At 34.6% G+C, this 112,830-nt stretch overlaps 1 protein-coding gene across 1 annotated transcript; it reads right to left on the bottom strand.

The window, feature by feature from the left end:
* Positions 1-10,690: 10,690 nt before the first annotated feature.
* Positions 10,691-70,738, bottom strand: Ccdc39 (coiled-coil domain 39 molecular ruler complex subunit). Its single transcript, XM_027942224.2, has 21 exons — positions 70,649-70,738; positions 51,760-51,879; positions 49,769-49,915; positions 47,091-47,249; positions 46,180-46,272; positions 45,950-46,078; positions 42,294-42,485; positions 36,244-36,347; positions 35,804-35,936; positions 33,703-33,897; positions 32,630-32,794; positions 30,989-31,126; positions 28,958-29,166; positions 22,865-22,988; positions 15,374-15,533; positions 14,288-14,394; positions 13,128-13,268; positions 12,813-12,992; positions 12,523-12,603; positions 11,391-11,394; positions 10,691-10,833 (listed from the first exon to the last, which is right to left on the bottom strand). The coding sequence occupies exons 1-21, from the start codon at positions 70,736-70,738 to the stop codon at positions 10,691-10,693; spliced, it is 2,814 nt and encodes a 937-aa protein (XP_027798025.1).
* Positions 70,739-112,830: the final 42,092 nt, after the last annotated feature.

Here is a 112,830-nt window from a genome sequence, read left to right as displayed (position 1 = left end):
TGCTGGGCTTCTGATATATTTAGAAAAATTAGGACTCTATAAGCTGTGAACAGCATTGGGCTTTTAATCCTGCTGCTGAAGATGGTACAGGATGAGTATAGATGGGTATCTCCTGCAAAGGCTTGAGTGAAAAAATGATCAAAGAAGTGACTCATTTCTTATTCTGTGTTGCAGTGCTTGCCACAAAATTATAAAGTTTTAATATTGGTGTATACTATTTGTGTCCTTCAAATCCTAGTGATAAAAATCTAACAAATTCATTTTGTAGTGGAACAGGAATAAGAAACTGGTTAAAAGAGGTAGTTAACGGCATTAGAAATAGGCTAGACAGAGAATAAGATAGGAGACCAGAGGAAAACAGCATTTTTCATAGCTTGGCAACCTGGTAGTCAAGCAGCAGGAATACTGCTTTTCTGTGAGATGTGTGAAACAGATTTTATTAAAACTCAATACTAGATAGCCAAAATACCTTAGAGACTTAGAAATTAGGTATATTAAGTAAGGAAAATGAACAAAAATAAGAGCTGGGCTGCTGATGGAAGCAGTGGAACTAGCACACAAGGACAAAAAGTCAAGAAATGCAGTGGACACTTCTAGCATGGAAAATCCTGAGATCTGAGGGGCAGCCTGCCCTGGGTCAATCAGGAAGCTATTGGGCACAGTTAATTGGTACACAAATGATGCTCTGTTTATCAGTTGTCCACAGAGAACCAGGGTAGAAGCCTTCTTGAGCCTACCAACTACACTGTTGGCCAGCATTGGATCCAGGAAAACTGGGCTGGCTCCCATACACAGTCAAGGGGGACACGAGCTACATAACCTAGATTAAGCCTACCAAAATCTGGAGAAAATTAGGCACAGAGAGTATTTAGCTCCCAGGAATACAAATTGGGAAGAATCCAGTTCCCTCCCCACTTCAGTCCTGTGGCTTGCAGGACCAGCTACCGTGGGTCAGGAATCTGAATAGGCAAGGGTGTGGGCACTCGAGACCAACCCCAGGAGGCTAGTAAGGACGCAGGACTAGCTGCAGTGGGTCAAGAATAGAAACAAGAATAGAAAAGAAACCAATACAAAATGATGGCATGTGTGGGAGGCCATGAAGGACAGTAGCTGTGAGCAACAGAAGTGACAAGGACTGGCTCCCTGTCTTATGAGTGGATGCCTGGGTAGACTCCTGGAGTACAGTCTCCCAGTACAGTTTGATAGCTGATGCACTCTAAAAGTGCATTGATTTAATACCTTCATGACAACTATCCATGTAATATAGCACCTGGGGTCTCACCAGACCTAAGCCATGTTCCTGAGAGCTCCATCTACAGGTCCTCATCTCAAGAAATCTCCCAGTGACTTCACTCTGGAGCAAGCTGACAGTATTTTCCATCCCAAACTTCATCTTAACACCCAGAAGGGAAGCAGAAATTTTATATCTTGGTGAGCAACACAATAAAAAGAAAGGAGATGACAAACTGCAGCCCTTACTCTTGCACCTGGTACATACCTCAAGAAGAAATGGAAAAAAGACAGTTGGGCACAGACAGCAAACATTCCCACTGATATTTGGTCAACAGCAATGGAAAGAACCTTTTTTATTTTTCATCAAGATTCTATTCTTTTTTTCTTGTGTGCTGAATGATTCATGGATATACACATTTGTATCTGTTTTTCTCATTTCTAGCATTTTTTGAAGGCTTACTCTGTCTTAAGGATTACGTTTTTTATTATTATAGTTTGATTTTGTATTGGTTTCTTTTCTATTCTTGTTTCTTTTTCTTTTATCTTGCTAAAAGCCTAATTCCATTTTTCTCTTCTTCACTCTTAATTTTTTATTCTTTTTTTTAAAATCTGCCCTCATAATTATCACACCCTATGTTGCTTTCAAGCATTTCCACATTCACCTGAAGAATCAGAAATTGTAGACCCTTTTCTATCCACCTGTCTCTTCATTTTTCCTCTTAATTCTAAATATCTCGTAGCACTAGTTGGTTTACATAACACCAGACCCTATCACTAATGCTGTAGTAGTAATACTATGGAAGTCAAATATCTACTTTGGATTTTACATCAAACATAATAACATGATCACTTACTGTTCCTACTGATGGAAATTGCTGATCCTAGCCATTCTGTTTATTGTGCCAATTAACATTGTTGATATGATAGAAACCAGGTACTTTATTGCCATATATTGTTTACATAGGTGGTTGCTGCTATTTGGCTTCCCCTAATCTGTGAGGTACTAGAAACCAACAGGTATACTATAAGTTCATAGGGTAGAAACTCTGCTGCTTCAAATCCATTCATATAGATGGGTAGACATGCAAACAATGGGAAAAAGTAAGGGAACAAATCATCCCAAATAACCCAGAATGCCTTAACAGACTCCATTGATCCCACAGTGGATGAAAAACTAACAATTTTAAAGCTAAAAAATATTAAAGTAGACTATTAACGGAATTATACCAAATATTTCATCCATCAATAACTGAACACACTTTTTTCTCAGCACATGGAACAAAATAGACCACAGTTTAGGCTACAAAGCAATTCAGCAAATACAAAAAAAATAGAGATAATACCCTTCATTTTAACAGATCATAATGGAATGAAATTTAAAAACATAAGATAAAAACAGAAACTAATACCTGAAGACTAAAAAACTCACTATTGAATGACGAATGGAGAGCAGAAGAAATCAGGGATGGAAGAAAAATACTTAGAAGAAAATGAAAATAGAGATACAACATATCAAAATCTCTGGGACACTATGAAGGTGGTTCTAAAGAAAGCTCAGCAATGAGCTCAAACATTAAAAGAATAGAAATATACCAAAAAGATACCTAACACTACATGTCAAGGCCTTAGGAAAAGAACAAACCAAAACCCAAATCAACAGAAGACAGGAAATCCTTAAAATCAGAATTGAAATAAAATTTAATTGTGATTTAAAAGACAGTTCAACAAGACAGGGATGCCCTCTATCACCACTTCTATTCAATATAGTTCTCGAAACACTGGCCAGAGCAATTAGACAGATGAAAGAAATTAAAGGCATAAAAATAGGAAAAGAAGAACTTAAATTATCACTATTTGCAGATGACATGATTCTATACCTAGAAGACCCAAAAGGGTCTACAAAAAAACTACTAGAAGTAATAAATGAATTCAGCAAAGTGGCAGGATATAAAATCAACACGCATAAATCAAAGGAATTTCTGTATATCAGCAACAAAACTTCTGAAACGGAAATGAGGACAACCACCCCATTCACAATATCCTCAAAAAAAATAAAATACTTGGGAATCAACCTAACAAAAGAGGTGAAAGATTTATACAATGAAAACTACAGAACCCTAAAAAGAGAAGTAGAAGAAGATCTTAGAAGATGGAAAAATATACCCTGTTCATGGATAGGCAGAACTAACATCATCAAAATGGCGATATTACCAAAAGTTCTTTATAGGGTTAATGCAATGCCAGTCAAAATCCCAACGGCATTTCTTGTAGAAATAGATAAAGCAATCATGAAATTCATATGGAAAAATAAAAGACCCAGAATAGCAAAAGCAATTCTAAGCAGGAAGTGTGAATCAGGCGGTATAGCGATACCAGATTTCAAACTATATTACAGAGCAATAGTAACAAAAACAACATGGTACTGGTACCAAAACAGGCGGGTGGACCAATGGTACAGAATAGAGGACACAGAGACTAATCCACAAAGCTACAACTACCTTATATTTGATAAAGGAGCTAAAAGCATGCAATGGAGGAAGGATAGCATCTTCAACAAATGGTGTTGGGAAAACTGGAAATTCATATGCAACAAAATGAAACTGAATCCCCTCTTCTCGCCATGCACAAAAGTTAACTCAAAGTGGATCAAGGAGCTAGATATCAAATCAGAGACTCTGCGTCTGATAGAAGAAAAAGTTGGTTCCGATCTACATATTGTGGGGTCGGGCTCCAAATTCATTAACAGGACACCCATAGCACAAGAGTTAATAACAAGAATCAACAAACGGGACTTACTTAAACTGAAAAGTTTTTTTCTCAGCAAGAGAAACAATAAGAGAGGTAAATAGGGAGCCTACATCATGGGAACAAATTTTTACTCCTCACACTTCAGATAGAGCCCTAATATCCAGAGTATACAAAGAACTCAAAAAATTAGACAATAAGATAACAAATAACCCAGTCAACAAATGGGCCAAGGACCTGAACAGACACTTCTCAGAGGAGGACATACAATCAATCAACAAGTACATGAAAAAATGCTCACCATCTCTAGCAGTCAGAGAAATGCAAATCAAAACCACCCTAAGATACCATCTCACTCCAGTAAGATTGGCAGCCATTCTGAAGTCAAACAACAACAAGTGCTGGCGAAGATGTGGGGAAAAGGGTACTCTTGTACATTGCTGGTGGGACTGCAAACTGGTGCGGCCAATTTGGAAAGCAGTATGGAGATTCCTGGGAAAGCTGGGAATGGAAACACCATTTGACCCAGCTATTGCCCTTCTCGTACTATTCCCTGAAGACCTTAAAAGAGCGTACTACAGGGACACTGCCACATCGATGTTCATAGCAGCACAATTCACAATTGCTAGACTGTGGAACCAACCCAGATGCCCTTCAATAGATGAATGGATAAAAAAAAAAAAAATGTGGCATTTGTACACCATGGAGTATTACGCAGCACTAAAAAATGACAAAATCATGGAATTTTCAGGGAAATGGATGGCACTAGAGCAGATTATGCTTAGTGAAGCTAGTCAATCCCTAAAAAACAAATGCCAAATGTCTTCGTTGATATAATGAGAGCAACTAAGAACAGAGCAGGGAGGAAGAGCAGGAAGAAAAGATTAACATTAAACAGAGTCATGAGGTGGGAGGGAAAGGGAGAGAAAAGGGAAATTGCATGGTAATGGAGGGAGACCCTCATTGTTATACAAAATTACATATAAGAGGTTGTGAGGGGAATGGGAAAATAAACAAGGAGAGAAATGAATTACAGTAGATGGGGTAGAGAGAGAAGATGGGAGGGGAGGGGAGGGGGGATAGTAGAGGATAGGAAAGGTAGCAGAATACAACAGTTACTAATAGGGCATTATGTAAAAATGTGGATGTGTAACCGATGTGATTCTGCAATCTGTATTTGGGGTAAAATTGGGAGTTCATAACCAACTTGAATCTAATGTATGAAATATGATATGTCAAGAGCTTTGTAATGTTTTGTACAACCAATAAAAAAAAATAAAAAGACAGTTCAAAAGAATCAACAAAACAAAAAGATGTTTGAAAGAATTAACAAAGTTGATAAACACTTAGCCAAGTTAACCAAAAGAAAGGAAAAAAAAAACTCCAAAAGTTAAAATCTGTGAATAAGGAAATATTACCATAGACACTATTGAAATAAAGGATAATCAGAAACTATTTTGAAAATTTGTACTCTGATAAAATAGAAAATCTTGAAGAGATTGACAAATTTCTAGAGACAAATGACCTACACAAATTGAACCAGGAGGATATAGAAAATTTAAACAGGCTGATTTCAAGTAAGGAAATTTAAGCAGCCATTAAAAGCTTACCAACAAAGAACAGCCCAGGGCTGGATGGATTCTCATCAGTTCTACCATGCCTTTAAAGAACTAAAATCAATCTTCCTCAAATTATTCAAAAAAATAGAAAGGAGGGAACTCTTCTCAACACATTTTATGAAGCTACTATTACTGTGATACCATAACCAGACAAAGATTCATCACAGAAAGAAAACTTCATACCAATATCCTTGATGAATATAGACGCAAAATTCTTAATATTGGCAAGTCACATACAAAAACATATTAAAAAGATAGTATACCCATGGATCAAGTAGGTTTGATCCCAGGAATGCAAGGTTAGCTCAAAATACAGAAATCAATAAATGTAATTCATCAAATAATTGGACTTAAAGACAAGAATCACATGATTATCTCAACAGATGCAGAAAACGCATTTGACAAAATACAGCATCCATTCATGTTTAAAATATTTTAAAAAATGAAAACATTGTCAAGGCTATATATGAAAAACCTGAGGTCAAGATCATTCTAAACAGAATAACTGAAAGCCTTCTCTCAATAAACAGGAACAAGACAGAGATTCCCACTTTCACCATTTCTTTTCAACATAGTCCTTGAAACTCTAGCCAGAGATGTTAGGCAAAACATAGAAATTAAAGAGGAAAGAGAGTTCAAACTACTTTATACCTATTTGCAGATTACCTGAATTTATATTTAGAAGACTCAAAAAACTCCCCCAGAAAACTTCTTTGAAATCATAAATGAATTCAGCAAAATAGCAAGATACAAAATTTAACACCCAGAAATCAACTGCATTCCTATACTCCAATGACAGAGCAGCTGAAAGAGAATTTAGGAAAACCATCCCATTCACAATCACCTCAAAAAAAAAAAAAAAAAAAACCTTGGCAATCTAACAAAAAAAGATGAACGACCTCTACAATGAAAACTATAGAACATAAAAGAAAGAAATTGAAGAAGACCTTAGAAGATGGAAAGATCTCCCATGTTCTTGGATAGACAGAATTAATATTGTCAAAATGGCCATACTATCAAAAGTACTATACAGATTCAATGCAATTCCAATTAAAATCCCAACAACAGTCTTCATAGAAATAGGAAAAGTAATCATGAAATTCATCTGGAAAAATAAAAGACCCAGAACAGCCAAAGTAATCCTTAGCTAGAAAAGCAAAGGAGGAGGCACCACAATCTCAGATCTTAACCATTACAGAGCTATACTAACAAAAACAGCATAGTATTGGTACCAAAACAGACATGAAGACCAATGAGATGGAATAGAAGACAAAGAAAAACTCACATAAATACCATTATCTCATACTAGACAAAGGTGCCACGAGCATACATTGGAGAAAAGATAGCCTCTTTACCAAATGGTGCTGAGAAAATGGAAAATCCACAGGTAGTAGAATGAAATTTAACCCTATCTCTCACCTGCACCAAACTCAACTCAAAGTGGATCAAGGACCTAGACATTAGACCAGAAACCCTGAGTCTACTTGAAGAAAATATAGGCCCTACACTCCAAAATTTCAGCTCAAGAACTGCCTTCCTTAACAAAACTCCTAAAGTGCAAGAAGTAATATCAATAATCAATAAATGGGATGGTATCAAACCAAAATCTTCTTCACAACATAGGAAATAATCAAGAGCACAAAGAGGGAGCCCATAGAACAGGAGAAAATCTTTGATACCTGCACCTCAGTGCCAATTTCCAGGATATATAAAGAACTCGAAAAACTTAGAACTAAAGAAAAACAACCCAGTCATGAAAAGGACAAAGGAACTGAATAGACACTTCTCAAAAAAAAAGAAATATGAATGATCAAAAAATATATAAAAAAATGTTCAAAATCTCTAGCAATTAGAGAAATGCAAATTAAAACTACACTGAAATTTCATCTCACTCCAGTCAGAATGGCAATTATCAAGAATACAAGTAACAATAAATGTTGGCTAGGATGTAGGGGAAAAGGTTCACTCATACATTGCTGGTGGGACTGCAAATTGGTGCAACCAGTATGTAAAGCAGTCTGGAGATTCCTCATAAAACATGGAATAGAACCATCATTTGACCGAGCTATCCCACTCCTCGTATAAATCCTCAACATCCTATAATTACTCAGCCACATCAATGTTTATAAGCAACACAATTCACAATAGCTAAGCTATGGAGCAAACCTAGGTGCCCTTCAACAGATGAATGAATAAAGAAAACGTGGTATGTATACACAATGGTATATTACTCAGCCATTAAGAAAAAAGACTTTATGATATTTTCCAGTAAATGGATGGATCTAGAGACTATCATTAAAGTGAAATAAGTTGATCTCAAAAAGCCAAAGATCAAATGTTTTTGCTGATATGGAAGATAATCCACAATAGGATGGAGAAGAATAGAAATTCAGTGGATTAGACAGGGAAATGAAGGGAAGTGAGGGGGTGAGAGGAAAAGACATAGAGGAAAGACAGGGGAATGAATCTGAAATAATTTTCCTATGCACATATTATATATATACATACATCATACTGAATTCCACCATTGTACAAACACAAAAATGGGATCCTAATTAGAATAAGATATATCCCATGTTTGTACAATCATATTAAAATGAATTCTATTGTCACATATAACTAAAAATAACCAAAAAGAAAAGAAATAGGCTACTCAAGCATTAGTCTGCAACAATAAACTCCAGTTATTTCTATGTATTCATAGCTCTAATATCAACATTTTACAGTCCTACATAATGGGATTCTTAGAAGAGTAAAAACTACCTTTTGGCATAGCCCTTGAGCCTTGGGAATCCCAAATACACCTTAAAATTTTACACATACCATTTTATGTAAGAATTAGGATAATGCCTTCTCTTGCTGTCTGCCTGAATTTAGAAATTACAGCTTTCCTCAGACATACTAAATTGAAAGAACACACAAACCAGTTTCTAAGGATATATTTAGGAAGTCCTTCACAACAATTTTCTATATTTATCGTGTGTGTGTGTGTGTCTGTGTGTGTGTGTATTTAAATTGAGGATTTAAATTATGAAGATTCCCTAGTGAAATCTTCACCATTTTTCTTTGCATCAATATGTCTTACTGTACATACCCAGGCTGACTCACTGTGTTGATTTCCATAAGTAGAAAAGCTTGACTTATGGAGGTAAAGAAAACTCCAGATTTGAAAAGGAGGTAATCTTGCCTCACCATTTTTAGCATTATTACACTCAAGTTGGAACTATTATTGAAAGGTTCAATGTAAACTTGTATGCTGGCCTAAGAACCTAACCATTCCACAAATTCTGTGCTAGGCTCTAGTTAGTGACTCAAATAGGTAGAAGTTGCTAGTTATAGTGTAATTACTATGTTAAGCCCTGTGCATTTTGTTTATATTATACAACCTTTTCAATAAATTGTGAAGTACATAACTATCTGTATTACAAATAAAGTGCAAAAGCATAGAGAAGTAACTGTCCAAAATCAGAGTTAGTTAGATGACAATCTGCCTTTATAGAACACAGTATTTAATATTTCAAGTTCCACTGGATTGGGCAAAGGATGGGAGGGGAGGGGGCATGGGGCAGGAAAGATGGTGAAATGAGATGGACATCATTACCCTAGGTATAGACATGATTGCACAAATGGTGTGACTTTACATAGTGTACAACCAGAGAATTGAAATGTTGTGCTTTATTTGTGTACAATGAATTTAAATGCATTCTGCTGTCATGTATAACTAAGTAGAACAAATTTTTAAAAATGGAAAAAAAGAAAAAGTAAATAATTAAAAATATTTCCAAATTCCAAATAATTTACAAAGTAATATATGATTGAGAATTAAGAACTTTGGTGAATAAAGCGACTATATTTAATCAGTTTTTAGAGCTTACAAATATAACTCATGCATTGGAGCAATGTTCTAACCAAAAATTGCCTAGTATTTTTACCTATATTAATCATTGGACTCTACTATTATGACTTTTCCTGGTTACTTCCAAACAAGATCATTTTTCCAAATAATAATCAGGAGAAATAGATTTACTTTACCACCACTACTGCTTTTCAGAAGGAACTGCATGGCAGTTCCAGACAGCTGCAATGAATATTTTTTCCCAAGGTTTTTAGGAGACATTTGTTTCCATACACAAATTATGATACCTTTATTTGAAATCCAGTTTTATGATATTCCACTCTATTCCAAGAATTCAGAATTCTGGATACAAAGTATTAACTAAAAAAAAAAAAACTAATTCTAAATCTAGTGATTCCAATTCTAAATATAGTAGTTTACCTCCAATTTAAATTTATAGAATTCTAAGAGCAAATCATATCACATCAACCTTTCTCCAAATTGTTAATTATTTCAAGAAATTTTAAAAATATATTCTTATTCTTTATGCTGGGTTGGCTGTATCTTGAGAGCAAAATCTTTGATGTGTTGTATTTCTTTCAAGGTCAAAGTGAAGTAATTCTTAGGAATTTAAGATACATTTTTTACTGATAAACTGAATTTCTCTTACTAGCTGTTTTCTTTGGGGTAGAGGAGTTACGATGTTATCTTTTGGTAACAAATTATACCAAAGGAAGGAACAGCCTTTAACAGACTTATTTTCCCCTAAAAGTCTGGGAAATATGTCTCTTTGAATAAAGAAAACTTAATATTGAAGTCGTCTAAGGTAAATGAGAATTTTCTTATTATGATTGCACTGACTCTTTAGATGTTTATTCCTGAAAGATTCCGTTACATTAGAATGTGTGGTTCCATGAAACAATGAAGCAAACTATCTTTTAACACTACAGACATCAAAATTACAGTGAAAATTACAATCTTTTCTATGCTTAGACAACTTATCCTTAAGAATCTACTGTTATTATTTTCCTTCTCTAGGAATAAAATAATAGGAAAACTAAGAAAATTACCTTTTTTGTTTTACAAACTAACTATCAGTTTTTACATTTTCCACTAGATTAAAACTTTTGTCTGATCATTTTTTATTTCTAATACTATATCAGTAGTCCTGTTACATAACCAAAAAAATAGAATGGGATTTGCTATTATTATGAAACTTTAGTTTTTGTATTTAAAATACGTACAAAAGAGTAAAATTTTATTTGCTGCTCCTTTTGTTTTTACCATTACTAGAGCCACTAGATGAACTAGAAGTGCTGAATCCTGGTGCTGAGTCCGGGAAGTTGAGCGCTAATACTTTAATTGAAGTCTGAGAAGGAGAAATACTTGTGGAACTTGAAGCTGACCTAAAAAAAAAATTATAAATTTAATGTAAATTTCATAGCTGACCTGAAAAAAAATACTGTAAGTTTAGTCCAAAACACTGATAAATTTTTTAAAAGTATGACTATTAACAGATATCAAAAAACAATTTAGAAAATGATGAACATAAATTCAATTAATAGATAAATATGTTTCTATGTGAGAAAAATGTTTTCAACTTGCTATAATTTATATCCCCCAAAAGCTTATGTGTAAAGGCTTTGTGCCCGATGCAATGATTTTTGAGAGGTGAGGCTTTGGGGAAGTAATTGGATCATGAGGTTTCTGACCTCATCAGTGAATTAATCCATTGAAGGATTCATACCGAATGGACTACTGAGAGGTGACAGAAAGTATAGGAAGTAGAAACTAATTAATGAGATTGGGTTCTTAGTAGATATGTACCCTTGGATAATATATCTAGTCCCCAGCCCCTTGTTTTCTCTGCTTCCTAGCCTTTGTGAGGTGAGCAGCTCTGTTCCACCACACCTTCATCACCATGATACTGTGCCTTGCCACAGCCAACTACCAACTACACCTCTGAAACCAGAAGCAAACATAAATCTTTCCTTCTTTAAGTTGTTTTACTTGGGTATTCTGTCACAGCAATGAAAACCTGACTTAGCACACAAATATAATCAATTTCTTAGAGTTAGAAGTATTAAAGGCTTTCAAGATGGTAACAAAACAGGGGCAAGATTTTGCTTCTGAGAAAAGCAATCAAAATTATAGCTTACATAATAATTCAAGAGGAAAAGGAGAGGCATGTTGATAGAAAATTGGGATCATTTGAAAAATAGCTATGCAACTGAAATGATAGCTTTTTAAAATATATTTTATGAAAGTACAGGGAAACACAAGTAACTATTTAATATATTTATATAGAAGCCAATTTTTTAAATTTATTCTTTAGTTTTAGGTGGACACAATATCTTTATTTTATTTTTATGTGGTGTTGAGGATCGAACCCAGTGCCTCACACGTGCTAGGTGAGCGCTCTACCACTGAGCCACAACCCCAGCCCCTAGAAGCCAAGTTTTCATACTTAAAACATATTTTAGGAGCTCCCTTTTTCTTGAAATCTCTACATGGACAATAGAAAGTAATAAGTAGCTACTGACTATAGGAGATTGGAAATTCTAAAATGGGGATCAACAATAATTCTTTTTTTGCCAACAAAGCCCAAGAGAATTGATTAAGCATCCCCAGTGATAGAATTCTAAATAACAATAAATGGCAGAAGGGAAAAATAGTTTCCTTTTTATCAGAACAAAGTATCAAATAAATTCTAATTTGTACAATTTCACTAATGCAGTTTTATTCACAAATTTGATGTGTCCTTTTATGGCTTAAATATTTCCCCAACTTGGGGTCCATCCCAGTGCTAGCTGTAACTCCCAAATTTCATCCTACTAAAATAATTGTCAGTCACAGCCCATGTGTTGTAATAGGAATGGTGACAGTAGAAGTCAGAAGGGAATTCTTGCTTTACCGCCTTTTTCTACATGTAGCCTGTGTAATGTTGGCATAATGAGGTAGCTGAGGGTGAGGAGAGCATTGGAGTGCACTGGCTCATCCACCAGCTGTGGTGACATGGAAGGGGCTAGATGCACTCAGGGTAGCAGCTATGAGAGTTAGGATGTTTTATTAGCCTTTTACTTACCTTACTGACACCAGGGAAGTCTGTGAAGGAGATCTAGAACTCTGGCGACTGCTTTTTGGACCAGCTGTGGGTAGTTCTAACCCATTCTGGAAAAATATTTAACAGTAATCAATAGTCCTACTAATGATTATTTTAGAAAAAAAATATTCTAATTAGATTTTGCTGTATGATGGATATTAAAATTTTTTATTTTCATGGAGCATAGCATACTTAGCATGTTCAAAGAGGTTCAATACTTAGTACCACAGAAAGAACAAAGAAAAAAATTACTTATTAGAGAGTACTGTATTATTACCTGTTCAAAGTATTTTTTAAGAATAAGTTTGATCTCAGCATTTTCTTCTATGACATCAACTAACATTTCGTCAATGACCTTGTGAAACTCCCTCACTTCCCGAAGTTTAATGTCTTGTTCTTCTAAAGTTTCATCTTTTGTTTCTTTCAAAAGACGAATTTCTTTGGTGAGTTTTCCACACTGTTGGTAAATAATAATTAATTATTAGATAAACAGATTTTTACAACAAATTTTAAGGATAAAGTAGAATTGGGGCTTACCATTTAAGACTTAAAAAAAACTATTATAAGTAAATTTTGAAAAAAATATAAATACCTGTTTAGTTACTCTTTCAAATTTTGGCTTCTGATCCTCAATGTCTCTACGTAGTTGAAATGAATAAGCTTGCTTCTCTGATAATTTTTCCTGAACATTATTTGCTAAATGTTCTATAACTTCTAAAGTGTTTTTCATGCTCTGCAAAAATAAGTAACACACTTATTGGCTAGAACAAAAACTGACATTGCTTCTCATTTGTCAAGTATTAATTTTAATTCATTAATTTTTGTATATGATACATATCTAATCTATCGATGCCTAAGTATAATGGTCTTTTGGGTTAAATTTTCTACGTAATTCCACTGGAAAGTATTTTCATGGTACTTGGAAAAATCAATAATATAAATAACTATTGTAATCAGGCAATTTTAAAGGTTCACAATTTATATTATTTGTTCCAGCTTTCTTTCTTTTTTTTTCTGTATTTAGTTGAGTTTATTGGGATAAGTATGTGGATTAGTAAATTATCCAGAAGAACTAAAATGACATTTACATTCATTTTTTACCATATCAAATTTTTTTAGTTTTATTGATTCTATTTTTTAAATACATGACAGCAGAATGCATTACAGCTCTTATTACACATATAGAGTACAATTTTTCATATCTTTGTATATAGAATTTGTTCATGCCAATTCATGCCTTTATACATGTACTTTGTTTTTGTTTATTTTTTTGCATTACAATTCTTATTATACATATATACCACAATTTTTCATATCTCTGTTATATATAAAGTATGTTGACACCCAATTCGAGTCTTCATACATGTACTTATTTTTTGTTTCTTTTCACGTATTAAACCCAGGGCCTCATGAATGCTAGGCAAAGTGATTTACTTTAGTAACTACTTACTGCTATTTTATTTTTATCTTTTAAATGTCAAGGAGCAATCTTAATGTGAACACTAAGGAATTAGTCAGTGGATAGATCATAATTGGCTAGCTATGACCCATCAACAAATAACAAATGTCAATGCTTCACATTGGAATTTTAACTGATTTACTGAATATTTCACTTTTATATCTTACTGTCTACTTCCCTAAAGATGTACAAAAACTCTATTATTTGTGCAAGATCAAGAAAATAGAAGTAGTAATAATGATAGTTGACTTTTATTAAGATACTTCAGACACTAAAGGTACTATAGAATTTACCTGGATATCTTCTTGAAGTTCTCTTATTTGTCTTTGCTTATATCTGTATTTTTCATCAGCAGCTCTTTTCTGTTCTTCTAGTTGAATTTTTAGCTCATATTCATCACCTAAAATTTGGAAAATTTTTAGCTAAAATTTTCAACTTACTATGAGGAAGAAGTCTCAAAATATTACAGATAAGAAATTTCTAAGATGTCTTCTTATAAAAGGTTAAATTCCTTGTATCTACTTGAATAAAGACAATGTGAGCATGTAGTAGCCATTTCTTGTTTGGTCAACACACAGCAGCAATATACAATTTTTTCAGATTTGAGATTAATTCTCCATAGAAGTAACATGTCATATACCAACAGAACCAATAAAGAAAACAACATCTTAACAGACCAATTTCAAAAAAGGGGGGGGAGGGTGATTGATTTTTCCTACTTAATCAAACATAGTATATTTTTGTTCGCCATGTCTCATAACATTCTTCTGGTTAAAATAAAATAAATAACTTAAAAACAATATACTATAGAGACACAGCCACATCAATGTTTATTGTGGCACAATTCACAATAGCTAAACTGTAGAACCAACCTAGATGCCCTGCAGTAGATGAATGGGTAAAGAAAATGTCGTATATATACACAATGGAATATTACTTAGTGTTAAAAGAGAATAAAATCATGACATTTGCAGGTAAATGGATGGAGTTGAAGAATATAATGCTAAGTGAAGTTAGCCAATCCCAGAAAACCAAATGCAGAATATTTTCTCTAATATAAGGAGGCTGATTCATAGTGGGGTTGGGAGGGGGAGCATGAGAAGATTAGACAAACTGTAGATAGGGCAAAGAGGAGGGAAGGGAAGGGAGGGGGCATTGGGGTAGGAAAGATGGTCAATGAGATGGATATCATTACCCTATGCACATGTACAAAGACATAAATTGTGTGACTCTGCTTTGTATGCAACCAGAGATATGAAAAAAAATGTGCTCTATATGTGTAATATGAATTGTAATACATTCTGCTGTCATATATGACAAATTATAAATAAAATAATTATATATACTTAATTGTACATATTTTAATAACTCCTACATACTAGATGGCGTCACTTTTTTAAAAGATTGTTTGTAATTGTTATTGCAGCTCTTGAGTACTTGCAAGGTGTTTTCCAGAGCATAGATTTCTTTTTCAGCTTTATTGATCTTAGCATCCAAACTGTCACCTTCCCTTTGAAGTTCTTCTTTTTCTTGAGCAGCCTATAAAGTATAGAAGAGAACTAGTTAAGTAAAGGTATTTATCAGGGAGAAAAAGTCTTGTCTTTGCAGCAGAAAATAGTTAATGAACAACAACATAAGTTTACCTTAGTACCTACACATGGGACCAGGCATTTATTTATTGCACTTGATTTAGAGTAAAAGACCAAGTCCTCAGGCCTTAAAATATGGCATACAGGATACAAAACCATGATGGAAATATAATAATTAACCAAAGCTTACCTAAAACTGTCTGACAAAAAGTTAAGCATATGTAAATCCTACTGAAAACAGAAATAAGACTCACTAGAGAGAGAACAGAAACTCAGTATTCTTAATAAATAAATTCAGCAAAGTAGCAGGATATAAATTAATACCCATAAATCAAATGCATTTCTTTACCTCAGAGATGAACATTCAGAAAGAGAATTTAGGAAAACTACCCCATTCACAATAGTCTCCAAAAAAAAATTAAAAAAAAAAAATACTTGGGAATCAAAGAAAAGAGGTCAAAGACCTATCCAATGAAAACTACAGAACACCAAAGAAAGACATTAAAGACGACTCTAGAAGATGAAAAGACCCATGTTCTTGGATAGGAAGAATTAATATTGTCAAAATGGCCATATTACCAAAAGCTTTATACAGATTTAATGCAATTTCAATTAAAATCTCAACAACATTCCTCACAGAAATAGAAAAAGCAATCATAAAATTCATTTGGAAAAATAAGAGACCCAGAATAGCTAAAGTAATCCTTAGTAAGAATAGTGAAGCAGGAGGCATCACAATATCAGACCTTAAACTATACTATAGAGCTATAGTAACAAAAACAGCATGGTATTAGCACCAAAATAGTCACATAGACCAAAGGTAAAGAATAGAAGACACAGAGACAAACCAACATAAATACATTTATCTCATACTAGACAAAGGCGCCAAAAACATACATTGGTGAAAAGATAGCCTCTTCAACAAATGGTGCTGAGAAAACTGTAAATCCATATGCAGCAAAATGAAATTAAACCACTATCTCTCATCAAGCACAAAACTGAACTCAAAGTGGATCAAGGACCCAGGAATTAGACCAGAGTCCTTGCATTTAATAGAGGAATAGTAGGCCCAAATCTTCATCACATCAGATGAGGCCTGAACTTCCTTAACAAGACTCCTAAAGCTTAAGAAATAAAATCAATAAATTGGATGAATTCAAGCTAAAAATCTTCTTATCAGAAAAGGAAACAATCAATAATGTGAAGAGAGAGCCCACAGAGTAGGAAAACATCTTTACTACATGCACATCAGTTATAGCATTAATTTCCAGGATATATAAAGAACTCGAAATCAATAAACAGGCTGAGGAACTGAACAGACCCTTCTCAGAAGATATACAATCAATCAACAAATACATGAAAAAATATTCAACTTCTCTAGTAATTAGAGAAATGAAAATCAAAACTACTCGAAGACTTCATCTCACTCCATTCAGAATGGCAATTATCAAGAATAGAGGCAACAATAAGTGCTGGAGAGGAAGTAGGGAGGAAGGTACACTCAGATATTTCTAGCAGCACTGCACATGGGTGCAACCACTATGAAAAGCAGTATGGAGACACTTCAGAAAACTTGAAATGTAACCACTATTTGACCCAGCTATTCCACTCCTCGGTCTATAACCAAAGGACTTAAAATCAGTATACTATAGTGACGCAGCCATATCAATGTTCATAGCAGCTCAATTCACAATAGCTAAACTGTGGAACCAACCTAGATGCCCTTCAATAGATGAATGGATGAAAAAACTAAGATATATATACACAATGGAATATTACTCAGCATTAAAAGAGAATAAAATTATGGCATTTGTAGGTAAATGGATGGTATTGGAGGCATCATGCTAAGCAAAGTAAGACAATCCCAAAAAATCCAAAGGCCAATGTTCTCTGATAAGTGGATGCTGATCTATAATGGGGGAGTGGGGCATGAGAAGAATGGAGGAACTTTGATTGGGCAAAGGGGAGTGAGGGGAAGGGAGCGGAGGGGGCATGGGGGCAGGAAAGATGGTGGAAAGAGATGGACATCACTACCCTAGATACATGTATGACTGCACATGTTGGTGTGACTATATATACATCATGTACAACCAGAGAAATTAAAAGTTGTGCTGCAATTGTGTACAATGAATTGAAATGCATTCTGCTGTCATATATAACTAATTAGAACAAATTTTAAAAATAGAATCTCAGTATTAAATCAGAAGAATGTTTTTGGCCTCAAAGAGCTTCAGGAACAGTTTCTCATTTCAAATCTTTTGAAGGAATAAAAGATGAACCAGGTATATCCAGGGAAATAACCTCCTCTGTTTGTTTTGTCATAATTTTAAAATAACTATTTAAAAAATAGAGATTATTTTGATAAATACATAGAAAACATGAAGTTTATAACTTGCTAAAAACTAAAATTTCCTTTGAGTAGACATATTACAGTGTATTCCTATTAGGGTAACTATGCCACTGGGCTATACTCTGTACAGTTCAAAGAACGTCTCTGATTAAAGGGTCACAAAAACATATACACTGAAAATTCTACTTTTAGTCAAAATTAAAAATCAATATTTTAATTCAATCCCTAGATATATGTATTTAAACCAGATGTAGTCAATGAGAAAGAAAGTCTTATTAGTAATGCTTCAAGTCTTAACAGTTTCATTGGTATTTGTTGCATTATGCTTCAAAACATGAGTTACACATATTTTTGTAACAAATATTATAATTTTTAAAAGCCACAAATAAATGGTAAATGCTTGAGGAGACAGATACACTCACCCTGATTTGAACGTTATACAATGTACACATATATGGAAACATCACCCAAAAGCCCATAGGTATGTACAATTTTTACGTGTCAAAGCTCAGAAAAGAGAAAGATAAAAGTTGCTATATATGTTATATCTAATCCCTTTAAGTTGTGTCTAGAATTGACATCTATTTTAACTTGAAATATAAATAGTTTAGTGGAAGAGCTGGAATGATTCAAAACATGGATTTTAACTGTGGATTGACTACCAGTGAGTTCAGTGACATCAGTAATTCATATTTCTTCTTTGAGCTTGATTTCATTTTTCAAATGAAGGAGTTAAATTTGTTCATCCTATACAAATTCCTGCTCTAATTTCATGTATACCTTGAAATTCTAAAGTTTCTCCATCTGCTTCTAAATTGAAGATTATATAATGTTTATTTTTATTTGGGGTTAGAAAAGTTGGTATTTGGAATTTTTAATAGCTTTCTAACATTTCAAAGCATTTTCAAGTACCTTAGAGTTGGACAATTTCACTAGATTATGGTCATAACTACACTTATAAAGACTAAGAGAAACTTGTAGATAAGATTTTAAAGATACCAGTTCTTCACTGGTTATTGATTATATTTTTCAGTCTGGTTTTTAAAAGTCAGATACTGTGAGATGCTACCATTGATAAAAGAAAAACAAAACCATGTATGCTCCATAGACCAGAGGCTACTACTATAAGACCAAAAACAGGGACTCTGAGTTGAACTGTGTCTGGGAAAAAGACATGTGACCTTATTTGTAAACAGAGTCTTTGTAGATGTAGTCACAATGAGGTCATTAGGGTTGGTCTTAATCCAATATAACTGATATTCCTACAAAATGAGAAACTTGAACATATACCAACAGAGGGAAGACTGCATGGAGACATAGGAAGAACACCATGTGAAGATGAAGGTACACCTTCACAAGTGACTGTTTGTCTCCATTTTCATGCCATGGATAATTTTTCCTGATGAAAGGAACACCAAAGATTGCCAGTAAACCAGAAGAGGAGAGAGGCATAGAACAGATCCTCCCTCCTAGCCCTTAGAATGAACCAACCTTGATAACACCTTCCTCTTGGACTTCTAGACTCAGGAGTATGAAACAAATTATTGTTGTTCACAATATTTACTTTGTGGCCTTGTTATGGAAGCCCTAAGAAACTAACAAGAGGGTCAACAAAATTTTAAAGTAAAGGGCCAGATAGTAAATATTTTAATGTTTTGGGCCATTCCGCCTATGCTGAAACTACTTACCTGCCATTGTAGCAGGAGAGCAGCCATAGACAACACACAAATGAATAAGTGTATTATTGTGTCTCATAATACTAATTTACAAAACAGGCAGCAAGCAGCATTTAACTGGGGCCTGGTTTGCTGACCCCTGGCTTACAACACGCAGAAAACAGAACAGTTGCTAACACTGTAACCAAATTCCTCTTACCCAAATTTATAAACATACGAATATGCTCCACCAAGAAAGATCCTTTTGTGGAGAATTGTAAGGATAAGAAAAAGAGAAAGCTCTTGAATTGACTATATTTTAACCCTAAATCTATTAAAAAAAAAAAAAAAAACAGTGGCTCTGAAAAATGGAATCATTTTGAAAAATAAAAATTAAGTTCTAATTGGCAAATTTGTTTTTCCTAGTGAAACTGTTAAAACATTATTTTCCAAAGGTTAAAAGTTATTCTCATACAAATATAAAACAAAAAAGCACAGTTGTGTTTCCACTAGCCAAAATTCATTTACATTGTTAGCAAAAAGAATCATTTGTGTTACTCTCAGTTATCTACAAGTTCATATCTATACCCATGGAAGGATAGATAAAATAATTAGTCAACATGAAGTCAAAGGTATTCACTCCTTTTCAATCAGATAATCCCTGAAGGGCCTGCTAAGAAATGCCAAGTACTTGGTGTCACCATGTAATGGTGTCATGGCACCCAGTGACTGTTTGTCTCCATTTTCATGCCATGGATAATTTTTCCTGATAAAAGTTAGACTGAATTTAGTTATGAGGGAGATAGAAGGGCTTGACAGCCAGGGCAAGACCATGAGTAAGGAGGTTGGAGGCAAAGTCAGAACAAAGGAGCATGGAGTGGGTCTTCTAATGTGGTCAACTTCCTGGTTGATGAAAGTGCTTGTGGACAAAAGTGGAAGACCCAATCAGAGAGACACTTCCGTACTCATGCTCCTAAGTGGGATCCAAGAGTAAAACACATGGACAGAAGGGGCACCAACCAATAATAGTGTGAAGCACATGGACAGGGGAGGACATCAGAAAAGGAGGAAATTCCAGAGACCATAAAAAGAACAAGCCAAAACTCCCCCTGGATTCCTAGCTCTGGGGCCCCTTCTCTTCATAGAAATCTATCCCTATATCTCTTTAGTCTTTGCAAAAAATCTACTTCTTGCTTGCTCTCCCTGTGTCCTATTCTTCAAGTCTTTGCTGAATAGAGACAACAACCCAGCATCCCCAGACAGTAACAGTTCTAAAGAAATAAAGGCTCATTTTTTATATATGTGAGACATGTGAAGAATTGTTAGTAAAAATTTTAAACATATTATACAATTAAAAACAGAAATAACTATGTGACAAGCTATGGATCCCAGAGAAGATGGAAGGAAAAGAAGTATGGTATCAGTCAATTGAGGGTAACTGATAGCCTCAAATTACTTAACATGTTATATGATATTTGTCCATCACTGTCACTGTGAATAGAAGCAGAATTTTTCCCTCACTAAAAATATTTTGCCTGTTTTCCTGAGTAGATGAATCAGCATCATCACAGCAATAACAATAATAATAGCTAATATTTGAGTGCCATCTTGTGCCAAGCACTATCCTGAGAGCTTTGCATATATTTTCTCACATACTTTTTCCAACAAAAGTAACAATATTATCATCTTCATTTTGCAAGTGAGAAAACAGGCCTTAAAGGGTCATACAACTTATTCAAGATCACTTACTTAGAGACAAAAGCAGGATATGGACAGAGGCATTCTTAACACCAGTATATGTAAGTAACTCACCGCAGCCCTTGTTGTTAGAGAAGAATAACTGGAATTGCAACATTTACCTTCTACCCACAGTTAACTAATTAGAGATTACCCCTCACAATATGAGACCCTTTAAAATATGGGAGGAGGAGTATCTTGTTACTATTAGGCAGAAGTCTGATGTTATAACAAAGATTTGAGAATTAGCACTGATTTCCCATAGGTTAATTTCCAAAGGTTACAAGTTAGGCAAGCCACACTCAATGTATGTGTTAGGGGAAAACTTGAAGAAAGGTTATAGAAGAAAACTTGGTTGCTGAAGGAAATATGTAGAAGTTGAAGACAGCATCCACAGGACCATTCTCTGAAGGTGTGAATTGGGAGTACCTCTATCCATGAGTCAAAGTTACAATTTTAGTCCTTTCTTAAAGTGTATTGAGTAATTTCCCAAACCTTTTTATAAAGAAATTCACATCTATCCAGGGTATTTTCTACATGGAAAAGATGAATGTAGCGGTATACAGGAACAAAATTACATTCAATTCCTGATCAGTTCTGGAGTTCTCTCTTATGAGTTCTTAGGTTAAGATAACCAGACAACTCTCAAACATCACAAAAGAAAAAGCAGTTTCACTGGGTGCAGTGGTGCATGCCTGTAATCCCAGCAGCTTGAGAGGCTGAGGCAGGAGGATTGAAAGTTCAAAGCCAGCCTTAGCAAGGTCCTAAGCAACTTAGTGAGATTTTTATATATATATATATAAAACTGGATGGGGATGTGGCTCAGTGATTAAGCACCCTGGTTTAAAAACAAAAGAGAGAGAGAGAGAGAGAGAGAGAGAGAGATAAAAAACAGTTTTACCTGATCTGTCTGTATCCTGTACAGTAAGAGAGAAAGGGAGCAGCCCTCTTCCTCTCTGGACAACTGCTTACCAGGACTGCAAATGTAAACTGGAGTTTAAGATTCAGAGGTGGTATAGCTCCCACAAAATGCTAAGGTCCAGCGTATGGCATATAATAGGTGGCCATAGTGAAAGAAAGCCTTAAGGTATTGAACAGTTTGTCACATGCATGCTTAAGGCACCCAGAATGATGATATATGTCTTAGAGTAAAACAGATTATGAGTCTTGACTAGATGAGGGAAAATGACACAATAAAAATGACAGCAAAAATGATGGTTAAAGAATGGTCAACTTAGAATGACCTGAACTCAAAAGAGGAAGTTAGCAGTAGGCTTTGGGATCCAGAGGGCATGCTTGGATCTCAGGGATTGGTGATATATATAGAACTGATAATGCTTCATTATCTCCATCTAGCAACTAATGTTTTGGATGTTATTAATGCATTAGCTAATGACCCTAACTAAGTAAAATAGTTGCTATTGTTTCATGGAAAACATTTGCTCTTTTGGGTTCATTTAAATCCAGAAGATTACTGTGAGTGAGTTAACAAAGAAAGGATACTTCTTACTCTCACATCTGTAAATCAATTAAGATTACCTTAATTACATAATAGGTCTGTGTTTTCTCCTCTTCTCCCTCAGGAGGCATCATAACAACAGTAAGAATTTCATATCTATTCTTCAGCTTATTGATTTTACTTAGTCGCTCATGAAACTCAGCGCTAATATAAAGAGAAAAAAAAATAAAGGACAGTCATGAGTTCTTTCTGATGACATTTGGATTTATGTTATTATCGAACTCAAGCAGGTCAAATGTGTTTTCATTTTTTAATTTAATAATTCAAAGTTTATCTACTTGAAAGCTAACAAGTTAGCATGCCATGATTTCATGGATGCTGTCAGAAGACATGAGATTCCTATGGCATAAACAAAGGACTTATAAATTATTACTCATGGTACAGCAAGTAATATGTATGAGTTTCCTGTTTGCAATGGTTCCCCTTGCTTCTCCCCATTCCCCTGTCCCACAATGGGAAGGAGATGCTCAGGTGAAGGCTACCAAAACACAGTAGGTAGGTTTGTGTCATCGCTGAGGAAGTATAGGCAACCTAAATATCTTCTAACAGAAAATAAACAAGTATGCCTAACTGTTCCTCCATAGTGAAATACTACCTCTTCCTCTGAGGCTGTTTGCTATTCAAACATCTTTGAAAAGATAATCCAGAACAGGGCAGAAAATACCTCCCCTTGCAACGCATGCAGAAATATGAGAAGCTCACAGAGAATTGTCTCCTAACATTCAGATTCAAATTCTTAAATTGGTACTTTTTCCTTTTATTACAATAAATTTATATTTTATAAGCTATTTTTTAGAAGTTATTTTATAATAATACTAGTAGTGCTAATATACTCATGGCAATATGGAGGGTGAGTCATTTACCTGCAATCTCATGAAAGTTAAGACACAAAACCATGGTGAAAAAAAATCTTCAACCTACCAGTTTTCTGCCCCAAGAGAAATTACTGATGGAAAAATATATTTAGTTAAAGATTTTCTTATTTTTAATTGTCACTATTTTTTTATCAGAAAAAAATATTTGCCCATCCTTCAGGTGATCATAAACGGAAGCTAGCCTTCAAGCTTAAGATGGCAGACTGAGCAGAAGTTTGTCTGTTCTCTTTCCTGAGATGAAGAAGTTTTTTTAAGCCATAATATCTCTAGAAACAAGAAAGACACAAATATTTTCACAAATTCATAGGAAAATGGAAAACAGATATGATAAGAGTGATAGACAGATGCTCATGGAAGATTACTGAGGCAGCAAAAACTATTTTCTACCAAAGAAGTCTGAAGAAAACCCAAACTTAAGAATAATAAATCAAAAGAGCAAGATTGATTTGTGAGCTACCATCAATAGGTAGTTAATAAAAGGATCATTCATCGAACATCTGGGTCATTTCCCCCAATACCCTGGGTATACAGAGATGTTGACAGGGATGGTCTCTACTCTGATGATGACTGACAGATTGCCACAGTAGCATATATGTTGGTGCTAGAGAGAGAAGTAAAGAGAGAACATGAAGTAATTCTGAGTTTTACAACAGTGGAAGTAAATGAAAAAGAAAGGCAGTTCTGCTTAGCAATATAATGAAGTCTACTTCATTCAAAATAAATACATTCTAACTGTTGGTAACAATGGAAGTCCTGATTCTGCCTAGTAACAATTTGTGCTCCTTAGGGGACAAACTAGCTAAGAGCCTAAAACCAGGCTCCCATTTGGTGGACAGATCTGTTGAAGAAAGAGATCTACTTAGCTACAGATAAAACCCTTACCAACTACCTATCCCAATATCCACTAATTATTAATTAAGCATTTATTAGAAAATATTGATAGAAAACCAAGGATCATCAGACATTCATGAAATGCTAACAGCATGAATTAAATGAACAAAGAAAAACAAATCCTGGGAGACAGATAATACATAGAATATAACTCTCAAAGTATTCTAATTAGTATTCTCTAAAATATGAAAAAAATATTAGCTCCAAAAATATCTATAAAACAAAATGAACTCTTAGGAAAAGAAAGAATCAAAGAAAGAACAACAGTTCTTGAAAATGAGTTCTCCTGTTCAATAAATATCAGTGAAGAATAAAGATTCAGTTGTGAGTTGGAGAGATGGAGAAATGTGGAGGAAGCTAGCCAGAGAGAAAGGGAACTAGGGAGAGAGAAAATAAGAATATTTTTTAAAGTAAATAAAGTAGAAAATGAGAGAAAAGTTAAGAAACCTGGAGGACAGATCTAGAAGGTCAGCATCCACTAAGAATGAGCAAAAAAATTGGGGAAAACAGAGAAAGTGGTGATGAGAAAAAAAGTTGAAGTAATAGAGAAAAATATTCCCCTGAACCAAAGAAAGATGTGAATGAAATAATTAATTGAAAGAGTTCTCTAAAAGCCAAGCAAGAAAAATTTAAACACCCAGACATGAAAAGCAAGGATAAAGAGATTGTCCCAAAGCTTTTAAAGAAACCCAACAACAAAAATTAGGTTCCCTATGATGTAAATTGAATTACCCTAGAATCAGACCTCTCATAAAAACACTGTATTCTAAATTTAATCAGTGTTTTCAAGAATACATAAAAGAGGAGGGAGAAAAAAGTAGAAGTAAAAGGTGCTAAGTCTTTTCAAGAAGGGAAAGACAAACTCTCTTTTGAATTTAAAAATGACCAAAAAATAATTAGAATTTTTAATTTTCAATTAAAAGGAAGAAAAATAAAATTCATTAAATCAATAAAAGGAGAGAGAGAAAGACTGAATACATGGTAATTTCTTAATATTTCTTGAAAAGTCATATGGATATAGATACAAATAGATGAAGATATGAATATCATGTGAGCCAGTAATTCCTCTCCCAGGTATTTAGCCAGGAAAAAAAAGAAAGCACATGTCTATGCTAACAATACATATGTTCATAGCAGCTTTGTTTGTAACAGCTAAAAACTGGAAAGAACATGAACGTCCATTTTTCATCAGGTGTATATATAAACAAATTAGAGTATCATGAAACACTACTTTTGAGAAAATAAAAAGCCAGAGTTGGCAAACCATTCTGACTGCCACCCGTTTTGTACAGCCTACATGCAAAGAATGGCTTTTACATTTTTAAATAGTTGCAAAAAAACCAAAAGAACTTAATTTTATGAAAGATGAAAACAAAATTTCATTGTTCATAAAGTTTTTTGGAATATAGCTATGCTCATTTATTTACATATTTTCTGTGACTGCTTTCACTCCACAATGGTAGAGTTGAGTTATTGGAACAAAGATGATATGGTTTGCAAAGAACTGTAACATTTAATATCTAACCTTTGCAAAAGAGTGTGCCAATCTCTGATGAAAAGGAATGTTATTAGTGATTACACACAGTATGGACGGAGTCTCAAAATAATTATGTCAAATGACAAAAGGCAGAAAACGAGTATTTACTAATGGATTCCCTTCATATAAAACTCCTGATAACGCAATCTAAAATATGTATAAAAAGCAGCTATCTTGGAAAGGCACATTGGAAGGGACTGGCGGGAGGATTTATGATGGGGCACAAAGAAACTTGTGAGGGTCATGATGTGCGGTGATGTTTTCTCAGGTATATATTTATATTGTACAGTTTAAATATGAGCTATTTATTGTAGCTCAGTTATACCTTCACAAAGTTGTCTCTTTAAAATAAAACTTCAATTAAGACAATGAAAGGCAGGAAAGACAAAAAAAAAGAAAGAAAAGAAAAGAAAGAAACCCATGGCAGTATCAAATTTCATGGGATGCAGCTAAAATCATACTTAGAGGAAATTTAGCTTTAATATTGAAAAATAATGAACTACACATCTATTTAAAGAAGTTAGATAAGGAACATTTAAAACCTCACAAAAAATGAGAATAGTAAAGATGAGATCAGAAATTAATGAAGTAATGAACGCACAATAGAAAAGATCAGTAAGAACTGATTCTTTTCAAACACTGATAAAATTGATTAACTTTTTGTAAGACTTATCCCACCTAAAAATGACAAGGTACAAATAAACAATATCAAGAATATCTATACATGCTACAACTATTAAGTAATAAAATGATATTATGGACTACTGATGGCAATAATTGAAACTTTGGATGAAGTATAAAAAAATATTTCCCCAGGGAAAAACACAGTTTCCCAAACTAAATCAAAGAGAAATACAAAATCTGCATTATTCCATATGGCCAATAAATAAATTTAACAAAGGACCAAAAATCTTCCCCAACAGATAACGCCAGTGGTTTTACCAATGAGGTCTTTGAAAATTCAAAGAAGATGTAATTCTACTCTTTTACAAACTTATCCAGAATATAAATGAATAAGAAACACATAAGTCATTTTAAGAAGATAAACATAACCTTAACAACTTCGCATAATGAACCCAGCCTAATTCCATTTTAAGATTGGGAGCCATCTCGTCACAAAGTCATGAAAAGTTAATTTCTGTTTTACTATAAATTACTGTGATTTCTAAACTTGCTTGGAATGCCTAACAAAAGCAATAGAGCAAGGAGAATTGTGGGCCATCTGTATACATGAACATGGATGTAAAACTTGCATTAAAATATTATCAAACAAAATCTAGGTACATACAAAAGATAATATGTGGCAGACATACTGAGTTTATTCCAGGAATATAAGGATGATTTAACTTTGAAAAACTGATCAATATCAGTGAATACAGAAAAATTAATAACAAAAGACAAAGCCATTTCCAATGTTAAAAATTAAAACCTCTAAGCAAAGAATAAAAATAGATGGGAGCTACCTTAATTATGATAAAGGGTATCTCAAAACAAACAGCACTGGGAATATAGCTTACTGCCACAGCATTTCCCTACCATGCACAAGGCCCTGGGTTCAGTCTGTAGCAATAAATAAATAAATAACCTACAGTAAGCTTTATGCTTAAGGATAAAACAACAAAAACTTTCCCTTTGAGATCAGGAACAAGATTAAAGCATGTGTAATCACCATTATTCAGCATTGGACTGAAGGTCCTAGCAAGTATAGAAAAGAAACAAAACTTATAAAAATTAGAAAGAAACAAAACAATTATTATACAAAAATGATATGAATGAAATAGCTATAAGTATAGAATCTAAGGAAGAATTTTATAATTAACTCGAGTTTCAGGGAGCTTGTTGAATACTTAAGATACAGAAACTAACTGTAAAATATTGGTAAATATCAGCAACAAAAAAATTAATAAAATGCTATAAAAGAAGATAATGTTGACAGCAATGTAAAAAATAACATGTGGCCAGGAATAATTTTATAAAAGATCTGAAAAATTCCTGCAGGAAAATTGCTTCAATAAATGTAGCTGTATAGGGAAAAATTCATTATTGGATCCTTATCACAAGCCATACACAAAAATCAACCCCAAGTGGCTTAATGATCTTAATTTAAAAGCAAGAATCCAAAGAGTAAAGAACAAGCCAAAGGAAAGATAGGAAAGTACCTAGACTTAACGGCTATAACATACTCTATATCTTCTATTAAGGCCTTTTCAAGTGAATAAGAAAAAAGATGAATATCAGGGTCATGGAGGGAACAAGCATCACTTCACTTGATGAACCCAGCCTATTTCCATCTTAAGATTGGGAGCCATCTCAACACAAAGTCTTGAAAAGTTAATTTCTATTTTACTATAAATTACTGCAATTTCTAAACTTGCTTGGAATGCCTGCCCATGCCTTGAACTCACCCATTTCTGGCTTTCCCTGACCAGATAACAACGCTCTCTGAAACCCTAATGGTGCCTCATAAATTCTGATGTTGGGATCTAAATTTACTTCCAGGGTGCTGAACCATTTAGACCATTAACCTACTACCTGCCTTTCTATTATGCTTGTCAAAATCCTATTATCTGTAAGTTTTTAAGACACTCCCCTTTTTTTGCAACTTTTTGTGCTATAAAACTGCACTCCTAGATAGCTGGAGTACTGTTCTCTAATCCAAGGATTTCAGAAGAGACAGTCCCAGCTGGTAGGAATTACAAGCTTACTTTACTTTGATTTAAAATTGGAGTCGGTGGTCTTTTCTTTGCATCATGGTTTAACACACGTTTGTTTTCAAAATTCTATAGCAGTGTTTCAAAACTGATAATTACCTTATGCTTTGCCGTTCTTGATCAACGTATCTTATTTGTGAGGCAAGCATTGTTTTATGAACCTTAATTTCTTCAGTTCGCTCGTCCATAGCAGTACATAACTGCTGTTTCCTTTTTTCCAGGGAAAGAACTTCTTCTGCCTTACTGTGAAGCATTTCTCGAGTGCGTTTAACTTCAAGTTTTAGAAGATTGTCCTCTATCATCATATCCTATTAACAGCAAAATTTTCAAATATTGAAATAATTAATTTGTATATCAAAACCAAAATATCTTCCTTTTTATCGCTCTAAAAGTCAAACTTCAGAATATGCCATTTTCTAATTTGACCATTGACTAAAGACATTAACTAGGGTTAAATTTAAATTGCTCCATAGTCATGATTCTTTAATAAATAAATAAATACATAAATAATGCAGGAGGGGTGGGCATGGCTATTCCAAGTCATTATTTTAAAAAAAAATCATTCAATTTTAAATTCTGGCTTTACAGAAAAAAAAAGGAAGAAGTTATTCCCACAATTGAAATTTAAATGTCCAGAAAAAACATAAAATCCTATGGAAGAACATTTTTATACTCAACTAAATCTCACAATATAATATGAAAATACATTTCTATTTTAAAACAATTTAGTCATAAGTAGAGTCCTGACATAAGAGTGAATAAATTGATCAATCTCAAAAATAAAACATAGAAACAAAATATAAGATTTTTCTGTTTCATAAATGTAGCTTTACAGTTGGCTTTACAGTTGGAGGAGAGACCATATCCTTACTAGATCTCACATGTACAAAAATATATTCTAGATGAATGAAAAACTTAACATGAGAAATGAGATCAATGCAACTAGAAACAGCAAACATTTTTCTGATTTTTAGGGTGACAAAGAAGCTTCTAAACATAAAAATTATAAAGAGGAAAAAAATCCCACAGGTTTGATATTTAAAAAAGATTTCATGTCTGAATAAAAATTTAAAGGTAAGTAATGAAAATATAAACACAACAAAATAATATTTTCACATATAAGAATATTTCATTAAAAATTCAAATATATAAACCTCTGGTGGAAAAGTAGACAAAAAACATAAATTAGATATCCAAAAAGAAAAATACGGAACATAATGGAAAAATGTTGTAAACATTTTATTTAAACATAAATGTTTTACATTTTATCCTTAAACAAAATATTTTAAATGTCTCAAATTTAAACATGTAGAATAAAACAATGAGATACCATATTTGTCTATCAAATTGGCAATGGTTTTGTAACTTAGAATACCCAGCCTCAGTAGTGGTAAATGAAATAGAATGTTTACACACTGCTGTTGGGGAAATATTAGTTAAAGCCTCTAGAGGGCAATTTAGCTTAAAAAATAGTTTTAAGACACCAAAGATATTTCTCTTTCCTTCCTTCCTTTTCTCCCTCTCCCTCTCCTCTCCCTCTTCTCTCCCTCTCTCATAATTATACAGTTAGGGGCTGGGGTTGTGGCTCAGTGGTAGAGCACTTGCCTCGAATGCATGAGGCCCTGGGTTTCATCCTCAGCACCACATAAAAATACACAAACAAAAATAAATATATTGTGTCCATCTACAATTAAAATTTTTTGATAATAATAATTATATAGTTAAAAATTTATCCCAGGAAACTAACTGAAAAACTGTACAATGACATATGTGCATTTTCCATTATTGTATGATGCATAATAGCCAGACATTGGAAACAAATATATCCCCAAAGCAGAAGGTGCTTAAGTGAGTTATAGTAACTCATGCAATATATTTTCAGGAAGTCATCAAGAGTTGTTTCTTAAGGAGTAGTTAGTGTTTTAGGAAATTTGTATAATATATTAAAATTTATTAAATACAAAATAAAATAAAAAGCCAATTTTCTTTAAAAGACTGAAAGAAAAAAATATGACTTCAACACTTTTTTTAGGTACAGTGATCATACTTTTTTCTTCTTCACTATTTTCCATATTTTTAAAAATTTCTACATGGCTTTTAAAATGATATATGCACATAATTTTAGTGTACCTGTTTTAAAGTTTTGGTTTTAATAAGTTCTTTCTCTGATCTGTCAATAAAAATATTTAGTTCATCTATTTTAGTCATGAGGGACTGTTTTTCATCACAATTTTTACTGTTTGACTTCTTGATGAAGTAAAGATCATTCTGTAAAAAAAAGAAAAAGATATATGAAAGCATGTCTTCAAGAACTAAATTAAGGACATACTGTAATGAAAATATCTTAAATTATACACTCTCGAATATTTATAATCAGATATTTTACTCTCTCATCATGCTATGTATCTTACATAATATACACAGATAGTCACATAGAAACATTTTTATTTTCATCATCTATTGATATTTTGGGTTTAGGCTGAGTTCAATAATTATAGAATATATTATGCATTGTTCTAGCTCAACCAAATAATGAAGAGCTCACCATTTCTAAGGAGAGGGAATATACATTTTAATTCATTACAGGACTCACCCCTTCTATACTGGAATTGCTTGATCCTATCCACGTACCAAAGTAAAAACATTATGGGTCTGAGAAAACATAGGGGCTTAAGAATAAGCTCTAGAATCAGATGACCTCTATTACCTATTAGCCATCTGACCTTGGTGGATAACCTACTCTTCCTCAGTTCCTCACCTCTGAAATGGAAATGAGAACAACTCCTACTTCCCCAGGTTGTTGGGAAGATTAAAACAGTTACTGTCAAGAAGTATGTAGGACAGTGCCTGACACATGAGAAATCAGTGGTGGCTGTTATTATTATTACAAATATAATTACATATTGCTAGACAGAAAAGGAAACAATAATGTGAAGAGAGAGCCTACAGAATGGGAGAAAATCTTTACTACAGGCACCTCGGATAGAGCATTAATATCCAGGAGATAGATAGATAGATAGATAGATAGATAGATAGATAGATCGATCGATCTCAAAAAACTTAATACCAAAAAAACCCAAATAACCCAATAAATGGGCTAGGAACTGAACAGACACTTCACAGAAGAAGAAATACAATTGATCAACAAACATATGAAAAGTGTTCATCATCTGTAGGTTTTTATACTACCATAAACATAATAAAACTCCTAAAGATGAAGAACATTCTCACCTTACTAACTGAATGGAGTCAACTGAAATATTGTAATAAGTAATTAGTGGAATAACAACAATAGATGACTCAAAAAATAAGAGCTGCTTCTTTTAGAGAGCATTTCAGAGAAAACAGGAAATCAAGTTATTTAGTATGGAAAAAAAAATTGGAGTTTACCAATGTTCTAAAAAGTCTACTCAGAAAGTAATTCTAAGTCAAATAGACCAAGGATCAAATCCCAGTTCTCTAGGTACTAACTATGTAACCTTGGATAAGTCACATACTTTGTAAAATAGAAACAGTACCTTCCTCACAAGGCATAAGAACTAAGTGAAATAAAATATTAGAGAAATATAATACAATATTTACCATATAGTAAATGTTTAATGGGAACATTACATTCTAATACTGTCTCTCAAAATGTGAACCTTTGTTTATATATTTGGGTAATTTAGCAATCACCTTAACCAAAGTTGTCTTGGGAACCTATTGACTTAAAACTGAACAACTGTTAACTAGGATACCAGAAACATAACAAATTACATAAAGCTAAATTACATGAAGCTTCTTCATTTGTGTTTCCAAAACACCAAGGGTAGCCTTCTTCTGTTCCACGGATTTCCTAAGATCAATAATTTTTACTTCAAGGGCTTGTTTTTCTTCTGAATTAATCTCTCCCTTTAACCGTGACATTCTCCGTTCCACTTGTTGAATGTAAAAATCCTGTTATAGTTTTTAAAAAGAAGTTAATAAGGAGAAATAAATAATTTAAAGCTTCTCTGTAACATAAAAACACACTGAACACATTCTTATGCATTTGGCGTTGACATCATCACTTAGTAAAATCGCTCTAGTCCTTTAGCAATTCAGGATAGAATATTTCTTTAAAGGGAACAACAACAAACCATTTTCAACAGAGTGCATGAGTTACATGAAAGCAATCTAAAAATGTAACAAAGTCAGGGGTGTTTATCATACTGCCCTAAAAGCCTTAGTAAATTTACTGGACTTATATAGACATGGATCGTTGAGGGTACATTTTCTAGAGCATGCAAGAAAGATAGTCACAAATAACTAGGAAAGGTTCAAATATAATAAACTTCTCATTAATCATTTTAAAAATTATACTTAATTTTGAACCACCAAGAATATATTAGATGAGAAAATTAAGATGTAGAAAGAGAGGGTGTTAAGAAATTATCATGAAAATACGTAAGATGTGTGTGTCTTTAATAAATACAGAAAAAATGAAAAATACATTTACTCTATTGCCCTGGGGATAGGGATGAGGTGTTCATATTGGCACACATAAAAATCAACATAGTTTTTTCTCGTTTTCAGGTATCCCATGACTTGTTTTGTTCTGGGCTCAGCTGTCCCCGTTTCCTTTAAAACATGGGTCTCCCTCACTAGAATTGTCTCTCCTATTGCCTATTCATGTTAGAGAAAAAGAATAGCTTTTAGGGTTTCCCTATCCTACTGTGAACCTAACATAATATCCCACCATTAGCATCTGTCTGTCCTTCCAAAAGAGTGCTTAGAAACTGTTCTTCTCTTAGGATATTGAGGCATCTTGACCACCACAACTATAAAAAATCAATATGGAAGACAATCACAAGAGTAACATCTACCTGACAGTACATAATTTCTTGCTGCTTCAGAGTTTCAAAATCCAGTCTATATAATTGACGGTTGAGATGTTTCAGAGAGGAACGGGTTCCTTCAATTTCAGATATGACAGCTTTTTCTTTCATTGTCTCAGTCTGTAACTCCTGAACTTTCTTAAATAGCACATCTTTCACTATGTTCAATTGAACTTCTACTTCCTGATAATAAGAATTATAATGGTTAATGAAATCATAATATCTTAAAATGTTTTTTATATATGAACACTATAATTTAGGAGCTTATAAACAAACTTGAAATCTTGCCACCAATATTGAAGCCTTTGGGAATATAAAACCCCATGCATGATTTCAACAAATTCCCAACATTTCCTATCATCTACTCTAGTAGACTAAATTAGGAGTTTTCTATTCCTCTATCATGCACTTTGTCCTGTCATCTTAATTCCATATCACATGGCCCTAGTCTCAACACTAGGTCACTCCACTGGTTTTCTCAAAAAATAAAAACCACTGGAGAAAAATATATAAGTTCACTGAGTTCACTGCCATCTTGAGGGTGTGGGAGGGAAGAAACAGTGTCACCCAAACTCCATCTTCTTTTGATTATGTAATGAGCAGGTAAATGTCTAAATATCAGCTCTCCAATGGAGGTGGGATTCAGAAGAATATGACTTTCACGATATAAACATTTACTACAGCAACCAATTTCAAGCTACTAACATGAGTCCACTAAATGCAGAGTTGTGGAATGATACACAGAAGCAGACCATTATGCAGCATTTCCAACATACAGATAGGAGATGTAAGTAATTTTAACCTTAAGACATAGATTATAATAAAATAATTTGGAAGGGATAAATGCTGAATATTTATTACTTTTGCTTTTGTTTTGAATATAATTTATTCAATTATAAATAGAATTTGATTTTAACAGTAACTGTGTTTAGCAGCATAATATAAATTCCTGGAAATTAAAATACTGGCTTTATAGGCTAATAGAGGGCAGGCCCTGCACACTATTTGCACTATCTATCACTCATACATGTTGACCTTCCTGCCATGTGCTGCCCCCTGGGAAATACAAACAAGTCCCCCTTTTCATTTCTCCTCTTGGAAGCAAACTTGATCTTGACCTAGAAACTTATCACCAATGTATTCTAAGCTCTGGTTGATCTACCAAGCTAAGATCAACTGAAAGTCATCATTTTTAAATGTTGAAATAATTTCCTTCTGTGTTCTTATACTTTTTGTAACCAGTGAATCTCAATATGAAGTAAAAGAAATCTATGGTTGGCACATTTTAATCTTTATAAAGCAAGAAATACCTGATAATCAACACATCATTTTTCATAAAACAGACAGTTTTCATTGGGTTTAAGACCTTCTCAAAGATTACCTAGCAGAATTTTGAAGTCCGTGTTTTAGGGTAAATAATACAGTATATATTCAATAAAGATAGAGTTAGCCTTTTTTTCCAAACAAAAGACAACATCAAAAAAAAATTAAGATAATGAACAGTCCTGCTAGAATACGATCAGTACATCTGCTGCCAATATTTTTATTTTCTAATTTAATTAATTTCTCTAAAAATGATTTTTTTATTCTCTGTGATCAAAAGGTCTATTTCATATGAATTTTACAGTCTTTACAAGTTTGTAGTAAGTTCCAATACTGCCGTCTATCATGTGCCATAGAAAATCATGCCATTAGAGGACAAAAACAACTTAAAAAAATAATGTTGTATGATTTGGACTCAAACACCACTCAAGTCAAGATTGCTACTCAGAAATTTTTACATGACTACTGAGGAAGCTGTATTCCATCCAAATATAACTAGAGATATTTTATATATGCCTATAAAATGTCTAGGGAATTTGCCATCATCTTCAGCTATCCCTTCTTCCTCCCCTTTGGTCCCTGCAAAAAGGATAAAAGCAAGAAGTAGTGCCCACTGTAACCGAGCACCCTTACAGGTCCCTTTGAAAATTTCAATGAGGAAATGGTGACTAGCCTTTTCCAGTGCCTCAAAACAAATAGTCCTCTGACCCCAAGAGTCTAATGAATTCACTCTTGCTAATTTTAAAAAATTAAAAGTAAACTTTACCTTTACACTTTTTTCTTCTTCCTTTAACATATCCTCCAGATTGGTAGCTTTTTCTTCCACAGACATGGTTTTTTCAGTAATGTGACTTAATTTTTTTTTTACAATCTGATTATGATTTTTGATTCTTTGTAACCTAAATAGTGAGGAAAAAAATAGAAAACAAACTCCAAAAAAACTCCAAAAAAGTATTTAATGAAAACAAAGAATAATTTATCCTAAGACTTCTTTATATCTTATGAAAATTTACTATAAACCTTTTCACTATAAATTGTATATCTAATAAATATAAAAATACTGCTCTAGAGCCTTTGTGATGAAAGTCAGGTAAAACTGTCTTAAGCTCAGTAGAGTAGTAGCTATAATTTTGCAATTATTTTATAGAAAATAAATTTAAGTATCTAAAAAAACCATAAACATATTTAAATAGCTTTTTTTCTTACCTTTCTGTTTTTTCATGAATATCTTTCTTTATTTTGGAAATATTCTTCCTCAGAGCTTCTAAATCACTGGAAGTTCTATTCACAGTGGCTTTTAAAGAATCCAGCTATTCATTAGTTAAATGACAAAATTATTTATTTATTTTCTTATAAATTAACTTCATTTCTAAGAAGTTCAATTGTGCCCATTTTTAAGTTCTAACCTATACCACACCCACAAAACTTTTTTGTAATTAATATATATGTATTTTCTTACTTATTTTCATGTCAAATTTTAAATGGTCTGCTTTATAATACTATTAAATTATTTAAAAATTACATAAATGTGTTGAAATGCAGAAATGTCCAATATCACTAGACCTACTTAGGAAGACCATATCCCAGGATTCAAGATAAATTAATGTCTGTATATAAAGTGCTTGTGAAAATCATATGAGTACAGTTGGATCTGAAAAAAATCTCAAAGGTTCTAATACATCATCCTAAATACACAAATCCTCCTAATCACCTACATTTTACCATTAATCTAAATTGTTAAAACAGAAAGTCCAAGATACAAATTTTCTCCTTCACTAAATTTGCAAGATCCTAAGGACTCTACCAAAAAGTAAGTTCAAACTAATAAACAAATTCAGTAAAGGTATAAGATACAAAATCAACATATAAAAAACAGTTTATTTCTATACACTACCAAACTACTGAAAAAGAAAATTTTAAATAGCTCATTTACAAAAACCACTAAAAAGAATAAAATATTTAGGAATAAATTTAACCAAGGAGGTCAAAGATCTTATTGGAAAATATTGATAAAATAAATTATACAAGACACAAAGAAATAGAAACAGATATCCAGTATTCATGAGTTAGAAAAAGTAACATTGTCTGAATGTTTGTAATATTTGAAGCCAACTCAATAAAATTCCTATCAAAATTCCAACATCATTCTTCACAGAAGTAGAAAACAATCCTAAAATTTGTATTGAATCACAAAAAAACCCAAATGGCTAAAGCAGTCTTGAGCAAGAAAAGCAAAGCTGGGGGAATCACACTTCCTGAGGTCAAACTATATTATAAAGCTATCGTACAGCATAAGCAAATAAACATAATTCATCACATCAATAGACTTGAAGACAAGAATCATATTATCATTTCAGTAGATACAGAAAAAGCATTTGACAAAATACAGCACCTTTTCGTGTTAAAAACACTAGAAAAACTAGGGATAGTAGGATCATACCTCAACATTATAAAAGCTATATATGCTAAACCCAAGGCCAACATCATTCTAAATGGAGAAAAATTGAAAGCATTCCCTCTAAGAACTGGAACAAGATAAGGATGCCCTCTTTCACCACTGTCATTCCACATTGTCCTTGAAACTCTAACCACAGCAATTAGACAGACAAAAGAAATTAAAGGAATATGAACAGGAAAAGAAGAACTCACACTATCACTATTTGCCAATGACATGATTCTATATTGAGAAGATCCAAAAATTCCACCAAAAAAAAACTTCTAGAACTAATAAATGAATTCAGCAAAGTGGCAGGATATAAAATTAATACCCATAAATCAAACACCTTCTTATACATCAGTGATGAATCCACTGAAAGAGAAATTAGGAAAACTACCCCATTCACAATTCAAAAAACATAAAATATTTGGGAATCAATCTAACAAAAGAGGTGAAAGTCCTCTACAATGAAAACTACAGAACTCTAAAGAAAAAAATTAAAAAAGATCTTAGAAGATAAAAAGCTCCCTCATGCTCTTGGACAGGCAGAATTAATAATGTCAATATTATAAATGGCCATATTACCAAAAGTACTATACATATATAATGCAATTCCTCTTAAATTCCAATGACGTTCTTCATAGAAATAGAAAGAGCAGTCATGAAATTAATTTGGAAAAATAAGAGGCCCAGAATACCCAAAGCAATCCTTAGTGAGAAAAGAGACTTAGGAGACATCACAATATCAGACCTTAATATGTATTACAGAACTATAATAACAAAAAATGGCATGGTATTGGCACAAAAACAGACATGTAGACCAATGCAACAGAATAGAAGACACAGAGACAAACCCACATAAATGCAGTTATCTCATATTAAATAAAGGTGCCAAAAACATACTTTGGAGAAGAGCTAGCCTCTTCAACAAATTATGCTGCGAAAACTGGAAATCCATATGTACTAGAACGAAATCTCTCACCCTGTACAAAAATCAACTCAAAGTGGATCAAGAACCTAGGCATTAGACTAGAGACTATGCCTACTAGAAGAAAAAGTAGGCCTCAGCTCTCCACTATGTCATCCTAGGAACCACCTTCCTCAATAAGACTTCTAAAGCACAAGAAGTTAAAATCAAGAATCAACAAATTGGATGGAATCAAACTAAAAAGCTTCTTCACAGAAAAGGAAACAATCAAAAATATGAAGAGAGAGCCTACAGAATGGAGAAGAACTTTACCACATGCACTCAGATAGAGCATTTATCTACAGGATATACAAAAAAAATCAATAAACTTAACACCAAAACCCAAAATAAAATAAAATAACTCAATCAATATATGGGCTTAGAACTAAATAGACTCTTCACAGAAGAAGAAAAACAAGTGGTCAACAAATATATGAAAAAATGTTCAATGTCTCTAGCAATTAAGGAAATACAAATTAAAATTGCACTGAGATTCCATCTCGCCCCAGTCATAATGGCAATAGTCAAGAACACAAGTAATAATAAATGTTGGTGAGGATGTGGGGAAAATGTTTCGCTCATACATTGCTGGTAGGATTGTGAATTGTTGCAACCACTCTGGTAAGCAGTCTGTAGATTCCTCATAAAACTTGGAATAGAACCACCATTTGAGCCAGTTATCCAAAAGACTTTAAATCAGCATACTACAGTAATGCAGCCATTTTAATGTTTATAGCAGCTCAATTCACAATAGCTAAACTATGGAACCAAGCTGGGTGCCCTACAACAGATGAATGGATAAAGAAAATGTGGTACATATACACTATGGAATGTTACTCAGTCATAAAGAAGGATAAAATTATGGCATTGGCCAGTAAATGGATAGAACTGGGGGACTATCATGTTAAGTGAAATAAGCCAGTCCCCAAAAATCAAAGGTAGACTGTTCTCTCTGATGTGTGGATGCTAACTCACAACAAGGAAGGAGAATATTAGAAGTTCATTGGGCTAGACAAAGGGGAATGAAGGGAAGGGAGGGGGAATGGCAATAGAAAACATAGTAGAATGAATCGAACATATCTTCCCTATCCTTATGTAGGAATACATGATCAATGTAACTCCACATCATATACAACCACAATAATGGGATCCTAGTTGGAACAACTTATACTTATTCTACATATGTATAATATGTCAAAATACATTCTACTGTCATGTGTATCTAGAAATAGCAAGTTTTAAAAATGAATTAAAGATAGGAAAGATAGTGGAACAAAACAGATATTACTGCTTTATGTATATATGTGACTACATAACCAATGTGATTCTATAACATGTACACTCAGAAAAATGAGAAATTATATCCAATCTATGTATGATTCAAAGTGTATAAATGCATTCTACTATCATGTATAACTAATTAAAACAAATAAAAATTCTTAAAAAATAAATAAATAAATAAATAAAAATAACACTATAAAATTCTGAGAAGAATTCTAAGGAAAAAAACTAATTAATTTCCACAGTATTTTTTTTGGATTTAATATAAAAAGCACATGAAAAAAAGTTCCTTACACCCAAGATGACTTATCAAAAAATAAAAAGTGAAGAGGATGTGGAGGAAGGGAAATTTTCCTGGTGGGTAGGAATATAAATTTTTAAAGTCATTATGGAAAAAAAATATGGAGGTTCCTCAAAAAATTAAAAACAGAATTACCATATAATCCAGTAATCCTACTTCTGGACCAAGACCCCAAGGGAGAAAAATCATTATGCTAAAGACAGACTTAATCCCCCAAGTTCAATGTAGTCTTATTCACAATAGTCAACAGAGGGAAACTGCCTAAGTATCCATGAACAGATGAGTGTATAAAGAAACTATATTCCACATGATGGAATATAGTTCAGCCTTGAAAAAAGAAAAAATTCTGCTACTTCTAAAAATATGGATGAAATATGAGGGTGTTATGCTAAATTAATTATGCAAGAAACAGACAAATACTGCATGATCTCACCTATACGTGGAATCTAATAAAGTCAAACTTACATTAGCAGATAATAGAATTCTGGTTAGCAGGGGCTAGATATTAGTCAAAGGATATAACTATTCAGTTGTAAAGAAGTTATGGAAATCTAAAATATAGCATGGTTAACACTAGTTTATTATATATTTGAAATTTTCCAAGAGAATATTTCTTAAGTTTATCACCACACACACCCAAATAGTTATGTGAAGTGATATATGTATTAATTAGCATAATCAGGGTGATCATTTCACATTGTATATACCTATCAATATATCACATTTTATACCATAAATATACACAATTCCAATTGTCAATCATTTGTCAATAAAGCCCAGAAAAAAGATGCATATATTTTTAAAATAAAAGAAAATTTGCAATCTATTAAAGAGAATCAATAGTAACTATCTCAATGTAAGACAGAGGTTCTAACATCCTAGTGTATAAAATATTTTTTAAATAATTAATGAATTAAATAAATAGCATGAATGTTCTCAGTGACATTATTCAAAATAGCTTTAAAAAGTGGAAACAACCAAAATGTCCATCAGCTGATGAATGCCTAAATGATGGGGTATATCTATTCAATGGAATATTATTCTGCATCAGAAGAAATGAAGTACTTATGCATGCTATTATGTGGGTGAACCCTGAAAATATAGTAAGAAGCCAGACAAAAATCTACATGTTATATTTCTTTTACATGAAATGTACAGGATAGGAAAATCTCTAGAGAATGAAAGTAGATCAATAGCTGTCAGGGGTCAACAGAAGGGACAAGGATGACTACTATTGAAGATAGAGTTTCTTTTTGGGGTGACAAAAACATTCTAAAATTAGACAGTGGTGATAATTCCCCAACTTCATGAAAATACTAAGAACTTTTGAATGGCACACTTTAAAAGAATAAATTACTATATGGTAATTACATCTTGATAAATAAATTATGACTGAATAATAAAATAAGTGAATCAATCAATCCTTGTGTTCTTTTCTGAAACTGGCTTAAACCCTGAAAATTTTAAGAATGAGCTATCAGCAGTGACATCTAATTTAAGCAAGAAATTATTTATTTTTATGATCTGATTATTGTCTTTATACAGAAAAAAATCTTCTGCATCAGAGATAAAAATGATAATAGCTTGTAGAATAAAATGGTCTATAATATTTATAATATTCCAATTTTCTACTTCAAAACTGGTAATTTCAGATCATATTACCTCAATACAGAAATATTCTAAAGATCCTCTCTTGCTAACTAAAGGGCTGTTCTCTGCACAAAATAGTCTAGTTGACATGTATGCCTGAGAAGTTTTGTCCTCTAATTCTGTTTCAAGTTTTTTTATCCCCACATTAGCCTACTATTAGACCAAAATATCATTCTCCTTTAGCCTACCAGACCAAAATAATACTCAGTGAACTTAAGCAGGTATCTCCAGTGGAATTTTAGAGTTAAAATTACACATACACTTGTAGCAATGGAAAGACACTTCACATTATCACCCGTAATTGTGTGTTAATATTCATTTTCACATTTGCCTGTTACCTTGCCACTACAATTTCCATCTAGATCCTCAGAAACCATTTGTCTTCAGGTCCCTTACAGAATACCATATGTGGCGAGCAGATTGGGCACTGCACAACTCCATCAGGAGAGCCCTCCCAGGTACCTCAGCATTCTGGGGCTCAATGGGAGTGCCCTAGAAGTTTTATAAAAGAGATGTAGCAAGAAGAACTAGAAGATAGTTCCTTAAACCAAGGAAAAGCTTTATGCTATCTTATAGTACTGTTGTCATGAACACACAAAGCCATCTTGTAGTTGACATACCTCATCCTTCAGCTGACTTCTGCTAGTTTCATGGTGTTGATACTCCATTCTACATTTAAAAACTTTACGCTCAGCAGCAGAAATTCTTTTTTCATATTCTGCATTATTTCCAATCTCACTTTCCAAAAACTTAATCTTTTCTTTGACCAAATTTTCCTTTTCTCTTATTTCCTGCTTTACCTTCATTAATGCCTAGGATTGAAACAATGTGTTCATTTAAATATTTATTTAATATAACAAAACTAAAAGGAACTTCATTTTTATTTTTTCCATTATTATATTCAGCATTTATTTAACAAAAAACATTTTAAGAGATACTTTTATATGAATAAAAGAGTCTCTTATAAGAACAAAATACTAATATGTCATACATTAATATCTATAAACTCATATGGCTAAAGGTCTCTATTTTATCTTTTTGGAACTTTGTTAAAGAAAGAAAAACAATTGGGACTTTACATATGAAGGGTAGCACCTAAAAATATTATACTTTTAACTATTTTTCACATAGAAACTTGTATTTTAATAAATTTTTCCAAATATTTTACAGATCAGTATTTTTCATTTTTCAAAAATAACATTTTAATTATTTGTTTGTAAAGGAAGATCTCCACTCCATCTTTTGCTGATCTTAAATATACAATAATAAATGGAATACATAAAGTATAACTGAAATGTGGACAAAATAAGTATGAGAACAAGGAGATGATGGATTCTACCCCAGAGGAGTCAATAGAAGATATGACTCAAGAGGCATCATTTAAGTCAGGCCTGTGACAGTGCATGGAGATGCATAAATATCCTAAAGTGATTAGAGTGCAGGGTGGGAGGGCAGAAAAGAGAAGGGAATAGATTAAGAACAAGATATAGATGCAAGGAATGAGACTGGAAAGGTAGAACTTAGACCACAATTGTGTAAAATCAAATGCCATTTTAAAGAGGGTCAACTTTTTAAGCACTGTGGAACAAAGAATATTTTAAACCTGGGGAATAAAAAGATCAGATGAGCTTTTTACAAGTGACTCTGATGGCAATAGATTTGATGAATTAAAAGGAAAAATTACCCTAATGTATTTCTTTTATGTTTACCAAAGGGGAACCTACCAAATAACTAATCCTAGGAAACTGGGGGAGGATATATGTATTCTGAAATCAGTCAGTTTTTTAAATGTTACACATCATATTTGTACACACTTGCATATTAAATTGATGCATATCTGAGATTTAATGTACTTTTAATAAGATGTTTTAAATTTGTTTAATGTAGTATTCCTATATGTTCTCTATAACAAAAACATTCTATAACATTCTATATAATTATTGGACTCAAACAAAAGACATAGCAGAACTTCCTATGTTTAAACATTTCCAATGATCATTCTAAAGTTTTCTGCATTACATTAATTTTTCTAACACTTAGGCAAATGCTTTAGGCCAACTTCAACATTATATTTCTCAACAGTGCTATTTATGTTTTCATATGGGTGATGCTTATAAGTGAAAATATGTTGCTTATACCAACATTTCTACCTTAGAATAAAACCATAGTATAGAAATTTTTTTTCTTTTCTAAATACTGTTTCTCTTAAGAAGCCAATTTCAGAATTTTTTGGCCAGACTCCTGCTAAGGTGTCACTAAAATGACAAGTTTTGTTTGAAAAGAGACGAAAGAATACAATTTCAGTTGCAGAAGATCAAAATATGTCACCACCCCCAAACAATCCTACTTCAGCTTATTGACCATTTTGAGTTAAAGGCACTTGAAACACTGCAGATCCCAAGAAGGGTACTCTTCTTTTTCCCCTTGAAAGCAAAAGGCAAAACTCCTATATGAAAGGTGCCCATCTACTGCAGGAGAAAGACATTCACATCACCAGAGACAAGGAGTCAAGGCCAAGAGAAATCTAGATAAACAAATCTTGTCAAACTAATCCTTGCCATCTTACTTACTTTTCCAAAATTGCAATTCTTTGTTCAACTTAGTATAAAGGACTTAGGTCTTGCCACATCTTTTGAGTATTTTTCTTGTTTGGGCTTCCCTGTATTTGTAAATAAAATATGTATGCTTTTCTCCTGTTAATCTGTTTTTTGTCAATCCTAGATAAAAAGCCTAACAGGATAGACATAGAAAAACCTAACCTATCCAGTCTAAATGCTGCAGCAGTATGAAGCAGCTCTTGTTGACTCACAAAAATTGATTTTACACATCTCTACTCTACTCTGTATTCAGGAGACTCATGTTGGTAAGGAAGTAGTTATACCATAGAAATCAGAAATACTTAAACCAGGAGGTTTTGTGTTTATTTTATCTTGTTTTCTTCTCAGAGAACAGTTATAAAAAACATTTAGAAGTGTACCACTGCCTAAAGAAACCATTACTTGGCACCCTTCCTAATCTCTGACAACCCAATCAGAGATGTCAATGTGAAACTAAGAACCCACTTTTATTATGATCAGATAGCTACTACTGCCAAATCAATAGGCTGAGCAAATTTAGCCATGGAGTGGTATGAGAATGCTGATTGTGGACCTGTAATGTAAGGGGTGACAGACAGGACTTGATTTTGAAAGTAGAAAGAAGTTAAAAAATAGATAACAATATCTACACTAAAAATTAAGAGGACCTCTAGTATAATTGGTTCTCATGTGTTCCTCCTAGAAAGACATAGCCCATTAACCAATAAAACATTGGTCTCTTACAGAAATTTAAAATACAAAAATCACAAGTAATCAGAATTCTAAACTCCCAGTGGCCTTGGCTGCTGTCCTTTTTTTGGAATAGTTTTATAATGGAATTCTGAAACACATCTTCTCAACCTCCTTCTCTCCTCCTTGATTTCTTCTCCTTCCCAACTCCTCCTAATCCTCCCATTTTTACTTACCAATACTTCATTCCTTATTTCTTTCCCAATAGTGTTCTCCTAAATTACCTCTGAAAGTAACAAGTGATAATACTAGCTCTATATTACCATTGTGCCATCCTTCTCCCCTTCTACATCATTATTGGCACCCCAATTTAAAAAGTTAAACCTAGCCAGGCATGGTGGCACACACCTGTAATCCAATGTAATCCCAGAGGCTCAGGAGGCTGAGGCAGGAGGATCACAAGTTCAAAGCCAGCCTCAGCAAAAAGTGAGGTGCTAAGCAACTCAGTAAGACCCCGTCCCTAAATAAAATACAAAATAGGTCTAGGGATATCTCTCAGTGGTCGAGTGCCCCTGAGTTCAATCCCAGTACCAAAGTTAAACCTTATAACCATCTAAGTTTCTTGTCTGAATCTCCTTCATTTATATCTTGGTTATTTACCAAGGCTCATTTCCCTACACCTATAACTTACTGCCAAACCGCACATACGTTAAATCTAAGGTATCATGGACAACCATGTGTAAGTCAGGGCCTTGTTTTACTGCAGTAATATTTGTTACACAATTCTTAGATGGCAAGATTCAGCCTTCATGGATTATAATACTATAAGAAAATAATATTCATAAAATCACATTTCTAATTGGATAGATTCAGCTTTGAAGAACATCAAAATTATTGAATCCTGCTGCAAAAGTGACTTCCAAATAACACTGTGATTTACATTTAAAATAATGAGTTAAATACAAAAGAGACAAACACAGCTGAACATTACAAGAACTAAATTACTTTACCAAGGCACAGTCATCTATGTCTTGATCCCTTCTCTGCATCTGTTCTATTGTGTTCTCCCACTGTTGAATGAGTTCTTGTCTTTCATTGTGAATATTACGAAAATCTTGTGCTGCTTTATCCAATTCTAACTGTCAATTAGAAGAGCAAAGAACATTTATGTGAATTTAAGTGCTTCTGTAAATATCACCTTGAAAAAAAAAAAAGAAATAAAAACCTTTATTAAACCAACCTGTGCACTTAGAGTCTCCACCAGTTCATTGTCAAGAATCTTTCTTCTCTGATTAGATTCCAAAGTCAGTCTTTCTAATTGCAGAGTCAAGGCCTAAGATGTGGTTTCATGCAAAATATTCATTATTATCATTTTATTAATTTAAAAGCTATTAGATAATATACCCAACCATAACTATTTTACACAATATTATGCATTATTTGATATCTAAACCAACTATATATAGTATACATTTTCCTTATCTTTTAACCCCAAAGGGCTAAACTATTTGCCTATAGCTTCATGAATATTCAATAATTTCTAAAATGACTGTTAATACTTCTTAAATAGAAAAAAATATTAAATTATAATCAGACATTTGAAACTACTTAACATAATATATTTGATATTAAGCCTACTAGAAAATAGCATGTTTTATAATACTAACTTTGTTAATATCACCAGATATAAGTGGAATTTAAGTGATGGTTATGATAACAGATCAAACAATAGCACTATATTCTCAAATAGCAAAAAATATAATATTCAAACTATATTTTAAATACAATAGGTAAAATGTCAATAAAAAGTTCTAGTATAAGACTTTCTGTTCTGAAATGCTCTCAAGAATCCTTCTAAATCAAGATAGTCTTAACCTGACATCCATGGATCCCCAATTGATCAAAGAAGAATCCATAAAACTATCAAAGGATCTGTAAAATTGCCAGCAAAATTTTTGGTTATTTAAGTATAGTCGTTTTTTTTGGTATGGAGAGAATATTTGGCTTTACTAGATACAAAATGGAGTCTCTGGTCCTGCTTTAAAAATCAGTAAATACAATTGTAGGCAAGAAAGAGAGGAAGGAAGGAAGGAAGATTGACATACTACAGATTTAGAGACAAATTGACAATTACAATTTATAATTTCTTACCCTAATTTTATTATCATCTTGTTGTGCATATTTCTGAAGAGTGAGGGCATCACTATCTTTATGAGCTGATTCTTCTAACCAGGTCTCCAAGGCTTGCTGGTCCCAATTCATTTGACATTTCAAACCATCCAATTTTTGAGTAGCTTTAAATATGCCATTCTTATTTCCAAGGAATGTAAAAGGGAGATTATAAAACGTTATTCACTATACAAACCAAAATAAAACATAATATTGTATACAACAGAACATATTAAGTAGAAATTCTGCTCCCATCTTCCAGATATTCATAATGTCACATTTCACTACAAAACCATCATACTCATATTTAAATTTTTTAAGTCATAAAATGGAAAATTACACTAAGTCGAGAACAGTAGTTGAGCCAGAAGTCTCTTGAAAAAGTTTTTCAAACAGCATCTTATTGGCAAAAAAACAGACATGAAGACCAATAGAACAGAATAGAAGACACAGAGACAAATCCACATAAATACAGTTATCTCATACTAGACAAAGGCACCATAAACATTCATTAGAGAAAAGATGGCCTCTTCGACAAATGGTGCTGGGGAAACCAGAGATCCATATGTAGTAGAATGAAATTGAACCCCTAACTGTCAACCTGCACAAAACTCAACTCAGAGTGGATCAAGGACCTTGGTATTAGACCAGAAACCCTGCACCTAATAGAATAAAATGTAGGACCAACTCTCCATCATGTCAGCTTAGGAATTAACTTCTTCAACAAGATTCCTAAAGCATATGAAGTAAAATCAATAAATGGGATGGTATCAAACTAAAAGGCTTCTTCACAGCAAAGGAAACAATCAAGAATGTGAAGAGAGAGCCTACAGAATGGGAGAAAATCTTTATCATATGCACATTTGATAGAGCATTTATCTCCAGGATATACAAAGAATTCAAAAACCTTAATATAAAAAAACTCAATAAATGGGAAGAAAATGAACAGATATTTTACAGAAGAAAAAATATGAATGGTCAATCAATAGATGAAAAAATATTCAACATTTCTAGCAACTAGAGAAATGCAAATCAAAACTACACTGAGAGCCCGTCTCACTCCAGTCAGAATGGCAATGGTCAAGAATAAAAGTAACAATAAATGTTGGTGAGGATGTGGGGGAAATGGTTTACATTGCTGGTGGGACTACAAATTAGTACAACCATTATGGAAAGCAGTCTGGAGATTCCTCATAAAACTTGGAATGGAACCACCATTTAAACCAGTTATCCCACTCATTGGTATACAGCCAAAGGACTTAAAAATAAGCATACTACAGTGACTCAACCATATCAATATTTATAGCAGCTCAATTCACAATAGCAAAGCTATAGAGCATTTCAACAGATTCAACAGATGGATGGATAAAAAATGTGACACACACACACACACACACACACACACAATGGAATATTATTCAGCCATAAAGAAGAATGAGATTATGGCATTTTCTGGAAATGGATAAAACTGGAAACTATCATGTTAAGTGAAATAAGCCAGTTCCAAAAAAATCAAAGGCCAAATGTTCTCTCTGATAAGTGAATGCTAACACACAATAAGGGGAGGGGGAGGGAAGAACAGAAGTTCATTGGATTAGACAAAGAGGAATGAAGGGAAGACAGCAGGGATGGGAATAGGAATGACAGTGGAATGAATTGGACATAACTTTTCTATGTTCATATATGAATACATAACCAGTGAAACTCCACATGGTGTACAACCACAAGAATAGGATCCTAATTAGAATATGTTATACTCCATGTGTGTATAATACGTCAAAATACACTCGACTGTCATATATATCTAAAAAGAACAAATAAAAAAAATTGGGGGGGGGTAGCTTCCTGACAGCAATCTCCTCAGTCACTCCACCAAAGCCACCCCAAATATATACACAGTCTTAGGTAAAAATGTGTTTGATATGTTAACTAAAACCACAAGTTCCTGTCAGCCCCATTTCCAATCATATTTGGAAGTCTCTTATCTATATAAGATATAAATTTTTGAAGTACTCCTAACAGAAGCAAATATAGTAAAGGAGCTAAAAAATATTTAATATTTTAAATTTAGTCATAATCTATATTCATAAAACAGAATAATATAGAAATACAAATTGATATGAATGATATTACATATACAAATACATTATAAAATTATAACAAAATTTGTATGTGTATATTTCCATATGTACATGCATATATAAAGAAAAGATTCAAAATTTGGAAAGAGCTTCTAACTCAAGTAACTAGAAGCTAAAGAAAAGAGAAAGGTTAAAGTAGCTTAATATTAGAGTCACAAAGCTGACAAATTAATACAAAAGGTAAGAATTGTAAATGAAATTCAAACCTAGAGTGATACAGCTGTTAAAAATTTAGCACTTGCATATAAACCATGCCTATTATATTATAACAGGCAGCCAGTGTGATACTTTGCATAGACTCTCAATACATAGCTGGTGAATGAATAATGAGGGAAATGTAATAATGTAGCATTATTTTATTCAATCATATCTCCATGCCCTTTTGTTGTCCAAAAAACAATATAAGTAAATGCCAGGAAACTAATGAATGCCTTCTTTACACACAAACAAAAATCAAGGTTCCTTTGATGAGAAAAAGGTACAGTAGCACAAATTTTTAAGTAGCTCTTCAACACATACTTCCTTATCACTTTTTCTTTCCTGTATTGTAGCCATCTCATTTTCTAGTCGACGGATCTCTTCCTTCACTCGTCCCAGTTCTCTTTGGGCAATGGCCTTAAAATGCTCTTCGCTTTCAATCTCATGTTCCCTGGCTTTGTAAAGAGACTACAGAATGATACACAAAATAGAAATACTTTTAAATGTTAACAATTATGAAATGTTTATAATAATCCATTAGACAAAAAAAACAGTTCCCACAAAATGCTTAGATTGAGTATTATAAACTCTAGTTCTCTGAAACCTACACCACTTTATACTGTTATTATAATGTACTTTGGCAGCTCACTAGTTGTAAGAAAATTAGTCAATGAACTGGTGGGAGAAAATATTGTCAATAGTTTTCATATATTATGTTGATCTAGAAAAACTAAAGAAAACAAAACTTTATAAGGTGAGATTTAAAAACTACGACTTATTATTTATCTATCAGTAAGAAATACCAAGTTAATAATAATTGGGAAATGTAATGTTTATATTGAATTGATCACATATTCTAACAGAGATAATTTTAAAATAATTATTTAAACATTGAGCATTATTTCCCAGAATATATTAGTAAATAATCATGCCTTTGTATTATTTTATTTAAAGAATGAACATTTCTTAACCATTTATCTAGTAGTGCTTCAAAATTAATACTCAAAATTAATTATAATATTAAAGCTATATATTGTGTTATAGGAAAATTATCACATTTTGTTTCTATTTAGTTTGTCTATTTAGTCCAAGTTTAATGATTATTTTAAGATATACCTATGAAGAATCTCTGTCTTCCAAATCCCCAACTCATTAGTTAATTTCAAAGTTTATTGATTACTACGCAAGCATAACAGGATTCGAGAATCCTGACTATTGTTTTTAAAGGTAATATTCTAATGAAATTTGTAAACCAGGAAAAACTTATTTATATTGAATATAAATTGTTTTTAAAAACATGGTTTTGGCCAGGCAAGCCTGTAATCCCAGTGGCTTGGGAGGCTGAGGAGGAGGATCTAGAGTACAAAGCCAGCCTCAGCAACAGCAAGGCACTGAGCAACTAACTCAGTGAAACTCTGTCTCTAATTAAAATATAAAATAGGGCTGAGGATATGGCTCAGTGATTGAGTGCTTCTGAGTTCAATCCCCAGTATTCTGCCCCCCAGCACCCCCCCAAAAAAAGAAACACATGGCTTTGTTCACTTTTAAGAGTTTTATATTTTTTCTCAGAAAAATTATTATTAGATTTGGAAAAAAAAATAGTTTGGAAAAGAAGTTTGTAAACTCTCCAACACTGATATGCAGAGCTATCTGCTTTGCTGGATATCATCAGGAAATGTGTTTCTACAGTTAAATACATTGTTCATAAAGCAGAAGTCTAGTTAATTACTTCATGTTTTAATTTTATTTTATATTCTTCTAAAAATGAATTATGCCCTCCCCAGATAGCTTAGGTCTCCTAAATATAATTTAACTTCTGAATATCAATATTATTAAAATTTCAATTCTTGAACAATGAAATACCATGATACGGTAGCAACCACTAAAGTGTGGACTATTGGCCTCCATTCAAAATGATCCCAGTTGGCTATGCTGAAAAACTAAAAAAAAAAGAGACTGAAAATCTATTATGTATTATATTATCCCTATTTCTGCTTACAGCCTTAATTTCTCATTGTCATCATGGTATTCTTCTCATATTAATCTGCTACTTAATATTACATTCATTTATCTGAATGATGATTTCTCCTTTCTTATGAATCAACTTTTGTTTAAAACTGGTAGCAGAGTCAATTCCCCCAAAGCCTTTTTTTTTAATACACTTTCAGATTCAAGTTATTTTCCCAACATTTTAATTATTTTAAAGTTTCCTATATCAAATTCAAATAAAATCACAGACACAAATACACTGTGAAATATTTGTTCCATGACTATATATGACATAATCAACATAAATTTCAATATTACTATACCTGTATAAATGATAACTCTTGCTTAACATCTTTGAAGTGAGAAGTCATAGCATTAATTCGATCTTCATAGTCACGTAGCTGATCTTGCAACCTTGATCTTTCATTCTGCAGCTTTGATAACTGTAAATAACAAATGTCATGATTAACCAAAGTCTTATTAATCGGTAGTATAATTCAGTGAAGTGCACTTGCCTAGCAGGCATGAAACCATGGGTTTGAATCCTAGCACCTCCAAAAAATATATATAATTTACTTTAAAAGCCCTTCCTGATTCTTTGCAGCTGAAGACGTAGCTCAGGGATAGAATAATTGCCTAGCATGTACAAGACCCTGGGTAGGACCCCTAGCACTGCATACATACATACATACATACATACTTACTTACATAAAGTTTTATCACCTTTAAATCCCTAAAATCTAAAGAAAATTATATCTTCACTTACTTTGCATCTTAGTTTGGCTAATGATAACAAAAATACCATAGACTGGTTAATTTAGACAATAAAAATTTATTCCTCACAGTTGTAAAGAGTGGGAAGCTAAGATCAAGGTGCTGGCCAATTTGGTTCCTCATGAGGACCCTCTTCCTACTCTGCAGAGAGATGCCTTCTTGCTGTGTCCTCACACGGTAGAAAGATCATCTCTCTTTTTTCTCTTCTTACACAGGGTACTAATCTCAACAATGAAGGCTCCATTCCCATGATTTAATTATCTCCCAAAGGCTCTACCTTCAAACACCATCACACAGGGGGTTAAAACTTGACCATACAAATTTTGTACATTCAGTACATAACACTTTGCTTCTTTAAATTTTCTAAATGAACTGCTAAAATCTACTGACATTTTAAATATAAAGCAGAACATATTACATAGAACAGAATCTTTCTTAGACTTATGGCAGTAGCAGGATCCACTGTTAAAATGTATTTTTCATATAGCAGTAAGGCAAAAATGAGATTCTATTCCATAATTAAAACACAAGATGTCTTAAGTGAATAAGAGCATGCTAATAAGACAACAAAAACACAGAACAGAAAACATGAATTTGAATAGTGGCTATACACCACATAGGGCTGCTTCTCTCCGAACTCCTTTTCCAACCTCAAAGATAAACAGACTAGGTCTTGGCTGCTTAGAACCTTTTCTTAATATATTTTATTTGCCTTTCAATTAGAACCCCTAATAAAAAACAAAATGGTACAAATATTAAACAAACAAAATAAACCTTTGGGAGATTACAAGATAGATTCTCCAAACCATTAGAATATGTCACACCTCAAAGTGTATAAAGGTTAAACAAAGCACAAATACATTTCCTTATAGACTTGAGCTATAGTCCCCAAGGTATGTGGTACCTCACAGGGGCATACAACACAATCCACTGATAGGCAAAAGAAAATATTAGAATTTTTATCTAAGGAAGAAAAAATATTAATTTACTCATTTAAATCCTACATACTTAACTAAACTTACATATAAAAATTAGTTTTTAGTATTATTGTCACAATATTTTATTGATTTTATATGCATAGTATTTATATTAGTTGTTTCATTGATTTTGACTCTTTTGTTTACTTTGCTGTTCTTTGAATTTATTAAAATGAGTTTTTAGTTTTTTCTTGTCTTATTGACTTAATAATGAAGGCAGGTAAGGCTATACATTTTCTCTGAGTAAGATTTTTGCAGTTTCCCATCAATCTGGGTGTGACACAGTCTCCTTGTACTGTTTTCTAAAACAGGATTTTTCCTTTCAATTTCTCTTCCATATGTATTCCATCCAGGAATACATATGGCTTAAGAAGTTAAGATAGAGGATTATTTTTAATTTTTGATTCAAAAATCTAAAAATAATTTTTAAATATTTATTATAAATTCTATTGGCTTGCAGAGAATGTGAACTATGAAATTTCTATTTGTATAGCATTTTAGGAGATCGATCTATCTAGATAGATAGATAGATAGATAGATAGATAGATAGATAGATAAATGGTAGTAAAATATAAAACACAATAAATTGCCATCTTAACTATTTTTTAAGTGTATAGTTCTGTGGCATTAAAAACATTTGTACTGTTGTGCCACCCATTATAGTCATTATCTCCAGAAATTTTTCATCTACCTTAGTGAAAATCTGTACCCATTAAACAAACCCTTTCCCAACAAGATCCCAAATTTTACTATTTCTTTCTTAAATATAAAAGGATATATAAGGATTTTCAGATATTTGTTGAAAAGTTTACAACATGTGGGGGATGGAAACATAAACTGGATCCCAAAGTACACAAGATAAGAACTAAACCCACATACCTACACAAAGAGATATAAATGAACACAGAGAAACTGGAAATTATGTTGTACCCCTAAAACAAAACCATAGTGCTACAAAAAAAAGCAACAAAGAAACTTAAAATATAATTGATCAATATAGTTGCCAAAATAAGGCATGATGTGGAAAGATAAACTTTTAAACACTTTCAAAAAATCTTTTTAAAATAAACTACAAAGAAATGGACAGCTGAACAATAACTGATTTCACCAACAATACTACTAGAAGATAAAAGAGCAATTCATTCCAAATTCTAAGAAAAAATTTATTTCTGACCTAGAATCTTCTGCCCAGCAAAACTACCATCAAATGTGATGGCCAATAAAGATGTTTCCTGGAATTTCAAGACTCAGACTGTTTACCTCCCATAGACCCTTCTTTAGAGAACACAAGAAAGTATTCTATCAAATTAAGGAAATAATACAAAAAAGAAGGTATGTGACCTAGGAAATAGAGCTTCAGTCCAGTAGAGGAATTCCCAATTTAACAACTGGGAACTAAACGCACAGTACAACCATTTGAGGATAAGATGAATCAAAATGAAAGATTTAAGGGCTGAGGATGTGACTCAGTGACAGAACATGCGCTTGGCATGCACCAGGACCTGGGAGGGAGGAAGGGAAGGAAGGAAGGAAGGAAGGATTCAAGAAAAGATAAATGGTGTAAAAGTAGCTTCAGTGAGGATCAATAAGTTGATTTAAATATAAACTAAGACTAAAAACTTGTGATAATGGTATTGGATTGAATGCAAATAAAATAAACCTTGATGATATAAAAATAATAAAACTGGAATATAATGCTAAGTGAAGTTCGCCAACCACAAAAAAACAAATGCCAATGTTTTCTCTGATATACAAATGTTGATTCATAATGGAGTTGGTGGGGAGCATGGGAGGGTTAGACAAACTCCAGATAGAACAAAGGGAAGTAAGGGTTAGGAAGGGGTCTGGGGGTAGGAAAGACAGTGGAATGAGGTGGACATCATTACCTAAGTACATGTATGAAGACATGAACAGTGTGACTCTAATTTGTGCACAACCAGAGATATGAAAAATTGTGTTGTATATGTATAATATGAACTGTAATGCATTCTGCTGTCATGTATAACAAATTAGAATAATAGTAATAAAACTGTGATCTTTAATGCTCCAAGACAAAATGTAAAAAAAAAAAAAAAGTAAGAGTACTAATTTCTTTACCTTAAAAAGCAGGAAGTTAGAGAGGATCCAATCCAAGATGGTAGGCCAGAGGGAGGCAGCATTCTGTGTTGCTCCATGACCCAGGTCTCAACTAGTAGGAATACTGCTTCTCTGAGAGTGATAAAGGACCCCTATACAGCTGCTCACTTGCAGAAATCATCAGCACCATGTCCCTGCAGAGCTCCGGGCCTCAGCATTAGAGCAGGACTCCAGGTTCCCGACACCCAAATCCCTACTAGCCCACACAGGGCTTCCCTAGTGCCTTAGTGGGATCACCGAATCAACACTGATGCAGAACTCCCAGAAGCCACTCCACTCCCACACAGGACACTGAGCTGCTACCCACCCAAAGGAACTCCTGCTGCCATTTCCCTGTGGACCTTCATCTACCAACATGGGGCTCCCCCTTCACCTCCATCTTGCAACTCAGAAGCTATTGCCATAGTCCCCTACACGCAGTAGTCTGCCTGCACCTGGGAACATCCTACAGGCTCTGAAGACAGAGAAAAGCCGCAACTCTGCACATCACAGAGCTCATCACTGAACACATCACACAACACCACTGCCCAGCTACCCCCAGCCATACTGGACACCCTGGCGCTGGAAGTGGCCCGCCTCCATCTTGGGTCACCTTCCTGGCCATTTTTGGTGGGGTCAGCTCCCAGATTGGAATTCCTGCTGGCCAGGTACCTGATTTTCAAACCCACTCCCCCACAGCGGCCCATAACCCAGCACAGTAACTGCCAACACAAAACAGCTCTCAGTGAAACAGTGTGACCAGGGCACCGCCCATGGGAACCCCAGTGAGAGAGGTCCCTTAATTGAGAACTACTAAGGGAGAGGGAGAGGGTGCAACAGTTTGGAGACTAACAGAGACACCAGGAACTGGGAAATCTTCAGGCAAGATAAGGAGATAGAACCAGGGGCTCAAGTCATAAGAGTGGACCCAAAATACACCCTTGAGGTGCAGTCTCCCTCCAGGACTGGCAGGTGTCACACCTCACTTTCAGGTACCCTACACCAGGACCAATCTTCCCATCCTGGTTACCTTCACCATCATGAGGGCGGAAATACCAGCTAACAACAGACATCCCCACCTTATCAGATGAGAAGGGAAGCAGGAAAGATACTGATCTCCAACCAAAACAATTAATAATCCAGGTTTCTTTCTTCAAGACTTTTTTTTTCTCCTTTTCTTCTCCCCCTCTATTCTCCCACCCTCACATCCCCAACATATTTGAAACCAAGTACTTTGCATGAATTAGGGTTTTGAGACTGGGATATCTGAATAGTATATTTTACCTGTGTAGTATATGCCTTTTTTTTCTTTTTTCCTCCAATTTTTACTATCTTAACATCCTTTATTTTTCTTAATACATATGTGTATTTGTTTTATGTACTCCACTGTCTTTCCACGTATTTGTCTACCCCAAATTACTTCCTGTCTATTCTCCTGCTACTAACTCTCTTCATGAGATTTCTTTGACACTCCCTAAGAAATACTAACTCTATATCCGCACATCCTGCCTCCTCAGCATATCATCCTACACCTCCCCCCCCCCCAGTTCATTGTCAAACGTCAGAAACTGTAAACCCTTTTACAAACCTACTGATTATATTACAGATAATAATCAAATTCAACATTTCTGCACATTGTAACGAAATTGTAAAATCTTAATAGCAATGAATTGTTTATAGGTGGTACATTGTTTATATTGGGATATGTTAACATTGTTCATATTGAGGTCTGTTAACATTGTTCTTTCCCACAAAATGAGAGGTATTAGAACCCTAAAGGAGCACTATAAACCTATAGGTTAAAAGCAATAATGCCTAGGACCACAGCACTAGAAGGGAACACACACAAGAAACATGAAAAGACAAGGGAAGAAAGTGCCCCAAACAAATCCATGGCTAGCACAGCAGAAGAAATTACAGAGAAGGAGTTCAGGATGTACATGATTAAATAGTCTGTGAATTAAAGGATGATATAAGAGAGCAAATACAGGCATCATTTTGACAAAGAGTTACATAAACAAATACAAGAAGCAAAAGATTATTTCAATAGGGAGATAGAGGTTCTTAAAAAAAACAGAAATCCTTGAAATGAAAGAAACAATAAACCAAATTAAAAGTCAAACTGAAAGCATCACCAACAGAGTAGACCACTTGGAAGACAGGACCTCAGACAATGAAGACAAAATATATAATCTTGAAAAGAATGCAGACTACACAGTGAAAATGGTAAGAAACCATGAGCAGAACATTCTAGAAATATGAGATAGCATAAAAAGACCAAATTTAAGAGTTATTGGGATAGAGGAAGGCATAGACTTCCAAACCAAAGGAATGAACAATCTTTTCAATGAAATAATATCAGAAAACTTTCCAAACATGAAGAATAATTTGGAAAAACAAATTCAAGAAGCTTACAGGATGCCAAATGTATAAAATAACAGCAGATACACACCAAGGCACATTGTAATGAAAGTGCCCAACACAGAGAATAAGGAAAGAATATTAAAAGCCATGATAGAAAGGAATCAGATTACATATGGGGGAAAACAATTAGGATAACTGCAGGTTTTTCAAACCTGACCCTGAAAACTAGAAGATCCTAGAACAACATATATCAAGCTCTGAAAGAAAATGGATGCCAACAAATAATCTTGTATCCAGCAAAATTATGCTTTAGATTTGATGATAAAATAAAAACCTTCCATGATAAACAAAAGTTAAAAGAATTTACAGCTGTAAAACTGGGACTAAAAAACATCCTTGGCAAAATATTCCATGAAGAAGAAATAAAAAACAATAATGAAAAGCAGTAGAGGGAGGTGTTACACTAAAGGAAAAACTAATAAAAGGAGAAAACAAGTCAAGTTAAATGACAAAAATAAACAAAAATGGCTGGAAATACAAATCATGTCTCAATAGTAACACTGATGTTAATGGCTTAAACACAACAATCAAAAGACATAGACTAGCATAATGGATTTTTTTTAAAAAAAGATCCAACAATATGCTGCCTCCAAGAGACTCATAGATAAAGAAATCCACATAGTGAAGGTGAAGGGTTGGGAAAATCATACCACTCACGTGGACTGTGGAAGCAAGCAGGGGTTTCCATCCTCATATCAAATAAAGTAGACTTCAAGCTAAAGTTAATCAAAGGGAATAAAGAAGGACATTTCACACTACTCAAGGGAACCATACACCAATAAGACATAACAATTATAAATATATATGCCCCCAACAATGGAGCATCTATGTTCATCAAACAAATTCTTCTCAAGTTCAACAGTCAGATTGACCACAACACAATAATCTTGGGTAATCTTAACACATCTCTCTCTCCACTGGATAGATCTTCCAACAAAAGCTGAACAAAAAAAAACTACAGAACTCAATAATACAATCAATAACTTAGACTTAACTGACATATATAGAATATTTCACCCTTCAATAAGTGGATACAGTTTCTTCTCAGCAGCACATGGATCCTTCTCTAAAATAGACTATATAATATGCCACAAAGAAACTCTTAGCAAATACAAAAATGTAGAGATACTACCCTGTGTTTTATCAGATCATAATGGAATGAAATTAGATATCAATGACAAGATAAAAAATAAAAATTAGTCTAACACCTGGAAACTAAATAATATGCTACTGAAAGAACAATGGGTTGCAAAAGACATCAAGGAGGAGTTTAAAAAAATTTAGAGGTAAATGAGAACACTGACATAACATATCAACATCTTTGGGACACTATGAAGGTAGTACTAAGAGAAAAGTTCATTGCATGAAGAAATGAAGATGAAAAAGAAGAAAAAGTCAACAAATAAATAACCTAACATTACATCTCAAAGCCCTAGAAAAAGAAGAACAAAACAACACCAAAAACAGTAGAAGACAGAAAATAATTAAAATAAAGCTGAGATCAATAAAATTGAAACAAAAGAAACAATTGACTGTGTATGGGGTGAAGGTGGGAGTTCATAACCCACTTGAATCAAAGTGAGGAATATGATATGTCAAGAAATTTGTAATGTTTTGAACAATCAACAATAAAAAAATTTTAAAAAAAAGAAACAATTGAAAATTTGACAAAACAAAAATTTAGTTCCTTGAAAAAAAAAAATAAAATTGACAGACCATTAGCTACACTAATGAAGAGAAGGAGAGCGAAAACTCGAATTACTTACATACGTGATGAAAAAGGTAACATCACAACAGACACTATAGAAATTCAGAATATACTTAGAAATCATTTGAAAACTTGTACTCCAAAAAATAGAATGGGGCTGGGGATGTGGCTCAAGTGGTAGCGCACTCGCCTGGCATGCGTGGGGCCCAGGTTCGATCCTCAGCACCACATACAAACAAAGATGTTGTGTCTGCCAAATGCTAAAAAATAAATATTATTTAAAAAAAAAAAAAGAGGCCCCCTCCCCCTGCGCCGGCATAGTAGAGGGAACTGGGACCAAACACAGAGCAGGCCCAGCGGCCTGCTGAGGGGCAGAGCCGCCCCCCACCCCCCTCACCTGCCAGGTAGGGGAAGGGTGACCACCGACAGAAAAGGCCCAGTGGCCCAGGGCGGGACAGAGCTTCCAATCACTCCTGCAAGGTAGGCGGGCCTGCGACCCACCGGCAGAAGAGGAGCAGCCGCCTGCTGAGAGGCTGAGCCGCCCCCTCCCCCTGCGCCGGCATAGTAGAGGGAACTGGGACCAAACACAGAGCAGGCCCAGCGGCCTGCTGAGGGGCAGAGCCGCCCCCCATCCCCCTCGCCTGCCAGGTAGGGGAAGGGTGACCACCGACAGAAAAGGCCCAGTGGCCCGCGGCGGGACAGAGCTTCCAATCACTCCTGCAAGGTAGGCGGGCCTGCGACCCACCGGCAGAAGAGGAGCAGCGGCCTGCTGAGAGGCAGAGCCGCCCCCTCCCCCCCGCGCCTGCAAGGTAGTCGGAACTGAGACCACCATCAGAACAGGTCAGACCTGCAACCGAGAGACAGAACAGGCCCAGTGGCCTGAGGAAGGGTAGAGCCGCCCCCCCCCCACGCCTGCAAAGTAGGCGGACCTGCGACCCACTGGCAGTACAGCCCCAGAGGCCTGCAGAGGGGCAGTGCCGCTGCCTGCGCCTGCAAAGTAGGCAGAACTGCGACCACCGACAGAACAAGCCTAGCGGCCCGCAGAGGGACAGAGCCGCCGCCCGCGCCTGCAAGGACGGCGGACCTGCTACCGACTGGCAGAGCAGGCCCAGCGGCCTGCCGGCGTGGTAGGCACATTGCCCCAATTGGCGGAGGGGCAGAGCCGCCGCCCGCGCCTGCGAGGGAGACTTTGCAACTATACAAGACCAATATAAATATATAGGGGGAAAATTCAATAGCACAACAGTTTCACCAAGAAGAAAGGAACGCAAACAGTATGAAGAGACAAGGAAAGAAAGGACCACAAGCATTGCAGGTCAACTCAACTTTAGAAGAGGTAATAGCTGCAGCTGATGGAATGTCAGATAAAGAATTCAGGATATACATGCTTCAGATGATCTGGAGTCTCAAGGAAGACATCAGACAGCAAAATCAGACAATGAAAGATCACTTCAACAATGAATTACATAAACAAATCCAAGAAGCAAAAGATCAACTATACAGGGAAATAGAGGTTATAAAAAACAAACAAACAGAAATCCTAGAAATGCAGGAAGCAATAAGCCAACTTAAAAACTCAATTGAGAATACTACCAGCAGAGTAGAACACTTAGAAGACAGAACATCAGACAATGAAGATAAAGTATTTCAACTTGAAAAGAACATAGACAGCTCAGCAAGACTGTTAAGAAACCATGAGCAGAACATCCAAGAAATATGGGATAACATCAAGAGACCAAATTTAAGAGTCATTGGGATACAGGAAGGAACAGAGTTTCAAACCAAAGGAATGAGCAATCTATTCAATGAAATAATTCGAGAAAACTTCCCAGACTTGAAGAATGAGACAGAACCCCAAATCCTAGAAGCCTACAGGACGCCGAATGTGCAAAATCATAAGAGACCCACACCTAGACACATTATAATGAAGATGCCCAACATACAGAATAAGGAGAGAATTTTAAAAGCTACAAGAGAAAGGAAGCAGATCACATTTAGGGGTAAGCCAATCAGGATAACAGCTGATCTTTCAACACAGACTCTGAAAGCTAGAAGATCCTGGAATAACATATTTCAAACACTGAAAGAAAATGGGTTCCAACCAAGAATTGTGTTTCCAGCGAAATTAAGCTTCAGGATGGAAGATGAAATTAAAACCTTCCACGATAAACAAAAGTTAAAAGAATTTGCAGCTAGAAAACCATCTCTTCAAAACATCCTTGGCAAAACATTACAGGAAGAGGAAATGGAAAATAACAATGAAAACCAACAGTGGGAGGTAGGACACTAAAGGGGGGAAAATAATCAAAGTGGAAAACAAACCATGTTTAGTAACATAAATAAACAAATATGGCTGGAAGAACAACCCATATCTCAATAATAACCCTAAATGTCAATGGCTTAAACTCACCAATCAAGAGACACAGGCTAGTAGAATGGATCACAAAACAAGACCCAACAATATGCTGCCTACAGGAGACGCATTTGATAGGTAAAGACATACATAGGCTGAAGGTGAAAGGTTGGGAAAAATCATATCACTCATATGGACTTCGGAAACAAGCAGGAGTATCCATACTCATATCAAATAAAATAGATTTTAAGCCAAAGTTAATCAAAAGGGATAAAGAGGGACACTACATACTGCTCAAGGGAACCATACACCAACAAGACATAACAATCATAAATATATATGCCCCAAACAATGGTGCAGCTATGTTCATCAAACAAACTCTTCTCAAGTTCAAGAGTCTAATAGACCACCATACAATAATCATGGGAGACTTCAACACACCTCTATCACCACTGGACAGATCTTCCAAACAAAAGTTGAATAAGGAAACTATAGAACTCAATAACACAATTAATAACCTAGACTTAATTGACATATATAGAATATACCACCCAACATCAAGCAGTTACACTTTTTTCTCAGCAGCACATGGATCCTTCTCAAAAATAGATCATATATTATGTCACAGGGAAACTCTTAGACAATACAAAGGAGTAGAGATAATACCATGCATCCTATCTGATCATAATGGAATGGAACTGAAAATCAACGATAAAAGAAGGAAGGAAAAAGAATACATCACTTGGAGAATGAACAATAGGTTACTGAATGATCAATGGGTTATAGAAGACATCAAGGAGGAAATTAAAAAATTCTTAGAGATTAATGAAAACACAGACACAACATATCGGAATCTATGGGACACACTGAAAGCAGTTCTAAGAGGAAAATTCATTGCTTGGAGTTCATTCCTTAAAAAAAGAAAAAACGAACAAATAAATGATCTCATACTTCATCTCAAAATCCTAGAAAAAGAAGAGCAAAACAACAGCAAAAGAAGTAGAAGGCAAGAAATAATTAAAATCAGAGCTGAAATTAATGAAATCGAAACAAAAGAAACAATTGAAAAAATTGACAAAACTAAAAGTTGGTTCTTTGAAAAAATAAACAAAATCGACAGACCCTTAGCCATGCTAGCGAAGAGAAGAAGAGAGAGAACTCAAATCACTAACATACGGGATGAAAGAGGCAATATCACAACAGACACTTCAGAAATACAGAAGATAATCAAAAATTATTTTGAATCCTTATACTCCAATAAATTAGAAGATAGTGAAGGCATAGATAAATTTCTTAAGTCATATGATCTGCCCAGATTGAGTCAGGAGGATATAGAAAACCTAAACAGACCAATATCAATTGAGGAAATAGAAGAAACCATAAAAAGACTACCAACTAAGAAAAGCCCAGGTCCAGATGGGTATACAGCAGAATTTTACAAAACCTTTAAAGAAGAACTAATACCAATACTTTTCAAGCTACTTCAGGAAATAGAAAAGGAGGGAGAACTTCCAAATTCATTCTATGAGGCCAACATCACCCTGATACCTAAACCAGACAAAGACACTTCAAAGAAAGAAAACTACAGACCAATATCTCTAATGAACCTAGATGCAAAAATCCTCAATAAAATTCTGGTGAATCGGATACAAAAACAAATCAAAAAAATTGTGCACCATGATCAAGTAGGATTCATCCCTGGGATGCAAGGCTGGTTCAATATACGGAAATCAATAAATGTTATTCACCACATCAATAGACTTAAAAATAAGAACCATATGATCATCTCGATAGATGCGGAAAAAGCATTCGACAAAGTACAGCATCCCTTTATGTTCAAAACTCTAGAAAAACTAGGGATAACAGGAACATACCTCAATATTGTAAAAGCAATCTATGCTAAGCCTCAGGCTAGCATCATTCTGAATGGAGAAAAATCGAAGGCATTCCCTCTAAAATCTGGAACAAGACAGGGATGCCCTCTCTCACCACTTCTGTTCAACATAGTTCTCGAAACACTGGCCAGAGCAATTAGACAGATGAAAGAAATTAAAGGCATCAAAATAGGAAAAGAAGAACTTAAATTATCACTATTTGCAGATGATATGATTCTATACCTAGCAGACCCAAAAGGCTCTACAAAGAAACTATTAGAGCTAATAAATGAATTCAGCAAAGTGGCAGGATATAAAATCAACACGCATAAATCAAAGGCATTCCTGTATATCAGCGACAAATCCTCTGAAATGGAAATGAGGACAACCACTCCATTCACAATATCTTCAAAAAAAATAAAATACTTGGGAATCAACCTAACAAAAGAGGTGAAAGACTTATACAATGAAAACTACAGAACCCTAAAGAGAGAAATAGAAGAAGATCTTAGAAGATGGAAAAATATACCCTGTTCATGGATAGGCAGAACTAACATCATCAAAATGGCGATATTACCAAAAGTTCTCTATAGGTTTAATGCAATGCCAATCAAAATCCCAACGGCATTTCTTGTAGAAATAGAGAAAGCAATCATGAAATTCATATGGAAAAATAAAAGACCCAGAATAGCAAAAACAATGCTAAGCAGGAAATGTGAATCAGGCGGTATAGCGATACCAGACTTCAAACTATATTACAGAGCAATAGTAACAAAAACAGCATGGTACTGGTACCAAAACAGGCGGGTGGACCAATGGTACAGAATAGAGGACACAGAAACCAATCCACAAAACTACAACTATCTTATATTTGATAAAGGGGCTAAAAGCATGCAATGGAGGAAGGATAGCATCTTCAACAAATGGTGCTGGGAAAACTGGAAATCCATATGCAACAAAATGAAACTGAATCCCTTTCTCTCGCCATGCACAAAAGTTAATTCAAAATGGATCAAGGAGCTTGATATCAAATCAGAGACACGCCGTCTGATAGAAGAAAAAGTTGGCTACGATCTACATACGGTGGGGTCGGGCTCCAAATTCCTCAATAGGACACCCATAGCACAAAAGTTAATAACTAGAATCAACAAATGGGACTTACTCAAACTAAAAAGTTTTTTCTCAGCAAAAGATACAATAAGAGAGGTAAATAGAGAGCCTACATCCTGGGAACAAATCTTTACTCCTCACACTTCAGATAGAGCCCTAATATCCAGAGTATACAAAGAACTCCAAAAATTAGACAATAAGAGAACAAACAACCCAATCAACAAATGGGCCAAGGACCTGAACAGACACTTCTCAGAGGAGGACATACAATCAATCAACAAGTACATGAAAAAATGCTCACCATCTCTAGCAGTCAGAGAAATGCAAATCAAAACCACCCTAAGATACCATCTCACTCCAGTAAGATTGGCAGCCATTATGAAGTCAAACAACAACAAGTGCTGGCGAGGATGTGGGGAAAAGGGTACACTTGTACATTGCTGGTGGGACTGCAAATTGGTGCAGCCAATTTGGAAAGCAGTATGGAGATTTCTTGGAAAGCTGGGAATGGAGCCACCATTTGACCCAGCTATTCCCCTTCTCGGTCTATTCCCTAAAGACCTAAAAAGAGCATGCTACAGGGACACTGCTACATCGATGTTCATAGCAGCACAATTCACAATAGCTAGACTGTGGAACCAACCTAGATGCCCTTCAATGGATGAATGGATAAAAAAAATGTGGCATTTATACACAATGGAGTATTACTCTGCATTAAAAAATGACAAAATCATAGAATTTACAGGGAAATGGATGGCATTAGAGCAGATTATGCTAAGTGAAGCTAGCCAATCCCTAAAAAACAAATGTCAAATGTCTTCTTTGATATAAGGAGAGTAACTAAGAACAGAGTAGGGTCGAAGAGCATGAGAAGAAGATTAACATTAAACAGGGATGAGAGGTGGGAGGGAAAGGGAGAGAGAAGGGAAAATGCATGGAAATGGAAGGAGACCCTCAGAGTTATACAAAAGTACATACAAGAGGAAGTGAGGGGAAGGGGAAAAATAATACAAGGGGGACAAACGAATGTCAGTAAAGGGGGCAGAGAGAGAAGAGGGGAGGGGAGGGGAGGGGAGGGGAGGGGGGATAGTAGAGGATAGGAAAGACAGCAGAATACAACAGACACTAGTATGGCAATATGTAAATCAATGGATGTGTAACTGATGTGATTCTGCAATCTGTATATGGGGTAAAAATGGGAGCTCATAACCCACTTGAATCAAATTGTGAAATATGATATATCAAGAACTATGTAATGTTTTGAACAGCCAACAATAAAAAAATAAAAAATAAAAAATAAAAAGAAAGAAAATATCAAAGGCATTGACAAATTTCTTAAGTCAGGTGATTTTCCCAAATTGAATCAGGATGATATACACAATTTAAACAGACCAATATCAAGTGATGAAATAGAAGACACCATCAGAAGCCTACCAACCAAGAAAAGCCCAGAACCAGATGGATACACAGCCAAGTTCTATAAGACCTTTAAGGAAGAACTAATACCAATACTCTTCAATTTATTTCAGGAAATAGAAAAAGAGGCAGCCCTTCCAAACTCATACTATTAGGCCAATATCACCCTGATTCCAAAATCAGGCAAAGATACATCAAAGAAAGAAAACTTCAGGCCAATATCTCTAATGAACATACATGCAAAAATTCTCAATAAAATTCTGGCAAATCACATACAAAAACATATCAGAAAGATCATGCACCGCCATCAAGTGGGATCCATCTCAGGGATGCAAAGTTGGTTCAACATTCGGAAATCAACAAATGTAATGCATCACATCAATAGACTTAAAAATAAGAATCATATGATCATCTCAATAGATACAGAAAAAGCATTGACAAAATATAGCACACCTTTATGTTCAAAACACTAGAAAAATTAGGGAGAACAGGAATATATCTCAACATCATAAAGGCTATCTATGCTAACCCCCAGTCCAACATCTTATTAAAAGGAGAAAAATTTAGGGCATTCCCTCTAAAAACTGGAACAAGACAGAGATGCCTTCTTTCACCAATTCTATTTAACAGAGTTCTAGAAATACTGGCCAGAGCAATTAGACAGATGAAAGAAATTAAAGGAATACAGATACGAAAAGAAGAAGTTAAATTAGTACTATTTGCTGACAATATGATTCTATACCTAGAAGATCCAAAAAATTCCACCAGAAAACTGCTAGAACTAATAAATGAATTCAGCATAGTAATGGGATATAAAATCAACACCCATAAATCAAAGGCATTTCTGTATATCAGTGACAAATCCTCTGAAAGGAAAACTACCCCATTTACAATAAACTCAAAAAAAATAAAATACTTGGGAATCAACTTAACAAAAGAGGTGAAAGACCTGTACAATAAAACTATAGAACCCTAAAGAAAAAAAAGAACCATTGAAGATAGAAAGATCTACCTTGCTCTTGGATGGGCAGAATTAATATTATCAAAATGACCATGCTACCAAAAGCATTATAATATTTAATGCAATTCCAATCAAAATTCCAATGGCATTCCTCATAGAAATAAAACAAACAGTCATGAAATTCATCTGGAAAAATAAGAGATCCAGTATAGCTAAAGCAATCCTTAGCAGGAAGAGTGAAGTAGATGGCATCACTATAACAGACCTTAAACTATACTACAGAGCAATAGTAACAAAAAGAGCATGATATTGGTACCAAAATAGACTGGTAGAGCAATGGTACAGAATAGAAGGCACAAAGACTAACCCACAAAATTACAATTATTTTATATTAGACAAAGGTGCCAAAAACATACATTGGAGAAAATATAGCCTCTTCAACAAATGGTACTGAGAAAACTGGAAATCCATATGCAATAAAATGAAATTAAACCCCTATCTCTCACCATGCACAAAACTCAACTCAAAGTTGATCAAGGATCTAGGAATTAAACCAGAAATCCTACATCTAATAGAAGAAAAAGTAGTCCCTAATCTCCATCATGTCAGATTAGGCCCCAATTCCTTAATAAGAGTCTTATAGCACAAGAATTAAAATCAAGAATCAATAAATAAGATAGATTCAACTAAAAAGTTTCTTCTCAGCAAAAGAAACAATCTGTGAAGTGAATAAAGAATCTACAGCTTGGGAGAAAATTTTTACCCCTTACACATCAGATAGAGCACTCATCTCTAGCGTATATAAAGAACTCAAATAGCTAAGCACTGAAAAAAAAAAAAAAACCAAATAACCCAATCAACAAATGGGCCAAGGACATGAACAGACACTTCTCAGAGGATGATAAACAATCAATCAACAAATATATGAAAAAATGCTCATCATCTTTAGCAATTAGAGAAATGAAAATCAAAACTGCTCTAAAATTTCATCTCACTCCAGTCAGAATTGCAGCTATTAAGAATACAAACAACAGTAAGTGTTGGTGAGGACAGGGGGGAAAGGCACACTCATACATTGCTAGTGGGACTGCAAATTGGTGCAGCCAATATGGAAAGCAGTATGGAGATTCCTTGGAAAACTGGGTATGGAACCACCATTTGACTCTGCTATCCCTCTCCTCGGTCTACACCCAAAGGACTTAAAAACAGCATACTACAGGGATACAGCCACATCAATGTTTATAGCAGCACAATTCATAATAGCTAAACTGTGGAACCAACCTAGATGTCCTTCAGTAGATGAATGGATTAAAATAATGGTATATATACACAATGGAATATTACTCAGCAATAAAAGAGAATAGAATTATGGTACTTGCAGGTAAATGGATGGAGTTGGAGAAGATAATGCTAAGTGAAGTTATCCAATCACCAAAAATCAAATGCCAAATGTTTTCTCTGATAAAAGGAGGCTGATTCATAGTTGGGTAGGGAGGGGGAGAATGGGAGGAATAGACTGAACTCTCTAGATAGGGTAAAGGGGTGGGAGGGGATGGGAAGCGGCATGGTGTTAGAAATGATGGTGGAATGAGATGGACATCATTACCAAACTACATGTATGAAGACACAAATGGTGTGAATATACTTTGCATACAATCAGAGATATGAAAATTGTACTCTATATGTGTAATATGAATTGTAATGCATTCCACTGTCATATAACAAATGAGAATTTAAAAAAAAAATAAAGAAGGAAGTTAATCAGTACTGTCTATAATTAAAACAGTTTTTGAAAAAACAGTAATTAAGCTGTTTAATTTTAAGTAGTTTTTCTTAGAGGAATTTTTAGCAATCAGTACCTCTTGCAATCAAGCAATACCTAAATTCAAAAATTCTTCTTTTTCTTCTCTCAATGCTAAAATTAATATTTTGTGTTAAAAAGTCACATGTAATAGGATTTCATTTTTCTTCTTTCTGTAGAGTTGTGTAGCAAATGTCTGAAATGTTTATTTAATGTTATGATAGTCACTTCTTCAATCACCAGTAGGTGCTTTGGGGAAGTGATATCTTATATTTTATGCCTGTACATTTATATTTGAATATCTTAAAGAATTGCTTTATTGATGTCAGAGTTTATTCAGGTGAAACAATCATGAACCTCATTTTTCTTTTTTCCTGCTCTATAATTTTTAAGCAGCTAATAAAAGTCTATGTTGGGCTGGGGATGTGGCTGAAGCGGTAGCGCGCTCGCCTGGCATGCGCAGGGGCGCTGGGTTCAATCCTCAGCACCATATAAAGTTAAAAAAAAAGATGTTGTGTCCACCGAAAACTAAAAAATAAATATTAAAAAATTCTCTCTCTCTCTCAAAAAAGTCTATGTACATGCAATCTTGTGATACAGATATAACAATAACACTAAAAACTTACATTTAACCTACATTATGAGCCTTATAACAATAGCATGAGGTAGTTATTTTTATTTACCTCTATTTTAGAGAAGATGAAACAGGCTCAGGGTGAGTAATAGGACCTGAACCCGGGACTGGATACTTCTTATTTCTCAAAATTCAGTGCTAGATCTCTTACATTTCCTAATGTTGTCTTTCTTAGATAAAGAAAAAAAAAAATGAAGCAGACTTCTAAATTGGGTAAATAGGACAGAATATTCTGAAAAGTGTTTTCCACTCTTTTCAAAGGATAGCTTTAGGGATTTTTATTTTCATTTGTCAAAGGAGAGAAAATTTTCTATCTTGTAAAGTTGCATAAGCATCATGTGTATTTCTTGGATTCTCTTCTACACAAAACATCACCATACCCAGGAACTTAAGACTGACTGCTAAATGTTTTTAAAAGTTTGCTGAGACAGCTGCAATTCTTTAAAAACGAGTGCTAAGAACTGGAGTTGGTCTAAGTTCGTCCTTACAACGTAAAATATTTTGTCATACTGTGACAACTTGATCCCCACTTGAAATTTCTGCACTTCATATTTTTACATTCTTATTGAACTATCCCTCTTGAAAACATCTTGAGTCACTGTCAGTCACTTTAAACATCATAAGCAGAAGCTCATAAAGAGATGTCAACCAAACGTGTTTTGTTTATAAACATGCTCAAATAACTGTTGCTGGGCAAACCTCAGGAATCCCTCTCTAAGTAGCGCTTAATTTCAAAGAAGGAAAAAGCGGGCATGGGAACCAGTCTTTCCTTTCTTGCCCAGGAGGCTTGCAATGAATACGTGGAGCAGGAGGGAGGAAATAGTCACTCGAGTTTTATAACCCCGAGATGTCAATTACTGTTTCAATTTAAAAAAAAAATTGAATGCTTAACAATAACCGAAAAGGACAGGCTGGGTGAGGGAGGAAGAAGATGGCACGCGCGAGCGTTAGACAGAACCGGTTAGATGAGGAGAGAAATAAAACGGCCACGGTAGCGCTGCCCACCAGAGGACCCGCCAACAGACCCTCCCTTCTTCCTGCGGGTCGCCTTCACCTGGTCCTCACCTGATCCTCCAGGACCTTGTTCTCTTCGTTCGCCACTGGGATGGCAAACCCATCCTCCCAATGCAGCTCCTCCAGGAACTCGCTGCTCATGGCAAACGGACAGAGAACCCCCCCATACACAGCCAAACAAAAACCTGCGCTCGGGTACAGCGAGTGAGCAGTGCCCGCGCTGCGCTGAAGCACAGGCAAAGTTGCCACCCGAGCCCTAGCAACGGTACGGCGCCCTTAGTTACCAAACCGGAAGCGCCCAAACCCGGGGGTGGGACTTCCTGCCCTTGATTTCCCTACTAACACCTTGAGGAACGTTTTTTTCCTCAAACGCAGAGGGAAGCTAAACTCCCTTGCGAGGTTTTTAGGGACTTGATGGCGGCACGACTTTCCATCTAAAAAACGGCCCTCGGAGGGTGTGAAATCTATGGCTCCAATAGCCGGTCAGAGGACCACAGGGTACCTGGGGGGTGGCTGCGCTGCACCGTGGCCTGGCAGAGAGGAGAGCCTACAAGGAAATAAACACGGTTTTGTTGTTGTTGTCTATAAGTGGCATTTGCTGATTTGTGTAGATTTTTAGTACTATTATAGATGAAAATAGGCCGAGGTGGACTGGCATTTTGAAACAGAATTCACTCTCTACAATTATTCTGGATGTTCTGATCTTCATATCTTAATCTCCTGAACTTCCCCATCAATGCTCATCTTCCTAACTGACCGCAAACTTTTGCAAATTTCCTAACTGACCGCAGAGCAGAGGGTGGACCGCACAGAGACCGCCAACTCGCAGTGCAGAGTTTGGTGGTTCCTCCAGGGCCGCTTCTACACTCTTAATTTTTTTGCATTTTCATTTACTAACATTTAAAAATACGGAATTTCGTATAAAAATCTGTATGTCCTTCTCTGGGCTAAGTGTAGATGGCAGAGCCCGTGTCATCAACAGGCAATATTCCCCTGGAAAACGCCCCCTTGAGACCAGCAAACATTTCACCAGATCACTAATTTGAATTACCTGTTTGGCATCCATTGGCATTTGCATTATGGTCTTTGTTTAGAATCTCAGGACTAGAGGGACAAAACAATCAGCTAATCTATTCCTTTCGTTTACTAAATAAATGAACTGAGGCTACAGCGAAATAATTAAAGTATGCATTACGAGCATGAATTAATTTTGCACATCCAATAAGCAACTATTTATAAATTTTTCCCCCTAAAATTTAAATGCACATTAGAATAGAAAGTATAAAGAACAGCTATATATGCATCACCTTAACATCCCTATTTTCCATACATATTAGCTTTATCTGTATCATTTGCTGTGGTACTTCAAATTATAGACATGTTCTTTAATATCATTATCACATCTAATAAAACTAATAATCCTTCAGTATTACCTAACAACCATTTCAGGACCTGGACCTGGGATGTTGCTTACAGGTCGATTACCTGCTCAATATATGCAAGACCCTGGGTTCAATCCCCAGTACAGGAAAAAAAAAGTAATCCCCATAGTCATTTTATATTTATATTTTCTCAATTGTCCTGAAATACATATTTACTTGTGACTATAGGTTTGTTTTTTGTTGTTCTTTCATGCAGTACTGAGGATTGAACCCAGTGCTCTACCACTGAGCCACATCTTTAGCCTTTTTTATTTTGAGACAGGGTCTCTCTAAATTGTCCAGCCTAGCCTCCAGCTTACAATCCTTCTGCTCATTCTCCCACACTGCTGGTATTATAGACATGGGGTACCATTCTCCTTTAGTAGCTTTGTCTCTTTGAACCTACAGTGTTTTCCACAAATTTAATCTTGTGGATTTAGAAATGGTGTTCTGTACAAGAAACATGGCACCTACTCATTTCAGCTCAGGAACTGACTTCCTTAAAGAGACTCCTAAAGTGCAAGAAGTAAAAAATCTTCTTCGCAGCAAAGGAAACAATCAAGAGCATGAAGAGATAGCCTACAGAATGGGAGAAAATCTTTGCCACATGCACCTCAGGGCATTAATTTCCAGAATATAAAAAGAACTCAAGAAATTTAACACCAAAAAAAATAATAAACCAATCAATAAATGGACAAAGGAACTAAATAGATACTTTCCAAATGAAGAAATATGGTCAACAAATATATGAAAAAAATAAAGGTTCAACATCTCCAGCAATTAGAGAAATGCAAATTAAAAATACACTGAGATTCCATCTGACTACAGTCAGAACGGCAATTATCAAGAATATGAGTAACAATAAATGTTGGTGAAGATGTGGGGAAAAAGGTACACTCATACTTGTTGGTAGGGCCGCAAACTGGTGCAACCACTCCAGTAAACAGTATAGAGAGTTCTCAAAAAAACTAGGAATGGGCTACCATTTGACCCAGTAATGCCGCTTGTTGATATGTATCCAAAGGATTTAAAATCAGCATACTATAGTGATACATCCACATTAATGTTTATAGCAGCATAATTCAAAATAGCTAAGCTATGGAGCCAACCTTAGTGCCTTTCAATAAGTGAATGTGGTATATATACACAATAGATATACTTAGCCATATAGAAGATGACTTTATGACATTTGCTGGTAAACAGATGGATCTAGAGACAATCATTCTAAGTGAAATAAGCCAATCCCCCAAAACCAAAGGTTGAATATTCTCTCTCATATATGAAAGCTACCCAAAGTGGGGTGGGAGGAGGATAGCCGTTCAGTGGATTAGACAAGGAGGAATGAAGGGAAGAGAAGGGGGCGTAGGAAAAGGAAAGACAGTGGAACGAACTGATACAACTTTTCTGTGTACATATATGAATACAACATATTGAATCTCACCATCATGTACATCCACAAGAAATTAATTTTAAAAATAATAATGGGCAAATGGCAGAAAGATCAATAAAGGGAATGGCTCAGGGAGAGAGGAAAGTGAGAAGGAAGGAAAGGTACTGGGGTCTGAATTAGAATAATACTCCATGCTTGTATAATTATGTCAAAGTGGGTTCTATTGTTATACACATAACTTTTTTAAAAAAACAATGTCATTAAAGACCACAATTAGCAAGGCATTTTCCTTCTGACTTCTACCATGTTTAAATCCTTATGTTAGCTTGGGAGGAAGACTCAGCTTGCAAAGGCAATTTTGACCTGCATAGAATAATGGAATTTTAGAACTCAAATATCTTTTAGAAGATCATAATTTATAATAGTTTAGTCATCCTACTAATGAAGACGTTAGTTTCTAGCTTATGTTCAGATGTCAAGTGGTTATCTATGTTGGAGCCTTGTTTGTTGCAATGCTGCTTTTTAAAATTATGAGTTATTACTTCCCAAATATCATACACATTACTAATCTCCCATCCCAGTTACTAATTTGAATATTGAGAAATACTCCTTTGGCCAATGCCAATTGATTGATTTATCCCTCTGAGTTCCAGCAGGAGCTGCTAAATACATGACTACTGCAATCTTTGATGGGCACTCTACTATACTCCATGGCAAAGAAGTCTAGCAGCTGAAGCCTTGTAAAGAATCTCATGAAACCCATCTCAACGATTCTATTTTCTGAATTTAAGGATGATAATTATATGACATAATTTTAGATGAAATTTCCATGTAGTCTTCAAATTCTACAATTCTGCCTTAAAATTATATTTCTGCAGCTTCAGTTCATCACCTCCACATCTTGTGTCACCTAGTTCTCACTCACAAGTGAGAACTCACAAGTTCTGGATCATAACCCTACTTGAATTCATTCAGATCCAGGTGTGGAAACAAAACCCACAGTTTTTAAAGTCTTGTTGAGTTGAACATAAAATGAAATTACCTCCTGTGCTAGTAAATGGATGGAACTGGAGAACATCATGCTAAGTGAAATAAACAAGACTCAAAAAGTCAGGAGTTGAATATTTTCTCTCGTATGTGGAAGCTAGAGAGGAAAAAGGAATTCAAATAAGAGGATCTCATGAAAATAGAAGGGAAAACAGTGGAGTAGAAGAAGGGGATTGAGGGAGAGCAGGAGGAATGAGAAAGGGAAAGAACTGCTGGGAAAGGGGAAACTGCAAGATGAAATTGACAAGTTTTGCCATATGCATGTATGAATATATCACAATGAATTTCACTTTTATGTATAACTATAATGCACCAATTTTTAAAAAATCAATAAATAAATGGAAGGAAGTCCAGTAGAGTGGAAGAGTCAGGGGGAAGGAAGAGGAGAGAGAAAGAGGAAGGACTGGGGTTAAAATGTAGTCATGATGTTATATGCATCTGTGAATATATCAAAATGAGCCTATTATGTATGACTTATAATACACTAATAAAAACATGGAAAAGGAGGGCTGGGGATATAGCTCAGTTGGTAGAATCCTTGTCTTGCATGCACTAAGGCCCTGGGTTCAATTCCCAGCACCACAACAAATATATGTATATAGGAAAAAAATACTTAATACCAATAATACAAAGATGGCACCCTTCCATTATCTTATTTCCATGTAGCTAACTTCACTCAAATCAGGTTAAGGACAAAATATAAAGAAAAATTTTTTTTGCAAAAATAAGGTTATCCTTTTTAAAAAATACATATATGTATAAAGTAAAAGGAAGGATCTTTTTACTTCCATGCCAAACCTATCTCTAGAAGATTACCACTGTTATTTACCCTAGTACATGTTTTTAATGAAGCTATAAATGCTTACATATATAAATTTTTGTCCTACAGAAATAGAATCATATTCTGCAAATCCATTTTTCACTTAAGAGTGGTGGCCATGTTTCCATGACAGTACATTTAGATATTCCTTAGTATTTTAATGAAAGCTTAAAATTCAATATTACCAATTCTACAGCAAACATCTTTATAATACCATACTTCACAAATTCTAGAATGTGCTTATTTTCACATTTTAATATCTCTGAAGTTGAGCTGCATCTTTTAATCAATAGTGTCTTAGATTCAGTGAAATTAGATGTAATTTTGCATGCCTATGTGTTTTGGTAAAACATACTCTTAGGAGTAAAATGAATGGAAAACCGGTATAAGCTATTTTATTTTGAAAGATACCACTAAGTTATGCTCAAAAAGCCTTTAAAAGTTGAGTGCAGTGGTGCACGCCTGTAATCGGAGGGGCTCAGGAGTCTCAGGAGAACTGCGAGTTCCAAGCCAGCCTCAGCGATAGCGAGGCTCTAAGCAAACTCAGCGAGACAACTGTCTCTAAATAAAATACAAAATACGGCTGGGGATGTGGCTCAATGATCATGCCCCTAAGTTCAATTCCCAGTACCGAAAAAAGAAAAAGAAAAAGCCTTTAAATACTCATGAACAATAGAAGAATATTCTCCACAAACTCTGGATGCTATTTTCATGAAGTTACTTATGAAGTAAGATGTTAAATATTTCACAAAAGGCAAAATACAATATATTATTGTTAATTGACATTTCACTGTCCGGAGCTGCCACATAGGAGCTGAGCGCCCCCTAGCTTTGAGTGATGGAAATATAGAGACTGGCTTCTCTGACAGGGAAGCAGGTGGATCCCCATCTCCACTCAGCAGAGGAGCACAGCTTTGGGAGTGGGCGTTACCAATGGGAGTGGGCTGCCCCTTGTAACATTACCCCTCTGCCTTAAATGGTTAGAATGTTCTTTCAAACAGGCTCCGCCAATAAAACCAGGGTTCCAGGCATGCTTCATGCTCTTTGTTGCCTGCCTTGCCTAAGTCAGAGGAGCTGTCACAGAACCCCCCATCCAAAAAAAAAAAAGAAAGAAAAAGGTATTTTTTCTGTCTTTGTGTGATTATTTCCTGCCATCCCAGTTCACCCGGAGTGACCCTAACTGATTAGTCATGTGTCTCAACAGTTCACTGAGTGAGAGGAAGTATCATATTTCTGAGTGACTGAGCATATTTCTTCTAAGAATGTTTTTATCATATCATTTGCCCATTTTCCCTAAACTGCTGTCTTATTAAATTATAACAGTGTTATATAATGTTACAGATAGCATTACATATGTGCAAATAATGTTTTTCTCCCAATCTGGTTTTGGTTTTATTTTTAACATTGTTGTTAATATATTTTGCCATGCATAGTTCAGAAACTGCGCTTGTTACAATCAGCATGCTTCCTGTTCCTCAGGATCCAACATTCAACTCAGCTGTTTTTCTCCTATTAAAACATTTTCTTCTTATGGTTCTCTCTCTCTCTCTCTCTCTCTCTCTCTCTCTCTCTCTCTGTGTGTGTGTGTGAGTGAGAGAGAGAGAGAGAGAGAGAGAGAGAGAGAAGTACTGGGGATTGAACCCAGAGGCACTCTACCCTGAGATACACCCCCAGTCCCTTTGTTTTGTTTTGAGACAGGGACTTGCTACCTGACTGAGGCTGGTTTTGAATTTGCCATTCTCCTACCTCAGCCTCTCAAGTCTTTGGGATTACAGGTATGCATCACCGTGCCCTGCTTTCTTGGAGGCTTTTCTGACTCTCTGCCATAAGAGAAAGCTTCCAATTAACCCATCAGTCTTGTTTGCTGCTTTATCTTGTCCTGTTTGGCTACTAAAGACTGGTCATCCTCAAGACCCAAGCTGTTCCTTCCACTGTTCTCTTTTTCCTCCTGTTTCCCTGATGATCATATCTATTTCCATGGCTCTAAATAATATGACTGGTGTATTAGTTTTGCTAAGTCTTCATAACAAAATGCCACAGACTGGGTGACTTAAATGATAAAAATTTGTTTTCTTAGAGTTCTGGAGGCCAGAAATCCAAGATTGAGATGTTTCTGATGAAGCCTATACTATTGGACACTGTATCCTCACTTGACCTCTTTTCTGTACTTTCCTAGTGTCTCTTCTTCTTTTTCTAAGGATCCCACCAGTCCTAGGATTAGGGCTCCACCCTTATATCATCATTGGACTTAGATTGATATAAACATGTACTTTCTCATATAAGGTGCTTTTCTTCCCTTCACATAATGCTTTTGATATTTATCCACATGATGTATATATCAATAGCTTGTTTTTAATTGCTAGATTGTTTCCAATTTGGGGCTATTGCAAATAAAGCTATTGTAAACATATTTGTTTCAATCACAAGCATTGCAAAGCAAAACAAAACAAAGACATATTTGTACAAGTTTTTTTTTGATGCACTATTTTAGTATAATTTTGGATCTGCACGGAGTTGCAAAAATAGTAAACAGAGTTCCTGTATACCTTCACTCAGCTTTACATCTCCTCAGTATTATCATTTCATATTACCATGGTGCATGCTATTTATCAAAATAAAGACACTAACATTGGTACATTACTATAAACTAAACTAAACTGCAGATTTTCCATCTCTCCCATGAATGTTCTTCTTCTGTTCCAGAACCGAATCCAGTGTATCACTTTGCATTTCGTTATTATGTCTCCTTAGCCTCCCCTAGTCTGTGACAAGTTCTTATTTTTTTTCCTTATATTTCATTTGCCTTTCAGCATTGAGTAGCACTGGTCAGGAATTGTGTAATATATCTAATTTTATTTTGTTTGTTGTTTGCCTCATGATTAGGTATGATAAATCATGGGTTTGGGGAAAGAAAGCCACAGAGGTACAGTGCCCTTCTCACCACATGATATAAGAACACATGACTCATTAAAAGAGAATAAAATTATAGCATTTGCAGGCAAATGGGTGGAGTTGGAGAATATCATGCTAAGTGAAGCAAGCCAATCCCCAAAAACCAAGGCTGAATGTTTTCTCTGATAAGTGGATGCTGATCCATAATGGGGGGGACATGGGAAAAATGGAGGAAATTTGATGGGGCAAAGGGGAGGTCGGGGAGAGGAGGGGGGTATGGGGGCAAGAAAGATGATGGAATGAGATGGACATGATTACCCTAAGTACATGTATGACTGCAGATATGGTGTGACACTACATCGTGTACAACCAGAGAAATGAAAAGTTGTGCTGCAATTGTGTATAATGAATCAAAATGCATTCTGCTGTCCTTTATACCTAATTAAAATAAATTAATTAATTAATTTTAAAAAACACTGAAACCATAATGATTCTTTTTGTTGGTTCTTTTATGCCAACTTATATTTCAAAACACAATGGAAGCATATAACTCACTGGAATTCAATATTTGCCCAAATGCATGTTTATTCTGCATCAATTCCCCAAAGAATAGTTAGAAATAAAAAATTACAAATTTTCTTCTTAACACAAACACATGACTCCCCAAGACCTCTGTCCTGCAGGGGCTCATACTCTAGGAAACAGATTTCAGAACCCAATAGGTGAAAGAAGATGCAAGGGGCAGTTAGGATAGTACTTATACTTTATTTGGAGGCAGCAGTAGTGCTTCCATAGGCCTTTTTTATATGCAGACCAAACAAAGAAGACACGGTATCAACAGGTTACATAAAGGAGCACATGCTCAAAAGCATATGTTTCTGACCTTGAGTACATATGCTGAATATTTATGACTTTGATTGAATACTAAAAGCATAGGCTGATGGAAGCATTGTCAAGGGAGCTTAGCTATAGCCATCTTATGTTTGCCCTACAATCGCCGTGGTGATTTCACCCTCAGACATTTTGTCAAGGTAGTGTTTGCCAGCTTTTTCTACTGTAAAGTTATTATTTTTCTAATAGATGAAAGGTCAATAGAGAACAGGAAGGTTATCAGGGGAGAAAGCAGAAGACAGAGAAAGGGAAAGTACTGGGGAATGGAATGGACCAAATTATTAAGACTATGCCACATTGACAAACATGGATTTAAAAAGTTATTATTTTTCCCCTTCCAGACACTATTATTTGGAAGCAGATGGCTAAGATCAGCCTTCCCTAAGGAGACACCTTACACTCTCCCTCCTAAAGGAAGAGTGACTACATATGTTATTTCAAATTTTTCTGTAAGATTCTCCCTTCTCTGGGGGGTGCTGAGGTTGTGGCTCAGTGGTAGAGCACTTGTATAGCATGTGTGAGGCACTGGGTTCAATTCTCAGCACCACATATAAATAAATAAAATAATGGTCCATTAACAACTAAAATATATATTTTATATATATATATATATATATATATATATATATATATATATATATATAATATTTTATATATGTGTGTGTACACACACACACACACACACACATATATATAAAGGGTTCTCTCCCATTTATTAATTTATACAATCATTTATTGGCCCCAGTGAGCCTTTGACATGACTCCAGTCTTTTGGTTTTGAACATCTTCTTACTTTCTGACACTGTAGGACTTTTCAGGTTCATCTTGTATTTTCAATGATCCATCCCAAAAGTCAGTTCTCTGAGGAGCCTCTTCCTTATTATGAAGAATTGTACTTAAAAATCAAGGTCTACATGTAAATGATAATAAATGTTGGCAAGGATGTGGAAAAAGATAAACACTTTTACACTGCTGGCAGTATTTTAGATTTTTATAGAAATCAGTACGGAGGTTCCTCAAAAGACTAGGTATGGAATGTTAATGATCTCAACTCCCCAATTAAAAGACACACATTAGCAGAATGAATCAGAAAACAAGATTCAACAATACATGGTTTACAAAACACTCTCATCTCATAGGCAAAGATATTCAGACTGAAGGTAAAAGGATAGAAAACAAATCCAGTCATATGATCCAAGAAAACAAGCAGGATTAGCTATTCTCATATCTGACAAAGCAGTTTTCAAGCAAAAATTAATCAAAAAAGAGAAGTCCACTACATTCTAGGAAAGGAAGCAATCCAAAAGAAGATCTAACAATATTAAACATTTATGCCCCAAATGTCAACATACCCAATTACATGAAAAAAAAATGCTGCATGACATTAAATCCCACTTAGATCCCAACACAATAATACTGGGTCATTTCACACACTCTTATCACCAATAGACAGGTCATCAAAACAAAATCAATAAAGATATCTTCAACCTAAATAACACTACAAATCGAATTGACCTAATGGTCATCTACACAATATTCCACCCTGAAACAGCTGAATTAGCTTTGCCTGAAACTTTTTCTAAAATAGATCATATTCGAGGCCACAAAGCAAATCTTAGGAGATACAAAAAAAAATTGATATAAACCCATGCATACTATCAGATCATAATGGAACAAAACAAGAAATCAACAGCAAGGAAAATAATAGAAGCCACATGGAGATTGAACAATACTCTCTTAAATGAAAAAATGGATCAAAAAAGAAATGAGAATTGAAATATAGAAATTTTTAGAAATAAGAACAAAGATATATCAAAATCTCTGGGACAGTATAAAAACACTTCTAAGAGGAAAATTTATAATGCTAAGTGTCCACATTAAAAAATTAAAGAGATCTCAAATTAATAAGATTATGCTCCACCTTAACTCCTTAGGAAAAGAAAAACAAACTAACCCCCAAACCAGTAGAAGACAGGAAATAATTAAGATAAGAGTTGAAATCAATGAAATTAGGAATAAGAAAACATTACACAAGATCAATGCAATGAAGAGTTGGTTCTTTAAAAAGATAAATAAGACTGACAAACCCTGAGCCAAAATCACCAAAAGAAAGAGTAACAAGACTCAAATCAACAAGATATGGAGTTATCACCACACACTCTTCTGAAACCCAAAAGTTTATCAGAACCTCTGATAAAATTTGAAAATTTATACTCCAATAAACTGAAAATTCTGGAAAACATTGACAAATTTATAAACATATATGACCTACCCAAATTGAATCAGGAAGATATAGAAAACCTAAATAGACCAACATCAAGTAATGAAATTAAAACAGCAATTAAAAGTCTTCCAAAAAAGAAAAGTCCAGGACAGGATGGATTCTTGCCTAAGTTCTACCAGAGTTTTACAGAAGAACTAGCAGCAGTATTTCTCAAATTATTCCATGAAATTAAAGGGGAGGGAACACTCCCAAGTACATTTTATGAAACCAGGATAGGCTCAATACCAAAACCAGACAAAGATCTATGAAAACAAAGAAAACTCCAGATCAATATCCCTGATTAACATAGATGCCAAATCCTTAATAAAATATTAGCAAGCTGTATTCAAAAACACATCAAAAAGATAATCTGCTATGATCAATGTATTTTATTCCATGAATGCAAGGATTTGGTTCAACATATGCAAATCAATAAATGTGATTCACCACTTAAACAGAATTAAGAACAAAACTCACATGTTTATCCCAATAGATGCAGAAAAGACCTTTGATAAAATCCAATACCCATTCGTGTTAAAAACTCAGGAGAAGCTAGAGATAGAAGGATATTACCTCAATATTATAAAAGCCATTTATGACAAACCCAAAGCCAATATCATACTAAGTGGAGAAAAACTAAAAGCATTTCCTCTAAAATTAGGAACAAGATAAAGCAGTTCATTCTCACCACCCCTATTCAATATAGTTCTCAAAACATTAGAGTGATCAGGACAGAAAATAAAATCAAATAGGAAAAGAAGTCAAACAATCTCTGTTGGCTGACAATATGATCCTATATCCAGAAGACCCAAAGAATTTCACCAGAAGACTTCTAAAGCTTAAAGATGAGTTGTAGTAGGATACAAGATCAATACCCATAAATCAATAACTTTCCTATATTCCAACAGTGATTCAGCTGAGGAAGAAATCAGGGAAACTATCCCATTCACAATAACCTAAAAAAAATTAAATACTTGGAAATTAATCTAACTAAGGAGGTAAAAGAGCTCTATAATAAAAATTATAGAACACCGAAGAAAGAAATTGAAGAAGATGTTAGAAGATGGAAAGACATCCCATGTTCTTGGATAGGCAGAATCAATATTATCACAATGGCCATATTACCAAAAGCAATATAGAGATCAATGCAATCGCCATCAAAATACCAATGACATTCTTCACAAAATTTAAAAAAAAAAAACAATTCTTTTTTTTTTTTTGAGAGAGAGAGAGAGAAAGAGAGAGAATTTTAATATTTATTTTTTAGTTTTCGGTGGACACACATCTTTGTTTGTATGTGGTGCTGAGGATCGAACCCGGGCCGCATGCATGCCAGGCGAGCGCGCTACCGCTTGAGCAACATCCCCAGCCCCCCCCAAAAAAAAAACAATTCTTAAATTAATTTGGAAGAGTAAGAGACCCAGAATATCCAAAGCAATCATTAGCGAGAAAAGTGAAGCAAAAGGTATTACAATAACTATAAAAATAGTCTCCAATAATTTTTCTAGTACTTTATAATTATATGTTCTATATTAAATGTTTAATTCATATGAAATTTATGTTCATGTGTGAGAAGTATATTTATAACTTTTTCAAAATAAATAGCAATAGACTATTTGAAATAGCTCTCTCCTTTGGTTTGAAATTATACCATAGAGCTATAGTAACAAAAACATCATGATATTGATAGACATGTAGATCAATGGAACAGAATTAAAGACATAGAGTCAAATCCATATACCTGTCTGATATTTGACAAAGGTGCCAAAAATGTATCTTGGAGAAAAGACAGCCTTTTATCAAATGGTGCTGGTTAACTATATTTAGAAAAATGAAATTAGACCCCTCTCCCTCACCCTGCACAAAACTCAAAATGGAGAAATATTACAACTGCTAGAAGAAAACATAGGGTAAACACTCCATCATATAGGTGCTGGCACCAACTTCCTTAAGAACCCAAAAGTACAAGAAATAAAACCAAGAGTCAATAAGTGGGATGCCATCAAACGAAAAAGCTTCTGCATGGCAAAGGAAGTTATTAAGAGCAGGAAGAGGGAGCCTACAGAATGGGAGAAAATCTTGGCCAGCTACTCCTTCGATAGAGGATTAATATCCAGAATATGCAAATAACTCAAAAATTTCATACCATATACAAATAACCCAATCATCAAATGGGCAAAAGAACTAAACAGAAACTTGAGAGAGAGAGAGAGAGAGAGAGAGAGAGAGAGAATACATAAAAAACTGCTCAACATCTCTAACAATCAGGGAAATGCAAATTAAAAATTCCACTAAGATTTTATCTCACTCCAGTCAGGATGACAATGATTAAGGATACAAACAATAATAAATGCTGATGACGTTTTGGGGAGAAAGGTACACTTGTACATTGTTGATGGGACTTCATACTAATACAGCCACTCTGGAAAGCAGTATGGAGATTCCTCAAAAAAACTAGTGATGGAACTTCCATATGACCCAGCTATCCAACTCTTTGGTATTTTCCCCAAAGAAGTAATGTTGGCATACTACTACAATACAGCCACCTCAGTGTTTATAACACAATAGCTACATTATTATTTTTTTAGGTATTTTTTTTTATTGTTGGTTCAAAACATTACATAGTTCTTGATATATCATCTTTCACACTTTGCTTCAAGTGGGTTATGAACTCCCATTTTTAGCCCATATACAGATTGCAGAATCACATCAATTACATATCCATTGATTTACATATTGCCATACTAGTGACTGTCATGTTCTGCTACCTTTCCTATCCTCTACTATCCCCCCTCCCCTCCCCTCCCCTCCCCTCTTCTCTCTCTACCCCCTCTACTGACCTTCATTTCTCCCCCTTGTATTATTTTTCCCTTCACAATAGCTACATTATGAAAGCAACCCAGATTGCCCATCAGTAGATGAATGGAATTAAGAAATTTTATATATATATATATATATATATATATATATATATATATATATATACACACACACACACACACACACACACACACACACACATATATATATATATATATATATATATATATATATATATATATATATATATGGACATATGTATATATGTATACACACACACAATGGAGTTCTACCCAACCATTAAAATATGAAATTATGGCATTTTCCAGTAAATGGATAGAAATGAAGAATATCATTCTAAGTAAATTAAGCCAAACTCAGAAAGTCAAGAGTTGTATATTTTCTCTTATATGTGAAAGCTGGAGAGGAAAAAGGAAAAGAAAGTTTGGGGGATCTTATGAATATCAGAGGTAGATCAGTAGAGTAGAGTAAAGGAACCAGGGGGAGAAAGGAGGGGAGGTGGGGGGAATGCAGGAGAATGATATTGACCAAATTATATTGTGTGCATGTATGAATATGTAACAAGAAATTCAATCATTATGTACAACTATAATGCACCAATAAAAAATGTGGAAGAAAAATAGAATAAATTTTTAGTAAACTCAAAATCAAACTGAGCTCTGAGCATATTTGTTGTTATGAGAGTGTCCTTCTTTAGAGTCCTTTCAATAGAAAACACTAATAATATATGTATGTATATTAACCTATAAATTCATACATGTCCATAATTGCTTCTATATTTACCTGTATAAGCTAAACCTTAACATAATCTGATATTTCTGACTATGACCCAATGGCACAGAACTCCTACCAGCCTAAAATAGTTTCAGAATTATTAACCTTCACTCCCAGAACAAGCAGCTTCGTGGATGTATGTTTTTCTTTTTCTTGAACAAATACCAAGGAGTGCAATTGCAGATCATAAGATAGTATATGTTTAGTTTTCTGAAAACATGCCAGAACTTTTTTCTAAGTAGCTATACCATTTTAAGGGGTTTTAAAAAAAACTTAAATCAGATTTTTTCCAAATAAAAATTCTTAAGTGAATTTCCAGTTTAGCTGTAATTAAATCCAGACTCCTTAACTGGTCTACAAGGTCCTATGTGAACTGACTCCTGCCTATTTTCCGACCCCATCTCTTGCCATCTTTTCCCTCATTCCCTGTATTCCAGCCACCTTACTTTTTAAAAATTATTTTGTTAGAGTCTCAAAAAAAAAATCTTCCAGCCCTAGTGTCTTCAGATAAGCTCTTCCCTGTGCCTGAAACATTTTCCTTTCCTAATAGTTACTTCTATACTATTCTACACATAAATTTAGGAAGGTTTTTCCTGACTGTTTGATCCAATATAGTTTTCCCTGTTGTTTTCTCTCATGGCAAACTTTTCTCATTTATTAATTGCTCCAAACAACTCACCACAATTAGTGTGTTCATATTTGCTTGTTTATTTTTTATATTTGCCACTAGACTTTAAGATACATAATCATAGGAATAATGTGCATTTTGTTCACCCTGAACTCAGAGACTACAGCAATGCCTGGTACATGATAGTGATCATAAAAATCCGTTGAGGTAATAAATATAGGAAAGAGAAGAGTTTTAAATTTTTATGTCATTATATCTGTCATTTTTCTCTTGGAAGAATTGTATGTTTAGTTCCACACTAAAGAAGGCATTTCCCAGGAGACTATAAAAATAGTCTCCAATAATTTTTTCTAGTACTTTATATGTTCTATATTAAATGTTTAATTCACATGAAATTTATGTTCATGTGTGAGAAGTATATTTATAACTTTTTCAAAATAAATAGCAATAGATTATTTGAAATAGCTCTCTCCTTTGGTTTGAAATATATCCATTCGGTATGTTCAATTCTTATATATACAAAGGTATAGTTTGGGGATGTCCGGTACTCCATTGATTTATTTATCTCTACAAAAATGCCACACTGTTTTGAGTGGCAGAGCCGGTCAAATGTACCATATCTCACCACTGTCACAACACTCTTCTGTCTATTTAACACAATTCCAAATGAATTTGAAACTTTGGAATCAAACTGTCAAGTTTTGTGTTGTTTTGTGGTTAAAGGGGAGCCTGAGGGATTTTCATTGCGATTTCATTGAATATACAGATTAATTTAAAAACTGAAACATTTATTGTTTGGCTACACACAAATATGATAAAAGTCTCCATTTATTCAGCATTTAATTCCTAGTGATTGCATATGCCTAGACTCAGTATTTGTATAACCTCAGAATTAGAAGAAACCTCCAAGATTGCCCCTGACTGCAAGATGTGCATCAGATTTGCACTTCCACTGATTAGGTATTCCCTGCCTTCTGAGGAAATGCATTTTATTATAAGGTATAATAAGGTAGGTAATGACTGGGTTGATGAAATAAGTTTCAGAAGAAGAGTATCAGAGGGGTCCTGTAACTGTCCTTTTCTTCAATTTCCTGCCTACACAAAATGTGACTTTAGTGGTGAGTATCTTGGCCAGTGTCTATATTTTGAGAACTTTAACACTCCACAAGTTTGCATCAGATAATCAGCTGTTCTAGTGGACACTATCTACTCTTTAAAAATGGATGTAAGTCTTTATGAAGGAGCATTGATCTCACAGCCAAAGACTATGTAATATTTCTGATGTCATCTTTGCTTTTTTCTCAATGTTTTCATCCTGTGGCTGGCACATATTAATTTCTTGATTAATGCTCACTGAATTAATGAATCAATTACCCCTACAGGTTTAGTTCTCTTGATAACAAGAGACCATAACTATATTTAAAGAAGCATTTTCTAATGCAGAAGAACAATAGAAGAAACACCTCTCTAATTACAGACTTTCTAATATCTATTTCTGGGAAATACAAAATCACAAAATTTATTTTGCCAATGGCAACTACTGCCTTGTAAAGTATTGTGTAATTGAGGTAGATAGAATAGGCTGCATGTGTGTTATTATGTAATTAGGTTGAGTGGAGGGTGTGTGTGTGTGTATGTGTGTGTATGTGATCTATTGCTGTAGACGAAGGCACTATAAATAACAGCTAATAATTTTATGACTATTTCCTAGAACCTAGGCCAAAGGGGGAAAGAAGGCCCGTTATGTCAAAATATTCTCACCTATCTAGTAAAATAATCCGAAAAGTCAAAAGAATTGGATAAGTCAATACTATAAGAAGCTTTGATATTCAGAGGTTCACACTTTCGCTAGTGGAAATACATGTTTTACTGCTTTTATTCATTTACTCTAATCCAGTAGATGGTGCTACATGTCTGTATATGTAAAATACCACCCTTGCTTTTTTTCCCTCCCTCCCTTCCTCCCTTTCTTTCTTTCTTTCTTTCTTCCTTTCTCTCTCCAGAACTCTCATCAAGGTCTACTATTATAATGAAGATCATTATTCCTGACTTCTGAGCCAAATCTCTGGGTGTAGCATTAGAGATGTATTTAAAAAGACCCCAAAAATAATTGTGGACCAATACCAACCTAACAATCTACAAACATTTTCCCTTCAGTTCATGCCCACTCTAAAATAACAAAATGTTTGATCTCAAACAGAATTCTGTGTCAGTCTATTAAAAACATCCAGATGCAGAATCATAGTCCTTCTTATTCTTTTAAACACTGATAGTTGCAATTGTTATGAAGCAACCATAAAGATGATAATAATTCACAATGAAAGTTTAAATTTAAAATGGAGAGATCAACATGCAAATCAATTCTTTAAGAAGACAACATACTGGAGGCAGGAAAGATGGTGGAATGAAATGGACATTGTTACCCTAGGTACATGTACAACTGCACATATGGTGCAACGCTACATCATGTACAACAGAAAAATGAAAAGTTGTGCTGGAATTGTGTACAATGAATCAAAATGCATTCTGCTGTCATATATACCTAATTAGAATGAATAAATAAATTTTTGTAAAGATAACATACATTTTTAATTTATATAGATAGTTGTTGAATCAATGATTAAGCTAGTCATATACATTCACGCTTCTTTATGAACCATCAAAAACCAAAAGTTTTAGAAAAGTAGGAACCATATTAGGTATTAGAACAAATAATCCATATCACCCAGCAACCTACAAAAAAAATAAATGTATGTCCTTTATTAATTTTAAACACAACTAAACAATGTACAATCTGAATCAGAAATAATCCATTCTCTGCCTTCTTTTATCTAGCGAATTTGCAATATGTTATTATCTCACATAATTTAAATGTTTTGAAAAAATAATTGTTTTTTAAATCAAAGATTCAATGACATCAACTAATATAAAAATTGGAACATTTCACTATATATTATATTAATAAATATTATATTAAATTTTGATTTAGTTAACCACTATGATTTCAAAAAGTCCCTTTGAAAATTACTTTATTCTCTTTCATTTTATCAAAAGGAAAATGGGAGCTACAGTTACTAATGAGTACTATATATAAGATAGGTATTCATAGTCTGCTGACTGAAGGCTTAATAAAATGGTCTTATTCAATAAAGGGTACTCCTTTAAGGCTATATTCTAACACAAGCACAGCATATTCACGAATAACCTTTCAGATGACTCTTTTATCATTCAGGGTTTCCTTCATTCATATCTTCATTAACTGTTTTACTAGTCCTCAAAACAAACTCAAGACAACAGTATTTGATCGGTTATTCCTAGGTATTTTTTGCAACATGGAAAGATCATATGGTCTTAATCCAAGAAATGACAGCTCAATGAAATACACACACACACACGTACCCGTGTATGTGTGTGTGTGTATCACCCATATATATTATCTTATTTATGTTATAATTGGGCCTTTTTTTATTCTGACTTTTGAAATATGATCACTAGGATAAGAAGAGTCTCCAACAACACCAAAAACACGATTGTCCTTTCCTCAAAGAGCTTATCTTCAGTTGGAGAAGTGTCCAGAAAAGAAGCCCCCTGACTGGTCTCCTGACCTCTACAACTCATCTCTCTGGTACCACCTCCACATCTCAGCCAAAATGACGTTTTTAAATCTCAGATCTGAGCACAACACCTCCTTCCCATGAAGACTCCTCCATGGCTCTCTATAGCCCCCTAACATGATTAAAAGACCTTCATGAACCAGTCCCAAACTCCTCCCCAGCCAGGTCTTTCACTTTCCTTCGCCTTATGCTGGAAATTTCTAGCCAAGCTAAATGTGTTTCTTTTTCCTCAAGTTCTCTCTCACTTTAAGCCTCCACACATCCATTTCCTCTACATGGATATCTTTCCATATTTGCTCATGTTCATGACCTACATATATTTGTTACTCATGTTCATGCTATAGGTCACCTATATGTGCTCCTATTTTCACTATCATGGCACTTGTTAAATTTCTGATCTATCTGGGCGTCTATTACCCTATAAGCAGCATAATTCAGAGAATCTCATGGTAATTTAGCTCGGACTCACCAGCCTCCGTACACAGTAGAAATTCATACATTCATTCATTCACTGTACCCAAGTCATTGAACACTTTCTGTGTGACATACTCTACAGTGGGTGATAGCTAGATACATCTATGGATAAAACAGACATAGACACTGCCTCTCAGAACTTCTATTAAATTAGCTAACACATACCAAGTGCCCAGAGGGTGGCAAGGTTGCCACAACTCAGCAAGGGAACATGTCTTATCTCCGGGTGGGAAGCAAGCAGGGCAGAGGAGCTATCCAGCCAGCAAAGACTCTTACCTGAAATTGTAAAGGTAGTGGCTCAATGAATCCTGGTGAAATGCTGGGACAAAGGTGCATTCCAGGGGAGAGAATAGCAAGCCCTGAGCTGGAGGAGGAGGTGGTGGGGAATTAGAAGCAGTTCAACATGATGGGGGATGGAATGACTTCTGTCGGGTGGCCTTTGTGTAGGAGAGGGACATGAGACAAGACAGGAAAAGTTGAAAGGTGCCCTATCACAAGAATATTTTCTTCTGGACAGTAGGGATCAACTGAATTATTGTAAATGGGGAAGATGGATGGAAAAAAAGATCAGTAATGATAATATGAAATAGGGGGAAACTGAACTAAAAGGTAAGATTTTGTGACTATGTAGAAGTGGGGCCAACTGAGACGATGATCATCTCATTCTATGGGGAAAATTGGGGACAAGTGGATTGTGGGTAAGAAAAGCTAACCCCCCAAATCTTCCAACAATATCGTGCCTTGAAGACCAAAAATTTTCAAAACCTCCTCAATATTACCTTGTCAAAGTTTTGCAAATGCTTTGGCCTGGTATTTGAAATGCTCATCTATCCCCCAACTCTTCAGAGCAACAGAGTACCCTTTAATACCTATGGTACCTGTATATGTCATCAGTGTTCTTATTCTCCAGGGTCCAGGGAGGCACGAGCCTCAGCACAGAAAACAGAAAGAGCCAGGGTAAGAAGTGTGTACTGTATCATGTGTCCTGTGCTCTTCTAGCAATTAATAAAAGAAATATCTACCACAGCTTCCTTTGCTTTCAATATTGCTCTTCAAAACAATAGTCTTTCATTTTCTTCTTTGTTCTTTTCTACACTGTTTTCATATTCTTTACAACAAGCACAAATGATTTTGATAATTTTAAAGCACTTCTTTAACAAAAAATAATAAGCAAAAAAAAATCCTTGGAGGTAATGGGGAATAGAGAAAACAGCAAATAATATATCCACGGTGTAACTACTATATAGAAAAATGTAGGGTGGACGTACAAGGGAATATGTGTTTGTCATAATACTGTACACACCAGCCATGTGAACACAACACAAAAACAAGAGTGGTTTGAGGCTGCAGCTTGACACTTCCATGCTGTTATATGCAAAAAGCCGTCTTCCACTGGGCTCAAACACTTGGCTTTTTTATAGTTGAGGCTTTAAGAGACACTGCAGAGAGGTGGCTTGCTTTTATTCTACAAGCTCTAACTCTCCACATAATATGTGGGTAAATTTACTTAAAGCACTTGTTATCATCTGTCAATCAGTTTCTTAGCTTGCTTTTGGCTATATTTCAGGTAGCAAAGGAGAAAGCAGGGGTTATTCGATGGCTTTTGCCCGGGTGAACTAATTGTCACTTCTGACCTTAGTGAATTGCATGTGAAAGTGATTGCTGTTCTTCTGCCTTATTTTGTGGCATTGTTCTCATAAGTCCTATGTAAACCTACATCTGTATACAATTGAATCAGTTTATTCAAAAGCAGGTGGTATATCCATACATACATTATGTGGAAGCAGTTTTTGAAAAACTGTCTCACTGATGTCATCTTGTATTGAGACATCCGTGAAGGGGCACGTTGAGTCCTTCCTCCTGGAATCTGTTCACTGGTCTGCCCCTATCTTACTGCAAACTAAGAATTTTATACTATTCATTGTTTTTCTTCTTTACACATTAAACACAGTTTTCTTGTTAGTTCATATCATCTTACTCCAAACTCCTTTGTAAATGAGTTTCTTAAGTTTCAGTGAGGATTTCTAGAGATATAAACTGTTCTATCCTTTCTTATTTTCTGCCCTTCGCTAAGGTTCATTGAAGAGTAGCTAGTAATGGTATGAGGGAGAGAGGAGAGGGAAAAAGAATGAGAGAGAAAGATAGAGAGAGACATTAACCAACAGTTTTCTTTTATGAACAAGAAAATTGGCCGTTTTCCTATTAGCATATGAGGAACCTAAGAATGTCCCTTGTTGTCAAGGCAACAGCTTTTCCTTGGGTAGCTGCAATAGAAAAGAAGCCAGAGCAATCTTTATAGGATCAAATTTTTTTATCATCAAATCATAGAAAGGAACCTCGAGAGTCTACCCAGCCCATTCTCCTGTCTTTAGTTAAGACCCACTAAAATCATTTGAAATCTATCCAAAAAAAAAGTCCCATTTTAAATACTTCTGAAGAACTTACATAGCTTTCCTTAGTAATCATTTGTAGTATTTTACATTGCACACTACAAATAAATTATTTCAATCGTTCTAACTTAAATCTTTCATGCTGCAGCTTGAAATTCACTTCTTGCAGTTCCATTCGCAGTGGGAATAAATAATTGCACCGTTTCTTCTCTAAGAAAGTCTTGCCTTCTCTTTTAAAAAAATGGCAAAATTTTCTCTTACATTTCTCAAGGTGAATCTTTTATCTTTCCAGCCATTGGTGTTGGTCTCCTCTGATGAGTCCTATGTTCTTCAAGATTGTATGTAATTAGGAGGTCCAGTCCTTCTATAAACTTATATAGAAGGTTGACCAAGTGATACCCAAGAAGAATGGGATACTACCCAGTTTTTAATTATCTACTTAGGTAAATTTTAGGTATCTTAAGTAAATTTTTTCTATAGAATTTTGTTCATTGCCGGTGTTGCTTTGTTTTGGTTTCACAAAATGGCTAATACAACTTTTGCTGCCTGTTTTGAGTACTCACTCATTCTATACCTGGTACTTGGCTAACTTAATTTTCTCTTCAAGTAGACAACTACTATAGTTTTCTTTGCTTAATTGAATTATCTTGTCTCTTTCTTCAAAGATGAAGTTTCCTCCTTTCCATATTCACACTGATAATGATAATGACTGTAATTTCAGTTCCACTGTCCACATCATTGATTACTATATCCTGGGCATGGCAAGGCTGCTCAGACATTTTTTCTCAAGATCTCCATATTGATCCAGAACACAAAAACTATATAACTTAGAACCAGATACTTCCTTTTTCTTACTTGATTTATTGGGCCATGTTGACCTATTACCTTAGTGCTTTGGCCATAGATGCAATACTTTCTGGTTCTAATTTTCACTTTAAATAGAGGGACTGCAAACAAAGACTAATAGTTTATTGATCCCCTACTTTGTACAAGGCCCTGCATTAAGCACTTTATCAGCGCATTTCTGCTTCACAAAAATCCTATAAGGTGAATATCTCTCATCATCCCCATTTTACAGAAAACAAAAAATAAAAAAATCTGAAACTTAGCGTGGTCAAGTAACTCTCCCAGGAAAATGCAACCCCTCCGCAGTAAAGCCAGATTTTGAGATAAAGTGGTCTAACCTCCCATATCCTTAAGCACTACTCCATGGGGGCAGGAAAATGGTACTACACTTACATGCAAATGTAAGAAATATAAACTGATAGATTCATTCTGGAAGGTAATTTGATAACATGCATCAGAGTCCTTACAAAGGTATATACCCTTTGCTTTTTTCATTTACAAACATCTATATAGCATTTATTATGTGCCAGGCACTGAATTAAGAATTTTTTGAATATTAAAAAAAGAACCTTTATGACACCACTATAGGTATCTTTATTTTACAGAAAGGCAAATTAAGGCATTTAGAAGCTAAGTAATTTTCCCAAACTCTCACAATTCATAAGCTAAGAATTTGAATGTGACCATAGAATATATGTCCATAATCACTATAACATTCAATAGTTTCCATTTTGGGAATTTATTCTTAAGAAATGATTGTTGATAGGCACAAAAAAATGTATTGCTGTATCTATATTCAGATAAGAAAGTGTGGAAAGAAGTGTCCAATAGTAGGTTGGAAAATTCATGTGGTACTCTATAACCAATAAACACTTTCTTATAGAGGAAGCAAGTATTAATGACATGATGTTTATGACATAATAATATTCAAAATAGTAAATGAAATATTATTATAGTGTATCTATTATATTGTATATATGTATAGTAAATGAAATAACATTATAATGTATCTATAATTTTGCTCTTAAAAGTAGACATCTGTGTATAGGAATAGAAAAAAGCTAGAATTCAAGGTTGTAGTCCATGGTTTGCTTATTGCCTTGCTGTGGGGCCTGTGTGAGACAAAGCATCACGGCAGGGAGGGCATGTGGGGCAGAGCTGCTCATCCCACCATGGCCAGGAAACAAGGAGAGAGGATCAAGGCCAAGTTTTTTAAAGTGCACACAAGATTCTCTAGTGTTACAAAGCACTTTCTAAGTGATATTCTCACTTGAAGAATTTAAACAGATGCAGTGGGGAGGGTTAGAGTGGGGGTATCATCTATAGCCAGATATATTGAAACTTTTTATTCCATCAATTTTTTAGATGGTCCCTATAGTTTTGTAAGGCCAGTTTTCATCATTGGTGTGATCACTACCACTACATTCATTGTGAAATAATTTTTACAAAGCTATTTTGAATCAATAGTTAATATATACCAAGTATTTAACTATGCCATAAACCATTTGCGTTTGCATATTGATACAATGTAAATCATGATGTAGATCCCCCACACACACATACCAGGCCCCATGGACACCTCTGTTACGTTTGACTACTGTCAGTTCCCATAAGAAAGGATTAGCAGGTAAAGTTTTGTATCAGATGGGCAAGAAAAATATCAATAAAATAAATAGCTTTGTCCTATAGTGCTTTATGGCTATTTCCAAGAGTCTTCACCGATGTTTTTGTGCCAGTGTAGGAAGTAATGAATGTACACACATATGTGCACATATGTATACATATGTGCACACACACATTGGTTTTCAATAAATAAAAATAAGGAAATAGCATTGACCTCCTTCTAACACTATTTCTTCTGAGTTTAAAACAAATAAGCTTTGGGAAATAGAGTTTTTTTGCTGTCTTTTGCCAATAGAGTTGTTACACCAAAATCTGAACTGGCTTTTCAACGGGGTTTGGTTGCATGAAGCAAGGCGGAGCTCATGTGGATGTGGGACTCTTGGTTTCCCCCACTCCCCCATTAGTCGAGCCTCGCTGCTCTTTGCCATAATCCTCCCAGGCCCCCTCTCCTTGTTGGTTGAGCCTCACTGCCCCAGCAAGTCATGTACTTGTGACACAATGGGGGATGGCAGGAGCAGTGTGGGGACAATCAGATGCTGAACACACGAGCTTGACAGACTTGCTTCCTTTTGAGTGGCACATTACAAAATGGCCAAGTGAAACATGAAGGTATTATCCTGCCTTATCTGGTGGTTGAACAGGGTGCAGCCTCCATGGTAAGGTTGTGGGCTTATTGCCAAAGATTCTTACTTCTGCTGCTGCACATGCTTCCTGGGAGGGCTGCGTTCACACTTAGGTTAACTGTTTGACTCCAGACTGAGAGACAAAAAAACATGTTGGGATCAGGTAACTCTGCCAATTGGGTTTTATGAAAAGTCAGTCATTTCTGAAGCCAATTTAGACATGTCTGCAACTGTGAAGTGATTTTAGGCACCTCAGGTTATCAGAAAGAGAACCTAAGTCTTATAGAGTTTCCCCCACACACATACTTCCACAGAACTAGCTTTTGTCTTCTCCCATGGAATGTTGGATCATTGTCTCCTATCCCAGAGAAGAGATTGTAAACACACACACACACACACACACACACACACACACACACACTTACTTCAGAATCTAAACAAAATATATCCAAAAGCTAATTTTTTCAATAAGCTTCATAAATGAATCTGATGCTCATCCTGTAGTTCAAAAATGACTGCCCACATTTCTAGAGTCCCATCTATAGACAAACTGAAGGGCTAAATTTCTAAGTTTATGAGCCACTCTGATAGAGGAAAACACCTTGAAGGCCAAAGTTCTCCTTGCAGTTGACAATAATTAACCATAAAATGCACAGCATTACTTCTGATAAGATACCCATACATAATAGGTACCTATTTTTTAGTAAATGTCCAAAAGCATAGACATTTTAACATTATAAAATTAATTCTATGGAAAACCATCACACAGACCCCACAGGATCATACAGATACAATTGTTGGTTATATGACCTTGAAGAAAATTACTTAAGGTATCTGTGCTTCAGTCTTATCATGGATAAACTGTATCCTCAAGCTCAAAGAATTTTTCTAAAGATTAAAGGTAAGTAAAGTGCCTAGCCCAGCACCCATGTAAAGCAGACATCCAATTCAGATCAGCTTTCTTCTCTTCATTATTCCTGTGCCTTCTGTACAAACAACTGGATTTAGCACACTTTGGACTAGAGGCCTTGATCAGAGCAAACAATCATTGCTATAATAAAAGAGGTTCATAAGAACATAGCCAATTTACCTATCGATTCACTTTGCTAAAACTGTCCTTCAATTTAAGGGCTCAGGAAAGTAATGAACATCGCCTTAGAATTTCAAAGGTATTTATAGGTCATATTTCATTAAATGACATAAAGGTCTGATATTGAAGGATGCATATTCCCATCTTCATTTTATAAGCACTTGAATTTTTTGAGGTTGTATGCTTCCAAGAAAACAACCAATCTAGGAACAAGATGTAATTAAGACCCATGATTTCTAATTCCCAGGCTTTGACTCCAACCCTCTGAAAATGCTTCAATTCAATGAAACTAATGGCACTTTGGTCTCTGGAATTAGATCCTGTTATCAATGACTTCCACATGGAAAGATCATTCCAAAATGTGTAATTAACCAAGAAAATGCAAATAAACCAATTTGTACCTGCTATTTAGAGGTAAGACACAGAAATGGCTCGAGTTCATTATTTGAAAATGTAACCTTTTTCCGCTTCAAATATAGCTTATGTTCTCTGGTTACTCACATATATTTTTCAAAAATTACATTTTCAGTGAAATATTTTAGATTATTTTTGATTCAATTATCAATGCAGAGTTTAAAAAGAAAAAGAAAAATACATGGGCAAATGGCATGGAAACCCTTCTTTTAACCCCCTTTGGCAAGCTACTTCAATAAACAATTTTCAAAACTCTCCTGTGTATAAGACCCTGTGCTAATAGGGTAGGAGGCAAGCTCCCAGTCTAGCACAGACAGAAAAATAGTAACACTTAATGAAGGTACCTAGTGGGATAGGGAAATACTTATGTGGACCTTCCAAAAAACAGAAATCAGTCTAATAGAGGAGATCTACAAGAACCAAGTCCAGAAAGGTCTCTTAGAGGAAAAAATATTTAAGCTGAACCTGGCAGTTTTTGTCAAGTGACAGAGGCTCAGTTCAACATAATTAAAGAGAAACAAAATAAAACAGATTATTGGGTTGGCACTATTAGAACAAGATCTGAAGCATTCAGATTCAGGTTCTTGGGCTATCCTATCTCTCTGGTTCTCTCTGAATCTTGGCCTCATTGTCTCCTACTGAATGTAGGCTTTCTCTGTATGTTAGAAATTATTTTATAAGTCTCAAACCCTTTCCAATCTGCAGTTGCTCAGAGAACGTGGTCAGGCCCTATATAATTGGTAAGCCTTCCAAATACAGAGTTGCAGCGGGAGACCAGCAGATCCTCTAAGGAGGAAGGGTTTGGGGTAAACAAAAAGAATGAATTCCATTGCAGTTTGGAAAGACAGATGGGGCACCTCTAAGCTGACACAGAAAAAAATGATTCTTCCAAGAAAAAGAAAGGATTGAGCAAAGGCAAGAGGGAAAACTCAGTGCTTATTGAGGTGATAATAGCCCTGAGACACCGAGGAAAGTTTGGAGGGTTGGTTGAGATAAGATAGATGTGCATTTTTGAGCCCTGTGAAGAAGTTAGCATTATGTTCTCTGAGTGCCAGTTTTTAAGATTTGGGGAGTTACAAAGTATACTCCATATTTTAGGAAGAAAATGGTTGAGGATATGCTAGACAGAAATGCAGGAGACAGAGTTGGGGAGGAAAGGTGTGGTGGCATATGGTCTTTGTCTGAAAATATTATTTCCTAGGAAGAATTTCTGCACTTGGGGTCCTGCTGGACTGTCAACCACAGTGTTCCACACAACCACAAAGCTGGGTCAATGCTAATGCTACGTTTCACAGGTTAGTGAGAATCAAGTAAGACTGATCTGAGTTCCTCCCCTCTAATTCGTGGGTTCTTTCAGATAATGTAAGGATGTAAACTGAGTTCCCAATGTAGAAAGTGATTGTGTAAAATTGAAGCCAAGACTTGAGAAAAATAAGAGAAGACAGAGTTCTGTTGACACTGCTTTATCCCTAATTGACAATGTCTGGAAATTCCTAGATGCATCTATCAATCTGATTCTTCTTTTGGTTAAACTCATTTGAACTGCTTTTCTTTCTCTCACCAGAAACAGGTTCTGACTAATAGGAAAGTTACCTGTCATTGGTTAAACAACTATCAGGCATGATGGTTAAACAAGTATCAGGCATGATGCTGGATCCTTCAAGCACATTAGTATATAAATCTATGGAGTAACCTGGAAAGTAAATATCCATTTTACCAAAGGAAAAACCATAATTCAAATAAATTACTGGTAAAAATTTAGTTAGCTCACCATTAAGAATTGGAAATGATACTCTAAACTTTTCTTAAATTCCAGTCTATCTTCTTTCCATTTAATCTTCTTTGTGCTATATCCCTTCTGTAACATTAGAAAGCAATATTTTAGATGAAAAATAATAAAAGCTTGGACTAAGGCAATAGCAGTGAGGATTAGAAGGAAAGAAGTTCAAAGATTTCATCTCACTCCAGTCAGAATGGCAATTATCAAGAATACAAGCAACAATAAATTTTGGCTAGGATGTGGGGGGAAAAGTACACTCATACATTGCTAGTGGAACTGCAAATTGCTGCAACCATTATGGAAAGTGGTATGGAGAGTCCTCAGAAAACTTGGAATGGAACCACCATTTGACCCAGCTATCCCACTCCTCAGTTTATACCCAAAGGACTTAAAGTCAGCATACTACAGGGACGCAGCCACATCAACGTTTATAGCAAGCAGCTCAGTTCACAATAGCTAAACTAGGAACCAACCTAGGTGTCCTTCAACAAATGAATGGATAAAGAAAATGTGGTATATATACACAATGGAATATTACTCAGCCTTAAAGAATAATAAAACTGTGGCATTTGCCAGTAAATGGATGGAGCTAAAGAATACGCTTAAGTGAAATATGCCAATACCAAAAAACCAAAGGCAGAATGTTTTCACTGATGTGTGGATGCTAATTCACAATAAGGGGTGGGGTGGCTAAGGAAGAATAGAGTTATCTTGGATTAGGCAGAGGGAAACGAAGGGAGGAGAGGGGACAGGGTGTAGGAAAGATAATGGAATGAATCAGACATTGTTACCCTATAGTGTATGTAACTACATGACAGGGTGATTCTACATCATGTACAACCAGAAGAATGAGAAGTTACACTCCATTTATATCTGATGTGTCAAACTGAATTCTACTGTTATGTATAAACAATGAGAACAAATAAACAAAAAAAGAAACTCAAGAACTTAAAGAGAACCAATTGTTCCTGGTGATTTTTTCCAAGTATTTTAAATGCTGAGGAACAATAAGAAAGCTAAGATTTGGAAATCACATTGAGTATGAATAGGAGGAAAACTTGGCTGAAAAGGAACAAACCATGTTTCATTTGAAGTGCTTGTTGAATATCCAAGTGGAGCCACCCAGCGGGTGGTTGAGAACACAATTCTGCTGATCCATAGGAAGGTCACAATACATATATAGGCTTGAGAGTGATGTGGTTATGCCAATGTGTATAGCCTCTGGAGTGGATGAGATTGTTTGCAGATAGCCCATAAAGTGAGAAGGAAAAGATGGTGGAAGGTGGACTCCCTCTATTCTAAAACATCAGAATGGGCCTTTGTTCATGCTAATCCCTCGGCTTGGAGTGAGCTTTCCCTTTGTGAACCTCATGAATGTATATTCATTTGAAATGACACCACACAATCATAGCATCTCCATAAAGCTTCCTGGGACCTTTCGTTCTTTATCCTCTAGTAGAATTGGACACTTCAACTTTTGTGTCTGGCCCCTGGGGCTTTGTACAATAAAATACTCATTATAGTTCTTAAAATAGTCTTACTTTATAGCACTGGAGACCAGAGCACAGACTTCAGACTTCATACAGACCCAGGATGAATTTCCACTCTGTAATCCACTGGACATGTGACCTAAGTAAATTACCTAACTCTTGTGAGTAGGTTTTCTTTTATGTGAGGAAAAAAAAAAGAGGAGAAAATAAAAGTTCCCTCACAAGGATGTTTTCAGAATAAAAGAGATAATTGTAAAGATTTTGGTACAATGACTAACAAGTAGAAAATGCTAGATTGCCAGCCATGGTGGTGCACACCTGTAATCCCAATGACTTGGGAGGCTGAGGTAGCGGGATCACAAGTTCAAGGCCAGCCTTGACAACTTAGCAAAACCCTGTCTCAAAATAAAAATTTTTAAAGGACTGGTAGTACCGGCTAGTGGTAGATCTCCCCTAGATTAAGTTCCCAGTAACACACACACACACACACACAATGCTAGATTAATAGTAGATATTATTTGCTCATGAGTCTATCTCAACCAGACTTCTTGAATTCAGGTCCCATACCATTCATCTTTGTATCTTTGTTCTCTTAACAAAGTATTTGGCACCTGACAATCACTCAGGAAGTGTGAGTTACTTATACACAAGTAGATAAAAAGTCAAAATACTTGACCAATTATTACCTTATTTGTTCTCAACTGAATAGGTCACACGATAATGAACTCTTCTCACATGGGGTGTCTTCCTCCATCTCTACTCTGTTGGCATAGGATAGGTGCTACACATCCCGTTGGTGCAAAGACACACTATGCTCTTTGTTATGAAAGGCTTATCCACTGCCCCACTTGAAATGGCTAACATGGCAAATGATCACATTTTCCTTTTTCTCAAATAGCTGGTACATGTCCCTGAATTGAAGATATTTTCTAAAATGTTTCTGTTTTCTATAATTCTCAAACATGGTTTTTGGGAATACTCAAAATATTGATATAAACTATAGGATCCATTTGTCATTATCTATAAAGAGACTTAAAGATGTGGATAACTTTTGATTTAGCAGGTGCACTGTTAGAAATTTATCCTAAGGAAAAAAGCAAAGGCTAATATTGCATAAAAACACATTCATTAGTACAGTGTTTATTATGGTGAAAAAACAAAAATAACCTAAGTGTTTTTCAATGGGGGAGTGACTCAACAAATTATACATTTAGTATACAATAATGCTTTAAAAGATTATATGGAAAGGAAAATGTATGCAACATAATGTTAAAAAAAAAGATAGGAGAACAATTATGGATGCAATCTGTAGGCAATGTTTTGAAATGAATACATAAAAAGACTGGAAGAAAATACAACTACCCATGTTAACCAAATCCATTTCAGTTCTTAAATTCAGGTAATAAAAATTTGGACAATTAGAAATACCTGTATATAAAATAGCAAGAACACCTATCTCTGAATAGAGATAGTATTTTCTTCTTTTGTAAATTATGCACATTTGCTAAATTTAAATGCTTTATTTATCATCTAAAAGTTCGTGAGATACAAATATTATTTTTCAAAAAGAAAATTTGCTTTTAACCTGAATTTTTTTGAATTAAAAACAAGAACTCATCTGCATCCATGTGACTTTGTGTCATTTAAATCTCAGTTAAGGTGCTTTTCCTCTTTTGCTATCAGGTAATTAGAGAAATACCCTTAAGCATAAAAACAAAGTTGCTAAGTAACCTAACAGTGCCCTAACTATGTGCATCATTTAGTCTTTCTCTCCTCCATCCACACAGTCATATTTCACGAGAACTGCATATGTTCCCTCCCTGATAGTTCTTAATTCTGTCCACTTCTTGTCATTGTCACCACTGCTATGCTAGTTCAGTTCACTATCATCTTTGTCCTGGATCTGGAATACAGTAACATGTATTTTACCATAACTATTTTTTCTTGATGTGTTTACTTACTTGTTTATGTTTTGTTTGGTTGTTTTTTGGACTCTGCCAAATTAGACTGCAAGCTCCTTGAGAAGTGCTTTATCTTATTTTTTTTTCCTATAGCCTCAATGTCTAGCACTATGCCTGACACAAAGTAGGGGTGTATCCATATCATGGAATAATTGAGGGAGAAATGAATAAGAGTGGCTCAGGGATTGATAAAAATGGCTCTTGGTTTTCCCAGTGATCCCTGGGTTGGCTCAAATGGAGAACAGCCACTATTCCATATTCCACTAGTAGCACAGATGGTGACAACCACTATTTCATACCAGTATGAAAGATGAGTGTGCTGTTTTATTTATTTATTTTTGAGATACTATTTTACATAAAGCAAACTATGTAACATGGAAATTAGAGGCTTCTTTTTAAAAATGAAATAAACAAATGTTAATTGATAAAGTTGTTTCTGGGAAGCTTTAAAAACCACTTACTTTTTCAATTCAATTGAGTATCTTTATCTTCAGAATTCAAGTTCATCTTATTTTTTCCCCTCTGTGATTCATTGTGTTTTCATTGAAGAAGGCATGGGACGCCATAGCTTAAAACCCCAAAAGGGCATTTGGAAAAATAACAAACCTGAGGATATATTGTAGGAAGAGGTGGTTCTGTAACAAGTAACTTTGAGAAGTGTGGCTTATTATTTGTTGTCTTGGGAAAGGTGAAACATAGATGCTACTAAAGGTTGAGAAACTTTGGTTAGTTTAACTTTTTTGAAGCCCAAATTGCCAAACCCATTTGAGGTTGGAGCCTGAGTAAAACATTTTAGAAAATGCTGACAAATGAATAGAGAGTTGGATTCAAGGTCAAGGGAACAGGCCCCAATTTTGTGTAGCCCATCTTCTCTATAAGTCACCTCAATTTCAGAGTCTGTTTCCTGAGTTGTAGAATAAGAAAGTTGGAATAGTGTCAAAGACCCGTTTCAGACCTAAATTTCTATTTTAATCATGTCAAATCATATGATTGATCTTTTTTGCATCTAAGATACTTAAGAAAAAGCTATATGTCAAAGATTATTTGATGTAATCATGAAGAAATGATATTTCTCACACTTAGCTCCTGAATTTTAATTTTGCATCATCATTTAGATCTCTAGATGGACAGATACCTGAAACCTATTTGATCCTCATTCATGAAAATAAAAAATAGTTAATTTGGCCCTCTATGCAATGGTCCTCTTAAATACCCAGTGCTATTTTCTTCTTTTCCCTTTTGATAAGTAACTGAAATAAAACTAATGGATATACAAGTACAAAGATATCATAAGGTTGGGACCTCTGAGTCTGACAAACAAAAAGCCGATTCTGCGCCTACAGCATGCTGTAGACACATCTGGCTTACTTGAGCTCACAATGGAGTAATATGAATTGTGCTAAAAAGCACTATTTGTGCAAATGCAAATAATATTCCATCTGCTCAGGATTTTTTTTTCCTTATATAGCTTTTGTTCCAGTGTGGTAAAAGCCTGTTTCTTTACCCTGAAGTGCTCCTGCTGATGAAGAGTGAAGTACATGACAATGAACTAAAATCCATTATCAAACAAATACAGCAAGCTTTTCAGCAAGTCATCACAGGGAATGTTGCCTTTTTCTCTGGCATTAAGTTGAAAGCGATTTGTGCTCATGCAAATAAGACAAAGTGGTGGGTTAAAAAAAATAATATATATATATATGTATACATATATATACATACATACATATATATATATATATATATATATATATATTCTGTACACTGTAGTTTACTTTGTAAATCTTCCATTTTTACATCTTCTCTTGGTGGGGGGAGGGCAGCAGCGAAGCCGGTTGGCAGCCTTCTTGATTTTCTTGGGGTTCGAGTAGTGATAAGTTCTTCAACAGAATTTAGTTCTGCCTTATGCTCTCTTGAATAACTTACTTGGGATTTGGGAGAACTGCTTTAGTCTAGGGCAATTGGGAGGAAACTTTAACCCTGGTGATGCTGAAAAAAAGAAAGAAAGAAACAACCAGTTTTAAGAGATCCAACTTCAGGATTTACTAATGATGACAAAGGTAAATCATCCAAGTTCAAGCATAAGATTCTCATTTCTGAGAGTCATACATTCTATTCCGTACCCTGGGCCTAAATCTGCAGGCTCCAAGAGAGTTATTATTGCCTTAAAATTAATGTATCATCTCTAGTTTCAGTAAGAATATAGAAATGAGTGACAATTACATCTCTACAACTCAAGGTTAAAGAGCCAACTCAGAGAACATGAGCACTGGAGAAATGTGTTCAGACTTATTTTCCAACCACTTGGCTCTCAGCTCTGCCCTTTGTTTTACTTTCTTGCTTTTTTCTCCTGAAATCTATTATTTCTATTTTGACAAAACTGAGAAAAAAAAGTAGAACTCAATCCTTTCTTTCTAAGACCAGGAAAGAAACAGGGCAAAAGATTATAAGTTTGTATGAGCATGAAAACACTTTTATACGGAAATTTAAAGCTCATTTTATGGCATTTTGGCTATTTTATTTATGTCTATGATTTCATTCAATATTGGATTACTTAAAATCTGACTAATATTATTTTACTTGTGTGAAACTGAAGGTTTTATGAAATGGTAGTTTTGGAAATTTACCTTTCTGTAATTTTTATAGTTTATATATTGTTGAGAGTACGCATTTCTTTTTTAGGTTTAAGTTTTATAATGCTATTTTAAATTAACATTCATGTGTAGGTTGGAAAGATACAGTGACATAAAGATACAATGAAATAATAGGTAAAAAGGCACTTGAATTATTAGGGATAAAGTTGTTATACAGACATTTAAGGTAGTAATGCTACTATCATACAATTTATATTTTTGGGAAAAATGACTGAAAATGAACAGCATTTCCTTTTTAAAGTACATTATAAACATTAGCAAATGGTTATTTTCTTATAGTTTATTTTCTAGGACATACATGAAACTACTTTTCACACTCCAAGTAAATACTGAAATTAAACACGTTAGTACACAATTAATCAACCATTTTGCAGTTATGCTATCTAAAGATAGTAACATCATTCACCAAAGAGTTCAATTCAACAACTAAAAATGTCATCTAAAATGAATTAATAATTTAGAACCAAAGACCACTAAACTAGAACAGTTATCTTGGTTTAGTGTCAAGAATTATATTTACAATCTTGCAGCCTATTTTTTTAGAGCTACTGAGAATTGTAAAGAGATAAAAATAATATCTATCCTAATAAGACCACTTTTTATCAAAGGTGATTTCCTTTTATGTTAAGGCAAGATAACTTTTCACTCTTCCTGACTTCAAAGGGAAACGCATTATTCCAAATATGTTTTAAACTTTTAACATAAAATCCTTCACATTAAACCATTAATATACGGTTGGTCAGGAAAATGTCTCATTCCACTCACAATAATGTCTGAGTTTAATTAGACCCTGAAAAGTACAGGATTTAAATTCAAAGCTATCCAACATTAATTATAGAATTCTTAATATTGTAGCATGTCCTTTACTAAGTTTCTAGGATATGTCCTGTGCTAAATAAAAAAAAAGAGAGAGAGAGAATTAGCTTCTGGAGACAAAAAACTGGTTATTATGAAGTGTTATATGTATTGATATGTGCTGTATCATCCTGAAGACCTCTCCCTAGATTCCAACAGTCAAGGTAGTATTCCTTATCAGTTCCAGTGTTCCTTTTCCACGTGAATCGGGAACCAAAGACCTATCCTGAATCTTGAACAGTTTTTCGACCTAATATAGTAGGGAGATGACTCTCTTTTGCCACTCATCTTATAGTCCCTCCTAAATTCTAGTTAAATGGAGAACTCACGTGTAGCAGCTACTGCTGCTGCCACTAGAAACAGGACTTAAGAATGGTGAAGGAGAAAACATCCACATACCAGATCCTTGGTGATTTCTTCTTATTTCAGTTAGTGAAAACATCCTCCTTATCACATCAATCAGTCAATAGGGCTTCTTTGGTTTGTTTTTTTTTGGGGGGGGCGGGGAGGCAGTAGGGGGGGTACCAAGGATTGAACTCAGTGGCACTCAATCCCTGAACCACATCCCTAGCCCTATTTTGTATTTTATTTAGAGACAGTGCCTCACCATTGCTAGGGCTGGCTTTGAACTCGTGATCCTCCTGCCTCAGCTTCCCAAGCCATTGGAATTACAGGCTTGTGCCACATACTGCACCTGGATATCAGTAGTTTTTTTTTTTTTTTTTAATTTTGTTCTTGTAATTGGTTCTAATGGGTTATACATGTCAGTATGATGCATTTTGACACACTGTACACAAATGAAGCACAACTTCTCCTTCCTCTGGCTGTACATGGTACATTCACTCCAGTAGAGTAATCATACATGTATATAGGGTAATAATGTCTGTCTCATTCTACCTTCTTTCCCATACCCACCACCCCACCTCTCCCCTCACTCCCCTCTGCACAATCCAAAGTTCCTTCATTCTTCCCTACCCCCACCCCACTATAGATCAATAGGTTTTTATTAAACATTCATTTTCATATGAAGAGTTCTATGAACTGTACCCTGAGACAGCATACTGAAAGACGAAAAGAACTGAACTAGCGTTCACTTTCATTCCTGTTCTGCCAGTTACTAGCTATCTATGTGACCCAGACAGTCTTTTAGTTACCATCTTTTATTTATTTATTTATTTGTTTGGTACCAGGAATTTAACCCAGGAGTGCTTAACCACTGGGCCCCATCCACACCTCTTTTTATTTTGAGACAGGGTCTCACTAAGTTGCTGAGGCTGTCCTTAAAATTGTGATCCTCCTATCTCAGTCTCCTGAGCCACTAGAATTGCAAGCATTTGCCACTGTCTTAATGTAGATCAGTTTTCTAATCTATAAAATAATTATAGTACCTACCCCACTGATGTGTTGGCATTATTCTGAGAATGAAATAAGTTATGGAGAGAATGATTTGAGAATTTTAAAATACTAAACAGAAAGTAGTGGCATTATGGAACATTATTCTGTGTAATTAATACATTTCTATAATTTCTCAAAGACAAGGTCTTAAAGTAATTTTAAACTGCAATAACAAATTGATTATAATAGCTACTTTAAATATCAAACGAATATTGTCAACTCTCATTTTGATAAACATTCTAATAATTCCAAAGTTTTGTGAGATAAAAATTAAGCACATTCTATTCTATTCATTTAATATTTCTTTCATTTTCCTCTTACTTTATTTTAGCCAAAAATTTACAGAATCATTCAGAGTTTCTAGAAGTCAAAAAGAAACAACTCATAGTCAAATGATACTCTGTACTTTGGTTTTAGACTTGAAAGAATTACAAAAATTCTATAGTGTATCATTCGTTTCGATGTGGGGTTCCTTCCTTGTATATTTTAAGATGTTTTAATGTTTTTCCAAATTCCACATTCTGAGAAAAACAGTTAAGAAACTGGGAAAACAGGAAATATTTTATAATTACCCTGCAACAGTTAAGACTTAACAGTCAACCTAGAGACAACAGGTTTGAAGGAGTTTATTGACACAAAGCCAAACATAAAAGTCAGGGACACTGTGAGCCCGAGTAACAGTTCACCCACTCAAAACTTGGATCTCTGACCTCCTCACCAATCCCAAACCCAAAATAAGAATGTTAAGTGATTAAAACGTATGTTGTTACACTCAGAGGCAGTAAAACCCTGCTCAAAGGGTAGATCTTGTGCCAATAATCAAAACCAATCTAGTCCTTAATGGACATTTCTAACTTGTTTCAAGGTCAGAAGAGATTTGTAACAGCAGATTATAAAGGGAAAGAAGAGTTGTGTGTCGTCTCTACAGACACTGCCTGGGACGTTTTCAAGAAATGACAGTATAGACGGAAAGAGACAAGACAGAAATATACCATGAAAAGCAAATCAAGGATTCAAAAAGATTAGGCAAGACCATCAAGGAGGTCATGACTTATACACCTCAGAGGAGCCTCTGCTGAAGATACTTAGAAATACTTGCATAGTGAGTAAATGACTGAAACTCAAACTGCAGAACTTTCCACTTAGAATTGTCCAAATACGGTTAAAGAATTGATTGTTGAGAAGTTAGTTGTTAAGAAGCAAAATATTGGCTCTGTAGTATTTCACTTGCCAAGATTTGCTCTTTCTTTTTGGGGGATTGGGGGTGGGTACCAGGGATTAAATCCAAGGGCACAAAGCCACATCCCCAACCCATTTTTATATTTTATTTAGAGACAGGGTCTCACTAAGTTGCTGAGGTTGACTTTGAACTGACAATCCTCCTGTCTCAGCCTCCCAAGCCACTGGAACTACAGGCATGCACCACCAGGCTTGGCAAGATTTGCCTTATTTTAAAACCACCCTAACTTTTCTAATATCTGTTGGTGTGGAAAAAATTAAAGATTATACTTTATGTGATTTTTGTTACACCATTATAAATTCCTAGTTGTACCCCTTAACTAGGAGATACGATCATGGATTTAGCATTGCTTTTCTTCCATTTCCATGTGATCACCAGCCACTCTTATTTTGTGCTTATAGGGTTTGTAATCAATGCTGTGACTTGTGTAATCAATGCAAGCTCTACTGCATTCATGACAGTTTACCAATGAGAATAGTTTCTTGCTTAGGATTTTTTTTCAATTGTTTTGACATGTTATCTCTTTATAACTGTTTTCGGAAAAATGCAGATTTGTATACAAGCTTTGTTCAGTTTGTTTTTCCCTTTTCTTTTTCTTTTTCTTTCTTTATTTTTTTAGCAGCCAACAATTGATATATATCCAAACAATGAATTCCAAGGTGGGTACTCACAAGCCAAGAAGAAGGTATAAGACAATTCATTGACATGTTGGAAGAAACTATGAAATTATGTTTATCTTAAAGAAGTACAAAATTAACTCAATATTTAATGTACATGGACACCCAAAATTGGCCAACCTGTCATAAAATGTGAGGGAAATGTGTTATTTTTAGCAGTGCAGGGGTATGACAAAAAGCCTTAACTCATCAGCAAGTTTTTCACTAGTTATTATAGTCTACATGTGAGCTAAATGGACATATATTGGATTACTTTAGATAATACAGGCTTTATAATATCTACAGTGAGATTGGGAGTAAGCATGAAAATTCCAGTATATTATAGATGCTTGCTAATAGTCTCTCCAAGAGGTATTTAAAAGAGTGGTTAATCTTTTTTAATGTAGATATACACATATACATATATACGTATATATACACACCTATACACATATTCATATATATATACATATATATATATATATACTTAATTGTAGATGGACACAATACCTTTATTTTATTTACTTATTTTTATGTGGTACTGAGGATCAAACTCAGTGCTTTATAAATGAGAGGCAAGCGCTCTGCTACTGAACCACAATCCCAGCCCCAAGAGTGGTTAATCTTAAAGATGAGCTTGGATGATGTCATATGTATCGGTCAGGATCATTTCAGTTGCAAGTAACTGAAATAAGAAGAGCCGTGTGTCATCAGTGTGGGCATAAGTCAAAGAGAAATTAGGGCTCCAGACTCTGCTCTGTTATTTTCTTAGCTTTCCTCCCTTGAGTCACCTTTAATTCTCATGATCTCAAGACGACTGTCAGTAGTAGCCAAGGCAGCAAAATCCCTTGTCCATCTTTTAAAAAGCATGTGTGTGCATGTGTGTTCCAGAGAGCAAGATAAAGATGAACTATTCTTCTCACCTTTTAGAGTAAGATACTTTTTTCCCAGAAGACCTGACCAAAAGGTTTCTCAAATTTTAGTCGTCCAAAGTGACAGGCAGGACTATATAGAAACCAACTTTTGTTAAGTGTGGTAAGACTACCATAATTGGCCACTGAAGATTTAGGATGGGCCAGGGGCAGTGGTGTACACTTGTAAACCCAGATATTGAGGAGGCTGAGGCAGGAGAATTGCAAGCTCAAAGCCAGTCTGGGCAACTTAGCCAGACCCTGTCTCAAAATAAAAAAAAATAAATAAAAAGGGCTGGGGATGTAACTCAGTGATACTGTACCCCTAAATTCAATCCCAGTACCACACACACAAAAAAATGAGTTGGGATGAAATGACTATTAAGATATCAACCATTTTACTTATTCCAAATGGGATAAGTAACTTACTCAACATTACCTAGCAAATGAGTCATTGACTTGGTTAAAATTATAATAAGTATCATCATCATTTATAATTTATTGTAAAAAGTTTATTATTGCCAAAATAGTGATAACCAAGATTTTTATTGCATAAATAGACCCAAATAAATAGTCAAGGAAGTGTCATAAATCAATGAAACTTATTCAATACAAAGTTGTTGGGAAAGTTGCTTACTATGTGGAAAAATAAAACCAACAACCTACTTCTTCCTATATTCAAAATCAAATCTCAGATGGTTTCTGTAAAATGTTTTTAAAAACCTATAAAAAAGTTAGAATGAATTTAAGCAATAATTTTGCAGTCTTTAGGAAGGAAATATTTGGAATTAATATAAAAGTATTGAATTTTTAATATTAAAGCAAGGAAAAGAATTTGTTTTTCAAAGAACATAGAAAATTACGCAAGTTTTAAAACGTTTTAATATTGAAAAGCCAAAAATAAGTGTAAAATGGTAAAGAAATTATATGTTAACATATAAATAGTTCTCATGACTCAGTAAGAAAAAGATAATACACTGATAGTTAAATTTAAAAAAAAGATAAGAAAAGATGATTCACCACAGACATTCCAATTTTAATAAACAGAAGAAAAAGTTCAAATTCACTAGCAATAAATAAAAGTCATGGTAATACATACATATATATGTATGTATATTATACATGTATAATATGTACACACACACATACCTATTATTTAAAAAATAAATTTAGTCAAATAAAATACCTTGTTTTGTTTATACTGGTCAGTACTGATGAGGTTTAAAGGAAACAGGTATTCATACTCTTTTAGTAGAAATTGAATTTTCAATGATTAAATTGACAAAAGTTTTGAAAAATTATGTGCTCAATTTATTAAAGGGAGGTGAGAAGGATGTTCTCGCACTTTGCCTGTGGGAGTGTGAAGTGCTGAAGCCCTTCTAGAGTTTGATGCTGAATTCCAAAAACCCTTACAAGTGTTCATATTTGGTAACAATTATCTCACCTAAGAGAACAAGACTGTTTTCACAAACAATTCCTTCTCTCCCTCATTCACCAATGTACACATTGAGGAGTTATGTATGGAACTCATACCAATATGCCACAAAATAATTATGTCAAGTGAAATGAGCCAAATTCAGAAAGCCAAGGATCATATTTCCTCTCATATATGAAAGCTAGAGAGAAATAAGGAAATCAAATCGGGGGCTCTCATGGAAATAGAGGAGACAAATGAGTAGAGAAAGGGGGAACAGAGGGAGGAAGAAGGGGAAAACAGGGACGTACTAGGGAATAAAATCAACCAAATTATGTTGTGTTCATATATGAATATATAACAACGAATCCCATTACTATGTATAATTGTAAAGTTTTTTTAAAAAAAATAGAAGACTTAAAGTATCACAACAACCAAAAAATAGTTTTACATACACATAGTCAACTAAAGAAGGGTTAATTCTATGTAGAAATCATGCCAATAATACTACGAAAATATATATACCAGATCTAAAGCACATACCAAAAAAATAGTCTTACATTCCCACTGTTGATTAAATACACTTGATGTTTATTGAGTACCTACATATTCATAAGTCCATCATTTCCATACATATCTTTTTCAATCTTCCCAAAAATCTACAAGTATGGTATTGTTATCCTATTTTTATAAATGTGTTATAAACAAAGTGTTTGACAAGAAAATCAAATCAAATGAAGGTGGGAGTTCATAACCCACTTGAATCAAAGTGTGGAATATGATATGTCAAGAAATTTGTAATGTTTTGAACAACCCACAATAAAAAATTAAAAAAAAAAAATCAAATCAAAGATTTGGAGGGATAGCATGCAATTGGCTTGTTTTTTAAAACTTTTATTTCTTTCCTTTTGCCTGAATTATTCAGATAATTTTATTCATTTCCTAATTTTAATTTAGATTTTTTTTTAATATCTCACCATGATTAAAAGTGATAGGAAGTTGTGTCTATATAATAGCGATCACACTGGTAATCTTAAACTAGCTAAAGAAATGAATGTCTCACTTTTCATGAAAGTGCTAGACTACAAGCAGATTGCTATAGAAAAATTACATTTTGATTTTTGTCTTCCATGGGATTTCTTGGCTCACATTACCACTTCTGAGGTCAGTGAACACCTAAGAAGCTTCAATTAGTGAAGTATTTTATAAACAGAGGATTAACATATCCAAGTAGATGACTAATCTCAAATTTTTTGAAACATTTGACAAAACTCCATCGCCAGTGAATTTTAATTTGCAAATTTCAGAAGATATTTATTTTAAAAGCATCTTAAGACTACCTAATAACACACTGAAAATGTTAGAATTAGTAATATTGGCATATAAATAATATTTTTTAATCCAATTCTCACAAGGACAAAATACTTCTGTCATTAAACTTTGCCAGGAGAAGAGATAACGCTACTTGAAAATTGCTATGGACAGATCTGAAAAGGATATTTTCCTTTGCTATCTCATAGCAACAGCATCTTCAGAATCCTTTATATTACTTTTGAGTTGTGAATTTAGGTTTTATTTGCTTGACATTATTTTTGAGCATCAATTCTAAAATACCACACAAACATTTATAAACTTTATTTGGATGAAGTTGAAAGTTAGAAACTTTATTTGATTCTTCCAAAAAGGAAAAAAAACCCAAACTACAATTCAGGGCAGAGATGAAAAAAAGAGAGAGATGTGTGTCTTCCTTCCCCAGCCCACCCTACTTTCCCAAGACTCCCTCACTCTCACCTCACACATACACCACAAATCCTCATTTGTAATTTTATTTGTATCAGT

Source organism: Marmota flaviventris, chromosome 8 (genome assembly GCF_047511675.1).
Source record: "Marmota flaviventris isolate mMarFla1 chromosome 8, mMarFla1.hap1, whole genome shotgun sequence".
NCBI classification, from domain to species: Eukaryota; Metazoa; Chordata; class Mammalia; order Rodentia; family Sciuridae; genus Marmota; species Marmota flaviventris.
Note: the sequence above shows the minus strand (reverse complement) of the source record. Positions and strands in the feature narration are given on the sequence as shown.

What these genes read in the sequence shown, in the direction of transcription:
- Ccdc39 (XM_027942224.2), bottom strand. Translation starts at nt 70,738, where the DNA reads ATGAGCAGCGAGTTCCTGGAGGAGCTGCATTGGGAGGATGGGTTTGCC. An exon ending in TGGAGACTCTAAGTGCACAG is followed by an intron (nt 46,079 to 46,179) that starts GTTGGTTTAATA and finishes TCTAATTGACAG; the next exon opens with TTAGAATTGGATAAAGCAGC. An exon ending in CACAAATGAAGAAGCTTCAT is followed by an intron (nt 31,127 to 32,629) that starts GTAATTTAGCTT and finishes TTTTTTTTACAG; the next exon opens with AATGATCTTTACTTCATCAA.